The 126,051-nt window shown below is 38.1% G+C and overlaps 3 protein-coding genes across 3 annotated transcripts in view; 1 reads left to right on the top strand and 2 right to left on the bottom strand.

Annotated features, from left to right (window-relative positions):
* Positions 1–43,093: 43,093 nt before the first annotated feature.
* DCAF13 (DDB1 and CUL4 associated factor 13) lies at positions 43,094–80,552 on the bottom strand. Its single transcript, XM_069081121.1, has 12 exons — positions 80,370–80,552; positions 75,805–76,004; positions 75,170–75,277; positions 72,978–73,067; positions 71,641–71,796; positions 70,459–70,536; positions 62,688–62,770; positions 56,161–56,325; positions 47,789–47,924; positions 47,123–47,286; positions 46,149–46,261; positions 43,094–43,489 (listed from the first exon to the last, which is right to left on the bottom strand). The coding sequence occupies exons 1-11, from the start codon at positions 80,437–80,439 to the stop codon at positions 46,174–46,176; spliced, it is 1,338 nt and encodes a 445-aa protein (XP_068937222.1). The 5' UTR covers positions 80,440–80,552; the 3' UTR covers positions 43,094–43,489; positions 46,149–46,173.
* A 191-nt stretch (positions 80,553–80,743) lies between these two features.
* On the top strand, positions 80,744–105,226 carry SLC25A32 (solute carrier family 25 member 32). Its single transcript, XM_069081122.1, has 7 exons — positions 80,744–81,093; positions 88,499–88,649; positions 92,061–92,146; positions 93,741–93,898; positions 98,003–98,116; positions 101,857–102,002; positions 103,869–105,226. The coding sequence occupies exons 1-7, from the start codon at positions 80,940–80,942 to the stop codon at positions 104,005–104,007; spliced, it is 948 nt and encodes a 315-aa protein (XP_068937223.1). The 5' UTR covers positions 80,744–80,939; the 3' UTR covers positions 104,008–105,226.
* An 11,816-nt stretch (positions 105,227–117,042) lies between these two features.
* CTHRC1 (collagen triple helix repeat containing 1) overlaps positions 117,043–126,051 on the bottom strand; it is a 19,661-nt gene continuing 10,652 nt past the window's right edge. The window contains exons 2-4 of the mRNA XM_069081252.1: positions 124,314–124,535; positions 119,351–119,567; positions 117,043–117,588 (exon numbers count right to left, since the gene is read on the bottom strand). Coding sequence (XP_068937353.1) covers positions 117,446–117,588; positions 119,351–119,567; positions 124,314–124,535 — 582 coding nt within the window. The 3' untranslated portion in view covers positions 117,043–117,445. The remainder of the gene's footprint in view (positions 117,589–119,350; positions 119,568–124,313; positions 124,536–126,051) is intronic.

A 126,051-nucleotide genomic window follows, 5' to 3' on the forward strand; every position in this document is an offset into this window, starting at 1 on the left:
TATCTCCCAATGGTCTATCCTGGATCCTCTTCTCTTCTCCCTCTATAAGCCCTGATGTGAGGCTTTGTTTTGGGGGCTCACTTTGAGAAGTGTTCTGTGATTTGATCTGTATTCTGGGAAGCCGTTGTCCAGGGCCCCCCCCCGGCTTTGAAAAACCCAGATGTTGATTGGGTATGGATGTAATGGTTGGACAGTTTGGAAATCTGTCTACTTGATCTGTTTCTCTGACTTGATAATTCTGTCTGTGTATTCTGAAGTTCGGGGTGCTGACCTTTTTCCCCTGAACAGTCAGAAACCCATTTTGAGTTGCTTTCCTTTATCAAAGCAGATCCAAGAACCTGTGGTAGCAGCAAACCCTGAGGATGCCGGGGTGCTTGCTGCTACAAGAGGGTATACTGCTCTGCCTCTGTAGCACTCTATCTGGGTTGGTTGCCTCAGAGAGAAACACAAGAGTAAAGTGAAAATTCCAAATCTCCACCTCTGTAAAGCCAAGCACAAGTAGCTCTCCCAATGACTGCTGCTGTGAATAACTTTAAGAATCTAATCACATAGTATAGTGAACTCTCTATTTATTCAGCAATAAAGTAAAGCAGAACATCCAAGAAACTAAAGCACAACATTCATAGCAATATAACATAACAATTTATTATTTATTTGTGTTAGACAAAACATTCATTCATTCAGTAAGTCACAATCTCGTCAATCAATATAGAGCACCCAAGTCAAGTCTTCTTTCATCTTGATTCCAACTGGCTTCCAATCATCCTTAAGGGGTAATCATCTTTAAGTCAATCATCCTTAAGGGGTATTGGAAAGTACAAAGGTCATCCACCCCTAGGTCACAATAAATTACAATATCATCAGTCACTGCTGAGTACCCAAGTAAAATTCTCTTTCATCTGGACTCAAGGAGGCTGACTTCCAAACCCCCAGGCTCCTCTTCCATGGGCTGACCTATCCTAGCTCTTGCCTGAATTCAAAGGTAGGCAGCTCTCCTAGATCTTTCCTGGATTCACAGGTAGGCAGCTCTATGCTCCTGTTACATATGGCAGCTCACAGGGGCTAGCAATAATAGGCTAAGATAATACTAGCAACAACCTTCTAGAGTTGTTGTGAGGATAAATGTGGTAGTATTGGGAAATCATTTTGCATACTTTAAAGATAATTAGATATTATTATTATTTGGGTCAACATACCTCTTTTTAAAACACCTGTTCTATGCAAGAACACTATGATTGATGCTGGAGAAAATACAAAGATAAATAAGACTATGCTCAAGCAGCTTCTTTTTGTAAGTTTATGCAATCTAATATTTGTCTCCATAGGATTGTTGTGAGCACAACAGTCAAGAGAGATGCTGCATGCAAAAAGGCTTTTCAAGCAGCAAAGTCCTATATAAATAGGAACTCTGCTTATTAACATTTAAAACTTCTTTCAGTCTGAGATTCAGTTTCAGAAAGTGCAGAAAACCTTCTGAAAAAGAAAGCTGCATGAGTTAACTTTGGGAAGATTGGAATTCTGCATCTAGTCCCAGGATTTACAACATTTTTTATTAGAAGTCACTCTATTTTAATGTAATGGGCCCCACCTAGCAATAAATACAAATGACTTATTAATATTTTTGAATTTTGAATAATGCAGAGTGGCATCAGGATCCTGTTGTTAAAGAGGCCCCTGAGAGGATAAGTAAGCGTTGGGGGGATAATTACAGGAGAGAAAAACCATTTCATCCATCAGGTCACTCTTTCAACCAACCCATTTTGTAATAATAAATATTGCATAGGGAGCCCAATGGCATTTAAGATCTACTTTCCTATAGTCGATAAAAAGAGATACATTTCCCTTGTGGAATAAACATGTGTCTATCCTGTATTCAGCAGCAAGTATGAGCTGCTTGCTTTCTATCAGACTAAAAGCATAATGTAAATCAATCAACACACATTTATCAAGCACTGGCTATATACAAGGCACTGTAGTTCTTCCTGAGGATACTAAAAAGTATGATACTATCATCTTATATCTCTCCTTTCCTTATCAGCTAAACTCCTTGAAAAAGGTGTCTATGCTGGGCACCTCTATTTCCTCTTCTCCCACTCTTTTCTAAACCCTCTGACATCAGGGAAATTAAATAGTTAAATAGCAACAATAATAATGCCCTAAACTTGTGTAACACTTGTGATAATTTTCAGTGTTTTCACATACTTTTTTTTCATTGGATAATATCACAAATTTAGAGTTAGAAGGGACCTCAGAGGCTACTGAGACCAATTTTTCATACATACAAGACAGTAAATGCCACAGGAATGAATTGGTAAATGGATGGATGGCCCTATAACATATCTCCTGGTCACACCCATGAGTCTAGCCAGAGGCTATGTCCAAGAGCCCAAGGAGCGGACTTCCATGTCAATGGAATGCCCTGTACTTGGTGACCTGCACCCTATAGGTGTAATGATTCTATCGTGAGTGACCAAAGGAAAACCATGGAGCATAAGAGGTAAAAGGGTGATGGACAGGTACCATCAGAGATCTCAATGTATAGGTTGACCCAACAATATAGCTACTAGGCATAGGAGGTCAAAGCAAAATGATCCATATGTACAAAAATATTTATAGAAGCTCTTTTTGTGGTGGCAAAGAATTGAAAACTGAGGGGGTACCTATCAATTGGGGAATAGATGAAAAAGTTATGGTATATGAATGTGATGAAATACTTTTATTCTGTAAGAAATGATGAAGTGAGGGCAGATAGGTGGCACAGTAGATAGAACACCAGTCATGGAGTCAGGAGGATATGAGTTAAAATCTAGCCTCAGACACTTAACACTTACTGGCTGTGTGACCCTGGATAAGTCACTTAGCCCTGATTGCCTCAAAAAAGAAAGAAATGATGGAGATAGTTTCAGAAAAACCTGGGAAGACCTATATGAACTGATGTAAAGTGAAATGAGCAGAACCAAGAGAATAATCTGTACAGTAACAGCAATACTATAAGGAAAATCAACTGCAAAAGACTTAGTAACTTTGATCAATACAATAATCCACCACAACTCCAAAAGATTCATGATAAAAAAAATGCTATCCACCCCCAGATAGAGAATTAATGGACTCAGAGTACAGACTGAAGCATATTTTTTTTTCCATTTTATATTTCTCACCTCTTTTTTTCAGAACATAGCTAATGTGGAAATATGTTTCACATTACTATATTTGTGCAATGGGTATCCTATTTCTTGTTTTCCTCAATCAGTAGGGGAAGGGGAGGGAAAGGGAGAGAATTTGGAACTGGAAATAAAAATTAAATTTAAATAAAATTTTAAAAGAAAGCATAAGGTGATTGCTACATTGACATCCAAAAAACAAAGCAGGCAAACAAAGCCTAAGAGTCAAAGAAGTCATCTTCTTTGGTTGAGGGGCAGGGGAAGATTCAAACAAGTTACTAATTAAACCAGAACAGGGATGGGAATTCAAAATGAGACCAGAGCAAAAGTGGAGTAGAACAGGCAGAAAATTAAGCATACTCACTGTGGGCATAAGCATGGGAGGGAATATACCTGGACCCTCGAATCTAGGTAGAAATCAAGTTGTAAAGGCATCTAAACATGTCCAAAACAGAACTCATCATCTTTACTTCCCACACTCCTCTTCCAAACTTCCCTCTTATTGCCAAGGATACTACTCTCCTCCCAGGGAGATGAGGGAGATAGAAAGAAAATAAACATTCATTAGCACCTACTGTTCTAAACACTTTAGAATTCTTTCAATTTCTATTTTGCCCTCTGGTTCTAGAATATCAGGGTAATTTTGCTTTATAATTCCTTGAAAGATGGTGTCTAGGTTCTTCTTCTTTTTTTCTTTTTTGCCTTTTGGAGGGCAATTGGGGTTAAGTAACTTGCCCGAGGTTACATGGCTAGTTTTTTTGTGTGGGTGTTAAGTGTCTGAGGCCAGAACTGAACTCTGGTCCTCCTGACTCTGGGGCCAGTGCTTTACTCACTGCACCACCTAGATGCCCCCCAAATTTATTTCTTTTTATTTCTTTTTTTGCTTTTTTAGGTTCTTTTTTTTGATCATGGCTTTCAGGTAGTCCAATAATTTTTAAATTATCTCTCCTGGATCTATTTTCCAGGTCAGTGGTTTTTCCAATGAGATATTTCACATTGCCTTCTATTTTTTCATTTGTTTGGATCTGTTTTATAGTATCTTGATTTCTCATAAAGTCATTAGCTTCCAATTGCTCCAATCTAATTTTGAAGAAATTATTCTCTTCAGTAAGTTTTTTAAATTCCTTTCCATCTGGCAAATTCAGCTTTTTAAGGCATTCTTCTCATTGGCTTTTGGGGCTTCTTTTACCATTTGAGTTAGTTACTTTTTAAGGTGTTATTTTCTTCAGAATTTTTTGGGGTCTCCTTTAGCAGACTGTTGACTCACTTTTCATGATTTTCTTGCATCATTCTCATTTCTCTTTCCAGTTTTTCCTCCACTTGATTTTCAAAATCCTTCTTGAGCTCTTCCATGACCTGTGACCAGTTTATATTTTTCTTGGAAGTTTTTGATGAAGGAGTTCTGACTTTGTTGTCTTCCTCCCATTCCATGCTTTGATCTTTTTTGTCCCCAAAAAAGAATTGTATGATCTGATTGTGCTTACTCATCTTGCAAATTACTTGACTTTTGAGCTCTTTGCTATGATAGAACTCTTCTTACAGAATGTAGAGAGCTTAGTCCCAAATTGCTGGGGGTTTTGCAGCTGCCAGAGCTATTATATGGGTGCTCTCTCTACAGCCCCCACAAGCTCTGGCTCACTGGTCACACACCCCAGGACCACCACCTAAGACCACAATCCAGATCCAGGTAGGTCAAAGCAAGAGCAGTTACCCTCTGAATAGTTGTTTATTCCCCCTACAATCTGCAGGCCAGGAGCTCTGAAAGCAGCCACACGGCATGACTGTGCCTCTGCCGCTTCTTGTTCCAGTGGCAAGGACTGGACCACACTATTCATTCACCTTTACAACAGAGTTCCCTACTGACTATTTATTTTATCTTTGGTGTTTATAGGTTGAGGAATTTGGAAACTGCCACAGCTGCTGGTGATTCACTCTCCTGAAGTCTGCTCTGGCCAGTCTGGGCACTGACTGGTCAGGGCCACCCTGGGGCCAGAACCAGGGCTCACTGGGGACTGCACTTGGCTCCCAGCATGCTGTAATAGACCTTTCCTGTCAGCCTGCCAGGATGCCTTCAGTGGGAGATTTGTTTCTCTCTGTCTCTTTGTGGGTTCTGTAGCTTTAAAATTTGTTTAGAGTAATTTTTTTTTTACAGGTATTGGAGGTGGCTGAAGCCAGAGCCCACACCAAGTTTGTACTTTTACTCAGCCATCTTGGCTTTGCTTCCAACATATACTGTTCTACAAACTTTAGAAATGTGATCTTATTTAGTCCTCACAATAACCCTGAGATGTAAGTGCTGTTACTATCCCCATTTCACAGTTGAGAAAACAGGCAGAGGTTATATGACTTGCCTGGGGTCACACAAGTAGTATCTGTGGTTAGATTCAAACCCTGATGTTACTGAATTCAAGTCTACCACTCTATACCACTTAGCTCCCAGTCACTCAGGCCCATAACTTCAGTGTCATCCTCAATCCCTCATTCCCACTTACCCCCACATACCCAATCCATTGTTTATGCCTTTACAATCTTTCTCTTAAGCCTCACTTTCTCTCTCCCATGACTAGTCACTATTCTCCTGGTAACAGAGCAGTAGCATTTCTCACAGAGACTCCTGCATTAGCTTTCTAAATGATCTTTCTAAAATGTTCAAATCTCTCCCCATTTTAATCTATCCTCCATTCACTCATCTGCCAAGGTAGTTTGTTTCTAAAACCCAGGTCTGATATCATTCCCTGATCAATGAGCTCCAAAGGTTACCTATTTCTTCCAGGTTCAATTATAAATCCTCTTTTGGTATTTCTTCAAAAATCCTCACAGCTTGACCCCCTTTTCCCTTTTCAGTCTTCACATAATTGATGGCCTTCCACACACTTTCTGGTCCAACAAGACCTGCTTTCTTGCTCTTCCTCACACAATACTCCATCTCCCTCTGTCTTTGCTCTAGTTCACCCCAATTCCCAGAATGTCATCTTCTCTTCTTTGTCTTTGCTTGGCTTCCTTTAAGATTCAGCTCAAAGTAAACCTTCTGCAAGCAGCCTTTCCTAGACTTCCTCTCCCCTTCTCCCCTATAGATAGATAGATAGATAGATAGATACATTGCCTCCTATCTATTCTATATAAATATTTTATTAGTTATTCACACATTGTCTCCTCCATTAGAATGAGAATTCCTTGCAGTCATGGACCATGATGTTTGCTTGTTTGCTTTTTAAATTTTCATTTGTAAAGCCAAGCATGAGCAGCTTTCCAGAGGACTGCTGCTGTGAACAGCTTTAAGGTTCTGATCACACAGTATAGTGAACTCTCTATTTATTCATCAGTAAACTAAAGCAAAATATTCACAGAAACCAAAGTTCAGCCCTCACAATGTTACAACATAACAATTTATCACTAAATTGGCCGCATAATTTTCACCAAAGTGGCCACATAGTTTTAAATAAAAGATATCATTCAGTAAGTCTTTAACTCAATCATCCTTAAGGAGGCTTGCTCCTTAAGGAACACAAAGTACAATCATTCAGTAAGTTCTTAACCATCCTTAAGGAACAAGCCTCCTTAAGGGACAGAAAGTACAAGGGTCAAAGTTCTCCACCCCTAGGTCACATTGTCTTAATCTCTCAGTCAAAAAATCTTCTTTCTTCTTGATTGGAAATTAATTTCCAATCATCCTTAGCTCAATCAACTTTAAGAGGTACAAGGTACAGAGTACAAAGTTCTCTCACCCCTAGGTCACAGTAAATCATGATCTTCTCAGTCAGCATTAAGTACCCAAGGAGAGGTCTTTTCATCTTGACTCAAGGCTGGCTCTCAGATTCCATGGTTCCTCTTCCATGGGTCCAGCTCCTGCCTGAATCTACCTACTCATCACTTAAATTCACAGGTAGGCAGCTCTCAGTTCTTCATCCAGCTCCTTGTCCAGTTCCATATTGAAGCTCACAGTGTCCAATCCACATCAAGTCCTTTGCAGTTTCTGTTTCTAGGAAGATAAAACTTAACAGAGTCACAATAACATTGATGCACATTGTCAGCACCATCATCAATTTACTATCTGCCTGTGAAATCAACACAAACCCACAAACGAGGTCTGAGAACTCAATACAAGTCATCAGTATGGTCCCAGGACCTCTGAAACCCTCCTCCAGGACTTCTGTAAACAGACAACAAGAAAATCCTCTTTCAGGGCTTCCACTAAGGTCCCAGGGTTTCTGTACAAAGTATCCCAAACAAAAATCAACATAGACAGAACAGACAGAGTGCCCGACCACCACAAAGTTCATCTTCTCAATTCTGCTCTTTTCCAGTTTGGGCTTCTCCTTATATAAGAACATTAGCTCCTCCCTGTTCTGTCCCTGTTCTGTCCCTTGCATCAGCAAGCTCCTCCCACTGTAGGATTCATAGGTTCTGTTTCTTAACAAAGACTTGATATAATCAGGACAAAGCTCAAAGACACTTGGAACTGAAACAAGGTGCTAAATAATTAAATAGCTGAAACAAGGTGCTAAGTACTTCTTTGCTTGCCATTACATCATTATATCCTCAACCCTTACCATAATGTTGGGCACATAGTAAGTAATTAATAGATGCTTTTTGATGGGTTGATTAATACTATTGCTAGTTCCACAGATGAGTGAGTTGCAAAACATTGGCTTTGCTACCAAGAATATCTGGGAGAAAGGAAAAGAGGGAGAGGGTGGTAAGGCATGGAGGAGCCTGGCTGAGGTATCTCAGGGATCTATACTGTAGGTCCAGGACTGACCAAGGCGGTCAGCAAAAGGAATGGCCAAATTCAATCTATATTAAGCCAGTGGTCAAGGGTGGGTCTCTGCAACAGAGGTGACACAGACACAATGTTTTCAATACTGATTCTAAAAAGTAGCAAAGGGTGTACCTGTAACTGAGGGAAGCAGTCTGCCATAAGTAAATAGAAAGATATGAGGGCAGAGGGTAGAATCAACAATCTAGGACAAAAGTATGAGTAAAACCAATGACAAAGGAAGGGTCTGAATGTCTGCAAAACAATCAAAAGAAAAAGAAAAACCAGCCCAAACTCTTGCCTAAAGTTCACTCTCAGGAAACTGGGAGTGTTTGCCAGTTGTTACACCAGAATGGGGAAGCAGGTCTAATAGGGAAAGTGCTGGACAGAAGTCAGTTGACAATGGCTTCCAATTTCAGTGAAACTACATTGTAATGTCCTTTCTTTCTGTAAGATCACTTTGAAATTAACCAACTTCTGATTCCTAGCCCAAGTCACTGGTCTGACAATCCTCTTTTCTTCTTCCTAAAACTGAAATCCTCTGTTTACTAGGTGCTCAAGAAGGTCTAATGTTTAGGTTGGATTGAAAGCAAACAAAACATATCCCCTTAATCAAGAACAGAATTGGCTTGGGGGAAAATTTGTTCGAAGCAAAATGTGGTTGCAGTTTATTAGCTCCTAAGCAACTAACAAACAATTGGAATGTCAATGCTTTCCAAACACAAGTGACAGAAGGAAGTTATTTAAAACAATATGTGGAATAAATAAAATTTGGTGGGGGAAAGGCAATTTAATTGTGTTTCTTTGATTTAACTTCTAACATAGGGTAAATTTGGTTGAAGGGGGAAACTGTATAAAAGCATTTCTTTCCCCCAGGGAAAGACCTATCCCCAAAGGCTTAAGCTTTTTCTAGTCTCCCATATGTCTGCTATCGTCAAAGGGAAGGGTGACTATTTCAGTATAACAATAAAAAGCCACTACTAAGTCCACTGTGCCCACTCCCTTCTCCACTAAGGGGGCCCTCTGCTGAGGAGTGCTGGATTCCCTTTTCTCACATTCTTAGGCTGGTTAGACCCTCATCCCAGAACAGCAGAGAAAATTATTTAAATCTTAGGTTGTGGTTTATGTTAAGAATCTCCCCAAAAGGGGCGGCCAGGTAGCACAGCGAGTAAGAGCACTGGCTCCAGTGTCGGGATGACCTGGGGATCAAATCTGGGCTCAGATACTTAGCATCACACCCAGAAATAACTGGCCATGTAATCTTGAGCAAGTTATTTAACCCTGATTGCTTTAAAAAAAAAAGAATCTTCCCAAAAGAGAGATATAAAAAGGTATTTCGTGTATAATATAAATAAAAAATGAGCCAGGTATTTATTTTCTGAGCATAAAAAGATATGCTAACAGCTACAAAAGACTCATGGTGTATATTAAGAGAACAACTTAAAATATGATTCAATAACTTAACTCATAACTGCTATTATACTCTCTCCAGAGGCTTAAACCTCATCATAACATAAAGCAGTTGACAAAATGACTAATTAGGCATTTTACATTTCATCTCAGCTCAGCACTGTCCAAGCAGTTCCCAGTTCATGTCTATGGGTAAAATGGGCCATCCTCTCCCAGAGTACTAGTTGCTGTCAATACCTCATCTTGCTATCACCCACCATCTTCCTTCCTTTCTTTTTTTTCCAAGGCAACTGTGGTTAAGTAACTTGCCTGGGATCACACAGCTAGTAAGTGTCAAGTGTCTGAAGACCAGAATTGAACTTAGATCCTCCTGATGTCAGGGCTGGGGCTCTATCCACTGTGCCACCTAGCTGCCCCCCACCATCTTTCTTACCCAGGTTTGTTTCTTCAGATTTTTACTATTTGAACAAAGTGCCTTATTCTGTTGTTCCTTATTTTTGTGTCACCCTCTTTTTTTATTTTTCAAAAGTATATTTACTTCAAAGATATAGCAAGAACAAACTTATAGACACTTCATCCAACACTTCTTGGGGACACATTCTTAACTCAATCTTTATATTGGATTGGTCCCTCTACATTCATGTCTAGATGTAATAGGACTGCTAGATAAGTCCCTGTCCTAGCCCCCATGGACCTAAGTCACCCTTCCTCCTTGGAGCATCAGTTCTGGGCTAACTCCAAGTCTGGCTTGGATTCTAATTCCTGAAAATCTGTAGCTCATTCTCCCAACCTCCAGATTAATGGCAAAAGAATGCAGAGGTCAATGACCAAGGTCATTTTAGAGGGTCATATGGTCTCAGAAGGGAGAAAACCCCAAGGTCTCTCTTCTTTCAACATTGTCTCTCATCAGACACTGTGATCACAAACAGAAAACTGAAAGAAATGAAGGAAGAGCCTCTTTTAAGCCCTTTGCAATCAGTAAGTCAACAAGCATATCAAGGACCTGCTAAGTGACAGGCACTGTGTTAAGCATTGTGGATGAAAAAAAAAGAACAAAAAACATGGTTCCTGACCTCAAGGAGAGTATATTCTAATAGAAGATTCAGCATGTGAATAACAAGGTAGATACAAGATATACACAGAGTAGCTCTGGTCAGTTAATGTACTCCTTCTTAGTATAACCAACATCAGATCATACCTCTCTGTCCCATCTTTGACTGATCAAGCTTTCTGAACTCTCCTCTAGGTCTCTCTGTACAGTTCTAGTAAGGACTCTCATCCAAATTCTCCCCCCAGAGCCACATTTCTCCATCTATCTTCAGACTACTGTAAGGATCATGTAGTCCACATTCAGTCCATCCTAGATCACAACAAACATTAGCATTTCTAAACCTAATTTATATTATAATTACTCTTGCCTCACACAGACAGAAGTACTCTGAATTCTAGATAGATCCTGAATGAGGGTTTGGTTTTGTTTGTTTGCTTGGGTTGTTGTTTTTTTTTTTTTTTAGCATAATTCCACCTTGCTATAATGGAAACTCCAAAGGACTTGTGTTCAAATCCCAGCTCTCCCACTATCTATCTGTACGACTTAAAGAGAATCACTTAAGCCCTCTGGGCCTCAATTTTCTTAGATGTAATATAGGAGGATTGGACTAGATGACCTCTCAAGTTCCTTCCAATTCTAAATGTATGATCCTTCATATAGAGATTACTTAGTCAAATCGAGTCAAGTCAACAAGTGCTAATTAAATGCCTACTATATGTCAGGGAAGCTGGCTGGAATAGTGGATGAAGTGATGGGCTCAGAATAAGGAAGACTCATCTTCCTGAGTTTAAATCAGGCCTCAGACACTTACTAGCTGTGTGACTCTGTCCAAGTCACTTAATCAGTTAACTTAGTTGTCTCAGATCCTACAAAATGGACTGGAAAAGGAAATGGCAAACCACTCTAGTATTTTTGCTAATATAACCCCAAAACAGAGTCCCAAAGAGTCAAATATGACTGAAAAATGACTGAACTATGTGCCAGGCACTATGTAAGTGCTTAATTGTTTTTCAACTTGACAAAAGAAAGGCCCTAGAAAGAGACACAGGATAAAGAAGGAAAGAAGAAGGGGTAAGGGAAGAAGGTGGATATATTAAAGGGGTCAGAGATAAATTCCCTTTGCCTCAGTTTTCCCTAGGGCTAGTCCTATAACATACCATCTATTCATAGTTACTTTGAGTCTCCTATCATCATCCATTTTCTGGATGTCTAATTCAGAGAAGTAATTACTCCCTCCTTGCTGTCAAACTGGCAAACAGGCTTTGTCTAATATTTCAATATTGGTGATTTTGTCTTACCATTTAATGTAAATACAGCTTAAAGATTTTGCTGATTGGGTGGAACATGAAGCCAAATAGCAATATCTTTGGAAGGTCCAGATTTTGCAGACACATTCAATGTTGGGCAATACAACTCTTTTATTGCTGTTCAGTTTGGTCAAGAGCTAGGTGAGCCAATCTATAACCCTAACCTTGTGTCAATCTGCTAAAGGACTGGTCTTGATTAAGCTTCCTTTTGTGTCAATTAGCCCATTAATGGAAATTTTTTGTTAAGTTAGTGATTAGTAGGCAGTAGAATGCTGCCTCATTAGCAAAATGCAGTAACATATATATATGTGTGTGTGTATTTGCTTTTTGGAGAGCAATTGGGGTTCTTGCCCAAGGTCACACAGCTAGTTTTGCGTTAAGTATCTGAGGCCGGATTTGAACTCAGGTCCTCCTGACTCTAGGGCCGGTGCTCTATTCACTGCGCCACCTAGCCACCCCTACATTATAATTTAAAAAAAAAACAACTGGCTCTAAGAAGGCTTTCTTAGGGGAGGAGGGTAAACCAGTGCTTCAATCTCCATGTTTCTCAGGGCCTCTGGGCAATCATTAAGTCCTATAATAATAATATCTTAGAAGCAGCCTTCTGCACTGGGGGAAAGTAAGAGAAGAAATGTGTGTGTGTGGGGGGGTGGGGGGTAATCTCTGGAAGGAACTATGATAGCCTCCACATGGGGGACTCTTGACGTAGCAACTTCTTTCAACAATTCAGGCTTTAATCTGTGGTTTAGTAGATCAATATTAGGGCCTGAGGCCCATAGAGGTTAAGAGGTTGCCCAAGGTCATATAGCTAGTAAGTACCATGCAAGATTTGAAGTCTTCTCTTCCTAACCTTCAACCAAGCACTTCCACCCACTAGAATGCTGAGACTATAAAGAAGTAGATAAATATTAGTATAACTTCTAGTATGTTTTTGGGGAACTTGATCTTGGAATAGAGCATTTGCCAGACAATGACACTCAACCTGTTAAGTCAAATGGGTTTCCCAGAAGATATATTTATATACAGATACCTGTGTGACAGTGTGTATGTGTGTGTACTGATAGAGGCTTTGAGGCTCTTTTCTGTATATTTAAAGGATACTCTAGTTAAGACCAATTACACAAACTTGTTTGTATGTTGATGGAGAATGAATGTAAAGGCATTGTAAAAGAATAACACTTTAAAATTCAATCGAACTTGTTTAGGAGGTGGTTCTGCTGAAAGTATCTGTTGCTTTTGTGAGGAATCACTGTCAATATGATCGTTGGGATCTGTTACAGATTTTTAGAGCTAGTTTCTCTTGTAGCATGCTTCCTCTGGTCCAGGTATGCCACTTTCTTTGTATCCTTTCCCCTCCCCACTGCCCTTTTCTGAAAACTGATATATCATTCTATTCCTAGAAACATCTCTGTTGGAAAATTTCAAGTTTCTTGCTGCATTCAGCTGGGTCTCTCCCTATTCATGCCCTCAGAGACAAGAAACCAAGCAAGCACTGCTAAACAAGACTCTATTCATCCCTATAAAATTCCCATGGCTCTTGCCCGCTTTAGCTCTGTCCTGGTGTACTTTCTATCAGTCTTTAAACAAGAGGACTCGGTTTGAAATCTCAGGATCTGGGTTCAAATTCCAGCTCTGCCACTGATAAGACCTTTTCATGTCACTTAACCTTTCTAGACCTTAATTTCCTCCTCTATAAAATAAGAAGTTGGATTAGATGCCCTTGAAAGTCCGTTTTGATTCTAAATCCCCGACTCTAATCTTTTTTCTTGCAGAGCTATAATGCACCAGATAAAGACCTTCTGCTTCCAGCATTCACTGGCTGCTCTGTCTTTATTGTGAAACGTCCTCTAAATCCTAAGGCTGTTGGGTGGTCCTGCCCAAAGAGCACTAACTCTATATTCAGAGTAGCTATGGTCAAATCCTACTTCTGATGCTTACTACTTGGTGGCTCAATGCAAAGATTACTTAACTTGGAGTTAAGAAGTTCAAATCCCACCTCAGATAATTCCTAGCTCTGTGACTCTAGGCAGCTCCCACTGCATCCAGGACCATCTCAATTCATCCTGATCTATATCTTGCCACTGGACCCAGATGGCTGTGGAGGAGAAAGTGAGGCTGGTGACTTTGCACAGCCCTGCCTCACTTAAATCTAATTCACTTTCCTGTCGTGGCATCACCTCCCTGATGTCATAGTCTTCTTCAAGAATGAAGGACAGGCAACAACAACAAACAATGACTCTGGGCAAGTGATTTAACCTCCTTCAGGCTCAATTTCCTTATTTGTAAAATAGATATAATAATAATAATACCTACCTTGAAGAAGGGTTGTTGTGAGACTCAAAATAAGATAAATACATGAAAAGCATTTTGTAAACCTTAAAGCCTCATATAAAGTCCTAAATAATATTACTATGTCTATGACTTTTGGCCAATCACTTAAACTTCCTGGACTCAGTTTCCTCATCTGTAAAATGAGGGACTTGGCTGAGAAGACCTCTAAGGTCCCTTCTATTTCCACCTCTATGGTCAAGGAACAGCTTGGAAACCAGAAAAATATGCTAGTCAACATGATGTGAATGAAAACTATCAAAAGAAGTGAGGGAGGGAAATCTTTCTCTTATGTGTGAATTTGAGAAAATCATGGAACTTGAGAACTACAAGAGATTTTAAAGCACATCTAAGCCAGCCCTCTTGCTTTTGAGATAAAAGAACTAAAACTCAGAGAGGACAGGTGGTTTGACTAAGGTATAGTCAGTAGCACACAGCTAGTTGATAGCAAACAGTGCTAGGCTCTGCAAACAGATACTACCACCCTAAGGAAGAAAGCAGGGTCTTTATATTCCTGCTACTCTTAGTACAATGGTTTGCTCCCAACAGATTATAAAAAAAAATGTTGTTGACATAAGCCATAGCCCAAAGGAGATGTTGTTTACCTTATGGTGAAGACTGGGGATGGGGTAGCTGCGTGGTGAGTTCTTGAAAGCAGCTTCTAATGAAGTCACTAACTATGCCAGCAAAATTCATGCATGGGAAGAGCAAATTGAATGCCCCAATAGAGAAAGAAGCCAATTAGAAAGTCAAGGACACCAACTGTGAGATATAACAAGCATAGATCTTTTGTCAGCAAAGGGGGGGAAGGAAAAATGGCTTTGGTGGCTTCAATTTGAAATCTTAATAAACTTATAGGGGAATAAGCTACTTCTTACCCTAGGATATGTCCTTAGCTAATTACATGGTCTCCACAAGTAAAATCTTCAATCAAAGTGGTTCCTGGAAATGGGAGGCATTCCACATTGAAAAAGAAAGAGTAAGACTATTTCTTATTTGAAATTTAGCCAATGATGTCAAAATTACACAAATAAAAAGAGCTCATCTTCGCTTCAATTAATCCAATGACCCTCACTGGGATTTCATTGAGCACTGTGCTTAAATATAGAAAATCATCAGGAGGGCCATGAATGCATTTGCATTCAAATCTGTCCAAAGTCTACATAAATAGACACTCTCTAACATTGTTTTCTCTTCATGTGGGAGAAGGATTAGACATTTTGCTCAGCCCAGGAGACAAAAGTAGGAGAAATGGCAGGAAGTTTCAGAAAGACAGATTTAGACTTAATGCAAGGAAAAGCCTCCTAATAATTACAGCTAAATGCATCTCTCTTCCTAACTTTTCTATTACCAGCAAAGGTATCATCATCTTCCCAAGTCATTCAGGCTCATGACCTAGGTGTCATGACTCCTCATTCTCTTACTTTCCATATCCAATCTTTTAAAGCCTTGATTCTACTTTTGAAACATCTCTCATATGTCCCCTTTTCTCCTCTGACACTGACACCACCCTGGTAAAAACCCTCATATTGTGATGGAATACTACTGGGCTATAAGAAATGATGAGCTCAATGATTTGGGAAAAATATGGAAAGATTTACATGAAATAATGAAGAATGAAATGAGCAGAACCAAGGAAATAATATAAACAGTAATAGCAATATTGTTTGAAGAATGACTTTGAAGGGGCAGCTAGGTGGCGCAGTGAATAGAGCACCGGCCGTGGAGTCAGGAGGACCTGGGTTCAAGTCTGACCTCAGATACCTAACACCAAAAAAATAATTGCTGTGTGACCTGGGGCAAGTCGCTTAACTCCAATTGCCCTCAAAAAAAAAAAAAAGGATGACTTTGAGTCAATAAGTTATTTTGACTATTATAAATACCCCAATTAACTATAAAGGACATATGAAAAGAGATGCTACCTGTATCAGAGAAAGAAATGATAAACAAAAGAATGTATAGAATAACTTTATATGTCTATATGTTTATAATATATAGAATAATTTTACATATGCATATACAAAATACACACGCATATACATATATACACATACATACATACACATACACCTATTTGTAGCCATCTCTAGGATGAGGAGGGGAAGGGAAGAAAAAAATTCACATGATAATTTGTTATATATTTGAAAGGAATAGCAAATTGTGTGCAGTAGATCTGCAGTTTCATGTGCAATTACCTTTTTATTGTACTATGTTATAGAAATGCTTGTTTTAATCCTTAAATTAAAAATAAATTTTAAAAAAAGAAAAGAAAGCCCCCCTCATCTCACTCCTGCACGACTTTCTATAATCGGTGGAATGACTTCCTTGTTTTAAGTCTCTACCCACTTGCCACAAGGATTTTTTTTTTTTTAGTACGGTTATAATCGTACTATTCAATAAATGACAGAGACTCCCTATCACCTCTAAGATCAAATAAAAAATCCTCCATTTGACATTCAAAGCTTTTCATCACCTGCCCCCTCCCCCATCTTTCCAGTTTTGTTTCACTTGCTCCCCTATGACTGAGTAACAATTGATTTCCTTGCTATTCCTCACACAAGGTCCTCCATCACCTGACTCCGGGCATTCTTGCTGACTGTTCTTCCCCTTCTCATCCCTACCTCTTAGTTTTCCTCGCTTTCCTCAAGTCCGAGATTTTCTACAAGATCCAACTCCATCGTAGTGCCTTCCCGCTGAGATTATTTCCAGTTTCCGCCATGCATAGCCTGTTTGCGCACACTTCTTGGTGTGTTGTTGCCCCCATCAGACAGTGACTTCCTTTGGTGCAAGGCCTTTCTTTTTATCCCCAGCACTTAGTATCAAGTCTGGCACATAGTAGGTGTATAACGGATGCTTACTGAGTTCACTGTCTGAAAGTGGAATGGAGTGAGTGTCTTTGAAGCTACTATATTTGCCCTTACTAGAAGTTTTACAAAGGAAGAATGAGTCTTAACTTGAGGCCCACAGACCCACAATAGGAAGATTTCAGGATTGTTTTCTTAATATTTGGATGCCTCTGTTTCCATAGAATTGATTTTCTTTGCAGTCCTACGCATTTTATTTTATGTGTTTAAAAATATGATTCTGAGGAGTCCGCAAGCTTTACCAGCCTGGCAAAGGGGTCAAGGAAACAAGAAAGAGGGGCGGCCAGGTAGCACAGCAAGTAAGAGCACCGGCTCCAGTGTTGGGACGACCTGGAGATCGAATCCCGGGCTCAGACACTCAGCACCACACCCAGAAATAACTGGCCGTGTAACCTTGAGCAAGTTACTTAACCCTGATTGCTTAATAAAAAAAAAAGGAAACAAGAAAGGGTGAGGAGACCTGCTACAGTAGAGACTAGAAAACCATTTGTTGGTGATGTTGCCCAGGTGATTTATTGTGAGGTAAAATTAACAAAATCATAGAGTTTTGAATTGGAAGGAGCTCTGGAGGTCTAAGAAACTAACCCATACCTGAAAAAGAATCTACTCCTCCCCATAGCTGGCATGTGGTCTTCTAGCCTTTGCTTTCAGAAGTAACCCTTTACCTTCTAAACTGGCTCACTCCACTTCTAGATTGTTCTTGTTGTGAGGAAGGGCTTCCTTACATCCTAGCCTAAAGTCACTCATTTCAATTCCATTCATCAAGGATTTGCTAACTACCTACTCCCTACCAAGTCCTATGCTAGACACTGAGGATAGTAAAGTATGAAAACAAACAAAAACAAGATGAACTCTTCCTTCAAGGAGCTTACATCTCCTGGGAATGAAGGAAGGATGCATCTACTCGGATGTGAATGACACATGGCATTTTGAGATAACACTAAGAACTGAGGGATCGGTGGGGCTTCCTTGGAAAGGTGAGACCTGAACTGAACACTGAAGGAATAAATGATTCCCATCCTTCTCAAGGTCCCTAGGATAATGATAGCACAGCAATTCACAGGCTCTAAAATATATGGTACCAGGAAGCATATAGCTTGGGTGTCCCTGAGGCACTTCTAGTCATAGAGCTATAGAGATAGAGAACTCTGGAGGTGGAATGAACCAAAAGACTTCCTCAATTGCACAGACCTAGTTAAATGGCAGTGTCAAAATTAGAACCCTTGATTCTAGACTCCCAGACCATCACTTTTTTGACTACACAACATTGCCCTATTGGAGAACCTAGCCCAGACTGAAAATATAGTAAAAAAAAATAGAATAACAAGTGAAAATTCAAGTCAGTTCAGCAAATATTTATTAAACCTCTACTATGTGAGAAGCGCTAGGTCTACAAAGAAAAAAAATGATGCAGTCTTTGACCCATCATTGAGTTTACAATGCAGTAAGGGGGATAAAGAAGCATCCAAATAACTCTCATAGGAGCATAGATTTTGAATACGGGACATGGTACAATTTATACTAAGAGGAAGAAGAGATTCATCATGGATTCAAGAAATACATGGGGTAGAAGCAGGACCTCCGCTGGGCTCTGGCTTCTACCTTCCCCAATCCGTGTAAAAGGGGACTCTAAACAAACTTTGGAGCTGCAGAACCCACAAAATGACACAGAGAAGCTAACCTCCTGCTGAGGACAGCCCAGCAGGCCGGCAGGAATCGGCCAGCTCAGCTTTCTGGGAGCTGAGCCTAGCCCCACACCGAGGCTTTAGCCCCAGGGCAGGTCTTACCAGCCGCCAGCCAGAGGGACCCCAGATCAGCAGCAGCTGTGGCCCTTTCCAGATTTGTCAACACATAGATGTGAAGGACAAAGTGAGAGGTCAGTGCAGTCTGAACTTTGGGACCCAGTAAGTGGGAGTGCGTGGCTTTTGCCCCCGGGGCAAGAAGCTGCTGAGATGCCAGGCACAGCCAGCCAGTGTGTACCACGTGGCAGCTTCAGCTCCTGGCCTGCAGAGTATAGGGGGACCAAGCACCAGTCTGAGGGGTAATCACTCTTGCTTTAACCAGCTTGGATCTGGATTGCAGTCTAGGGTGGAGGTCTGGGGGTGTGTGTCCAGCTTGCCAGAGTGTGTGGAGACCTCAGAGAGGGCACCCATCTAATACCTCTGGCAGCTGAGAAAACTCCAGCATTTGGCACAAAAGCTCCCCTGTCTGGTGGCAGAGTCCTACTGTGGCAAAAAGCCCAGGGGTCAAGTGACTGAGGGGCTACATGACCAGGCAAAGGAAACAAAGCAGACAGAAGATTCCAACATTACACTCCTATTTTGGGGACAAAAATGAGCAAAGCATAGAAAGGAGGAAGACAGTGAAGTCAGAACTTCTGCACCAAAAGCTTCAAAGGAAAATACAAGCTGGTTACAGGCCATAGAGGACCTTAAGAAGCAGATAAGAGAAGTGGAGGAAAAGTTGGGAAGACAAATGAGAACAATGCAAGAAAATTATGAAATGAGAGTCAACAGCCTGACTGAGGAAAATCACACCTTAAAAAACATTAACTCAAATGGCAAAAGAGGCTCAAAAGGGCAATGAGGAGAAGAATGCCTTAAAAATCCAAATTTGCCAGATGGAAAAAGAATCTCAAAAGCTCAATGAAGAGAATCATTGCTTCAGAATTAGATTGGAGCAAATGAAAGCTAATGACTTTATGAGAAATCAAGATGCTATTAAACAGATGCAAACAAATGAAAGAATAGAAGGCAATGTGAAATATCACATAGGAAAAACCATTGACCTGGAAAATAGATCCAGGAGAGAGAATTTAAAAAAAAAAATTTTTTTAAGCAATTGGCATTAAATAACTTGCTCAAGGTTACACGGCCAGTTATTTCTGGGTGTGGTGCTGAGTATCTGAGGCCAGATTTGATCCAAGTCATCCCGACACTGGAGCCGGTGCTCTTACTCACTGAGCCACCTGGCCGCCTCTAAGCAATTGGGGTTAAGTAACTTGCTCAAGGTTATACTGCAAGGTGTTTCTGGGTGGGTGCTAAGTGTCTGAGCCTGGGATTCGATCTCCAGCTCATCCCAACACTGGAGCCGGTGCTCTTATTCGCTGTGCTACTGGGCCACCCCTGAGAGAATTTAAAAATTATTGGACTACCTGAAAGCCATGATCAAAGTAAGAACCTAGAAATCATCCCCCAGGAAGTTCTCAAAGAAAACTGCCCTGATGTTTTAGAACAAGAGGGCAAAATAGAGGTGGAAAGAATCCACTGATCACCTCCCGAAAAAGATCCCAAAAAGAAAGCTCTGAGGAATATTATAGCCAGGTTCCAGAATTCCCAGATTAAGGAGAAAATATTACAAAAAGCCAGGAAGAAACAATTTGAATATTGTGGAAACACAAGATAACTGAGGATCTGGCAGCTTCTACACTGAGGGAGTGAAGGGCTTGGAATATGATATTCTGGAGGTCAAAGAAGCTGGGATTAAAACCAAGAGTCACCTACCCAGCAAAACTGAGTATCATGTTTCAGGGGAAAATATGGTCATTCAGTGGAATAGAGGATTTTCAAGCATTCTTGCTGAAAAAAAAAAACAGAGTTGAATAGAAAATTTTACATTCCGATACAAGAAGCAAGAGAAGCATGAGAAGGTAAACTGGGAAAAGAAATCATAAGGAACTTATCAAAGTTGAACTATTAACAATAATTGTAACTTATGAAACTTTTCTCAGTGGTTGAAGGGAATAGAAAAATATATATATGAGGGTATATGGGCATATGAATACATATGTGACTGTGTGTGTGTATATATATATGTGTGTGTGTGTGTTTACAAGTATATATAGATAGAGGGCACAGGACCAATTTAACAAGAAGGGATGATACTTAAAAGGTGAAATTAAGAGGTGAGAGAGGAATAAAATGAGAGGAGATGGGGAGAGACAGACTGGGGTAAATTATCTCATGTAGAAGAGGCAAGGGAAAATGGTTACAATGGAGGGGAAGAATAGGAAGGCAAAAGGGAATGGGTCAACCTTATTCTCCCTGAATTTGGCTCAGGGAGGGAATGCAATACACACTAAATAGGGTATCTCACCCTCCAGGAGAGTACTGGGAGGAAGGGGATGAGAGGGGGGATGATGGAAGGGAGGGCATGCTGGGGGGGAGGGAAGTTGGGAGCACCCACTTTTGAAAAGGGACAGGATCAAAGTAGAGAACAGAACAAGTGGGAGGTGAGATAGGAGGGAGGGTAATATAGTCAGTCTTTTACAATATATCTACTATGTTATTGTTTTGCATTAGCCACGCATGTACAACCTATACTGAACTGCTTATCTTTCCAGTAAGGGTGGGTGACAAGGGAGGAAGGGAATGAATCTGGAATTCAAAGTTTTAAAATCAAATACTCAAATATATATATATATGCTATTATTAATATTATTTAACATGTAATTGGGAAATAAGATATACAGGCACTGGGGCATAGAGATCCACTGGAAAAGTCGAAAGGGGTATGGGAGAAAATATGGGAGAGAGCAGATTGGAGGTGGGGATATCCTGTGGGACTGCTATTTTGGGGCAGTGGGTAGGGGAAAAACAGGGAGGAAATTTGTAACTCAAAATCTGGCAGAAATGAATGATGTAAATCAGAAGCTAATAAAGCATTTGGAAAAAAAGATTAAAGAAATACATGGTCCTCTAAAAAATCTCCAAGACTCATGATGGAAAATACCATCCTCATCCAGAGAAACAATTATGGAGTCTAAATACAGATCAAAGCATGCTATTTGCTCCTTTTTGTTTTGTTTTTTCTTTCTCATGGTTCCTCCCATTTGTTCTAATTCTTTGATACAACATGGCTAATGTGAACATGTTTAATAAGGATGCATATGTACAACCTATATTGTATTGTTGTAGCAGTAAGCATCCTAGTATCCCCAGGGTGTCTGCCAACACAAGTTCTTAGATCTGCTTTTCTAAAGGAAAGCAACTCAAAATGGGTTAATAATCTTGCTTTAATCAATCAAACATATCATTTACCTAGTTCAGGGGGAAAAGTCAGCACCCCAAACATCAGAGTATACAGACAGAAGTAACCAGCAGAAGTTACAAGAAGATAGAGAAACATTTCAGCAGACAGGCCTCCAACTGTCTGATCATTACATCCATACCTAGTCAGTTACCAGAGAGGGAAGCATCAACATCTGGGTTTTTCAAAGCCAGGGGGCTCAATGGCTGCCCAGAGTCTCATCTGGTCAAATCACACAACACTTCTCAAAGTGAGCCCCAAAACAAAGGCTCACATCAGGGTTTATATAGCCTTCTCCTGGCTCAGAGAATGTCACAACCCTCTTGACCCTCTGCCCAATCACAGAGCACCAAGGTGTGGGCATTCCTGAAAACCAAGCCTCCCACCACAGGCTCCAGGTGCACTTAAGCCTATCAAAGGGCCTAGGGGCAGGGAAGATCTTAAATTCCTATTCCCATGACAATATTACACCATCTTGGGGATAGGGGAAGAGAGAGAGGTGGAGAAAATTTAAAACTATGGAAGTGAATGTTGAAAACTAAAAGTAAATAACTTTATTTTTTTAAAAGGAAAAAAGAAATATATTGGTCCTGACTTTGCTGGTTTCTTACTCTTTTTAGCACTTCTTCATATTAATGATTTTCTTCTCAATAATTTGTAACTGCTTCTAGAAACTATGACATGATTTTGGAGGTCAAGAAAATTAGAGGAGTGGGAATGGGGTGATAAAGAAAACATGCCTTAAAGTGACTACAAGACCTGGTGGAATTTCTCTTGATAGGAAGGTGGGTATGTATGTGACATATATGTATAATTCTTATGGAATCCTAATAAAGCTGGCCCCAGTCCTAATATTCCAACTTCATTATGGGCCCAGCCCCACTGAACAGCAGTCCCACTGTACCTAGTCACCTCCCCCCATGTCCTAACTTCTTCATATGTGCTTTACTGCTCACTGGAACAACAGGTGTGTCCCTGAACTCTTAGTTCCCACAGAAACAGTAGATGTGTCCAGGTGATGGGAACCCAGCTACTGCCTTGAGACCTAGTCACTGCCCCTAGACTCATTCCCACAGAAACAGGTGTGTTCTTGTATTCAATCACAATCACATCATCCATCTAACCCAAGACAGGACCACAATAGCTAACCAATTGGAGGGCAGTACGATCAGAATGTTTAACCACAGAACCATAGATGGAACCCCTTCTCTATTCCCCAATCCCTTAACAAACTCCTCCTGCCTTTTTAATATTAATCATATTCCTATATTCTATGTAAATTCATGTTATGTAATTGCATCTTTTTTTTTTTAAAGCAATCAGGGTTAAATAACTTGCTCAAGGTTACATGGCCAGTTATTTCTGGGTGTGGTGCTGAGTATCTGAGCCCAGATTTGATCCCCAGGTCATCCCGACACTGGAGCCGGTGCTCTTTCTTGCTGAGCCACCTGGCCGCCCCTAAACAATTGGGGTTAAGTAACTTGCTCAAGGTTACAGGGCCAGGTGTTTCTGGGTGGGTGCTAAGTGTCTGAGCCTGGGATTCAATCTCCAGCTCATCCCAACACTGGAGCCGGTGCTCTTACTTGCTGTGCTACCTGGCCACCCCTTGTAATTGCGTCTTTACCCTATAAAAATCCAGCTTGCTTTCTCTGAAGTTGCTGGTTCCTCTTGGAACTTAGCTCGCTTCAAGAGAGGCTACAATCTTAATAAATGCTTATACTTGGATTACAGGTTGGACTGAATTCTTTGAGACAGTTCTGCCACAACACATTATGAAACCCCAACAGTTTTTGGGTGGGCAGAGCCCTCACCACAACAATTCTGCAATATGGACACATAGTCACAAGTCTAATTATGATCCCCAAATCATGATGATATATTGAAAAATCTTATAAAACAATTATTCTGTAATTCAATTCAATAAATATATATATATTGAATGCCTATTGTATGTGAAGCATTGTGTTTGCTGTTGAGGAAGATATAAGAATAAATAAGACATGATCCCTTCCCTTAAAGATCCTACAATCTATCTTGGGGACATAAGACATGTGAAGAAATTAAATATAGGAAGACTTGTTGCTAGGGATATAGGTGTATTAAACATGCATATATACATATACATATATGTGTACACACATGTATGCATATAATTAAAGTTGGAATTTGGAAGAAATAATTGAGGAACAGCATGATAGTCTGCCTTGGGCCTTTTAAATTCTTTCCTCAACCTTTTCCTTTTAATTGTACACATACCCAAAGTTATTGGGGGGGGGGAGGGGAGCAGTTTGAACAGGGCTAGGGAGAAAAGAAAAATCATTAGGCCTAAGATGATCTTTTAAGACATTTTGAAAGGTAGTCCCTAAAAATGTTTTTATGGGGATGTAAATTGACCAGGAATTGATGGGAATTAAGGAGTTCTCTTTAACCATAAGTATCATAGAAGTGAAGTCTTTCCTTATATAGGGGGAAGGAGGAAAGAGAATGTTTAAATCTCAGGCTATTGGTCTACAGGTTCCCTTTCATCCTTCCCCATTCTGTGGGTTATTCCTTTATAGCAGACATTCACTCAGAAGACAATAAAAATCAGCTTTATTTGGAAGTCAAAATCAGTATAAAAGTACATGCAGAAAGTAAATTTAAAGAGAGCAGGAAACTTACAAGAATACACAATACTAATTTGCTAGGCATCAGTGAGGCAGAGTAAGTTAAGAAAGTGGAAAAGGGACGTATTGCTAGGTCTAAGTAGCAGCAATAGTCAGGGAAACCCCAAAACTCTCTCCAGGTAAATCACTCCTTATGCAGGTAAGTGAGCTAGAGAAAAACCCAACTGTTAATGGTAATATTCAGTTCAAGGTAACAGTGCCCTTTACTTGCAATTGGTTAGTGGAAGACACTAGTGGTGGTACATGTACTCACTTTCTGAGTCCCTCTCCTCTTTCCAGGGCTCAAAAGTTCCTATCTACCCACCCCCTCCCATGTAGCTTCTGTCTCCCATGATCCTTCCATCCCTCCTCCTAGAAGGTAAAAACTACACTTCCCATCAACCTCCTTAACAATTAGGGGCTACATTTCTCCCCAGGCTTTAGAATTTTGAAGTCCTTTTCAAAATCTGCTGCAGTACACTTGATAGCTAGAATATACAGCATAACATCAAACTACAAATCAGCACTTCCATAATGAGGGTGAATAAATCAACATCCTAGCTAATAGCTCACCTGAGAGTGCTCTTCACAGATAATATGCAGCAGTAACACATGCAATAGACATAGCACAAAATATCACCTGGGAGACTGATTCAATGACTACAGGTCTAAATTACATGCTATGTATATAACACAGCAGTACATGAATGTTCATAAAGCAAAAGAAAATATGCACAATGGTTAAATTATGCATAGTTTGCACAAACAAATGGAGCTACAATACAAGTCAATACAAAGCAAAACAATCAATCATACAATAAGCATTCATTAAGTACCTAATTTATGCCAGGCACTGTACTAAGCACTGGGGATACAAAAGAGACAAAAGATAGTTCCTGCCCTCAAGGAGCTTACAATCTAATGGGGGAAACAATATGCAAACAAAGCAAGTTACATAGAGGATAAATAGGAAATAACAGACAGAAGGCACTAGAATTAAGAGGGGTTTGGAAAGGTTTTCTGTAAAAGATGGAATTTAAGTTGGGAATTAAAGGAAACAAGGGAAGTATGTAGAGTTGATAAGGGAGAGCATTCCAGGCATGGGGGACAGTCAGAGAAAATGTCCAAAGCCAAGAGATGGATAATCTTGCTCCTGGAACAGCCAGGAGGCCAATGTCAGTGGATTGAATAGTACATGGCAGGGAGTAAAGTCTAAGAAAATTAGAAAGGTAGGAGGGAGTTAGGTTAGGAAGGACTTTGAATATTGTAGCAGCAAGCACCTTAGTATACCCAGGGTGGCTGCCAACACAGGTTCTTAGATCTGCTTTTCTCAAGGAAAGCAACTCAAAATGGGTTAACGATCTTGCTTTAATCAACCAAACATATGTCATTTACCTAGTTCAGGGGGAAAAGGTCAGCACTCCAAACTTCAGAGAATACAAACACATTACAAGCAGAAGTTACAAGAAGACAGAGAAACAGTTCAGCAGACAGGCCTCTAACTGTCTGACCATTACATCCATACCTAGTCACAGTTACCAGAGAGGGAAGCACCAACATCTGGGTTTTCAAAGCCGGGGGGCTCAATGGCTGCCCAGAGTCTCATCTGGTCAAATCACCCAACTCTTCTCAAAGTGAGCCCCCAAACAAAACCTCACACCAGGGTATATATAGCCTTCTCCTGGCTCAGAGAATGTAACAACCCTCTTGACCCACTGCCTAATCACAAAGTAACTAGGTGTGGGCATTCCTGAAAACCAAGCCTCCTGTCACAGGTTCCATGTGACCACATTCAACCTATTAGGGGACAGAGTATATTTTCAAATCAAGTAAGGTTCTCAGAGTCACTTAAGCCTATCAAAGGGCCTCGGGGCAGGAAGATCTTAAGTTCCCATTCCTATAACAAATACCAAACAGATAATTTTGCATTTGATCCTGGAAGTGGTAAGGAGCCATTGGAGTTTTTGAGTAGTGGGTGACATGGTAGTACTTGGGCTTTCAAAAAATCACTTTGGTGGTTGAATGGTGGATAGATTGAAGTGGAGAGAAATGATGCAGGAAAATCTACCAGCAAGGTGTGACAATAGTACAGGCAAGAGGAGAACATTAATAATACCTTCATTCTCATACTCAGGACCTACTCTCAGTATTAATTATTCTTTATGGAAATCAACATTTATATGGTGAAAGTAAGTTCTAAACATCACTCTCAAGAAGAATTCACAATATTGGCTCCTAGTTGATCCCTAATCAGTCACCAAAAAACAAATAATTTGTTCAGTTCAGCTACAATTAATGGACACTAATATTCATAAGCAATGAGTTAGTTGAGTGGGTCAATGAAAATAGAAACTAAGGATAGAATTTGAAAAACCAAATGACAGGGTTAACCAAAAAACAAAATTTCATACAAATAATGTATACACTACCAAGCAAATAAAAGGACAGATGCATCTTTTTCACAGGAAGGGTTTCCCACTTGTTACCTCCTGTGAAGAGAGAGACAGTGACAGAGAGACAGAGACAAAGAGACAGAGACAGAAACAAAGAGACAGAGAGACTCCAACCTAGGTTCACTATTAAGTCAAAGGCTATTTGTTCAAGACTTCCCCTTTGTGTAAACCATTCCTTTATAGCTGAAGCTCACTCAGGATGAAATAAAAATCAGCTTATCTTTATCTGATGACAAAGACATTATAAAAGTACATATAGAAAAAGGATGTTTAAAGAGGGTAGGAAGAAGCCAGAGATAAGCAATACCAGTCAACCAAGCATTAGTGAGTCAGGGGAAGAGGAGAAAGCAGAGAAGATAAATTCGCCAAGTCCCAGGAAGTCAGGAAGACTACAAAATTCAGTCCGGGCAGATGATTCATTAAGCAAGTGAGTGAGTCAGACAAGGATCCAACTGTTCACAATTATATTCGGGTTGATATAGCAGCATCCTTCAGTCTGCAATCTGCTAGTCACTGGACCTGCCACTGGCAAATATTTCTGACTTCCTGATACCATCTCCTCTCCACAGAACTCAAAAGCTTCCAGTCTCTCTCCATTTCCCCATCTCATGCAGATTCCATCATCCTGATCCCTTTTTTTTTTTTAAAGCAATCGGGGTTAAGTAACTTGCTCAAGGTTACACGGCCAGTTATTTCTGGGTGTGGTGCTGAGTATCTGAGCCCGGATTTGATCCAGGTCATCCCGACACTGGAGCCGGTGCTCTTACTCACTGTACTACCTGGCCACCCCTATCCTGATCCTAGTCTCACCTTCGGAGGAAAACTCTCTTCCCATTGCCAATGAGGGGATAAAGAGACTTGGGATAAAGACCTGCTCCTGTTACACCTGCTGGGTCTACTTAACTGAGTGGCTGTATTTGATCTCAAAAGTGCTCGTCCCCTGAAGGCAAAACCTCTCCTAGTAAGAAAAACACACTCGGGAAACGAAGAATCTGAGGACAGATATTCCTTTTCTTTATGGAGAGATTAAGCCACTGAGGGTTTCTTGCTAGTCTCACCACTGACTGAGTAAAGAACCTCTCTCCTCCACTAAATGAAATGAACTTTAACTCTATGGACTCTAAGCTAAAAGAGAAATAGTAGAGACCAGTTCTCTTCTAGGGAAAAAGTAGCACTTTAGCTGAGACATCAAACTTAAGCTAGAAGCTGGTAACAGAGAGACACTCTCAATGAGTAGTAACAACCATGATCATGGCAGAGACTCTCCTGGCAAAGATGACATTCCTAAAGTGATAACATGCCAAGAAAGACCAGAAGAAGCAAGCGTGATGCTGTCTCCAGAAAACAATGATTGCTAGCCTTAGCGTGTGGGACGTGGGATTGCACACACATGTCTTGGTCATACACGTCCTCCACACTCTTACCTCTCCATGCAAGTGTGTTAGCCACATTGGACAGCGTATCCTGCTGATGGTGTGCCTACATATGAAAGAGTGCAGTCCAGGTACATTGAGGAAATTTCTTACTATAGTATTTCATTAAATTCCTTTGCTTTGAACTACTATGTCCTCTGATTGATAAAAGTAAACACATTAAGGGTGGCCAGGTAGCACAGAGAGTAAGAGCACTGGCCCCAGTGTTGGGATGACCTGGGGATCAAATCTGGGCTCAGACACTTAGCACCCACCCAGAAACACCTGGCTGTGTAACCTTGAGCAAGTTATTTAACCCCAATTGCCCTCCAAAAAGCAAAAAAAAAAATAAAAAAATTTTAAAAATATATTTGAAAGTAGGATCTGGTTCCTACTTGTTTTTGTAGACTCAGTGCTCAGTAAAGTGCCTTACATGGTCAGCAATTAAATGTTTACCGAATTGAATTAAATAAAATTGAACAATGTGAACAAAGATATGGAAGTGAAAATATAGGATGTGGAGAACAGTTTGGTTTGGAATGATGTAGTTGTAGAGGATATTAAAAGGAATGGTGCATGTGTTCATGAAGGGCACAGTGAGGTAGGGACAGAAATGCAAATTGGACTCACATTGTAGAGGTTTTCACATGACAAACTTGCTAGCATTTATACAAGACTAAACAATAACTTCTCTCAAGAGTCCCGGTCATCCCAAGTGGTCAATGTGTTTTACTGATGTATAATAAAAGCTCAAAATGCCCAAGGGAATTAGAACAAATTGACACTCTCCAGATGTTAGTAAATTAGCAGGTATGCAAACAGACTCTGGGTACAGAAGTGTATGGAGAATTATATTTATTACTCCTTGAAAAACCAAACCTCATAGAAACATAGAATCCTAGAGGTTGAAAGGCTTTCTGGGACTATCTTATACAATCTATATCCATCTAGACTTTGCTTGAAGAAGTCGGGGATAGGAAGCTCACGATCAGCCAACAAAGTTTCTAAACAAGGAAGGACTTGATGCGTATTAGGGGCGACACCTTCATCTCTTATCCACTGGTCTTCTTCTTGCCTTCTAGAGCCAAACAGAGCAAGTTTGATCTCTCTTCTGCATGAGAGACATCCATATATTTGAAGACTGCTCTCATGTTCCTTCCCAGGCCCCTCTCTTCTAGCCTTAAGTCTTATCTTCTCCATATTAGCTAACTCTAACACGTAGAAATATTCTGGCAAATACTTCAAAACCTCAAGAATCCATGACTTTATGAGGAAGAGTATTCCCCCTACTAATTAATGCACATTTCAACACAGCTAGAATTAATTTGAAATAGCTATGTCTGAAAAAATTCATCACCCAGTGGCCAACTTGATTATGAGCCTCTCCTAAGATAGATCTGTAGTCTCTTCCTGGGCCCACACTCAGAGCTTTTCCTGCTTACTTTGTATTCTACAGGAACAACTGCCAAGAACCCAGGATCGTGGCCAGGCAGTGAGTGAGGCCTTGAGGTGGACTTTTTTTGTTTGTTTATTTTTTTGAAGGGGGAGGGCAGGGCAATTGGGGTTAAGGGACTTGCCCAAGGTCACACAGCTAGCAAGGGTTAAGTGTCTGAGGCCAGATTGAGGTGGACTTTTAAGCAGCTGACTGGCATAGTAGATAGAATGCTAAATTTTTGGAGTCAGAAAAACTGGACTCCAAATTCTGACTCAGATACACATTTACTATGTGTGATATTAAGCAAGGCATTTAATCCCTCCAAGGCTGATTTTCTTATCTATAATATGAGGTTAATAATGGCACATTCCCCACAAAATTATTGTAAGGATCCAATGAGATAACATATATAAAATGCTTGGCAAACATTAAATCACTACTATAAATGTGCTAGCTATTATTATTTACTAGAGAATTCAACTTTGTAATTAAAATTTTTTTAAATAAATCATTCAGAAAGGCAAAATATCTTAAATTTTCATTTCTGCAACTTACTTACATATATGCAAGGCAGAGTGGTGCTGAGGGCTGAAGATGGAGGAGGAAGAAGGAAGGAGAACACTCATCACAAGATTCATCTTCCTGAGTTCAAATCTGACCTTAGACACTTGCCATCTATGTGACCCTGGGCAAGTCACTTAACCCTATTTGCCTCAGTTCCTCATCTATAAAATGAGTAGGGGAAGGAAATGACAAACCACTCTAGTGTCTTTGCCAAGAAAATCCTAAAATGGGGTTATGCTTAAGAAAAAAATTCCCTTCCCATCTCCTCTATCCCACATGCTTTCTCAGTACTTCCTTGAGTCTTATCCCATCATATCACTGTCTTCATTTATATCAAAGTCTGTATTTTTTCCCAAGAATCATTTGTCACTTAATTTTCAGGGCAGTGTAACACTAACCCAGGAAGTGTTTCTGAAACAGGGAAAACCCATTTAATCATAGCTCAAAAGAGGCAGTTAGCAGGAAGATGTGTAAAAGGCAATATTCAGATTCTCATGTAGCTTTTTAATCTGTTCTTCAAAATTCAGAAAGTAATTACGAATCCACAACCTCAAAAAAAAAAAAGAAAGAAAACCTTGCCATTTGATGCAAGCATTTGCTGTGGAGAAGAAATTTGTCAAGGTTAAGCTTGCATTGCCTGGCTAGGGAAGATAGGTCCTGGGGATAACAAAGAAGCAGCTGGATTTTCATTTATTTATTTATTTTATAAATGGAATGCATTTTATGTCATTGTAAATCTGGATGCTTTTCCCTGAAATATTGCTACATAAATCCATTTTCCAGGTGTGATAGCTTCAGAGAAATGTGTGTTCCCTGGAGAAATGATAATTTCCTGTCCTTTTCCTGGCAATAGGGACTCAGTCACAACCTGCCTTTGCCTAGGCCAAGCTTTGCTTAATTACTTTATTTCCCCTATATAAGTGCATACTATTTTTTATCATTGTGTATGTAGAGTTAAGAATGTCAAAGTGGATAGAAGAATCTACTGAAAAAAGCTATAAAGTTGGAATTCTAAAGAAATGTATTTCTACAACTGATGTGTGACCTTGGGCAGATAAATTACCAGGGTGCCAGGGAAGACTATTAGGAGAAGGTGGCAATTGATCTGGGAACTGAAAAAAAAAAAAAAACAGAAAAATTCTGAAAGACCCCTATGAGAAGGTTGTGCATTCCAGGAACAGAGGGAAAGTATGAATGCATGGTATGGAGTTTGAGAAGCAGTTAATTGTTTTTGCTGGACTACAAGCTATATGAAGGAAAGTAATGTGAAATAAGACTAGAAAGGTAAGCTGAGTTTAGACTGTGGTGGTGTTTAAATGCCACCCTAAGAAGTTTGTCTTTTAATCCTATAAAGAATAAGGATTTTGAGCAAGGAAGTGATATGGTCATACCTGTGCATAAGAAGAGGATTTTGGCAACTATATGAATAATAAATTGGAGAAGATAAAAAAACAAACCTTGGGAGGCCCATTGTAATATTTTAGAGAGCTGATGACGGTCTGAACTAGATTGAAGGCAATATAAATGAAAAGAAGGGGGTGAATGTCATGGAATTAGAATTGAAATGTCTTGGCAAGTAATTGGAAAAGGGAAAGTCAACGGTGGGGGGATTTTCTGGGTCATGTAGACAACAAGTTGGAAGACTAGAAGTTTGTCTGATTCTTATGATCTCCCAAATCTTTCCAAAATAAGAATAATGCAAAAGAGAAAGTGGAGCGGCTAGGTGGCGCAGTGAGTAAAGTGCCAGCCCTGGAGTCAGGAGGACCTGAGTCCGGTTCCGGCCTCAGACACTTAACACCCACACAAAAAAACTAGCCCTGTAACCTTGGGCAAGTTACTTAACCCCAATTGCCCTCCAAAAGGCAAAAAACAAAATAAAAAGAGAGAGAGAAAGCAATTGTAGTTGTCAACAGCTAAAGCAGCAATACTCTAATGGAGTAACAATCTGGTAAATTAACAGAGAAAGCTTATCTCATATCCATAATTCATCAATTGAGTGTGCTTCCCACCCTCACCACACCTCACCAGTGCTGAACAACCAGACTCTTGGGTATATGCTATGGGTCCATTCAGAAATCCCCTTACCATCTCTGCTAGTATGCCCCCTAAGCCTATCCTTACCCCCATCATTATATGGCAACAATCTACTCTGTCCCCAACTCTTTTTTTTTTACAGTAACAGTAATATTGGGTTTTTGGAATTAATTAATTTTTAGTTTTCAGCATTCACTTCCATAACCCCGCAACTCTTCCAGGGCAAGTGGAAGCATGCTCTGCTTGCAGAAGCAGCACATACATACTACTGCCTAGCATATAGTAGGCACTTGACAAATGCTTACAGACTAACACTGGAGCAGTATTCATCAAGGAACAGAAGGACCCAGAGTAGGGAACCAATATGTATGCTGAGTTCCACCAAGACAGAAGGAACCGGAACTAGTATTCAACTAAGGCCAATTCTATACTCTCAGGGTATCTGCCATCAAAAGAGAATGTGTCAGAAAGTTAGTGATATGATAATATGAGGGGGGAAAGACTGAAATTACTAAAGATTTCAGGAGGAAGGAAACTTAGTGAAAAACTTTGAGCACAGACAGAAAAACCAATAGGGAAGATGTTAATAACAGAAGTGAAGATGGCCTCCAGGACATCTAAATAATTTCAAACATCTCTGAATGAATATTGAAAGACAAAGGAAAATTAATCGATACTTGAACTCTGTGGATTACCAAGAGAGCATGAAACCACACCAAGATGTTCTGGAATGGTTTAGAAGAGAAATAAGAATCATGAAAGCAGAATTTATGGCCTACATAGGAGAAATAATTGGCAGAAAAGAAAATTTGCCATCGATGGTGGCAAGTCACATTAAACAAACAAAGGAGATGACAACTGATTAGGAATGGAAATACATAGAAGTGAAAGATAATCTGGAAGCAGGGAAGCAAAAGGTAATAATGTCAAAAGAAAACATGACCTCTCTATAAGAAAAATATATTGCTTTCAAAAATAAGATGCATAGAGACAATTTAAGGATTTTAGATCTCTCAGAAAAATACAAATCAAAAGATTAGAACACCATAATTCAAGACATAACAGAAAAAAATTTCCCAGAAAGCCTAAACATAGAAAACAAAATGCCAAATAAAAGAATTTGCCAGATTGTCTCCAGAAAGAAAAAAAATCTTATGTTGCAGATTCCAACACATATAAATTATTACAATTCCATTGACAAATAATAAATTCTGCAAGTTATCAGGAGAAAGACCTTCAATTATAAAGCAAAGGAAATCTGAATAACATAATTACACTCACCAGAAACCACAGATAGGAATGGAATAATGTATTCTGAAGAGTAAATGGCTCAAGATATAATGCGCACAACAAATCCTACAACCCTAATCTAGCCATCAAAATAAGTTCAATAAAAGAGATGCATTTGAAGGATTCCTACATATGTACCAATTAAAAAAAAAAAGGAAAAGCAGATTATTTGTTTTGCAAATACTTCAGTCAAGACAAGAAATGTAAACAAATATAAGCAAGGAAGGCACAAGTAACAAAAATAAATTACCCTGAAGCCAACTAGAAAGTCACTTATGGGGTTAAAAACAACAACTTAATTTATTTAACATTTTGATTTATAGATGACCCCTGGGATGTGGCCAAGTATCCTTGGCCCTCATCAAAAAGTTTTCATGCAACAGCAATACAGGTTGAAGGACTTTTCAGTCTAAGAGACTGATTTAGATCTTATTGTTTGCCTCAAGAGATGTAGGGTTGAGTTAAACAATCTTTATAAATATCTTTATATTTGTAATCAGAAAACAATACGTGATCTGGTGTCTTTTTCTTTCTACGTCCATTGGTTAATTTTAAGATCATAAAAATGTAGTCCACTGTTGAATAATGCTTACAGACAGCCTGCCTGTTCCCTACTAATGCCGTCACTGAGAATGCCCTTCATTCCAGGGGGGTTTTCCATGCTTTAGTATCCTTCCCTCCTTCAGATATCTTGTCTACCACACCCTCAATATCCTCACAATTGTGATCACCTCCAGCACAGATATCCATTCTTTGCAGTATTATAAAGTTCTTGCCATCTCTAACACCTATTGTTTTTAAATAGGGTTTGTAAATAAAGTGTTCCTGATATATAGGCATAAGGTTTCTATGTAATCTATAGATTATTGATCTCACTCATTTCATTTTTTTTTCCTGAACCATACCAATTTCTATAGATTTCTTTCCACCTTCACCTTTTCCTACTTTTGCATTGAAGTCATCAAGTATCAGGACATGTGTTGATTTGGTTTAGAGAGCCCTTCTTTGGAGGATTTCCATACCAAATCATCCTCATTAACCAATGGGGTCACAAAAGCTGCAATTATTTTCATGATGGCTTTTTTACAGTACTAAATATTAAAATGATGTTACAGTTGTCATTTTTGTAACTCAGTCTTGAACAGGCCATAGAGTTAGTGACATGAAAACCTGGTGAGCCAGCTAATTATGTAGGAACGAGATAGATTAGGCAGAATCTTTGTGATCCTAGCTGTTTTGCTCTTTTTTTCTTAAATGGAATTCGGGGAAGCCAAGAAAGTAACTGCAGAGAAGATGCTATGCAGTAATGTCAGAGGGTCAATCAGTCAGTCAACAAGCAGTTATTAAATGATAAGACTCTAGGACTCAGTTTCGGATCATTTGAACATGGAGTAGAGTAATGGCTAGAAGTTCCAGTTACACAATTATTCAATGTAGAAATAAAAGTAGACCATATGTGACTGAACCATCTTACATTTTTATCATTGAGGACAAAAAATTTAGGCCAAATAGTCAACTATCTGCACTTAGCCTTGGTATTAAATACAGTCTAATAATAATAACTAGCATTTATATAGCTATTTTTATTTTAATTATGTATATTAGTTAAGCATTTAATTTATTCAAAACAGTTAACTGAATATTTAACTAATATATTTTAATACATAGTACTGTAAAATGTACACATTACTCTGCGACAAGCACTGTGATAAGGACTTTATAGATATTATCTCATTTGAACCACACAATAACCCTGGAAGGTATATGCTATTATGATCACCATTTTACAGATGAGGAAATGGAACCAAACATAAGTTAAGTGATTTGCCCAAGATCACACAGCTAGCACAATACTTGAGTCCTTTCCAGCTTACAGGCCATTGCTTATACTCTGCCTTCTAGCACCCCTTCTAGTAGCAGCAATCCACAATAAGGCATCAGAGTAGGACTTTTGTGGAGGCATTGCTAGAAGATACATTTTTTAAACTTTAAATGCATAATTTCTATAATCTATGCAATGCATAGATCAGCATATTGTGTGTATATGTATGTATACATAACAAAAGCATATGTGTATTATGTATGTATGTGTGTATATACACAGTGGGTATTCTAGTTGCATGTCTTACATCAGATGTCATAACCTTCATCTATTAAAAATGACTAGAAAGGTCCAGTTATACCACACATCACCATATTTTTCTTATTGAGGGAAAGAAAACTCATAATCTAATCTTAATAGATTGTGAGCTCCTTGCGGGCATGTCTTTTGCCTCTTTTTGTATCCCTAGTGCTTTTTAAGGAATTCATTTAGCTTTTGTACCTCCTTTTCCATTGGGTCAATTCTATCTTTTAAGGAATTGTTTTCTTTAGTGAATCTTTGTACATCTTTTCTCATTTTTTTGTGCTTCCCTTATTAAGTTTTTGACTCTTTTGTGTGTGTGATTATCTTGAATCACCCTCATTTCTTTTGCCTCTTTGATTTTTAAAATCTTTTTTGAGCTCTTTCAGGAGTTCCTTTTGGGCCTGAGACCAATTGACATTTTTCTTTGATGATTTCATGTAGAGGTTTTGACATTGTTATACTCTTCTGAGTTTGTGTTTTGATCTTCCTAATCACTATAGTAACTTTCTATGGTCAAATTCTCTTCCTTATTTTTTCCTCATTTTTCCAGTCTATTTTGTGACTCTTAAAGTTGAGCTCTCTCCCTGGGGTAGATGAGGCAGTGTCCCAACTTTTTGTTCCAGGGGCCAGGGGACTGGCCTGCTGTGCCAGGACCACCAGGCCTGGACACTTGCCTGCTTCTCTAGGGGCTCAGGGGCTCACAGCTGGCCTGTTGTGCCACTGGTCTACTGTGCCTGGGCCATGGGGCCTTGATTGTTGATCCTTGCTGGGGACTGGGACCTCCCACTGGCTTGCCAGGACATCACCTACACTGAGTTGCACTCCCCTATTACCTAAATAAAACCAACACTTACTGCCAATCTTCTAAGTTATCTTGGCCTGGAAAATTGTGTCACCTTCTCTTTTTGTTGGTTTTGCTGCTCCAGAATTTTATGATTGTTTGGAAGTTAATTTTGGAGAGTTCAGGTGAGTTCCTGCTTGAATCTTGGTTCTGTCCAGTCTCCATGATCAACTTTTATAAAGCTACTATTGATATTGAGGAATATGTGTATTCCTTCACATTCTCATTCAGAAAGAGCCAAGGTATAATGGTAATGGGAATTTGAAGAGCCTCCCTGCCCCTTAATAAACCTAAGGGAATTTGAAGACCTTCCCTGCTTTGAAGATATACCCTGCCACCTAATAGGCTGAATATAATCACATGGAGCCTGTGGTGGGAGGAGTTTGCTGAAGGGTGGAACAGAGCCCACAGGAAGCTGGGAGTCAGAGAAGCTAGATGGTGGAAGAGAGAGAGGACACTCAGGCAAGGAGACAGTTAGGCCTGTGAGTAAATATTGGTTTGTGGGAAGGCTAAAGGATTCTATGCCTCTCTGTGCTGTAATGGCTTATTAACTTCTTTACTACTATGATGGAATCGGCTTATTGGTTTTGGGATTTGGTTTTCTGATGTCTGAACAAATGTTCTGATTCTGTCTTCTATATGGAAAGTCTGTTATATTTTGCAAGGATAGTTTTCAGATGAAGAAATTAAAGCTACATATATGGAAAAAAAATTGCTCTAAATCACTATTAATTAGAGAAATGCAAATTGAAACAACTGTGAGGTACCACCTCACACCTATTAGATTGTCTAATATGACAAAACAGGAAAATGATAAATGTTGGAGAAGATGTGGTAAAATTGGAACACTAATGCATTGTTAGTGGAGTTGTGATTGCTCTGGAGAGCAATTTGGTACTATGCCCAAATTGCTATTAAATTGTACATACTCTGATTCAGCAATACCACTACTAGGTCTGTATCCCAAAGAGATCATTAAAAATGGAAAAGGACTCATATGTACAAAAATATTTATAGTAGCTATTTTTGTGGTGGCAAAGAATTAGAAATTGAGGGGAAGCCCACCAACTGGAGAATGGCTGAACAAATTGTAGTATGTGAATGTGATAGAATACAATTGTGCTATAAGAAATGATAAGCAGGAAGATTTCAGAAAAAAAAACTGAAAAGATTTAAATGAACTGATGCTGAGTGAAGTGAACAGAATCAGAACATTGTATACTATATCAGCAACACTGTGCAATGATCAGCTTTGATACTTAGCTCTTCTCAGCAATACAACACTCCAAGATAATTTCAAAATTCTTCATGATGGAAAATACCTACATCCAGAGAAAGAACTATGGAGTCTAATCAAAGTGTACTATTTTCACCTTTTTTGTTTTTCTTTTCTTTCTCTTGGTTTTCCCCTTTATTTTCAATTCTTTCACAACATAACTAATGTGAAATGTTTAATATTAGTGTAGATGTATAACCTATATCAGATTGCTTGCTGTCTCGGGGAGGGGTAGAGGAGGGAGAAAAAGTCTGGAACTCAAAATCTTACAAAAGTGAATGTTGAAAACGATATTTACATGTATTTGGGAAAAAAATGAAATACCATTGAAGAAACTGCTCTCTCCTAAGTTACCAATGATATCTTAATTATTAATTCTAATAATCTTTTTTCTTCAATGCTCATTCTTCTATATCTGTCTATAACCTTGAAATTGCTGATTATCCTCTTCTCTTTTAAGCTTTTTCCTCTCTGGAGTCTGAAGACACTGTTCTCTCCTGGTTCCCTTCCTACCTATTTGATCATTCCTTCTAAGTCTCCCTTACTGGAATTTCAATCTCTTTTGTTCATCCAGGACATGCTCAATAACCACAGGGATACCCAAAGGTCCTCTTTTCTTCTCCCTCTATGTTCAGGTGGTGATCTTACCAGCTCCCATGAATTCAATCATCATCTCTATGTAGATGATTCTCAGATTCATTTATCTAGCCCTAACCTTACTCCTGACCTCTACTCTTGCATCTCCAACTGTCTACTAGACATTTCACACTGGATGTCCTGCAGACATCAAAACTCAATGTGTTCAGAATTTACTCATTATCTCTCCCCTCAATCTTTCTCTCTTCCTAATTTCCCTATTATTGTTGAGAGTGCTACTACCTTCCTGGTCTTCCAGGCTTGAAACTGAGGTGTCACCCTTAATGCTTCCCTTTCTCTCAATCCCCACATTCAATCTATTGCCACATCCTATCAGTTCTACCTTTAAGACATCTCTTGTATATGCCACCTTCTCTCCTCTGACCTTACATCACCTTGGGACAAGCTTTCATCATCTAACTATTTAATAACATCATGAACTATTACAATTATATGCTGGTTGGTCTACCTGCCTCAACTCTCCCCATTCAGTCTACCCCCCACTAAGCTATCAAAGTGATCTTCCTAAATGCACAGGTCTCACCATAATACAAACCTCCCCTCACACTCAATAAAATCCAGTGGCTTCTTATCTTCTCCAGAATCAAATACAAAATCCTTGGTCTGATAGCCCTTCATAAAAGGGACACCCCCCCCCCTAACCTTACACTCTCCAAATACTCTTTTTTTTATTGTTGTTGTTGTTGTTGTTTTTGCTATCTCTTGCACAGCACTCCATCTCCATCTCCCAACTCTGGGTATTTTCACTGACTGTCTCCCTTGCTTGGAATTCTCTCCCTCCTCATTTCTACTAACTGAGCCAATCTAGTGCTACTTGCAGCTATCTTATTGTAATTTCTGGGGCTTCTAAATTTATTGTAGAAATTCCTCTGTTCTGGGAGTCTTCAGCATCATTTTCTTCCTTCATAGCAGTTTTCAACATAGTAATTCCTTTTCATGTTTGATTTTTTTACCATTTTATTAGTCTACTTACTTTTCTCTGATGCCCTTTCTGCAGCTAGCCTTCACATCCGAAAGGTGGTTATGTTGACAGGATCAAATCAGGCCTGCCATTGTTAGGTCTTTTATTCTCCTGTTTCCTTAACTTTTGTGCTAGATGTGATGCACTATGGTTCTGGGCAGCGGCCAGAGTCCTATGACATTTTGTAAAGCTGCCTTTGTCAGAGATCTTACAGCTCAATTGGGTCCTAAGACCCAAGGATGGTCCATCATTTTGGAGAAGTTGGGTGGAGTTCATGGAATAGGGTTTAGGCTGAGCCTGGGGGCAGGTTAATGCAGGGATGGTTCTCAAATACCAAGCTCCAGGCTCTGGTCCAGCCTTGGATCAGGACGTATTCAGGGAAAGATTTGCCCTACATTGAAGCATTAGACACTAAGCAACTGGGGATGTCTCCATCTCATCCTAATTACATTTTTCCCATAGTAAACAATTACCATGAAGGGACTGCTTTGCTGTTTTTCTCTTGTGGCTGCCATCTTTGTTAGGTTATTTAGTTCATTTTTGACTGATTAGAGGTAGCAAGGAGAGAAATTTAAAGTGAGTCACTCCATCACATTGCCCCCTTCAGAAGAGAAATGTTTTCTTTTTAAAATCAAGAACAATGAGTCTCAACCTAAAGGCTAACAAATAAACAGAAATATATTATTTTATTCAGAATGAAAAGGCATGCTAGTTTTACATTCCACCTGGAATGAATCTAAATTAACAATATATTTTACAAAGAATTTCCTGATTTATTTCATTTCAGAACTGAAGCAAGGTTTAAATAGTTTAGTTGTTCACTTTGAGCATTTGAGGTTAAAAAAATTTACATTAATTTTTATGTAGTGATTTTTATGTGCATTTAAAGCAAAGGGAATTTTTAAATAAACTTTTAAGAGCTTAAAAATGTGTTGACATAACAATAAGTAAAATTTGGTCCTACATTCCTTCATAATCTCGATTCAAAGGAACTTCCAGTGTCTTAGTACAATTCCTCATACTTAGTGGACATTAAATAAATGCTTGTTGAAGTGGCTTGGAAGAGTAAGCTGTTATAAGTGGTGTTTTGGTTAACAAGTCTTTTGGGGAAATGATTCATCAGTGAAGTCATAGGTGCTTAAAAAATATCTCAGGCACAGAATTTCCTACACCTAATCAACATGACAAAATTATCCCTGTTCAGTTAAAGGTAAAAAGGGCGAAATCTAGGGTTTGTCTTCATCGTCAGCTTCACTTTTCTTGGCCCCTTTGCCCTGAGACATATCCGGCTATTTCTGCAATCCACTACCTTCCCTTTGTCATTACTCTACCCATCAAAACAAAGATGAATCTATCTTCATTTGCAAGTTGAATTTATTGCAAGATGAATTTATTCTACTTAAGTGTGAAAAGTTTTAGTCAATGTGTTGCCTCAACCTGAATCTGCCTTTTTATTTATAATTGTACAAAATAGCTCATCCAATCAGAAAGTTACGGGAATCAGTCAGCATGCAAATTGAGGGTGGGGTAGGGGGAAGCACACTGAAATTATACCATTCCAGACCTATTCTAAGGAAACCCAAGTGAACCTTATTTAGTCGTTTGGGGATGACGTGGAGGCATTAAAATAATCTCTCCATCTCCAGATAGGATATTGTTCCCAGGGGAAGTGAAATGACTCAGGTTGTGGCTAGTGCGGGTTTATTCCTGGTCACTTCTGGGGATAAGGGTCTCTTGCCCCAAGTTTCTTCTAAGTTTTGGAGCCCTCTCTAACCCACACCAGATGTATCATACTCTTGCTCGTATCCCTGAATAGAGGTGAGTCCACTAGATAAGCCTCCTCTTTCTCTGCCTTAAGACAGGTTTCATATTTTACATTTTCTAGTATATCTGAGGTTATTTTAGGTAATAAATCCCTTTATCTCACATTCTACCACACATGTAGAAGATGAACATGAAGAGATTACTTCTATTATTTCTAGTTCCAACAAAGTTTGAACAAAATAAGTCCATGTAATATTCTCTTTATTAAAGATGGCATGTTGTATAGCTACAGATTCATATTAATCCATACAACACATAAGGAATCATCTGAAATCATTTTATGTTTCCTTATCTTCAGCTTTATTAGAATGATCCCTAGACTTGATTTTGACATCAAGGGACTTCAATTATCTCAAGTAATGTTGGGAAATTCTCAAAAAAATTTTAAATTAATTTTTAGAAATTAACAATACTCAGGGCAGCTAGGTGGCACAGTGAATAGAGCACCAGCCCTGGATTCAGGAGGCAGAGTTCAAATCTGGCCTCACATACTTTTCACTTACTAGCCATGTGACCTCAGGCAAGTCGCTTAATCCCAATTGCCCAGCATTGCCCCCTCCAAAAAGCAAGAAAAAAAAAAAAAACCTATGCATCTTCAGGAGTAATGGTTTCCTAAAAATTAAACAAATGATATGGTGTCTAAACTCCAAAAGGAGTTGGAATCACTATCCTATTATACTACAGACCAGTTGTGATTTGTCAGGGAGAATTTTCATACTGACAAAAACCACAGGCTCTTACCATATTGACGTCTTCTAAAAGAACAAACAAAACTTTATCAATCACATGTTCGTAAAACACCACTTTTATGTAAAACATTTAATATGGTACTAAGCACTTATGTCTCATGAACTGAAATATAATTCTCAAATCAGTGCTCAAGACAAAATAGACTTTTAACATCCTTATGAAGATTTCTGATGATCCAGGCTATCCATTTTCTCCTTTAACTATCTCCTAAATATAAATGGTTAAATTTCATTATAACAAAAATTGTCTAATTTCTATCACTAACACATATACCTCAACTTCAAAAAATGTAGCAGTGATGCCCAAAGATGGCAATACATAAGGGAAAATACTAGGTGTCATTTATCCCGTGTTCAAGAAATAAAAGTTAAGGATCAAAATAAACTAGAGGCTGGATGGCATTACACTTCACTTTGTAGCTCCATTGCATAACAGGAAGAAATGAGGATGCTTAACAGCATTCTGGAGTCTCCTTCCCTCTCAGGGATACTAGAAGCCCCTAGGCAATATTCCCTCCACTTAAGCATCTGGTTTAGATCATTACATTCCCAATTCTGTCCTGACGACTTTACTTGTTAGGTGTTTTTCCTGCACTAAATTTCAACAGGTTGTGCTCAGTAAAGTTTGTATTTTAAAATGATTAAAGTTGTGCTCTCAATTCTAAATTAGGAAATTGCTTTGAATTGCAGGAAATTGCTCACGTCCTTAATTAATGAATCAGGTTCTGTTGTGTACAATTCACTGTTAGACATCACTATGGAAACCACAGGTTGTTGCAGGTGGTGATGCCAGTGACTCAGTAGGTGACATTTTCTTGTAAATCAGTAATAAACCAGTACCTTAACATGACGCTGGTCAAGAACTATGTTAATGGTTGTTTTTATCTTTTAGATAGTATATAAAATGAATATTTGCTAGTCATTTTTCCATACTAATATTTATTGAGTTTTGCAGGACTGTATGTACTAAGAACTTATGAAGGAATGTACAAAGGTTCATCAAAAAGATGAGTTCTGTCTTCAAATAACTTTTAAGACAACTCTGGGAACACATACAAAAAAATATGAAAGAAGAGGTCAAATACAGAGGTGGTTTTCCAAATCTTAAGTAAGAATGAGACAGCTTGACAGAGCAGCAAAAGCAGTGGACTGGGATTCCGAAGAATTGGATTCTGGTCTTGGTTCTGCCACTTGATGACCTAGGCAGGTCACTTCACACTTCACCTCTCTAAGTCTCAATATCCCCATGTATAATACGAGGACACTGTGTGCGATGATTGTTAAATAGTCTCTTTCAGCTCCAAGTTTATGTGACTCTCTAAAATAAAGGAGAAAAAAAACCCAATGTCAATGTTAATTTTATAAAAATTCTTTAAATTAGTCATAAATGAACAAGTAAGCATAGGGTAGAAGGACTGCAGGATCACAACTATTTCAAACATTTCAGCTAACCTGAAGTCCTAAAATCTATCTTGCTAGTTCTATCTTCACCCAAATTAATTCCCATATCTTCAGATACCTATTAAAAATTTATAGTGGAACATCTTTTGGTCAATCTCCAGCTCAAAATATTTAGAGTAGAACTCACCATTCTCCTACCAAAGCTAGCTCCTCTTCTCAGTAACACTACCTATATACCCGATAAACTAAGGTGCAAATCTTTGGGTCACTTTTGATAGACACAAGTTTCTCAGCTTTAATCATTTTTCTCCATTCCTATTGTAGCCAACCTCATTCAGGACTTCATGGAATCACACTTAGCTTACTCTAAAAGTCCTTCTTACTAACCTGCCCAATTCATTTTTTCCTTCTTATCCATTCTGTTGCTAAACACAGCTTTCATCTGGTATTCCCTTGCTCATATCTGACCAGTGGTCTTCCATTATTAAACTTGGATTCCTGGCTTTCAAAGTCTTCAATAATTTGACACCACCCTATCAAACTTATTTTCCACATTTCCCAGTACTGTCCAGTAGATATCTTCAAGGTCTTAAAATTGAAAGTAAGGTTCAGAAAAAAAATATGCCACTGGAATTGGCTTACTGTTTGACTATAAAACTAAAGAATTTGAGTAGAGCAAAATGTCATTTCAAAGGCTCTGCTCCAACAAGGTATCTCACATACAACTGTTAAGGTCCTAAAAAATTTCAATGACAGATGTGACATCAGAAATACCTTTGTTCTACAATCCTCTGACCATTAATATCACATGAGGCATAAAACAAAGAGACAACACTAGCTTGGACACTAAAACACAGGATGTTCAGAGCAGTACAAATGTGTAGTACAAAAGTGCCCAAACTTATTTGGCCTACCTCCCCCTTAAAAAAAAAAATACTGGGTGCCCCTCTGGAAATCTACTTTCTTTAGCCCTTTAACAGTTTTCCCTTTGGGTTTTTTTTTTTTTTAATCTGCATCATTAAAAAAAAAAAATACCACCTCATTGGATTTTTTCAGCCCACCCCAGAAGGCAGTATTGCCCATTTTGGGAACCTATGTCGGGTGAGGTTTTCTAGATACTGTTGTTTTGCAGACATTATGCTGAATGTGTCAAGCTCTAGAACATTTCTCAGCTTAATAAATGAGATCACTTATTGCTCAAAAGAGTTTGGCCTAACAAAGAAGAATCAAGTATATGAAGAATACCTATTTTCCAGATGGATCGACAGTCTACTGAACTGATTCATTAGTACACATATTTTGGGGAGAGACTGTACACAAAGAGGAGGAAAGGAATAAGCATTTATAGAGTGCCTACTATGTGCCAGGCACCATGCTAAGTAAGGTAATCTATAAATATTACCTTATGTGATCCTCACACAAAAAACTCAATGAGGTAAGTGCTGTTATTATCCTGCGATACAACTGAGGAACCTGAGGCAAAAAGCACTTAATTGACTTGCTGAGGGTCACAAAGCTAGTAAGTATTTAGGCTAGATTTGAATTCAGGTCTTAATGACTTCGGTACTTTATCCACTATTGAAAGAATGAATGCTGGAGGAAAAAGAAAAAGGACAACACCCTGGGGAACATGCCTGGTATTTTCAGGAAGAAGCTCTGGGTTGTTGAAACAAAACCCCCTTTTCTTTTTTTGGCAAAGCAATTGGGGTTAAGTGACTTGCCTATGGTCACATAGTGTCTGACACTGGATTTGAACTCAGGTCTTCCTGAATTCTGGTACCCCTCATATCCTATGTTCATTTCTTCCTCTGTGCTTTTTAGTATGTTATGGCTCCTTCCTTGAATACACTCTCTTTTCCTTTCCACCTATCTAAATGTTCCCCATTCTTCAAGGTCTTAAGATCTGGAACTTAAAATTATAAAAAATTTCAATGGAACTGATGGAAAAAAAGGACTTAAAGACATCAATGGGTATAAGTTACCTGAAACCAATCAAGCACTTTAATGCTAACTTTGTCTTATTACCAATTAAAAATACTATTATGTTAATCATCTTAAAGATAACAGAAAGGCAAATACCTATATCAAGTGTTATAAACTAATATTTAAAAACATTCTAAAGCTTATTAACTAGTGTTATAAGCACTAGTATCATGAAAAGAATCATCATTAATTATCGGTCAAACCAGAATAAAAAATAATAGAAGTTTGGTTTAAACCACACTCAAAAGAAGACATATATACTATGTAAAATATATAGATTAATACATTACTGGAAGAAAAGTAACAGTTTTTCATATTTTCTATCTTTGAGACCAAAGTTCCCTTGCAAACACAGTACTCCTTTACCTATTCTAAGATAGAGACTATGGGATGAAATACTGGTTATACGGCAAACTGTTTATAGGAGAATTTTGGGGGCTACTGAAAATAAACACACACCAAATTAAGGTGATTAAAAAAAACATCTCTAAGGGAAGCCCTATTACATGTAATTAAGGTTTTTCTGCTTTTAAGCAGAGCCTGTAATGTTATTTTTAGACCCATCAAACTGTACATAACAAATAATTACATACCAACAATCAGCAGACCTCTCAGATGTTATTTCACAACAGCCACTATGTGCTTCTTCTTCTCAGGCACAAATGGTATCGATCCAGGTTTGCTATGTTTGATCCGATTCATTTCCCTGGGAAAAGAAAAAATACACAAAATGTACATGAGATTATAAGAAAATTTATCTAACCAAAATATAATTTAAAAAAACACATTCTTTCACTGGAATGTCACCTGATTAAAAAAAAAGAACAGAACAAGGGGGTCAGCATTTTAATATTCTACTCTGCTAAACATTAGGACTCATTTATAAACAGAAATGCCCCAATCTGAAGATGTTATATACTTTAAAATGTCTACCCTCAAGTCCCAAGTTCACCTAGCAACACAATCTACTAATGCGATTCTTTTAGGTATCTTTGTCTAAAAATATACAGCATGTCGTATGAACCTTGTGCTTTCAGCAAGTAAAAGAATTACCAACACAATTACAAACAACTTTTTCCAGGGAAAAAGGCCTGCTCTTATTAGGTGGTCCAAAACTGGGATTAAAACTTATCTCAAATAACACAAGGATATGGAAAAATGCCTCAAATCCAATTAGATTAGAAAGGACTTATTATTTTCCATTTGTAGTGGTTATGAGGTTGAATAACATGAGCAGAAAAAATAAGCTCTTTGTGAAATAGTTCACTCTGATTTTCTTTGCCAACTTCTAACTCAGGCATGTATTCATAGGAACTGTGAATTTTTTTCATAACTCTAAATTCACTAATGTTTCCATGTGTTATCAGTCACTGGAGAGTAGATGAGTTTAGAATGACTGGACCTTTCCTTTCTTTCCAAACCAAACGAAGCATTAATGTGTAACAGCACAAAGACTGACCACTTGAAAGATGACTCCAGCATTATGTGCTACTTCCTTCTCTTGCTCTGCATTATTTTATTTAGTGAGGGAGGGGAAAGGATGCCACTAGTACAATGTCAAACATACTTCCTCTGACGAGCTTCTTTCATGATGCGCTGCTCCTTAATCTGGCTATAGATGGTCTTAGGCAAATGACGATGTCGAGCTATTCGCCTTATCTGAGGATGGTATTTAAATTTCTCCTTCAACTTCTGGTTATAATTTAAGGCTGCCTTCTCTCGTGATGTAAGCTTAAAAAAAATGACAACAAGAGCAGTTAAGTTGTTAGGCTTATTTTATGATACTGATAACCAAGATTTGTCTTTTACTAAAAAAAAAAAAACCCCACAAAATTCTTTATTACATCCCAAATCACCAGCACAACTGTCTGTGCTCCTCAAGAAGCATTGTTATAAACTGTATTTCTTGAAACTGAAATCATTCCTCCATTAATTTACATGAATTTCAGAAAAATGCTCTTAAAGATAAAAAAATGGGAGCCCAATACAATTTAAAACAGACAAAAATGCCTAACACTGCAGTCAAATTTTAAAAATTCGATATTAAACATTAACAGATCACTCACTAAGTATCATGCTAAAAATGCAGTACTCTACAATGCCTAAACTAAGGTAATTACCTTAAGAGGCTAAATTGATCTGAATGTTTCTTTGGTCAAAAAATAATAAACATTTAGTAAAACAAAAGCCAAATCAGCAATAAGACAATTAGAAAATGAATGGGGTCTCTTACCACACCCAATTTTTCAGAAGCATTGGCTTTCCAAAGTCGAATGTTCATTTCATCAGATCCACACAAAATGTATTTGTTGTCAGATGTCCATTTCACAGAGATAACATGTTGCATTCTCTTTGTGTGATATACTTCTCTATTAAAAAAAAATCATCAAAACCTTTAGAACTCTATGGATCTTTTCTTTAATACCTTAGCACTACTTTTCAAATATCAGATAGTTTCTTTAAATCTTTTTTTTCCAAATGCTTTATTAACTTCTGATTTACATCATTCATTTCTGCCAGATTTTGAGTTATAAATTTTCTCCGTTTTCCCCCTACCCACCGCCCCAAAATAGCAGTCCCACAGCATATCCCTCCTCCAATCTGCTCTCTCCCATATTTTCTCCCATACCCCTTTCGACTTTTCCAGTGGATCTCTATGCCCCAGTGCCTGTATATCTTATTTCCCAATTACATGTAAAACAATTTTAATAATAGTATATATTTGAGTATTTGATTTTAAAACTTTGAATTCCAGATTCATTCCCTTCCTCCCTTGTCTCACACCCTTACTGGGAAGATAAGCAGTTCAGTATAGGTTGGACATGTGTGGCTAATGCACAATAACACAGTAGATATATTGTAAAAGACTGACTATATTTCCCTCCCTCCTATCCCACCTCCCACTTGTTCTATTCACTACTTTGATCCCATCCCTTTTCAAACGTAGGTGCTCACAACTTCCCTTCCCCCCAGCCTGCCCTCCCTTCCATCATCCCCCCTCTCATGCCCTACCCCTACTCTCCTGTAGGGTGAGATACCCTATTTAGTATGTATTTCATTCCCTCCCTGAGCCAAATTCAGTGAGAATAAGGTTGACCCATTCCCTTTTGCCTTCCTATTCTTCTCCTCCATTGTAACCATTTTCCCTTGCCTCTTCTATATGAGATAATTTACCCCATTCTGTCTCTCCCCATCTCCTCTCATTTTATTCCTCTCTCACCTCTTAATTTCACCTTTTAAGTATCATCCCTTCCTGTTAAATTGTCCTGTGCTCTCTATCTATACCTGTAAACATATATACATACATTCACATATGTATTCATATGCCCATATACCCTCATATATAGACATACATATATTTCTATTTCCTTCAACTACTGAGAAAAGTTTCATCAGTTACAATTATGGTTTTTCCATGTAGGAATGTTAATAGTTCAACTTTGATAAGTTCCTTATGATTTCTTTTCCCAGTTTACCTTCTCATGCTTCTCTTGCTTCTTGTAACTGAATGTCAAATTTTCTATTCAACTCTGTTTTTTTTCAGCAAGAATGCTTGAAAATCCTCTATTCCACTGAATGACCATATTTTCCCCTGAAACATGATACTCAGTTTGCTGGGTAGGTCACTCTTGGTTTTAATCCCAGCTTCTTTGACCTCCAGAATATCATATTCCAAGCCCTTCAATCCCCCAATGTAGAAGCTGCCAGATCCTGAGTTATCGTAATTGTGTTTCCACAATATTCAAATTGTTTCTTCCTGGCTGCTTGTAATATTCTCTCCTTAATCTGGGAATTCTGGAACCTGACTATAATATTCCTAGGAATTTTCTTTTTGGGATCTTTTTCAGGAGGAGATCGGCGGATTCTTTCAACCTCTATTTTGCCCTCTTATTCTAAAACATCAGGGCAGTTTTCTTTGAGAACTTCCTGGAGGATGATTTCTAGGTTCTTACTTTGATCATGGCTTTCAGGTAGTCCAATAATTTTTAAATTCTCTCTCCTGCACCTATTTTCCAGGTCAGTGGTTTTTCCCATGAGATATTTCACATTGCCTTCTATTCTTTCATTTGTTTGGATCTGTTTAATAGCATCTTGATTTCTCATAAAGTCATTAGCTTTCATTTGCTCCAATCTAATTCTGAAGCAATGATTCTCCTCGTTGAGCTTTTAAGATTCTTTTTCCATCTGGCAAATTAGGCTTTTCCTAAAAAAAAAGGCGTTCCTCTCCTCATTGCCTTTTAGAGCCTCTTTTGCCAATTGAGTTAGTCTGTTTTTTAAGATATGATTTTCCTCAGTCATGCTGTTGACTCTCATTTCATAATTTTCTTGCATCATTCTCATTTCTTTTCCCAATTTTTCCTCCACTTCTCTTATCTGCTTCTTAAGGTCCTCTATGGCCTGTAACCAGCTTGTAGTTTCCTTTGAAGCTTTTGGTGTAGGAGTTCTGACTTCACTGTCTTCCTCCTGTTCCATGCTTTGCTCCTTTTTGTCCCCAAAATAGGAGTCTAATGTTGGAATCTTCTGTCTGCTTTGTTTCCTTTGCCTGGTCATGTAGCCCCTCAGTCACTTGACCCCTGGGCTTTTTGCCACAGTAGGACTCTGCCACCAGACAGGGGAGCTTTTGTGCCAAATGCTGGAGTTTTCTCAGCTGCCAGAGGTATTAGATGGGTGCCCTCTCTGAGGTCTCCACACACTCTGGCAAGCTGGACACACACCCCCAGACCTCCACCCTAGACTGCAATCCAGATCCAAGCAGGTTAAAGCAAGAGCGATTACCCCCTCAGACTGGTGCTTGGTTCCCCTACACTCTGTAGGCCTGGACCTGAAGCTACCATGTGGCATGCACTGGCTGGCTGTGCCTGGCATCTCAGCGGCTTCTCGCCCCGGGGGCAAAAGCCACGCACTCCCACTTACTGGGTCCCAAAGTCCAGACTGCACTGACCTCTCACTTTGTCCTTCCCATCTATGTGTTGACAAATCTGGAAATGGCCACAGCTGCTGCTGATCTGGGGGCCTGGGGGTGGGCAGCTGGTCAGGCCCACCCTGGGGCTAAAGCCTCGGCTTAGGGCTTGGCTCCCAGAGAGCTGTGCTGGCCGATTCCTGCCGGCTTGCGGGACTGTCCTCAGCAAGAGGTTAGCTTCTCTGTGTCATTTTGTGGGTTCTGCAGCTCCAAAGTTTGTTTAGAGTCCCCTTTTACATGGATTGGGGAAGGTGGAAGCTGGAGCCCAGCAGAGGTCCTGCTTCTACTCCGCCATCTTGACTTCACCCCCCCAGTTTCTTTAAATCTTTAAGGAATACAAGGTTATTATCTGAAATCACAGTACTCTAAATCTCATACATGAGCTCAGAGAATAAGTCAAGGTTGAGTAAGTAAAACATATCATTGCAGAATTTAGAACACAAAAACCAAATTATACTGATTAAGAACAAAAATATCATCGATCCTTTTTTTGTTTTAGTAAAAAAATAAAGGGAATGCAACAGGTGGTCTCAGATAGCTTCTTGAATTCTGTAATGTTTCCCAATTTGTGTTATGAAATATTTGATTCTATCAAATTGACTTAAAATTGAAGTGTGTTGTTGATTTACATGTGTGGAAAAAAGGCGAGAGTCACAAAAGCACCTAGTAGATTGAGGTAAGAATTACTCAGTAAATGAAGTTAAGTATCATACCTACTTGGAAATGTTGTGAAACATATGACTTTAAAAAATTCACAGAAAACACTATATTTGGAAGTGTCATAAACAACATTAAGAGAAAAATTAAAACAAATCCAAAAGAATTAGAAAAGGGGAAGTCTAAAGGAGAGATGTAAAAGGGAAGGAAGAGAGGTGAAATCCAAAGGGAAAATGATCTAAGACTCAGAGCAAAATGGAAAGGGAATTAAATATGTTGTACAATTTAAAATTACCCATGAGAAAGGAAAATTATGAGAGTATTGCAGAGTCATGTCCAAACTAAAACAAACTTCTTTCTTAGTCCTCCCAAACATAAACACAAACTTGTTATTTTATAGTCTCAAAAAACAAGAGAGGCAGGAGGAACAGTGGAAAAAAGTACTTGGCACCAGGAAAGATTTGGGTTCAAACTTCAAGTCTGGCACTGACAGTGGGGCAAGTCACGCCCACATGAACCCCTAAAAGGCCCTGAACTTTCCCAAATTTCAGGAACCCAGCCTCAAAACCCAGATCTCTGGTGTTTGACTGAGGCATCCCTCCCATCCCAGTCAATTTTTAAACTGCTCTTTCATTGTGGCCCTCACTGTCTGCCCTTGGCCCACCCTAGGCTACTTGCCACTTCTAAATCCAATCCAGATATTCCCACAGTCTTTCTGTATAAAATATCAATCTTGCCCCCATTAAATCTTGCAGATTCTTAAAATCTGGCCTACATGTACTGGCGTCACAAATAAACTCATTACTTGGACTGGAAGGCTTGAGTGGCCAAATTCTTTCAAGGCAGACCCTCGCCCTGTACCTTTGACATTTCAGGGTTCCCAGCACCCCTAGCCTATAATAATTTCATTTCTGAGCCTCAGTTCCCTCATTTGTGAAATGGAGACAGCTTTATCCTCGGAAGCTCAAATAAAATAACTATATTTAAAGCACTTTGTAACCTAAAAATGATTTGTCACATCCAGTGAAATCTGTTCCAGGCTTCTGAATATACAAAACTCACATAAAAGATCCAAGGAAATTCCCATACTACAAAGGGAGAGGCTAAAAGTGCCCTAAAGAAGTGTCACCTGGATACAAATGACCACTGAATTCCAAGACGACCTGTCTCATTCTTGTTTTTCAGCTTCTTCAAGGTTCACCCCAATCAAAGAAAGGCACTCTTCCCCAACAACAAGAAGACAGAAGTAGGTTTAAATGGCAGGAAATAAAGCCAGTCTTTAAAAAAAAATAATATAAATTATTGTATATATCAGTGTTGCTAGTCCAGATTTCCTAGATTTAATGAGCTCTAGAGGAGGACATTCCCTCTCCCAGGGCATGTCTACAGGGGACTGATAATTTACATACCTGGACAGTGCCTGGAGCACTAAGAGAACAAATGATTTGCTCAGGCTCACAAAGTCCCTAAGTGCCAAGAAGAAGGACCCAAAAACTGCTCTGGGCAGTCAAATACAACTCTCTGACTAGTAAATAAACCAACTTAAACCACTCCTTTATGATACATAATTTCAAAATTCTTAATCCACATGTTTCTTGTGCTTGAATGTCTACTAATTCAACAAACTACATACTACAGGCAAGGCACCCAAGATTTAAAGTATTGTAAAGTTCATAAAAATATTGGAATGCATCCTTAGAAAGGGGATTAAAAAACTTAAATAAACTTAGCAGGTTTTCTATATACAGTCAAAATTAAGTAATTGCCAGGGAGGCTAGGTGGAGCGGTGAATAGAGCACTTGCCTTGGAGTTTGCAGGATCTGAGTTCAAATCTGGACTCACACATTTAACACTTACTATCCTTGTGACCTTGGGCAAGTCACTTAACCCCAACTGCCCTGTCTTCCCCCCTCAAAAAAAAAAAAAAAAGTAAATTGCCTTTGTGAAAAAACAAGATTCAGAGCTTTCTCCCAAGTCCTGACTTTAAGTTCAGTTTTTCTTCAGAAGGACATTACTGATAATGAGATTGCATTGTCTCTCCTTATCCTGGTCAGCCTCTACCCAAGCTCACAAGTAATTTTATCTAAGGTAGGGAAGCCCATAGCATTCTACCCAAACTTGGGTGGAGACAGATTCTTTGGCTAGATAGCCCAAGGCTGGGAGGGGTCATAAGGCTGAAAGTAGTATAGAGGTCTTCCTTTGGTCCAGAGGAAATGGGGTGACATCAGCTCCTGTTGAAAAAGATATAAAACTATGCATCTTAACCCCAAATGAGTCCAATTCCAGACTGGTTCCAGTTGGGAGTCCAATTCTAGATTGGCTCCCATGCATGCATGACATGGGCTTTGAAAGAAATAACAACCTGAATCCTGTTTGTCTTTCTTAGACCAAATTCTGCAGGTTGAAACCTGGTAAGAATTCTACTGATCTAGTTGTTTGCTTAGTAAAACTCTGAATGAAATCCAAATGGAACACAGTTTAAGTACTGATTCTCCATAGCATTTAAATGTTATTTACTCAAAGTTTATCTCAAAAATCTAGTCTCTCTAATAAAGATTTTATGTTTTCTGAAGGTCATTTCAAAGAAAAGCTTATTTACTTATTTGGTTTTTTTTAAGCTACTACCACAGGATATAATAGACTTTTGGGAGTTGAAAGGGACTTGTGAGATCCAGGGTTATGAAATCCATGGCCTTTTAGCATACCTGTTTTTGATATGCTTTTGATCACAGTACACATTACTCTGATTAGCAAAATGGTTCAGATGTCCCTGGGATATTATATAAGTTAGTTTTAAAAATTGGCTTTTTTCCATGAATAGCTGTTCAAACAACCTTCCCCTATACAGTTCTAAATGAGATTTAAAAAAAAAAGCACCAAGATTTGATTGATGTTCAACAAAAGCAATAGAAACAATCAAGACTGTTAAAGGAATAAAACAAAGAAGGAAGCAACTCTTTTTTGGTTTGCTTTTATATATGCATTATGGGGAAAATGTAATCACTTTTTTATGCAGTATATGTAATTTTCACTCTGTCCTATAAGAATTCAAGGCCTTCTAGGATTCTTTACCACTGACTTGGTTCAAACCTTCTCCCCCGCATATATACACATGTGTGCATGTGCATATACATGCATACATATATATGTACATACTTGTGTATGCACACACAGACACACACACCTGAGGCCCAGAAAAGTGAAATTTCTCCAAAATCAATATCCATGAACAACGAGGGTCATCTCAACAGAAATCTATGGAAAAGTGAAATGTGGGTCCAAGCAGATAAATGTTAGATGTACAAAGCCAATGAAGAAATATCCTTTACAACAGGAATTTAGACTATTTAAGATTACTGTTCCTGAGACCTTCAAAAATACCAGGGTACAAGATACAAAAATAGGTCTAACATGGAAAAAATGATTTAAAAAAGAAAGTTTCTTAAATTTCTACTATATAAAATTGAAAAGCTTTTGAGGGCACACAGAGCTGGCATAAGGAGAGTTACTGACTGGGGGAAAAATCTTTGTATTAAATGTCTCTGATGTCTGATATTCAAGATATTTAAGAAATTAACACAAATATTCAAGAACAAGAGCCAATTCACAATGGATAATCAAAGGATTCATGAACAAAGACTTATGGGTAAGATGACTACCTGAATGGAAGATGACTACCTAGCTCCCCACCAACTACTGTAGAAAACCTGAAGGTCACACCAAATTGAATAATCATCAAGGAAAACAATGAGAAGTTGGAGTAACTTCTTTCACCCCAGAACTGCATAAATAGCCAGCCGACAGCTTCTAGCAATAGGAAAGGGGATCACTGGCAAAGTCAGCACTAGCTGACAAACCATAGTCTCCCAGCATGGCTAGAGAAAGGCCAAAGACATGTCTAGTCTGCAAGGTTTTCTGTCTGGAAGCATCAAAAACAGAGGGCTCCTCCAAAAAATCAGAGAACAGCAGTGACCAATATAAGTACAGCTTGGACAAGGGCATTCCAGGACTCTGAGGTCCAAAGCACCCTGTCCTCAAACACCATGAAGGGCTCTTCAGATGCAGTGCTCAAAGATCCAAATGCATGAGGAAAAAGGAAGGCAGCATAGGACCCAGGATGAGAACCAGCAGGGCTGGCAACTCTATCCAAAAAAGTACAGCTGCTGAATCTGGCACAAAACTCCAATTTGGAAATTAAAGCTGGAGAAGTGAGTAAACCAAAAAAGACACCAAACAGCACCTAAACTTAAAGGTCTCTAAAACTGGGGAAGAGGGTAGGAATAAAATCCTGCCAAACAACATCTTTAAGTCCTCTATAGCCCTAAAGGAGCTTTCAGAAATGTGTTCTCTTTAGGAAGTTTTTTTTTAATCCCTCCTCAAAAAAATCAAATGAAAACATGAGGGGTATAATATTTCAACTTTTTTGTTGATGTTAACCACTTCCATTTCCTCCAAATTTGGTCACTAAGTTGTCTCTTATGCTTTTAAAATGAACAAAATATTTTATAAAAAAAATTTTTTGAGAAAAAAAGAACGATTTAGAGTTCTGTTAATAGTGAGAGCAATTATAAAACACCTACCCATACACATGTCCAAAGCAGCTTTTAAACTACAACAATGTTAAGAGAGAATTTATTTATCTAAGATCTGCATAATTAAAGAGAATGAAAAGGTTTATTATGCAATGATGCCTAAAACCAATTTGGGGTTAAAAAAAAAAAGCTCTCTGGGATGACAAACTGAATATTCATGTCACTAAATCATATATTCTACTTAATGAAAGAGACTGGTCTGGCAGAGATTCTTTGGACCCCCTTCGGAACTGGGGCATGCAACAGAAAAAAGAGATAATAGGACAGTATTTCACAGCTCAAAGTACATGATAATGATCATATTCTGAACATGAGCTAAATTTAACTATTGGAAATAAAAACATGATAAAGGTCTTCTCTGACAGAAGAACAAGTAATTTATTGACAGTCACTTACCTGCTATGAATTCTGTCTATAGGAAAGATTCGAATGGATTTGTCAAAACTAGCAGACACAAATTCTTTCCCAGTAGGTGAGTAATCAACGTCAAGGACCGCAGATACATGATCCACATGTACCTTCACAGGTTCATCAAGAGAACGCATATCAAATGTATATAAGCTGTAAGAGATTCAAATAAACTTTATATGAGGTTTCCAGAAATAAACTAGGTGGCATTAAGCAATTTCTAAAAAGATCTACATCCACTACCTCTTTAAGTGTCATTATTTAATTACCACTACCTATATTCTGCACATTGATATGATTAATCTGTTGGGTTTTTCTTAAAAAACAGATCAAGGTGGAGATAATAGGGAGAGAAAGGAGGAAAAAGTATTGTTTCTCCAAAATGTACATCACTAATTAGAAAATATTCACCTATCAGTACTGGTAAAAATATTATCTTCATAGAATCTCTAAGGGTTGGAAATGACTTCAGGGCCCATCTAGTACAACCTACACTGACCAAGTATACTTTCTCTATCACCAACATAAATGATCCTTCCTCCAATTTCTGCTCAAAAATCTCTAGTAAAAAGGAATACACTCCAAGTCAGAAGAGTTCTCACAAGTCTAAATTTGTTTCTCTGTAACATCCACCCATTGTTTCTGGTTCTGTCCTCTGGGGCCAACCTAAACAACTATAGCATCTCTTTTATAAGTCTTCTGAATACTTGACGAGAGCTATCATCTCTATGATAGTTAAAGTTTTCTTTAAGCTCAACATATTCTTACATAGCATGAACTCAAGGCTTTCCTTTAAACCCTCTCTCTAGCTTATGGATGACCTTCTTAAGATGCGTCACCCAGAAATGAACGTGCTATATAGTATGACTAGGACAGAGTATAGAAGGACTATCACTCCTCTCACTGTAACCTAGGACAGGGGTGATTCTTGGGTCTGCTATATCACACTATTAACTCATAGTGAGTTTGCCGTTCACTAACATCTCCAGAACTTTATCACTCAAAATATTTGTTTGTGTCACTGAGACTTCACAAGCGCCCGTAGTGCCAAACCCCTGAAGCCAGATACCTAAGTACCAATGAAACAATCCCTACTTGCAAGATCAAAATTCTAAGAGTCAGGGGAACTAGAAATTCAGAGATCCCAGAAACTGGAAAAAGAAAGGGCCTATGTTGCTGGAGTCTCAGAGCCATTAGAGATTAGAGCATACTTAATATGCTGGAGACAAACAAGATCATCAGGTTTTTTGTTTGTTTTTTTTTAACCGATTCAGATACATGAAATTATCTCCTTTCTTCTTTGGTATCTGAAAGATGACATCATGCTTTACCATCATCATGATTAGAGAAATGCAAATAAAAACTGTAAGGTAGCACCTCACACCTATTAGATTGGCTAGTATGACAAAAAAAGGAAAATGATAAATGTTGGAGAAAATGTGCAAAAATTGGAGCACTACACATGTATAAGTGTTTGTGTGTATGTTCATAGACAAACAGATGGATGCACAGATGGATAGATAGGTATAGATGGATAGAATTGTAGAGCACTTTACATCCATTATTTCACAAGACCTCTAGGGGTTAGGAATCATAGTCAATTGGCCCCATCTGGTGGCTATCAAATTCCTCCATCCTATTCTCTTATAATTGCATTTTTGGGGGGAGGGGGAAGGCAAGGCAATTAGGGTTAAATGACTTGCCCAAGGTACAGTTTTCTGAGGCCGAATTTGAACTCAGGTCCTCCTGACTTCAGGGCTTGTGTTCTATTCACTGTGCCACCTAGTTGTCCCCTTGTCCTGTTCTCTTAAAGAATCTTTATCATTCAGAGATGCCTCTGGAACCTGAGTGAAAACACCCCAGCCCTGTCCCTGAGAAAAAAACAGCAATAAGTTTTTTTTAAGTAGAGAATTCATTTTATATAGAATATTCCCTACATTTGCTCAAAAAACACTAGGAAAATAAAGTCTACACAGATGTTCTCCCTGAAAACTATTTTAATACCAAGAATCACAAAGTCATTTCCTTTCTTTTTTTTCCCAATTAACAGTAATTTTATTTTTTTCCAAATACATATATAGTTTTCAACATTCACTTTTATAAGATTTTGAGTTCCAATTTTTTTCTCCCTCCTTCCCTTCACCAAGACAATATGTGATCTGATATAGGTTATACATGTACAATTATATTAAACCTATTTCCACATTAGTCATGTTTGTGAAAGGACAATCAGAACAAACAGGAAAAACAAGAAAGAAAAAAAAAGAAAATAGCATGTTTCAATCTGCATTCAGACGCCATAGTTCCTTCTCCGAATGTGGAAGCAATTTCCATCATGAGTTTTCTGGAATTTTCTTAGATCTGTATTGCTGAGAAGAGCTAAATCTATCAAAGCTGGTCCCTGTACAATGTTGCTATTACGGTGTACAATGTTCTCCTGGCTCACTTCACTCAGCATCAGTTCATTTAAGTCATTCCTGTTTTTTCTGAAATCTGCCTGCTCATCATTTCTTATAGCACAATAGTATTCAATTACCACATACCACAACTTGTTCAGCCATTCTCCAATTGGTGGACACCCCCTCAATTACTAATTCTTTTCCACCACAAAAATAGCTATTATAAATATTTTTGTATATGTGGGTCCTTCTCCATTTTTAATGATCTCTTTGAGATACAGACCTAGTAGTGGTATTGCTGAATCAAAGGGTATGCGCAATTAAATAGCAATTTGGGCAGAGTGCTAAATTGCTCTCCAGAATGTTTGGATCAATTCACAACTCCACCAACAATGCATCAGTGTTCCAATTTTCCCACATATTCTCCAACATTTATCATTTTCCTGTTTTATCATATTAGCCAATCTAATAGGTGTGAGGTGGTACCTCACGGTTGTTTCAATTTGCATCTCTAATCAATAGTAATTTAGAGCAATTTTTTTCCATATATGTAGCTTTAATTTCTTCATCTGAAAACTTTGTTCATATCCTACAAAGTGATTTTTTTTTAAAAACAGAGGTCTGACTATGTCATCCCCCTATTCAATCAATTCTAGTGACTCCCTATTATCTCTAGGATAAAAGATAAAATCTGTTTGGCATTTAAAGCCCTTTACAATCTGGCCCTAGTTCCTACCCTTCCAAGTATCTTTATACTTTACTCTCTTCTATATACTCTACAAACCAGACACTGGGATTTTTTTTTTTTGCTGTTTTTTTTTTTTTTTAAATATATGACACTCCTCCACCTCTTGATTTCGTACCTTTTCAATGGCTGGCCTCTATGCCTGAATACTCTCTCTTCTCACCACTACCGCTGGCTTCCTTCAAGATTTAGATCAAATCACTCCTTCTTCCAAAGGCCTTTCCCAGTCCCAGTCCCCACCGGGAGTGCCCTCTCTCTGGCATTATCATCTATCTAGACTCTATATCTCTTGTGTGTACATAGTTATTTGTATGTGACTTCCTCCAAGCACCTTGAGGGCAGTGTTTTTTACCTTCTTTGCATCCTCAGTGATTAGTACAGTGCCAGGCACATAGAAATAGCTTAATAAATGCTTACTGAATGATTCAAGTGTTAACCTCCAGACAAGGAAAATAAATGTGATGCTTTGAAAAACAGATTCTTGCCAAAGGAACAGATTAGTAACACTCCATGTTAAGATTTAAGAAACTTGGCCAGCAATTAATTCTTTTACTGCCTTTGATGGGATCAATAGTGCTTAATTTCAAGCATCAATTCAGGCTTAATGAATTTGGTTTCATACTTCTGAGTTAGCCCTACTCATTCTGAAATTGTTCAGTCTGGCTGGAACTCAGAAGATATTCAAAACATTCTGACAAATTTGTACTATTTAGCTAGTTAGAACCTTGACTAAGTCTCTGTCATGCTTCAGAAGAACACATATTTTACTCCCATCTTTCTACATTTAGTTAAAACAACTAGGGTCTATATTTACAAAGTATCTCAAATTAAAAGATGCAAAATTTTTAGGATTGCAAATGTCTACTGGACAGAACAAAGTGCTGAAAGGATATTCAATATATTATGTAGTCTTCACTCTTTCACTAAAATGTGCTAGACACTGTAGGATACGACTCTAAGTAAGACATGGTCTACACACAGAAGGAACTTGTAATCTAGTATGACCTTAGACAAGCTCCTTATGCTTTCCTCATCTATAAAACAGGGAGGACAATATTTCCTTTATCTACTTTATAAGGTGTTCTTTAAGAGAAAAGGAAATTATATGTGTGAAAGTACTTGGAAAATATAAACAAATATAAGTAATATTACCATTATTTACAACTCAACATATGGCACTTACAATTCAATAAACACATTACTTAAAACTCTTAAAGCAGATATGGTTGCATAAAAAAATTGCATATACAAAGCTAATTTTCTTTGTGCAACTGTACAATCTACAATTTTCTATCTTCTTACCAAATTTCCACCAGCCCTTCCCACCCTTAACTATATTGAGAAGTCTCTTTTCAACAACTTAATTGTAATGTCATAGTTCTTTAACTATGATAATCATTAGTCTACATCAAAACTTCACAATAATCAGTTTTAGAAATAACTTTTCTAATAAGTTTTTTTCCCAGTCAAACTAGACTAATTGATCCCTAAATCTATCCTGACTCCATACAACTGTACATGACATCTCAGTCTCTATCATCTGGAATGCACTGTTCTCTACTTCTTTACCTAACAAATCCAACTTATATGTCACCTCTTCATTAGCTCTTACTCTGATCTTTTTGGTCCCCCTCCTCTCCAACCAAAGCTTCTTTACCTTGCTGCCCACACCAGACCATGCCTTGGAGAAATTTCCTGGAACCCCATTCTCTGATTGGTGACTGCTTGTTCCAGACCACTACTTCTGGAAACCTACAGCTATTCAGTGCTTCTTAAACTGTGGGTTGTGACCACATATAGGGTCACGAAAAATCTGGCAACAAGTAAAAGGTTTCTGAACTTGCAGGGACCAAATATTAATTCAAAATCAAATGCATAATGAATCCAAGGTGTTTTGCTTGCACAGAGCAACTTCACTGCAGCCTTGGTTCTGAACAAAGCATGTGCACTTTGCATTGCCCGTGCCCTTTTGCCACACAATGCCATGCCTGCCGTGAATGTAAAAAAGCTTAAGAAGCTCTGCTTTTACTTCACCTCCTCCACCTCCTTTGCCTCTCAATTTCTGTAGCTATGATTAAAGCAAATCTGCTATTCTTTCAGAACCAAAATGCCCCCTCCCCAGGCCACCAATGTATTAAATGTTGTTATCACTATCAGAATCTAAGCTCTTTCAAGGCAGGACTGTTTTTGCTTTTGTATTTGTACAGTGCTTAACAAACTGCCTACCACATAGTAAGTGCTCAACAAATGCATTTTCATTCATCTCTCAATCTAGGGAGATTCAAACCGAACAAGCTCCAATATCTGTTTATATGCTAAATAAAAGGACAAACCTATAACCTTCATATATCCTTAGCTTATATCATAAATATCTGTATTTATCTCATTTCCTACTTCATGGTAAGTGCTTTGAAGACAGTAACTATTATCCTTTCATGTTCATACAACCAGTCCCTAATAAGATGTCTAATAAAAAGTGGGCATTTAATATATGTTCTTCCAACTGAACTAGGGCTTAGCCATTTCAGTGATATAATTATAAACGTTTCTTTAAAAACTGAAATGGTGGTCCCCTTGTTTATGTATAAGGGTCTATCAGAATCTAAGACCTTCAATCAACAAACATCTATTGAGGAAAGGCTAGAATATTATTATGCTCTAAGAAATAACAAATATGATGAATACAGCGAAGTATGGAAAGATTTACACAATCTAACGCAGAGTGAAGTAGAGCCAAAAAAACAACATACAAAATGAAAACAATATAAATTGAAAGAACAACCATAAAACAATCAAAAATGAATGCTGAAAAATTATAAAGACAAAGAAAGGCCCCAAAGAAATACGAAGACACCTTCATCCCATTCCTCTGCCGAAGCAAGAGGGTCACAGCTAAAGCACTGACTATATTTTCAGATTTTTAAAAATTCACTGACAATTTTTGTTGATTTTTGTTCTTCCTTTTTTTTTCTTAAAAAATTTTTTTAGGGGCAGCTAGGTGGCACAGTGAGTAAAGCGCCGGCCCCGGAGTCAAGAGGACCAGAGTTCAGTTCCAGCCTCGGACACTTAACACCCACACAAAAAAACTAGCTGTGTAACCTTGGGCAAGTTACTTAACCCCAATTGCCCTCCAAAAGGCAAAAAAAAAAATTTAGAATATGGATCATTTAGGAGAAGGAAGAGGAAGAGATGTTGGGAGAAGCTGTGATGATACAGGAAACAAAAGTAGCAATGACAATTTTTAAAAAACACCTTCAATCAACAATGATCTTTTTTTAAAATTAATAAGAATAATTATACTATGATAGCACTTAAGTATAATTAATCAGTTGATGGGAATAAACAATACTTAAGAATAAAGAGCTACTCACTTATAATCTTCATTTGCTGCAGTAAAAATAAAAGCTTCCATTGGGTTCCAACAAAGTGTATTTGTCCTCATATCCAAGATGACCTAAGAAGGAAATACACACACTAACCTGTTACCAGGAACAGCAAGTAATTAATTCTAAAATCAACACACTGCCTAATTCAGAAGGTCCATCCAGTCCTTCATTCTGTCTCTCAAGAACAACAGAGAAAGGGGAACAGCCTTAACCTTCCTCCTGACTTCTGGTCTCCTCTCTCCAATTGGCTTTTAGATAACTCAGAAGTCCTATAGATGTAGGGATAGGAAGTGAAATAGCAACAGCGTAAGAAGTCAAAGAAATACAAAGAATCTGTGTCAACACTAGAAATGCCTTAGCCAGCATATTTAAGCATAGATAGTCAAGGTTTCCACTACTAATGTATAGAAGCAAATACTCACAAGCTTGCATTTACAATGCTTGGGAAAAGAAAATGAGAGATAATAGAAACTTACTGTAAAGGTGAAATATGGCTGTAGAAATAAATTGGGTATCTTTCTCTTTGTATCCATTAGTGCATCTGACTTATCCTTTGACCATTCTTTGTCTGACCATTCTTTGTCTGAGCTACTCAAGGCTTGGGAACATATTACAAAGCTCGGGATGTGATGAATGGGTATTGGGCATGCCCGGATAAATTCACACTAGAACAATGAACTATTAAAGATAATGTGGGGGGGCAGCTAGGTGGTATACCAACCCTGGAGTCAGAAGACCCTGAGTCCAAATTCAGCTTCAGACACTTGACATTTACTAGCTGTGTGACCATGGGCAAGTCACTTAAGCCCAATTGCCTCGCCCTCCCCCCTCCAAAAAAACCACAAAACCAATCCCTCCTCCCCCCCAAAAAAAAACAAAAACAAAGAGAATCTGGGCTAAGACAAGGCTTTTTAAGAATAAGGTAATTCTATTTAGCTTCCTTCCAACACATTACTTCCCAAAATAAGACTGAATGAATTCTCTCTGGTTTGACTCATACCTACCTTTTTCTTAGCCCTGTTACAGAGGAAGTCTCAAATACAGATCTCTCTGCCCTCCATTTGCCTGGAAACTACCAAACGTTACTATGTAACCTCTAGGTGAACTCAGATCCATCATTCCATGAGATATTAAATATGGATGGAAACTGTTCTAATCAATTTAAAGGGGTTAAAAGGGTAGTGGGAAAAAAGATTCTGAAAAGGACATTTAAGACTGTCTTCATAACATTCATTTTTAGAGTTTAGGAACACAAACTAAACACTTCTAGCTTCTCAGGGTCATTAGGGATCTAGGCAGAATGACACTGTTCCATTCCCCAGTGCCTGGTAAAGACCATGGTAGGGATATTATTAAGCAATTAATCAATACTTGTTGATTGACTGAAACAGTGAATAGATATAGACTTGGAACCAGGAGACTTTAATAGCTGTGTGTGATCATAGGCAAAGCACACAATTTCTAAGGGGCTATAGTCTCACTTAAAAAAGAAGATAATAAATCGTTCTTATACAACTTACCTTACATCATAATGATTTCATTTCTCTTTGCAATCAGAAACCTTCTTCATTTTCCTGGTGACCACCAACCATTTCTACCATTCCTACTGTTACAATAATACTCAATCTCTCTCTAGTGGCTCTTTACATACTACATAAAAAAGCTTATGTCTTCCCTTGTCGTGGGCCCTCTCTTTTTCTCCCTCTATATGACTTCGTTTGGTAATCTCCTTAGCTTCCCATGGATTCAACTAACTCTATGCAGATGCTTCTTAGATCTACCTTATACAGCCTTGACCTTTCTCCTGACTTCCAGTCTCCCTTCTCCAAGTAGCTTTTAAATAACTCAGATGTCCAATAGACATACTAAATTCAACATGCCCCAAACTAATCTCATTATTTTTCTCCCTTTCAAGTGCTCTCCTCTTTCTTTCTTATTTCTACTGAGGGTACCACCATCCTGTCCTCCAGTCATCCAAGCTCACAACCTAAAATATCACCCTCCTCTAAGCCTCCTTTTTACCTCCATATCCAATATACTGCCATGTCCTGCTGATTCTTCTGACATCTCTATTATACTTTCCCTTCTTTCTTTTGACACTGCCACCATCCTTTTATAAGCCTTAACCAACTCACACCTAGACTACTGTAAAAACTTGCTGGGTGGTCTCTTTGCCTTAAGTCTCTCCCTACTCTAGTCCATCTTCCACTTAGCTATCAAAATGATGCTCCTAAAATCAAAAGTCAGAGCATGTCATATCTTTATTTGATAAACTACAGTGGTTCATTAACACCTCTGATCTAAAACATAGAGTCCTATTTTCCTCTTAAAGCCCTTCATAATCTGGCCCCCTCCTACTTTTCCAGTCTTCTTACATTTTATTCACCTTCATATACTCTTTGATCCAGTGACACTGCCCTCTTTGCTGTTCTTTGCACAAGATACTCCACATTCTGACTCCAGGCATTTTCAATGGCTGTCCCCCATGCCTCCAATTCCCTTTCATCTCTCCATCTCACTGGCTTTCTTCAGAACCCAGCTAAAAACTCACCTTCTATGAGAAGGGTTTTGTAGCTCCCCTCAATGTTAATGCCTTCCCTTTGTGGTTTATTCCAAATGTATCTTGAAAATATCTTGTTTCTAAAGAGTTGTCTATGTGTTGCCTTCCCCCATTATTAGACTGTTAACCCCCTGAGAGTAGGGATTGTATTTGCCTTTCTTTGTACCCCCAGCACTCAGCATAGTATCTCACACACAGCAGATGTTTAATGAATGCTTACTGACTTGACTTAAAAGGAGTTTGTGTTGCAAGGATAAGGAGGAAGTGGGAAGTATTAAAGAAAGGGCAACCTAATATGGAAAAGAACACATGAGCAACGGGATTCCCTGAGATTCTGAGCAGGACAAATGAATAAACCCATCAAGAATACAACAGGATTGGGGGCAGCCAGGTGGCTCAGCAAGTAAGAGCACCAGCCCCAGTGTCGGGATGACCTAGGGATCGAATATGATCCCAGAGAGAGAAGCGGCTGAGGTGTAGCAGCCACCATGTAGCTGCTTCAGAGCTCCTGGCTTGCAGATCATAGGGGGACCAAGCCACCAGTCTGAGGGGTAATTGCTCTTGCTTTAACCTACTTGGATCTGGACTGCTGTCTAGGGTGGAGGTCCTGGGGTGCCTGACCAGGTGTCAGAGCTGGTGGAGGCTTCAGATAAGGCAGCCAACTAATAGCTCTGGCAGCTGAGAAAACCCCAGCTACTTGGGACAAAGCTCTCCTCTCTGGAAGCAGAGTTCTACTGTGGCAAAAAGCTCACAAGTCAAGTAACTGAGTGGCAACATGAGCAAGCAAACGAAGCAATGCAAGCACAGCAACCAGACTCTAGATTCCTTTTTTGGGGACAAAGAGGATCAAAGCATGGAACAGGAAGAAGAAAACAAAGTCAGAACTCCTGCACCAAAAGCTTCCAAGGAAACTATGAACTGGTTACAGGCCATAAAGGAGCTTAAGAAGGATTCTGAAAACCAAGTAAGAGAAGTGGAGGAAAAATTGGGGAAGAGAAATGAGAATTATGTAAGAAAATCATGAGAGTCAACAACCTGCCTGAAGAAAATAACACCTTAAAAAATAGACTAACTCAAATGGCAAAAGAGGCTCAAAAAGCCAATGAGAAGAAGAATGCCTTAAAAAGCCAAATTTGGGTCAAGATGGCAGAATAGAAGCAGGACTTCCTTGCGGCTCCAGCTTCCACCTTCCCCAATCCATGTAAAAAGGGAACTCTAAACAAAGTTTGGAGCTGCAGAACCCACAAAATGACACAGAGAAGCTAACCTCCCGCTGAGGACAGCCCAGCAGGCCGGCAGGAATCCAGCGCAGTGCTCAGGAGCCGAGCACAGCCCCACTCCAAGGCTTTAGCCCCAGGGCGGGCCTGACCAGCCGCTGGCCTGAGGGACTCCAGATCAGCAGCAGCTGTGGCTGTTTCCAGATTTATCAACACATAGATGTGATGGACAAGGCGAGAGACAAAGGTTTACGGTGGGAGAATGCAGTGGTTGCTCTTGTCAAAAGACATCTTCCCATCAGCTGGGTTTTCAGGAATACCCTAGAAGAAGCCCAGAACTTTGATGATGCTGTTCACAGACTGTTAGAGACTCCCCTTATTACAAATGTTTATTGTATCATTGGAGGCGTGTCTGACCGGAAGAGGCAGTCATCTCCAGGAACAGAGTTGGCCCCATGGATATTTGGCTCCTTAATCCAGAGAAAGAGTGTTCCTAGTACAGACAAACTGTGACCACTGGAAGCCGTGCCCTCCGAGTGATCGCCGAAGAATACCTGCCATAAAGGCTATAAATGAAACTGGACAGGCAAATATCAACTTGGATAAATTTTATGAGATTTTGACCATATGTCCAATTCTGAATCAAAAAAACAGTTTATACTACAATAATGAGTGCAGCAGACCCAGACAAGTACACAACTCGAATCAGAAACCCAAATGAAAGTTGTGAATAAAACCAAGAAAGAATTCAGCTGAACTATGAAGAATTTGTTGGAAAAAGTCCCAGCTGTTTCATTGGCTTAGTTTTGTCCCTCCAAGGAGAGGATGTTATAAAAGTGATGACTTTATTCATACCTTCCCTCCCCATTCCCTACTTTGGCCAACATCCCAGTGGTGAGCTGTCCCAACACACATACCCAGCAATGATGGTTTGAGTTTGATATTATGGGACCTTGAGTAAAATTTTCTGGAAATCTATCATTTTGTGATTACTGAACAAACAAATTTTGGTCATAAAAACAGGTCACAATCAGAATGTTAAGCTTTCCACTCTTTGGATATTATTGGGATAGAAGTTAACCCTTGCAGATTATTAAGTTAGGTGAAGTGTATCTTCCTTATCACCCCTGATTGGTTCTTCAAAATCTAGCTTAGCTTGAATTTTTGATAATCAAATATTAAAAGTGTATATACTTAAATGTATTGCTACTCACTGAACAAAAGGTACAACAAAACAAAACAAAAACAAAACAAATGTCAGTGTTTGATCTAAGTGAATGATCTCAACAAGTTCTCTTACTCCCCCTCTCCCCAATAATGGAAATAAAATTTATAATTTCAACAAAAAAAAAAGGCCAAATTTGCCAGATAGAAAAAGAATCTCAAAAGCTCAATGAAGAGAATCATTCCTTCAGAATTAGATTGGAGCAAACGGAAGCTAGTGACTTTATGAGAAACCAAGATACTATCAAACACATCCAAACAAATGCAAAAATAAAAGGCAATGTGAGATATCTCATTGGAAAAACCACTGACCTGTAAAATAGATCCAGGAGAGAATTTAAAAATTATTGGACTACCTGAAAGCCATGATCAAAAAAAGAACCTAGAAATCATCCTTCAAGAAATTCTCAAGGAAAATTGCCCTGATGTTTTAGAACCAGAGGGCAAAATAGAGGTTGAAAGAATCCACCCATCACCTCTTGAAAAAGATCCCAAAAAGAAAACTCCTAGGAATATTATAGCCAGATTCTGGAGTTCCCAGATCAAGGAGAAAATATTACAAGCAGCCAAGAAGAATCAATTTGAATATTGTGGAAACACAATCAGGATAACACAGGATCTGGCAGCTTCTACACCGTGGGATCGCCGGACTTGGAATATGATATTCCAGAGGTCAAAGGATCTGGGATTAAAACCAAGAATCACCTACCCAGCATAACTGAGTATCACGTTTCAGGGGAAAATATGGTCATTCAGTGGAATAGAGGACTTTCAAGCATTCTTGATGAAAAAACCAGAGTTGAATAGAAAATCTGACATCCAGATACAAGAAGCAAGAGAAGCATGAGAAGGTAAACAGGGAAAAGAAATCATAAGGAACTTATCAAAGATGAACTATTTACATTCCTACTTGGAAAAAATAATAATTGTAACTTATGAAACTTTTCTCAGTATGGAATAGTTGAAGGAAACATAAAGTTGTGTATATATGTATATGTATACATACATATGTCTATATAGGAGGGTATATTCACATGAATATATATGTGAATGTGTGTATATATGTGTACAGGCATACATAGACAGAGGGCACAGGACCAACTGAATAGGAATGGATGATACTTAAAAGGCGAAATTGAGAGGAGAGGAATATAATGAGAGGAGATGGGGAGAGACAGAATAGGGTAAATTATCTCATATAGAAGAGGTAAGGGAAAACTGTTACAATGGAGGGGAAGAACAGGAAGGCAAAAGGAAATGTATCAAGCTTACTCTCATTCAATTTGGCTTAGGAAGGGAATGACATACACACTAGGGTATCTCACCATACAGGACAGTAGGTGAAAGGGGATAAGAGGGGGGATGATGGAGGGGAGGGCAGGTTGGGGGGAGGAAAGTTAGAAGCACACACTTTTGAAAAGGGACAGGGTCAAAGTAGAAGACAGAATGGGGGTGGGGGGGATAGGATGGAGGGAAATATAGTCAGTCTTTCACAATATATCCACTATGGAAATTTTTTGCATGCTACACATGTAAAACCTATATTGAATTGCTTATCTTCCCAGTAAGTGGGTGAGGAGGGAGGAAGGGAAAGAATCTGGAATTCAAAGTTTTAAAATCAAATGTTTAAAATATATATATATATATATATATATATATATTTTTTTTTTAACATGCAACTGGAAAATAACATATAGAGGCACTGGGGTATAGAGATCCATCTTGCCCTACTGGAAAGTCGGAGAGGGGGATGGGGGAGGATATAGGAGAGAGCTGATTGAGGGAGGGGGTATACAATGGGATCACTGTTTTTGGGGTGGTGGGTAGGGGAAAGACAGGGAGAAAATTTGTAACTCAAAATCTTGTGGAAATGAATGATATAAAGTAAAAATTAACATAAAATTTAGTTTAAAAATAAACGATCTAATAAGAAAAAAGAACTGCCTAATCCATCTTGCTGTTGTTAGTTGTGTCTGACACTCTGTGACCCTATTTGGGGTTCCCTTGGCAGAGATTCAGAAGCAGTTTGCCATTTCCTTCTCTAACTAATGTAACGGATGGGGAAACTGAGGCAAATGGGTCAAAGTGACTTGCTTAGGATCACACAGTAAAAGTCTGAAACCAGATTTGAACTCACAAAGATGAGCCTTCCTAGGGAGGCTAGATGGCGCAGGAAATAGAACACCGGCCCTGGAGTCAGGAGGACCCGAGTTCAAATCCGGCCTCAGACACTTAACACAAAAAACTAGCTGTGTGACCTTGGGCAAGTCACTTAACCCCAACTACCCTTTAAAGAGCAAAAAAGATGAGTCTTCTATCCACTGTGCCACCCAGATGCCCAATAACCACATTCTAACTTCATTGGATCCATTTATCTTGCAATTAATAAACAATATGAGGAATCGTAAAGAAATTGGTTAGAGCACCAAGTATAACTCTATACCACCATTATGTGTTCCAAACCAATAAAGGTCTTAAGCAGGCCAACACTCTCTTCTACCCTACGATCATCCTCCTCTAGCACATGCCAAAATGCACGTTTGGCATGACCTTCAAATATATATATTTTTCATCTGATTACAAATGCTTTAGCTGCAGTGAAAAAAGTAAGTGCATACAGTTTTGACAAAGTTTCTTTCTTTAGAACTATTTAAACTCAAAATTCTGAAGAAAAAAAAAACCTTATTTTTTCATCATTGTGACCTAAATAAAGAAACACATTAACAAATGCAAAGGAGAGAAAATAGAAACTCACCTTCTTCAAAGGAGTGGCTTGCCTCATATCATATAGCACTATATTTCTGTCAGAAGCACAACTTCCCAAGATACTAGTCTAAAAATAAGTGTAATAATAACATGTTCAAAATTAGTTTGGTAGCAAACATTGCAAATTAGATAATTCTAAAATCTATTTATAATTACTTTTTTATTATTATCAGTTATTTGCATAAAGGGTGGTCACAGAGTGTCCCAAAAGTTTGAGTGCAGTTTTAAGCTTTGATAGTTAAGCTATTGAAGCTTAAGACTACATTAAGACTTTTGGGGCATTTGTACATCCTTCTAGATCATAAGCATCATACATTTCAGTGTATTCTTTGTAATGCTCATGCCATGAGAATGAGTTCGGACCTAACACTCTCCTAATGCCAACATTTCCTGGTGCTATTCTTTCTTACTTTTGTTATCCCAGGATCTCACAACTCACAACTCAACTTCTGTCTACTACTAACAACTTATAAGGTCTGATGCCTAACATAAACTCCAGAGTTTTTTTTAACATAGGAACATTATTTTCCCACTTTGATATAGATAGAGAGACAATAATGTACAAGAAGAATCACTCAAGATGAAAAGGTTGCAGTCACACTGAAGAAACTAAGTCTCTTTCATATTAACAATCTATTAATGAAAGATGGAAAAAAAAAAACCTGCACACCATTTGCTTTCAATGCTAACAAATCATTCTTAAAGTTTAATAAATCCATCACTGAACAAAAAGGAATTTTACTGACAACGGTTAAGTCTTGAAAAGCAAGTTCTCAAGCTCCTAATTAGTAACTGTTACTTTAGAACTGGCCAATGGATCTGCCACCCAAATTTACCAGGGAGAAGAAAAAAATATGTCCATCCCTTAGGACAAGGGGAAACAGATGTTTATTATTGCTTATTATAGTAACATTACCAGTCACTTTGAATTTTTACATTAGTTCATTTTGAAAAGTTAGCACATACTTATTATTCTTCTAACAATTCTCAAAGTAGGTAAGGTATACATCATTCAAAGATGAAAAAACAACTATGAATTAGAAATTTAAGAATATTAAGATTCAGATATTACTAATGTCAAAGTTTTACAAAAAGATCTCTCCAAATAGTTTAAAATAATAAGCTGTATTTGAAAAGACTGCTCAGAGCATAAAATTTAAAAGAACATTACCTCAATTGGGTTAAATTTAACACTGTTTATACTGTCAAAGCCCCAAGACATTGAACAAATTGGACTGGTTCTTTGTTCATCCCAGATGTCCACCTGCTGCCCACATGTAGCAAAAACATCTTTTTTCCAATGATGATCAATTCCTGTATATACTGTCTTTAAAAGCAAATAGGATATTACATTAATATTTATGACTTCAAATATATATTGCAATATTTTCAGTATATTTACCAAGTCTTCTGTTTTTATTTTTTAAGTCCATTACAAGCATAGAAACTCTTAATGAAGCACTGACATAAAGAAAAAAGTAATTTAAATTAGTGATATTTGTATTACATATACCATACCATAAAGGGTTTTGAAGTCAACAGGGGAGAAGTTTCATTTCATCTCACTGTAAATAATCTTTTAAACATCACCAAGACTTCTAAATCTACTAATAAAACAGAAAAGTACTAAGGAATTTTCATGATACCACATTTATTTCACAAAAATGATTTTTGGTGCTGAAGTATACTTATATACTGTTCCCTAATCTACATCAAGCTTAAAATGGAGGAGGAAAAAGGAACACTTTATTTTGTTTTGTTAAACTGGTAAGTTCAGAAATTTGAGAATACTAATTTGGAAACTGAATTCAGACAAAAAATAGGCTCAAATTTACCTTTACAATATATGAAGAAATGGTTTAAGCTAACTATTGTGGACCAGACTACAGAGGAAACATTTAGTTAACTAACTGTAAAGCACAATATTATTTTGCCACCCATCTGTATATAATCAACAAAGCCACATTCTTTCCTATCCATTAAGATATTTTTCCATTTTTATTACTATAAAAATAACCTTAAGCAATTCAAGGATATATGATAATATTTAATGTTAATAAATACTTAACACTTCAAAATCAAGTATTTTATGAAAGCAATGTTTTACCACACATAAATTTCCCCATCTTCTTTCCTCTCGAGAGAGAATATTCATTTTTTTTCTCAAAATGTGGGAGAACTCATACATATGCCAAGATAGCAGCAAAATACCATGTGATAAAAAGTCACAGTCTAAAGACTCATTCCAATATTATAATTTTTTTAAACCTGTTTTAATGGTATGTGTTATAATAGCTTTTAACACTAAAAGAACCAGAATTTAAGAGTACTTGGAAGCACCAAGCTGTGTCAATTGGCACAGTGCATATTTTCTTTATTCATAAAGCAAAGAAAAGAAATCCAGGATAAAATTTTTATGTCAAAGCAAAATTCTATTATTTTTCTAGGATTAACCTAAAACATCAAACAGTAAAAATTTTAATAAATGAAACAAATTTATTTTGATACCTTTCCTAATATTGTATGTAAAGGCTCCTCCTCTTCTCCATATTCTGGTCCATCCATTTTCCACTGCTTCACAGTCTTGTCATCACCAACCTATAAATGATTTAGAGGATTCTAAGTTATAAAGACTCGGTGCATTTCAAATTATTCATATCTTCAATTTTAAAAGTACAGCATGTGCCTCAATTTTAACTGAAACCTCTTTCAAGCTACTCTCCAGAAAGGTTAGTTTGACATAATGAACAGAAGGCTGACTTGGGAGTTGGACAGACCTGCTATTCAAGTCTTACTAGACACATACTAGCTATAAGACCACAAACAAGTCATTTAAAGTCTGCTCTCAACACCCCCAGACAGCTTTCTAAGTTACACAGAAGTTGCTGATACTCACTACTAGAATTAATTTTAACACCAAGAGTTCCTTATACTAATGAAATAATGAAATATACTGAAAATATTGCAATATATATTTGAAGTCATAAATATTTATGTAATATCCTATTTGCTTTTAAAGACGAAGGAGGAAAAAATACTATAGTGACTTTGTAACACTCAACATTAACTCTATACTTCTACCTTCTTGGAGTAAGATAGGGCTCCTTGGAAACTTACACTAAATTTTTTTTTGAGGAACCAGTGTACATCAAATAACAAAAGCAGAATCTTGAAGGCTAAATGTAGGCAAAAAGGATCTCACACTCATAGCTGCTAAGGAAGCTGCATGAAGGAGAAGAATAAGATCAAGCAGGCTGGGATGAAGAGGGGCAAAGCAGACCTAATAGGATAGTCTATGTAGCAGGAATTACAAAGTACCTAGATTTCTATACCCCCCCCCCCCCCCCGCCCCAGGACATCAGGGTACATAAGGCTTTTCTTTAGAGAAACGGAGAATAGACAAAACAATAAAAATTAAGCACAAATTCAGAATGTCTAAAGCATGACCCTGGGTAAGTCACAACCTCTTAAGAGTCTGTTAAAATGAAGAGAATACTTGTAAAACCTGCCTCAAAGGGTTGTTGTCAAAATTATTTGCAAATCTTAAAGTGCTATATGCAAGCGATTATTAGCTATTAAATTATGCTCAGAGAAGAGCAGCTCATACAGTATATCTTAAAATCCAGGAAAGGTAAACACCTTCCTTTGCTGGGAAATCCCTTTGTAAATACTATTTTGCCCAGAAAGAAAGCTCCTGGAGAGCAGGAACCATTTCATTTTTGTTGCTACATCCCCCTAGCTCTTAGCAGAGTCCCTGCCATTGTAGGCCATGAATCCCTAAGCCAACCACCATTTCATCAGTGCCCCTGCCATGAAACACTTTGTTCCCAGCTCAACTCACTCTCTTCTCTCCCTATTCCCACCCTTGGCTTCTCTATTAGAATAGAAGCTCTTAAAGGGTAGGGAATAAATTGTTTGCTTGTATTTGTAACTATCTATCCAGCTATCTCTCTAGAAGTTAGAAACGTGTCCTGTGAATGTCTTGAAATCCACAAAAAGCAATTCACTTTTCCCCTTATATGATTAAAATTTGCATGTACTTTGTTCATTTCTATGTACTATGCTCTTCTGTTTCTGTTTTTTAATTTGCATTATTTCCTAAATATTTTTACAAATGTCTTTCATATGCACACACTTCATTTTAACTGCATTATAGTATATTATAATAACATCCCACAAGTTATTTAGCCATCACCCTACTGTTGGGATTTAGGTTGCCTTCATTTTCAAACAGAAAGCTTTTTTGCCCTTGTGTAGTATACTAGATCAGGCTAATGCTGCTACTGTGCTTCATAGTTTTCAGTGTTTTCAATCCCAACAACCCTGGTAAACAGATAGGGCAGACATTATTGTTAGCCCTATTGAAAGATGCCTTATAAGAACATGGATTTCTCCCCACTGATAATGAATAAGGAGAAATCATGTTGTAAGTTATTTATATTTTATTCAGTTTTTCTCCCTAGCATTCTTTTCTTCTCTAAGAACAGCCAATAACCACAAAATGATTATTTATCATTTATTTATATATGCTTTTGCTCCTGAATTTTAGCATATTTAGTGTTTTCACTTTTCAAAAATTTTAATAATGACTAAATCATTATTAGCACCATTAAACAGAAAGACTAGCTCAGAACAGTCAACCATCTTAGTTCCACACTGGTATGCCACAGAAGACAAGTGAAAACGCATTAGTATCTTACCGTAAAGAAAGAAGTTCCACGGAAGTGGGTACACATTCCTCGTACAAAACCTTCATGTGCTTGCAATGCACGGATACATTCTCGTTTAGTCAAGTTCCAAATTCTAACCTATGACAAACCACATCAGGACATTTCTATTATAATGTTCAGGCAAAGAACTACATTCCAGGAAAAAGTAAAGTCAACTGCAAGTGGAATGTGTCACTATTAAATTTGTAGAAATAAAGTCCTTTAGAGAGAATCAATGAAATACAAAGCAGAAAAGATTCACTTCATTGTCTACAGCACTTCAAGGCATTTTCCTTACTAGAGATAGCAATGACATACAAATAAATTATTTCTTCTATCATGATACTTAACTAGCAATATTGTAACTATGACTTACCACTTTATTGTCAACTGCTAAACCCTGCATCTGGAAGGTCTTACAAATTGTATTTGCAACTTTTTCATAGTTTAACAGAAGAGATACTAGATTCACTCTGACAAACTGAACTGCATCTTGACAATTACTAAAATAGGGCATTAAAAACATTAAATTATGAAAAAAAAGAGCACAGCTTATGACAAATAGGAACTTTTAAAGAACTATTTTTAGAATAATATTTTTGATTAACTTTCAAAGTCACACTTGCCTCTCCATCACAGGATCCAGAAAGCACAGTAGACAAGCTCTTCGGATGTTTTGCCATGCAATTTACTCCATCTCTATGGCCATCTAGGGCAGCAAGAAATGGTTTTGCAAATACTCGTTCCAGTTTGACAGCATTTAGAGCTCTTGTATATTCTCGTGGAACTTCAAAAGGATGCAATGAAGGATCATAGTTTCTTGGAACTGAAATGAAAACAATGACCATTTAATAGTCCATTACATTATTTTATAGAGCAAATTTCATTTACTATTTCATGCAATGTTCCCCATTCACTCATTTACTTTTCAACAAATTCTTTTAAATTCTTTTTGTATGCCCAACAGGAAAGTGTTATTTGTCCACAAGGAATTTACTGTAAAACTGAAATGTTTTATAAAGACATGTAAAATAATTCAACTTTGTATTGATGTTAATTCTTGTGCTGCATAAAAGCTCTACCTACAACTCCACCATAAGCCCAAGGCAGATGTGCTGTGTGTAGTTTAAAAAAAAGAAGGCACATAGCTAGAAGTGGGAGATAGAAGTTCTTGTCCTCACTCTGCCATAAACTAATGACACGATCAGGGCAAATCCCAACTTCTGTGGTCTGATTTCTTAGCTAAAAAATGGTTTCTCTGAAGTCCCTCAAAGCTCTCAGAGTCAATAATTCTAAGCACCTTAACAACAGAAACTGTCTTAGGCCTCTGCTTCCCCAACACTCAGACCACTTTCCTATTCACAGAAAGATAGGGGCTGGAGCTGAGATTTCATTGGTGTATAGGGCTCCCAGTTATAAAGCTTCTCTCCCAATACAGGCACTTTCCCTTCAAACTGAATCATTTATGGAGAGTTGTCTAGAACAGGGGCCTATAGAAAAAACTACAGGCCTAGGGCTAAATCTCACTGGCAGCCTGTTTCGGTCACCTGTTTTTGTACACAGAGCCAAGGACGGTTTTTATGTGTTTAAATAAAGTTGTATTTAAACATATAAAAACCATTTTTAGCTTATGGGCCCTAGAGAAACAGTGGATAATTTACATTTGGCCTTCACACAACAGTTTGCCAACCCCTGGTCTAAGTCAAGGTATTTGCCCAGGATCACACAAGAAGCATTTATTGAATCCTAGACTTCCTGGTTTTCAGGCCAGTTCTCTGGTCACTATGCCACACTGACTTCCCTCTGTCAATACCTGAGTGTATGGATGTACAAAAGCTGATGACAGTTCAAATGCTGGCTCTATTAATGTGGCTTTAGATAACTAATGCAAACCCTCTAGACCACAATTTTCTTTAACTCTAGAACTGGGGAACTGGGCTAGATTCATCCCTTCATTTAATAAGCATTTGTTAAAGCACATATAGCCAAGTACTATGCTAGGAGATTGGGATAACAAACTAGCTCCTGTCATCAAGAAGTTTTCCTTCACTGGATGGAAAAACATACACAGAGAAATAAATATAAATACTAACAATGGGAAGAATCAGGACAGACCTCTAAAGGATATGGCACTTAAGCTGAGCCTTGAAGCAAGCTAGAGCTCCTAAAAAGCAGAAAGGATGAGGGAAAGTATTTGAGATCTACAAGTTATTTTCTAGTGCCTCTATACATCCTGTGTCAAATTCAAATTCTACCTATCCTTCAAGGTCTTAGCAATTTAAGCATCTTATTTCATGAAATCATCCTAGGTTCAAATAATCTCATCCTCTGGGCCCATGAATCATGTATCTAAAGCTGTAAGAGACTTTAAAGGTCATCTAGCCCAACCCCCTCAAGTTACAAATAAGTTAACTGAGGCCCTGAAAGGTAAAGTGACTTGCTTAATGTCACAGGTGTGGTTAAGCAGTAAAGAAAAAAATCTGATCTCAGATGCTCTAAATCCAGTATTTCTTCTCCTGTATCACAATGTCTCCCTTCATCAAGCAACTAATCCCATGCATTAAGGCATTTCTTGATAATGTCACTTAATTGTCTATGTGTTTATGAGCCGGCTCTCCAATTTTTACTACAAATACTTGGAGGTAGTTTTTGCCCACCCCATAAGGTCTAACAGTATTTGGAATATGGTGGGACCTTAATAATAATTTGTAAATAATTTCTACTATACAAAATACAAAAAAGACTAAAATAAGTCAAAATAGGAGAAAAGATCACTGTCATATGAAAATTACAGAAGGTTTTATAAAGGAGGCAAGTCTTAAATTAGACCTTCAAAAAAGTATGGGATTTGAATATTGTTACATATTTTTTTTTAAAGCAATTGGGGCTAAGTAACTTGCTCAAGGTTACAAGGCCAGTTTTTTTGTGTGGGTGTTAAGTGTTTGAGGCCAGAACCGATCCTGGGTCCTCCAGACTCCCGACAAGCTCTTACTCACTGCGCTGCCTAGCTGCCCCTGCTATATTCTTAACTAAGTACCATTTGGCACTTAAATGGTCAAGAAAATTTATTCCTAGCAGAAACATCATGTAATTAAAATGCAGTGAAAGAATGTTTTTCACATTCTCATTTACTGAACTACAACACTTCTATTCTGCCATCTGCTTACCAGCACTTCCTTTACACGATGAACAAAATCTGAGAATTGAGGTGAAAATTCAAGCCCAAAATGAAATTTGGGAGATCATTACTGGATTTCAATTATCCACACAATTTCTAGACTTACATATATCAAAAGAAATAAGAACAACCTAGAAGCTTCCTTCCTGAAAAGCTATTAATCACATTAGGTAGCACTTAACCACATGCCCTCCTTACCACCCACAGGGACTACAGCCAACAAGTCTTTCCTCTTCCTTTTCCATTCAAGACATTTACAAAGGCTCCTCTTTGTGCCAACCAGTATGCCAGGCTCTAGGAATACAAAGACAGAATCCTTTCTGGTTCTCCTCCTAACTTCACCCTACAATCTACACTTTATGATGTTACCAAGATAACCTTTAAATGATCTTGGTTCATTAATTTCTACTCAAAAATGTTCAGTGGTTTTCATTTGCCTATGTCAAGTTAATAACTCTAACATTACCTCACTGAGCTGTTAAGGGCAGTGGATAGAATTCATGGCCGGGACTTAGGAAAACCAAGTTCAATTCTGGCCTCAGACATTTACCAGCTATATGACTCTGGGCAAATCACTTAACCTGTTTGCCAGTTTCCTCATTTGTATAATGGGGATAACAACAGCACCTACCACCCAGGGTTTCAAGGAGAAAATGAGATAACCGTAAAGCAGTACAGTGCTTGGCATATAGTGAGCATTATATAAATGTTAAATTATTATTATATGATGTTATTATAGAGCAAGGGTCTTAAACTGGGGTCCTTGAATTATTGCACTTCGTAAGTCCTTCAGCTTTTAACATTTGTTAATTTGATGTAGCCTACTAATACTATTTTTATAAAGTTTGCAGCTCTCAAATACACCTGTCAATAATAGAAAAGTGTGGATAAGTGAAGGACACATTCTAAATTTCAAACATTAGTTTCAAACTCTTCCCACCATATTGTGACTGGAGCTGACAGCAAAATCAATTGGTCAGCAAAATAGATGGCTTAGAAGGGGAGGCAGAAGAGAAAGAAAAGGCAATAAACCTGTAACATTTCTTAAACTGGATAGATCCCTAGAATAAATGATTTTAGCTTTTAAATACTGTTTCATTACTCAGCCATCCAAATGGTTAGGTCTTCAACTTGGCGACAATCAGGCACAGTAGGCACAATGACAATTCCCCACATAACTCGGGGTAAACAGTACAGGATATTAAATCTGACTACCAGTGTTAAAAGCCTGAGTTCAGCCATTATTCGCTCTGAGGCCTTAGGCAAACTATTCTCTTCTCTCTGGGCATTTTTATTTCTGTCTCATTATGCCCCCGCGCCTGGCATTGTCCCTGGCACACAGCAGGATCAGCTAAAGAAAAGGACCTCCGTTTCCCCATCGGAAAAGTCAAGAGGCTAGACTAGGTGACAGGTAGTGAGGTCGTCTGTTGGTCCTGGAGTCAGGAAGACGCGAGTTCAAATCCAGCCACAATCATTTAACAGCTTTTTTTGGCCCTGGATACGTCCCTTAACCTTTCTACCTTAGTCTCCTCATCTGTGAAATGCGGAAAATGAGAGCACCCACCTCCCAAGGTGGTTGTAACAAGAGATACTTGTAAAGCCCTTAGCAAACCTTACCTTAGAGCTTTATATACATGCTATTATCTGTAAAGACTCTTCCAACTCTCACGTCCAAGGTTTCTGATTTAACACGTGCAAGTTGCTTAATGAAAGTAATTTGTGAACTTTAAAAGCCCTCCCTCCACAAGGAAAGTTAGGCCCCTCCCCGTACCAAGGGTGTGGAACCACGGACGCTCCAGGGGGCGCCTCACGTGTCCTCCCACTCGGGACAACGAACACGAGCGAAGAACGCGGGAACAAAGGATAAGGACAAGATCCGGTTGGAGTCAGCCCACTTTGGGCGCTCGGGCCTTGCCAACGCTCATGTGAGGGGATCGACCGGGCTCCGTGTGAGGAGAGGCGGTCGTGGGGGCTGTTCGGTCCCATCTCTCCCACTCCCGACAGCCAGCTCACCTCTCTGTAGGTCCAGCTTGGTTTCCCGGACATAATGGTCCGGGTTTCGGCTCAACATTTTCACCTTCATCTTGCCGGCCGGGGCCCACTCCCACCACTAAATTCCCTGGCACACGCGACTTCCGCCTTCCCCACGGATCGCCGCCGCTACTTCCGCTCACGTGAGCGAAATCGAGCGGAAGCTGTCTTTCAATCTTCTGCCCATTCCAGGCCCCGCCCCCGACCCGGCGGTTTGAAGTTTTCTCCTCCAGGGAAAGCGGAGGCGGAGATTTAGAAGGAGGTGGGATCGCTTGGTACGAGCCTCCCGACCGCGGCTGCGCCTTCTGCCACCTCGCGGCCCCCGGCGAGCACGCTCGCTCCGCGCCTTCCGCCGCGCCCCCACCCCGCCACGCCCCCCGCCCTCGGCTCCAGGAGGACTCTCCCGTGCTCGCTGGCAGGTGCAGCCGACCCCAGCTCGTGGCCCGCGCTGTTCCGCCGATCCAGGCGGCGACGGCCGCTACAGTGGCGGCGACGGCGTCTAGTTCCAGTTCTGCGGCCCTGGGCGCCGTGGTGTCCGCGGCTCCCGACATCATGACGGCCCAGGGCCAGTCGACGCCGGGGTCATCGCCTTTCTACACAGTGTTCCGTCATGTGCGGTACGAGAACTTGGTGGCGGGTGTGAGCGGCGGCGTCCTCTCCAACCTGGCGCTGCATCCGCTCGACCTGGTGAAGATCCGCTTCGCCGGTAAGAGGCCGCCCGCCCCCCGGCGGAGGAGGCGGCGGCTCGCGCAGCGGGGGGCTGAGGCGCATGGCGGGTGGGCAGCAGGGGAGGGGGAAGGGAGCCTGCACTGGGTTGCCTCCTCTCCGGGAGACCCTGGTCCGTGGGGGGCCGACGTGGGGCAGCTTTGGGGCCGGGCCGGGCCGTCTCTAAAGTGGCACTCCTCCCTCTGCCCCCCGCGCGGGGGACCCTGGAGTCGCTGCCACGAGGGCGGTTACGGGGAGACAAGCACATGACAGGGCACCCAACGACAGCGACCTCAGGGCTGGGAGGACACCCGGCGTGGTGGCAGGAGGTTTGGGGGGATGGGGAGTAAATAGTTTTCCTCCTCTTAGTGATATGCACCTTTGCCTTCGGAGCAGCTCCTCCTGAAATACCGAGTTAGAGTTAGCGGAGTAATTGAGGCACGGAGAGGTGCTAGCTGCAGCCGGCCTTGAATACGCGCTCAGGTTGACTCTGTCAACCAGCATTTGTTAAGCGCCTACCGTGTGTGTGCCCAGTACTTACAGCGCTGTGTGCGCAAAGTAACTCACTGCCTTATCTCCCTTTCATGGAGAAAAGCCACAATAGATTTTGGGGAAGTTTGAGTGTCATATTAGCATTTTATGTTTAACATGTCCTGAGCTGTAATAGCCTGTCAGGAGTAGGGAACCTGCGGCCTCCAGGCCACATGTGGCCCTCTAGGTCCTCAAGTGGGGCCCTTTGAAGAGGGATTTGTTCTGTAAAGTTTGGATTCCGTTAAAGGGCTGCCATTGGCCCTGGAGGCCTACATGTGGCCTCGAGGCTGCAGGTTCCTCACCCCAGGAATGTAGTCGAGTACAAATCCCATTCCCTGATGAATCAGCCTTTCCTGGTTCCCTTAATACTAGTGCTGATCTCCAATTATTCCTGTACATAACTTGCATCTACAGAAGTTGTTTGCTTGTCTCCACCTGTAGGCTGAGTACCTGTAGATCTCCATCTACCAATTTGTACTAAGTGATGGGGCAAAAGACTGGCCCTGCTCTCCAGGCGCTCAGAATCTATTGGGGGAGGTAGCAAACAAGTCTCCTCTGTTTAGCACATTGCCTGGCACATAAGACATTTAATAAGTGCTTGGTTTGATATTTATTCATTGGATGAACATTTAACCTCTTTGGGCTTCCTCATCTGTCAAATGAAAGTCATATCTCTAACATCTGCCTCAGGATCAAACAGAATGTTTTGTGGAAACAAAATTAAGAAAGCACCATAAAAAATTAAGACACCAAATTTTCTTGCACGTTCAGGAAAGTCTACTTGAACAACTGAGCTTTAAAGTTGTTAATTTTATTATTGTCTAAAATTTTAATTGCATGCAGATTAGGTTTTATCTCAACTATCACTTCTGGAAAGTCATCTGATTATTTAGAGAATTTCATTTCCTTGGGGGATAATTGAAGGATTCCATCTGATTCCACAGTAGTATTCAATATAGTACAATGAGAGAGGGTGCCAGATTTTGAGCCAGAGATCTTGGGTTCAAATCCTGGGTCTGCTACTTATTTTCTGCATGACTCTGGGCACGAGTCACTCTGTCTCCCTGTTCTCATATGTAAAATATGCCAGTTTGATTAAAATCTAAGATCTAAATCTACGATTATACCAATAATGTGGGAAGCATAGTACAAATAGCATTCTGGGCTATTAGAAGTCTTTTTTCAGGAGCTTACTATCAATGTGACTATTGGAAAGTCCTATCTCAGAGCCTCATCTGTAAAATAGGGATGTAGTTGCACAGCTACACTCTAATGGTTGTGAGGAAAACTCAGACTTCAAAGCACTAGACAAATGCATTATTATGAGGTAATGTGAAATCAGGTAGGCCTATGTTCAAATCTCATCCCTGATGTTAACTGACTTTGGTGAGCTTCAGTTTTGTCATCTGTGAAGTAGAGAGATAATACTACCTGTAGTATATACCTCATACATTTTCCCTAAGGAGTGAATGAAACTATGTAAAGCACTTTGCATATTTTAATACAACTCATAAATATCAATTATTCCTCACTCAAGCAGTCAAAATAAACTATCATTTAAACAAAGAATGCTAAACTTATTCTCTGTAGCTCTATATAACAGCCCATAACATTCATTGTGGAAGTTACAGAATCATATTTCATTTCAATATTAGAAAGATTTTTCTAAGACCTAACTGAGTCCAAAAATACAACAAGCTATCTTCTGAAGTAGTAATTGTCTCTGGATATATTCAAATGGGGACTGAATGACAGTCTGAAAAGGAAGAGCTAATATTAAGCTTTTAATGGTATTTAATAGTCCTTTGTTCCAGACACTATACTAAGGGTTGGATAAGCAAGCAAGATACATTTCCTGCTTTCAAAGAACTTCCTTTCTAATGGGGGAAGATTGTACATAAAGGGATAAGAAGATTACCTAGAAGTGACTTGAAAGCCTTGTTCCTATCAAAATACACCTAACAGATCCTGGCATCCTATTGTCTGACTCCTTCATTATGGCAGAGAAAGGAGGAGGAATAAATAGTGATGACCAGATTAAAAGCAATTTTAGTCAACAGTGAGCAAGCATTTATTTAGCTTACACTCTGTGCAAGTCACTTGTACTGAATGCTGGGGATTCACACAAAGACAAAAACATGATGCCTGCCCTCAAGAAGTTCATATTCTAATTTGGGAGGAAGCATACCAAAAACTATGAACGTACAAGAAAATACGCAGAATTATCTCAGAGGGAAGGCAAGGGAGGAGGCAGTGAGAGGACCAAAAAAGGCTTTCTGCAGAAGGTACAGTTTGAGCTGAGGCGTAAAGTGAGTGGCTGACCATGAGGAAGGAGAGCACTCTAGGCCTGGTTAATAGCCAATGCAAATGCACAGAATCAAGGGATGAGAAATGGAGTGTAGTGTGTGAGGTACAGCAAGCAGGCAGGTGTTGCTGGATTTTATAGTCTCAGAAGACTGGACCAGGTGGTAATTGACTTCAAATGCCAAATATAGCATTTTGTATTTAGAGATTTGAGGCAAGGACACCAATCTCTCACTACATACTACTGTATATATACATACATATGCATATATCTATTTTTTTTTTCAGGTATGTGGTAAAGTTTGCACTATGGTGGTAGCTATCAATGAAGAGCAATTAGGACTGGAAACTTAGATCTTGGAATTAGCATAGAGTTGAAAATGGAAAACTTGAGAACTGATATGTTCACCAAGCAAGATATTATAGATCAATGGTCTTAAACTGGGGTCCTTGAATTATTATCATTTTTTTTTGTGGGGGCAGCAGTTGGGGTTAAGTGACTTGCCTAGGTCACACAGCTAGTAAATGTCTAGGCAGGATCTGAAGTCAGGTCCTCCCAATTCCAGGACCAGTTCTCTCTCTGTGCTATCTAACTGCCCCCCTTGAATTATTTTTAAAATACATTTTGTTAACTTTCAATATAATTGCTTTACTTTATAATTTCATGCATTTAAAAACATTTTGAGAAGAGATCTGTGACACAAAAAGGGTTAAGAATCCTTGATACTCTTAGTTATTAGTGCCCTTTTCCTCCTCAAATTTTCTTTTATTTCTTTATGTACATATTGTATCCCCTTTTGTCATGCCAATTTCTCAAGGGCTACATCAGTTTTTCATTTTTATCTTTGTATCTACCCTTGTACATGGTAGGTAGTTAATAAACACGCTTTCAGTTGAATTTTTGTGATTCATTCGCCATTTTATCTGCAATTTTCAAAGCAATTCCCAGTAGACTTAATACTCTTTAAAAAATTTTTGGACTATATTTACATCATTCCTCATTTATGTTGCCTCTCCTTGCTCTAGCTTCACAAAAGGTGACTGTTTTTTTTATGCTTTAAATATCCAAGGAGGCTAGGTATTCACAAATGCTTGAAGTCATAAGACTTCCTCTCAACACAATACCAATTAGATATGCCACCCAAATGACTGTTAATCACATATTACCTTATGATATTCTTTGTATTATGTAGCCTTTTACATGTTTATGCTTTCTCTTCCCAAATAGATTTTAAACTCCTTAAGAGATTTTCTATACTACTCTCCCAGCACCTAGGTCCTAGGACCTTGCCTTGCCTCTCAGGTGCTCAGTTTTTGTTACTAGCCAACTTCTCAGCAGCTAAAGATTTTAAGGCAAGTGTAAAACTAAAGGGAGGTTGGAGGAGGAGACGGAGGTAATGCAGAATGAGACATCTTCATTTAATAGTTTTCACCTTGTGTACTGTCTTTCTAGTAATATGAATTTTTATGCTCTAGTGATATACCTCTGATAAAATATTTTGTTTTACTTTTTAAGCTCTGTACATAAATAGTACTAGGGCATCTAGTATATAGTAAGTACTATATAAATTGTTGTGGTGGGGGCTCTGCCCACCCAAAAACTGTTGGGTTTCATGATGTGTTGTGGTGGATCCATCTCAAAGAATTCAGTTAAACCACCTCTAATCCAGGTAAAGGCATTTATTGAGATTGACATCTCTCATGAAGTGGACTAAATTCCAAGAGCAACCAGCTTCAGAAACTTGCTTCAGACAAAACAAGATGAATTTTTATAGGGTAAAGATGCAATTATACAACAGAAATTTACATAGAATATAGGAATATAATTAATATTAAAAAGACTATTAATGTTAAGGGATTAGGTAATGGAGGAGGGATCCCATCTACGGTTCAGTGGTTAAACATTCTGGTCATACTGCCCTCTAATTGACTAGCTATTCAGGTCCTGTCTGGTCGAGATAGATAGTTAGGTATTGTGGTCCTATCTTGGGCTAGATGGATGATTTGGCTGTGCTTGAATAGAAGAACACATCTGTTTCTGTGGGAATGGGTCTAGGGGCAGTGACTAGGTTCCTATCACATGGACACACCTGCTGTTTCTGTGGGAACTAAGAGTTCAGGGACACACCTTTTGTTCTAGTGAGCAGTGAGGCATATATGAAGAAGTTAGGTAGGTACAGTGGGCCTGCTGTTCATTGGGGCCAGGCCTATAATGAAATTAGAATATTGAGACTGGAGGCAGCTTTATTAGGATTCCATCATACATGGTAGTTATTATAATTATATGTAAAGTGATTTAGGGCAACTAGGTGGTGCAGTGGATAGAGTGCTGGGGCCAGAGTCAGAAGACCTGACTTCATATTTGACCTTAGATACTTACTAGCTATGCAATCCTGGGCACAGGATTTGTTTGCCTCAGTTCCTCATCTATAAAATGAGCTGGAGAAGGACATGGCAAACCAATTTAGTATCCTTGCCAAGAAAACCCCAAATGGGGTTGCAAAAAGTTAGACACAGCTGAAATGACCAAACAACATATATGGACATGACTGACTGAGTATAGTTATAGAGTAAAATGTTATAGTAGGGAATAACATTGTCTGTAAAAATGGTGGAAATTACCTTAATTATGAGAATTTTGACAATATAACTTTTCAGAAAAGTAAATGCAGAGATCTTTGGACTTAGAGCCATAATCAGTTGGTCTTTGGCAAGCCAGATGCTTCTTAGTTTCACCTGGGGAGTATTAGAGTGATATGAGCTTCATGTTGAAAGAAATGAAGGAGAGAAAAAAAGGGGGGTAAGTTTACTGGATCAAAAGACTTATGCAAGGGGAAGAGAAATCTGAAACCCAAGGAGAGCATCAAAAAGAGCTGAGTGAGAGAAAAATTGAATAATTCATTTAAATGAGTAGCTGAACTGCACTATTGGGCAGATTAGTTATAAAAGGAATTGACTTTCCCTTTCAGCTCTTAATGATTCCTCTCTAATATCCTCTGGGGAATTAAGAAGAACCTGTTTTATTTATTAAAACAGAATGTAGAGATGTAAAACTGTCAGAAATTTGGGGTTTGTAGATTTTTAAAAAAAAACCTTTGGGGATTTTTTATAACTAGCTAAAACACAGTTGTCATTTTTTGTAATATAAAATATTTGTCAGATTCAGAAAAAGAAATCTGATTTTTCCCTATGTGTGTGTATATATTCATTATTCAGCATGTTATTATTCATTGTTCAAGAGAATTGATTTTTTGTTTGTTTTTAATTTGGTGATTTTCACATAATTTTAAAGTTAAAGTGGTTCTCAGAGACCAATTAGTCCAACCCATACCTGAAAAAAAAAATGCTTTTTACAACATACACAAGTCATCACAACTTTTGCTCATAAACATCCTCCACTAAGGGAAAATTCACCTCCTCCTTAGGCAGCACATTATACTTTAAATAACTCTGTTAAGAAATTTTCATTACCATGTTTTACATGACTGCACACATATAACCTATATCTGATTGCATGGAAGGGAAAGATAGAATTTGGAACTCGAAACTTTTTTGAAAAATTGTTTTTAAAAAATTGTTGGGGGACAGCTAGGTGGCGCAGTGAATAGAGCACTGACCCTGGGATCAGAAGGACCTGAGTTCAAATTTGGCCTCAGGCACTTAACACTTATTAGTTGTGTGACCTTGGGCAAGTCACTTAACCCCAATTGCCCTGCCTTCCCCCCTCTAAAAAAAAGACAAAAAAGATTGTTGGGGGGAAAAAATAAAATGTATGTTAAAAATGAAAAATTTTCCTTACATGATCTAAATTTGCCCCTTTGAAACATCTACCAATTATTTTAATAACATGATGTAATACATAGAGTTGCCTTGTAATCAAGAAGACTTAGGTTCAAATCCAGCATCTAATACATCATCAAGTAATTATTAAGTATCAACTGTGACAAATACTGTGCTAAACCTTTGAAATACAAATAAAAAGAGTGCAGAAATATTTTTTCCAGTTTAGAAAAATAGTTTGGGACCAGGTTGCAAAATGCCTTAAAAGCTAAACAGAGGAATTTTTTTTTTTCCTAGAGACAGTAGGGAGGCACTGGACTTTATTGAATAGGTTGTATAACATGGTACAGTCATCAAGAAAAATAATGACTGTGTGATCATGAACAAGTAATTTCTGTAGCATTTTGAGGGCTTCAGGAAAAAGTGCTGTGTGAATCTAAAATTTAAAATGAAAATTTTGCTTACATGAAGGATTTTATATTGAGAATTTTTTTCTCACACAAAAAGAGATTTATACAATGTCAGGACACAGTATGTCCTGTTTACCATCAATGAGAATCTTGAGGCCTCAGTTTTCTTATTTGTAAAAAGAAGGCATTGATTTAGATGACCTTTGACATACTTCCCAGGTCCTTGATTGTAGGGAGAAGGTGGAAAGGGAAAGGAATAAATATTTCTAAAGTTACCTACTGTTCATCAGGCACTGTACTAATCACTTTACCAATATCTCATTTGAGATGGAATAGGTAGAATTAAGTTTTAACTAATTTTTTATATTCTTTATTGTGTAGTGAGTGACGGACTGGAACTGAGACCAAAATATAAAGGAGTAGTACATTGTTTGGCCACTATTTGGAAAGTTGATGGACTACGAGGCCTTTATCAAGGAGTAACTCCAAATGTGTGGGGTGCAGGCTTATCTTGGGGACTCTACTTTTTCTTGTAAGTATATCAATAGAAATTTTATGATCTCCTATGAGAAAGCAAGGATTTTTTTAGAATAATATTTACCCTTTCTTTTACAGCATAATGTTGATAAAACTAAATAACCAGCCTCACCAACTTGTTGAATTTGTGTAAAGAACTCGGAAAGGTGCTATGTAACAGCCTTCATTGTCTCTGATTATAAATAGATCTATAGTAGAAGAGAGCTTTACATTTAAGAGAAGGTTCTTTTCATATAGATTTTAATATAGTTTTCCTTTATAAAAAACTAATTGTCCAGTCCCCAGTAGAAGTAACTTTTCTTCTAATGGCCACATGTTGCTCTTTTCATGGTTCATATTTACTTCTGACAATGATATTTATGTACAGGGCAAAGAAATGAATGCCACTTACCTTCATTTCGCCATTATATAACAGTTTTGGTTAGCTGTTGTGGGAAGGTATGGAACTTGAATCTAACACTTAAAATGAAAATGTTTTTATTGTCTGTGGATTATAGTCACATACAGTGTCCGTGATCATCAGTCATTTATTGGAGAGGAGGTATTGGTTCTGGAGTTCCACATCGTGAACCTGGAAGGGTGGAGAGGTGAGAGGTGAATGTTGGTCCTCACATAACCTTAAAAAAAACATACAACAAGGCTACATGAGAACTGTGGGTGAAAGAGGGAGAGCTCAGGTGACTGAGAAGACAGAAATGATGATGCCTCAAGAGGACTACAGCATCTTCTTTGCTTTATAACATTTGATCAACTTCACTTCTCCTTAGTTCTTCTTTTTGGTCTACTTCAAAACCTGTTCTCTCTCTACCATTTGTAAGTAGCTGCAGTTCTTTTGGACACAGGGAGAACAAAACACATATGACTGTAACATTGTCATATACTCATGCTGTTCATGAGCCAGAAAGGACCTTAGAAATCATCTAATCCAGTTGGTTCATTTAATAGATGTAACTGAGACCCAGAGAATTTAAGCAACCCTGGCAGGGGTTATACATAGAGCAGAGTTCTGCTATTAAAACCAATTCTCCAAATCTACTGTTCTTTACCATATATCCCTTCTCAACATTCTCTGCTATAAACACATAGGAACACAATAGCATGACCTTATCACATAACCATATTTTATGGGAAGAGAGTCTGAGCTGATGTAGTTTGCAAACCATCCGTGCATGGTCATACTTGGTGATTCTTGTCTTTGATTCCTATAAATCTGCCATGAGGGGAGTGGACCCACTGTGCTAGAAACCTAGGTCTTTTTAAATTGCATGAATTCTAATGAAACTTATCAGTTATCCTTCATTCTCACTATTTGACTGGTCCACCTTTTTACCCAATTATGTATTTCTCTGACACATTTTATACTGCTTTGCCCACATAATTCCTCATTTGTAATGTGTTCTATTCTTCTCATAACCACCATGCATCTTCTCCATTGTTCTTTAGGTGATCCTCAAGTTCAGTTTTTTTAGGAGCTACAGTATTCAACCAATTAATCAACAAGCATTTATTAAGCAACTGTGTGCAAAGCACTGTATTTATGACACAGCCATACAACATCATCAGTAGCATTTTGGTATTTTAAAAATCAACCTTTGCTTTAAGGAGAAGCTTAGGCTTATTAAAAGAATAATACTAAATAAATAAAATAGTTTCTGAAAAGTACATTATTTGTCCATCTGTAGTATTTGTCCAAAGTATATTTACAGATGAATGGGTATGGTTATCATTCAGTTCTGTGTGATAATCTAGACAACAGACAATCTTCATCTGTTTTTTGTTTGTTTCCCCACTAGGGTGGATAGGCTAAACTATTGAGTTCTTATACATCTTATTTAGAAGGCTCTGCATTGTTCTGGGGCTTGATGCAGCCAGCAAAATTACAGTTGCAAATAGGAGCTTTTAGAACATCTCTGAAATCCTTCCCTATATGGACTCTATAACAGTGGTAAACACTTTCAGCAAACATTCATCTTCTCAGTTTATGTGACAGTATTTGAACAAAGTTAAATTTGTGTTACATTTTTTTCAGTGTATCTTATATGGTTTCAACATCTCTATGGGAAACACTTTTGGAGTAGGGCCTTTAAAGCAAGTGCTTTTATAATCAGCAAACAAGTGAGATCTTGTTTTTAGCATATCTTTCAGTCTCTTATATGATTGTAAACATGTGATCTACTGTAAAACTTTTTTTTCCTTCTCATAGGCTTCATCATAAATGCACTCTTTAAACTTTAAACATTTATAAGATAGTGACAGACACGTAAGTTAAAGCAATTTTGAGGTATTTTGCCTTTCACCCTGCAAATTGACAAAGATAATAAAAGATGGAAATAGTAAATGTAGTAAATAGTAAAAATGATAGAAATATGTGTACACAGGCAGTTGGTGGAACTGTAAATGGTCCATTATTTTTTGACTCAAATATTCCATTGCTAAGCATATATCCTAGGGAGGTAAAAGATAAAGATCCTGTATATATCAAAATATTCATAACAGGAAATGACTGGAAACAAAGTAGATGCTAAACAATTAGGTAATGACTAAATAAATTGTAATACAGAAAACCAGTAGAATATCATTGCACATTAATGAATCCATCAAGAATTTTAAAATATATACTATGGGTCAGGTGCTGGAACAGCAAAGACAAAATGATACAGTCCCTGCCCTTGGGGAGCTTACATTCTGTAGAAACAAAGATGAGGAATTCAGAAAAACATGGGGCAATTTTATATGGATTGATGCAGGGTGAAGTAAGCTGATACAAGGAGTTAATATACAAGACTACAGCAATTTAAGTGAAAAAAAAAACAGTAAAATAAAATGGAATGCTGTGTAATTATAATCATTCAGTTTAACCAGGGAGAATAGTTGAAAAAATATGCTTTTCTCATTGGAGAAGTGAGAGACTATGGATATGGACCTGTTGGACTCAGTTGATATGATAATTGGTTTTGTTGAACTACCTTTTTTTTTTAGTCTTTCTTGTGAGGACAAAGCTTACTAGAGAGGGAAGAAGGTGCCCAATAAATATTTGTTGAATGAATATTTCTCCTCCTAAAAATCCTACTGTTTCTGTCTGTTTTTTTTCCTGTCATCAGATCATTGATCAGATATATGCTTAAATAAAATCTAGTTTATCCCCCCACCTTGAAGGAAGGTATTGATTGATATTACTAAATACAAAATAAAATTATACTTCAGAACTGCTTTTTGCTTTCATGATGCAATTCCTCAGGTGCTTTGGATAAAACTCCTGCTAAAGCCCCAAGGTTTTTGTTTATATTATAGTTCAGCTTTAAATATTATAATTGATGTAAACAACATATTTTCAAATAACTCAAAACACTAATATGTAGTTTGTCTTTTCTCATCTTCTTTGAAATCTCTCGTTTAACTCTTTTAGCTACAATGCCATTAAATCATATAAGACAGAGGGGAAAACAGAACGGCTAGATGCAACAGAATACCTTGTTTCAGCTGCTGAAGCTGGTAAGAAAATGCATAACCCATAAAAATCCTGCCACATCAATATATAAAAACGGCAATGTTGTTTTATCATACCTTCTTTATAGTGACTGTTTTCGATTCAACTGTATTAATTGGCTGAAACTGGATATTATGGGAAATTCTTGGGATGACTTTTTGCTCTGGATAGATTTGAAATAATTTATTTTCAATATCTAAACGATGTTGTAGATCCATTAGTAGAAGGAAACAAATGATATAGTCTGCAGAAAAATAATTATTGTTTTGATTTCCCAACTATTTAATTTAGGACATTGTTTAATAGATTGACGTGTATGTTTTGTAGAACAAAAATATGAAATGTGACTTATTCCCTTATAGCATATGGTTCAGTTAACATACTACGGGTTTAATATGTGTTGATTAACTACTTAGAAAACCCAGAAAATATGTAGCTATTAAAGTAATTATAAAATTATTTTTTAGTTTTACAGATTTTTAAAAATAATTACAATTTCATGATAATTTGTTGTTACTTTTATCTAATTTTTATGGAATGAACTATGATTGAGAATTTGATTTTGTTTATTGAGGTATAGGGGAAGAGCATGGGTTTATGTTGGTATAAATAGTTTGCTTTATCTACCTATGTCTGCTTTGCTCTGTATGTGCCTAATATACTATTAATTAGAATAAGGCATTTATTCTTTTTATAGTGGTGATGATTTATAGTATGCTAAAATGAATGACTTGAAGGAGCAAATACTCTGAGTATGAATTTATAAAATCATATTTCAGATGATCCCCAAATTACAAACAGGTTATGTTCCAAAATCAATTTATAAGTTATTTCTTTAGAACTCAAAAGATATTTCTCAAATTTTTCCTATATATTTTCCATAGAAACAGTGTGATACATGGAAATTAAGTCCCCATGTTAGACAACAAAAGCCCATTTTACCCCTACTGAGTATTACTATTGTATTTTTTAAATTAGATAGTTTTTTTGTTGGGTAGTATAGCAACCTAATCGTTTAAAATATTCCTGTGAGAAAAGTCTTCCAATCTTCACAACGGAAAAGGCAATGTAGAAGCTCAGCAAATATAACTCTCCCTTCCCCTTCTCTCCCTCCTCATTCCCTCTTCCATCCCCCCCCCCCCCATCAAAGCATCTGAGCAAGAGGATGAAAGGAATTGGGAGAGTAAGTCCTAGGAACCAATGGGAAGGAGAGAGCAATGAAGAAACTAGCTTCATTAAGTACTTTTACTGTTTACCTACTTTGGGACACCCAGATTCCCACTCCAAGTCAAGCTCTTGAAATGTAACCAAGGAGTGAGTTATGATCCCCTTTTAGCCCCCCTCCAAGGAGTGCTGTAACCAACAGACCCCACTGTCCACAATAAAATCCTGCCATTTCCCCAAAATGCTTCTTCTCTCCTGTCCTTCTGCAGCTAAGGCCACTGGGTCTACCAAAAGATGAGAGCACAGTGGTTTAGATCACTTCTTTACCTCCCGGTTTCCAAAGAAAGTTCATCTTTGTCTCCCAATGATACTTTTAAATATTTGTAACATTCATTAGTCAAGAAGTACATCTGTAATTAAACTTCTCTGTTTTAGGAGCCATGACACTCTGTATTACAAACCCATTATGGGTAACAAAGACTCGACTTATGTTACAATATGAAGTTGTCAGTGCTTCAGAGAGGCAGTACAAAGGCATGATGGATGCACTTGTAAAGATATATAAGTTTGAAGGTGTACGCGGATTGTACAAGGTACTTTTTATCTGGTTGTTTTAAATAATTATATCTATTGTTATTTACATAGTTGCCACATAAATTTTCATTCACCTTTTAGGTTCAGATTCTGAAAGATTCCAGTACTCAGTTATAAAAAGAAACAACCCTATGAGCAACTAATAATTGTAATGAAAATTTTAATGAAAATAATCCATGGTACAAGTATTGTATCTCTTTAGGCTATTTATACTTACTGCCATATGATGCATCACTGTGACATGGATGGAAGGGGTAGAAAATTGTTCACAATTTTGTAGGCATCTTATTTTGATATGTAGGTAATCTGGCATTCATTTAACGCTTAAGCTTTAAACAGTTCTGGTGGTTAGAATATTTTACTTGCTTTACAGAGCTAGTTATAAGAGAAGCAGGGATCTTTCAGATTTTTATAGTTTACAATTGTAAATAAATGTTTAAAAAGAGATTAGCAGTATCAGACCAGTAATGCACATGACTGCAACAATTGGCAACTTCAAATTCAATACAAACACTATGACTTGTATTTTTTGTTAATTACATTTCACATTTTAGCTAACCTATCTTTAGTTAAACCATTAACCTCTTTAAGGCTGTGGACAAGATAAACAAAGTTTATTCCCGGATATCTATAGATAAACTCAGAATTAATTACAATGAGTCCTTTATAGTTGTGGGTGAAAGAGGATACAGCATTCAAAATGTTGCATTATGGGTATCATTATTATTACTATATAACTTTGGAAAGGACACTTCACATCTTGGGCTTTAGTTTTCTCATTTATAAATTGAAGAGTTTGTACTAGCCCTCTGAAGGCCTATATATATCAGCTCCAAATCCATTATGAGCCTATAATTCAGGCCATCCCTGAAATTTTCCTATTATGCTGCTTTAGTCAGCATAGGAGAGTATTGGTTACTTACCATGTACAAGAAGTTGATTAGGATCATTAATTAATTATTCAATTCATTATATTCCTTTCCTGTCTTCTCTTTCTGTACCCCAGGCATTGTATGCCTGCTGGCCAGATTTGGCCTGCTGCCTGTTTTTATACAGCTCCAGCTAAGAATGGTGTTTACATATTTAAATAAAATTTATTGTGTTTTAAAATGTAAACATCTCTGTAGTTTGTCAACCTTACTCTCCCCACATTCCCTTTACCCCAGAAAACAAAAACAGCATTACATTCATAATAGATCTGTGATTTCATCTCATTATTGTATTCTTCAACAGTGTAGATAGAGCAAAATTCATCCATGCCTATATTATTTTATATTCTTATCCATGCCCTCCTATATATCCTTCATGAGGAGAATCTACCCATCATGTTCTAGTTTCCCTGTAGCTCTCTTAACATTATTTACACATTCATCAATATTACCACAGAGAGCAGCCACAAATGGGAATGGAGCGAGCAAGGTTAACCAAGGGAATCTTATGATGGGTCAGAGACAGATTCCTCCTTATAGGCCACCTCATCAGTGCCTGACACAGCAGTGCCCAGGCCAAAAAAACTGCATCTGTAGCAGCATGCACATGGCCATTGTGTTATCCCTCTCTCTCAAAGTGATTGACCTATTTTATTTTCCAGTCAGGAGTTAGATGATCTTGTGCACCGCTTCTTATATGCAATTAATTGTTGTTGATATGCTTCAGCCTATTTGTACCCACTTTACGTGACCTACAATTTTAATTCATCAGATTATAGCATTCTATGATTTGTAGCCATATAACTTCACTGGAAGCATAAGGATAGGGATTGGACCTGTGATTTCATTAGTATAATGAACTCCCCATGAGGAAATTCCCTCTACCAGTACAAGTGGGCACCTTCTTAATCTTAGAAAATTGCCTAGAACATTGAAGGGTTAAGTGACTTGACTGGGCTTACACAGCCAGTATACATCAGAGTCAGAATTTGAACCTAGATCTTTTGGCTCTAAGTCCAGTTTTCTATCCATTACACTGTGCCTTCTATCAAAAAAAAATTAATGCACTAAAAGAATATTGGTGTTAAAACAAGTGTGTTTTAGGTTCAGGGAGACAATTTTTTTTCTTTTTGAAGGGCATTTTGGGGTTAAGTGACTTGCCCAAGGTCACACAGCTAGTTTTTGTGTTAAGTGTCTGAAGCTGGATTTGAACTCAGGTCCTCCTGACTCCAATGCCGGTGCTCTACTCACTGCACCACCTAGCCACCCCCAAGGGAGATAATTCTTAAATAAAATTAAGTATAAGTTTGACTAAATGGCCTCTAAAGCCCTTTCTAAGGTTAAGATTCTCTAATTCCTTTCAACGGCATGTTCCTAAGCATATTTAAAGAAAGAGTCATCTGTTTTTCTTTTTCTTTTCTTTAAGCCAATATATTCTTAGTTTAGTTGATAGCTGTGTTTGAAGTCAGAAAAACCTCCAGGTTTGAATGGACATTTGAGTGAACAGCCTCTAGAGCTAGTCTGCAAAAAATATATATATATATATGCACACATATGTGTGTGTTTATGTACATACATATATACACATAAATATACACATATATCTCTTGGACAAACAGAATAGGTTAGATTTTGCCCACAATTGAATAGGAGGGCTGGATCACATTGGGAAATTTTTTAGTACTTTTTAATGACTCAAAGGTTTTTCTTGGAACAGAGCTTCAACTTCTAACGTGCTATTTTTGTAGTGATACTATATGGTTGCATCCTGTTACACCACAATTTCTAAAGAATTTTAATTGCAGATTGACTCAGAGCAATGGAGAACTGTATACTAGGTGGGAGTAGACTTCAGAATATCATTAATGAAGGACTGCACACAAGAAAGGGCATAAATGAAGATTCCAAAGCTAGATGACTGCTAGAGCTATGAATTGGACCAACTTCTTGGGAACAGAATTTGAAATTCAAGAAAAGTTTTATTGACTGTTTATGCCCTTTGACACCTAGCAAGGTTACTACTACTTAATGTACCCCAAGGAGGTCAAAAACAGAAAGGCCCTATCTATATATAACTGAATATTAGTAGTAACCCTATTTATTGGGGGGGAAAAACAGCAAGTAGGTATATATGACTTAGTTGGGATTTACATAAATATAATAAAATGTTATTGTGCCTTAAAAAGTAAATATGAAACATTGAGAAGTATGAAAAGACTTGTATGAATTTATGCAGAGCAAATCAGAACAGTGAGAATAATATGAACATTGATTACAGTAATGTAAGTGAAAGAAACACTATAAGGCAGCTAAATTCAAAGACAAAAAAACAATTTTGGCTCCAGAGAACTCATAATGGAACTTCATCTCTTCTCAGTAGAGGAGTAGGGGACCAGAGGTGCTGAATATTTCATTTGCTTTCAGAGGCATTTGCTGTATTAATTTCGCTTTATTGTTTGTGTTTGTGACAAAGGTGGGTGAGAGGTGTAAGGGTGAAAGAATGTTTGGAAATGCTCAGTGCAGAAAAAAAAAATTCATAAAGCATTAACATTTAAGAAGGAAGGTGGACCAGTTATGCCCTAAGAATAAGAGTTAAAGACAATCTGCATTCTTCACTGGTATTGACATAATGTCAGGAACACACAGCATCAGAACGCAGGAGTAGTTTGTATTCTGTACCATGGAAGGGTGTCATCTCACCTTAATGAAAAAGCATGTTCATTGAAACATTGGACTTTTAAGTACAGACCTGGTCCTGGTTTTCTGCCATCTGGGGACTTACCCACCCAAGTTTAGAATGACAGTCATAAAGCAGTGACACAGTGCAGGGTAATGTTCCCTGGTTTTTTTAATTAGAGGACCTGGGTTCAAATCCCACCCATTGCTCTTGCCTGTGTGACCTATCCTTATCCTCCCTGGGTTTCAGAGTCGTCATCTGTAAAAGGAGGGCTTGGACCAGGTGGCCTCTTAACATCTATTCTAGCTAGCATGATGATTCTGTGCATTTTTCTCTTTTACCATAGTAACTCTTTAAGGTTTTGGAGTATTTTACATATTAAATAAAACTTAATTTATTTAATAAAATTTATTTAATTTAAAAATTATTAAATAAAAATTACTTACTATTTCAAATTAGATATTGTGGCTTTTTTTTAAAAGATGGTTATCTTCTAGGGATTTCTGCCTGGGCTAATTGGAACATCACATGGAGCACTTCAGTTCATGGCGTATGAATTGCTGAAATTGAAGTACAATACACATATCAATAGATTACCAGATGCACAGTTGGTAAGAAATTCTTGAAAAGATGGTCTAATTTACTTTTATAGAAAATGTGTAAATTGTAGTTAGCTTTGTCAAGATAATCATCAAATGTGCTAGAAATTTAAATCAGACTAACCTTTTGGTGTCAATTTTCAGTTTTTAAAAATTGGTTTTTTTCTCTCCTTTGCCAGTTTGTCATTTATAGTATGCTACAAATCGTGTTCTAATTGGACAGTTAGCATTTGGAAATTTTTAAAAATACCATATGCAGTTAATGAGAACATGGATATATTTAAGAAATTTTAAAGTTTGTAGTTAAGCACATTTTGAGTACTTGTTACTTTGTTCTAGCTTAGCATTACTTATAGTAGACCTTATAGAGAGGATTCTGGGAAGATGGTGGAATAGGTCAGAAAATTCTAAGCTCTCAAGATTTTCCCCCACAGGGGGCAGCCAGGTAGCACATCGAGTAGGAGCACCGGCTCCAGTGTTGAGAAGACCTGGAGATCGAATCCCGGGCTCAGACACTTAGCACCCACCCAGAAACACCTGGCTGTGTAACCTTGAGCAAGTTACTTAACCCCAATTGCTTAGGGGCGGCCAGGTGGCTCAGCGAGTAAGAACACCGGCTCCAGTGTCGGGATGACCTGGATCAAATCTGGGCTCAGATACTCAGCACCACACCCAGAAATAACTGGCTGTGTAACCTTGAGCAAGTTACTTAACCCCGATTGCTTATAAATAAAAAGAAAAAAAAGATTTTCCCCCACAAAAGATATAAAATAGCACATTAGGGCAAACAAAGTGCAGGTAAAAGTAAATAAGAATAAGGACACAACAGGGGTCTTCCTGGGACAATTGGAGAAGATCCATAGAAAAACCTCAAGATGAAATTTGGTCCCTGTGAAGAGTAAACACCTCCAAACTAGGGGCTACTTTAACAACAAGCAGCAGGTCCTGGGAATAGCTGGTTTGGGAGATCATCTTGTCCCCAGTCACAGGAACTTTTACCCCCAGAACAGTGAGAGAAGTTGGGTATCTGAGCCTTGAAAAATCAAGGGAACCTCTGCTGACAAGGAACACCGGAGAGCTGGGGGGGGGGGGGGGAGCAAGAAGGAACCAGCACATGCCAGGTGGATACAGAAGTAGGGGGGGCAGGATGCCCCTGGTTATGGGTACTTACAGGTGGCTGAAGGTTTGACTGGTTCCAAGCAAGAGGGAAGAACTGAGATCTGGGGCAAGAGGCATAATCCCCTGTATGCCAGGGTGTAACAGCAAGCACCCTATCAAACCCAGGATGGCTGCTAGGACAAATTATTTGATCTGCTTTACTAAAGGAAAGCAACTTTAAAGGGGTCAACAATCTTTAATTAAACATAGATAGATATCATTCACTTAGTTCAGGGGAAAAAGTCAGCACCCTGAACTTAAGAAAATACAAACAGAAATTACAAGCAGACAGAAAATACAGAGAAAACAATATAATTCAACAGACCAACAGACAGGACTTCTAGCTGTCTGACCATTACATAGTTACCATAGAGAAGAGGATGAAGAACCCCAAGACTGGGGTTCATCTTCAGAGAAGGTTATTGAAGCAAAAAAAAACCCTCTTCTGCCCCCAAAGAGTAACATCAAATGGTCAGCTGCCCAAAAAGAATTCATAGAAGAACTTATAAAAGACTTTAAAAATCAAGTGAGAGAGATGGAGGAAAAACTTAAAAAAAAAATAAGAACAATCCAAGAAAAACAAGAAGATTACGAAAGATAGTCAACCAATTAGAAAAGGGGATGCAGAATCTTAAGGAAGAAAATAACATCTTGACAATTAGAATTGGGCAAGGTGAAGCCAGCGAAGTTATAAGAGATCAAGAAGTAATTAAACAAAATATGAAGAATGAAAAAATAGAAGAGAAAGTGAAACATCTTATTAGAAAAACAATTGATCTAAAAACAGATCAAGAAGAGAAAATATAAGAATAATCAGACTACCTGAAAGTTATGATCTAAAAAAGAATCTTGATGCAATAATACAAGAAATAATTAAAGAAAATTGTCCTGAAGCATTAGAACAAAGTAGAAAAAGAAATAGGAAAAAATCTACTGATCGCTACTTAAAAGAGATATATAAAATAATATAATATAAAAATAAATATAATAATACCCATTTCAAGGATAAACTATTAAAAGCAATAAGAAAAAAGTCAACCTTTTTTTTGCCTTTTTTTTTTTTTGAGTGGGGGAATGCAGGACAGTTGGGTTTAAGACTTGCTCAAGGTCACACAGCTAGTACGTGTTAAGTGTCTGAGGCCAGATTTGAGCTCAGGGCCTCCTGACTTAAAGGCCGGTGCTCTTTTCACTGCATCACCTAGATGCCCCCTCTCCCCCAAATCAAGTTAAATATGATGGTGCTTCTATTAGAATCCCACAAGATCTAGAAGTGAAGACACTAAAGGACCACAGGTCATGAAACACTATATGTTGAAGAGCAAAAGAACTGGGGCTCTGACCAACAATATCATACCCAGCAAAGTTAAGCATAATCCTGGATTTTTTTTTAAAAAATGGACACTTGATCAACTGTCAGACTTTTAAGACTTTTTTTTTTAAAAAACACAACAACCTGAATTTAATGGAAGATTTGACATAAAAGAGCCAAAATGAATATAAGATGCATACTAAAGACTTATTACAAGGGATTCAATAAGGACAGACCATTTACTTTTTATACATATCAAGTGTATACGTGTCTTAAGATTGTCATCAGTAATTGGGTAGTTCGTGAGAAATATTAGGGTAGACCTGAGTATGAGATGACTTTAAAAAGTAAAACCATTTAGGAATAGCTAAAAAGAGTATTTATACAAATGTGCAAGAGGAAGAATTTAGAGGTAAGAGGAGAGCTGGTAGTTCTGGTGATCTAATTGGGAATGGGTTTAAGAGGGAACAATACATACATACATACATATATATATATATATATATATATATATATATATAATCTAGAAGAGTATAAAAGTATTCTAAAATCAGAAGAAATAAACTGGTAAGGGGATAAGGAGGAGGGAGAGAACAAGGGAGGGATCTCTAGAGGGTAGGGGGAGGGAATAGGTTAAGGGAGGGTATAGGAAGATGTGTAGATTTATGGGAATGGGAGGAAAGGGGAGGGATCCTTGGAGGGGGGCAGGCTAAGTAATGGAAGGGTAAGGTAGCGGGTAGAAGTAAAGTAGAGGAGTCAGGAGGGATAGGAAACGAGATATGCACAAACATAAAAACAAAGATCAATTTGTTAGGGAAAGTATATGTCTATATGTGTGTGTGTGTATACATATAGTGATATATGCACTTAATTGTAGCCTTGGGGAACAGACGGGGTGGGGTGGGAGTGAAAAAAGAACAAAATAAAAAATACACAGCATAGAACAAAAAAATCTTACAAGAAAGCAAAGAAAAGAAGGACAGCTCTTAATACAATCTGTACTATTTATCATACAGTCTTTCTTGAAATGAAAATTTGTTGTTATATACTTTGAGTCCTCTCTTTTGTTCTGCTATGCACATGACATGCTTTTTTTTCCTTTGCATCTAAGTTCCAATATTTAAGTTTATGATGTGGGGTTTTTTTTTCCTTTATTCTATATTTTTTTCTGGTGTTTGAGTCTAAATAAATTTTTTTAAGTAGACCTTACAAGCTCAAGTTAGGAAATTTATGCAATTTAAGAAATATCCAGAAAAGACATAACCATTTTGTGTTATTATTTTAGAGCACAGTAGAATATATATCAGTTGCAGCAATGTCAAAAATATTTGCTGTGGCAGCAACGTACCCATATCAAGTAGTGAGAGCTCGACTTCAAGATCAACACATTTTTTATGAAGGTGTACTTGATGTAATCAAGAGGACATGGAGGTAAGGTGGCAGCAGCTAAATGCCTCATATAGTCTAATTGGTAATAATGCTGTGACCAGCCTGTGGGTGACCTTGGATTTTGCCTTTTAGCTTTTTATATGGCATTTTGTACATATATAGCCAAAGTAGAAGTGGTTGAGATCCCCACATTTCTCTTTTGTTTCAGACGTTTTCCAAAGCTGAGTATTTATATGTGATAAGTTTACTTCCATTCAATTCAGTAACCTCAAGGATTTGACTTTGTGGGTGGGTCAATTTCTTCTGTGAAAGATTGATCACAACCCATTTATAACTTAGTCGATAGTCTAATTAAGACAGAGGTGTCAAACATAATCCAAAATGTAATTGGGAAATATTTAACAAAATAAATAAAAATGCAGTAGCACACTGATAATGTTAATTTGTTGTTTTCCAAGGCAATATCTACAGTCACCACAGATCTTAGAGTTACCTGAGGCACAGATAGGTTATTTCTTGCCCGTGGTTACACAGGCAGTAAGTGCTGGACAGGATTTGAACCTAAGTCTTCCCAACTCCCAAGTCCAGTATTGCATCCTTCAATCAGTTTTAAGAAACTTTAAGCACCTACTGTGTGCTAGGCACTTTGAATGCAAAAACAATTACCCCTGCCCATAAAGAGTTTATATAATCCCTCACAGCAGGGGGAGACAACATGTACATGTACAGTAAGATAAAAAAGGTACAAGATAATGGCAAGGGGGTTGGGGAGGTTACATCTGAAGACTCAGAATGGCCATCATTTTCTTAGTAATGAGGCAAGGTCTTCAGCTCCAAAGTTGCAGGAGAGATCAGGTAGTAAGGGTAACTGTTGCAGGGAGTGGGACAGACAATTAGGGAGGAACAGAAGGATTGCTTTACTCTGCAGTCAGGTCCCAGTTCCAGTCAGCTTACATAAACTTGCAGTGAACACATAATGCAGCACATGGCCCGACTTCATTGAACTCTTTGCAGCAACATGTGAGTAAAAGCAGAATAGGTAGATGATGGGAGTAATGTAGAGTTAGGGTTAGGAGGGCTTATGTGATGCCAGGACTGAGACCTGGAAAACTTAAGTATTGAACTGATTGTCTCAGGAGTTGAGATTGGAAAGGGATAAAAGTGAAGGCAGAGATGGGGTTATAGTTTAGGATCCAGTAAGGAAAAGAAAGAGATGGATTACTAGGTAACAATCTTGGTCATAAAAGTGCAACATGATCAAAAGTGATGGCAGAATCCAGAATTTGACCTCTCCTTCCTGTACTCTGTCACTTTAGTTCTATTTAACAAGTATTTATGAAGAGCCTACTCCGTACCTAGTTTATTAATTTTGTACCAATATCACGTAGACTATGTGTCGATACAGTTAAATTGTGGATGAGTGTGATAATTGGTATATAGCATTTCTGTAGGCTTACACAATTTCAGTCTCAAGGGGAAAGTTTTTTTAGCAGCTGCATTTTAAGATGAAATCATTTTAAAAGTGATCCTTTGCAGTTCTTTAAAAAAGAGTGCTTTTGCTTTATGGCATCCTTGCCTGTCCTTTATTTTAATCAGGTCAGAAAAGGATTATAAATCATAACTAAATGGATATAAACAGTTGTATACAAACAAAATAACTAAATATATGCAAACCACTCTGAAAAGGCTTTAAATAGCAGTGAGTTTTATTTTCTTGTTCATCCTGGTCCATTCAGTGGAAATTTTAGATGTTCTTCCTACCATGTTAAGTGTTTTAATTTATTTAATTATATATAAATATATGTAATATATTAACATAATATATTAATTTATTATATTTAGTTAAATTTTGTACAATATTTTCACACATTATTTTGTATACTGACTTATTTTTTTCCTTTTCTATAGGAAAGAAGGCATCATTGGATTTTACAAAGGAATCGTCCCTAATTTGATTAGAGTGACTCCAGCCTGTTGTATTACCTTTCTAGTTTATGAAAATGTCTCCCATTTTTTACGTGGTCTTAAAGGAGAAGAACAAGTTTAAAGAAGATAACACAAAAATATCTGCTATAGGCAGCAACATATTCTTAGTTCTTGAAATACAAAACATGGAAGAAATAGTGCACAGAAACATTATTCACAATTCAAATCAACCTCGAACTATTGAGAGAATTCAAAGAACTGAAGAATCCTCACAAGTTTTCTGCTTTTGCTCTCATTTATCTATGTGACTTGGCTGCCTTTGCCTAGAATAGCTGCCATCAAAACAATATTAAAACTGACATGAAGCGTATATAGCTCAGTGAGTTTGTCCATTTCATTGTTCAAATAGAAGCTGATTTTGCAACATTTGTCTAGTGGATTAGATGGATTTGCCTTTATTGCTAAACTGAGCTGTGTGGATTGGTTTTTAAAATCTGCTTTTGTGCAATAGTAACACGTTTTCCTCCTTGCAAGGATGCATGATGGCATATGTGTAATAGTTCACTTTAAAGGATTGATTTCAGAGTTTAGAAGGTTTGTTGAAAAAAGTGCCCAAATTCAGAGTATATCGAAATCATTGAACAGTGAAACAAGCATTCACTTGTAATATACTTTAGTCTTAGGACAGTTTGCTCTCTGGTGAGATTCCATACCTCTCTCAGGATTAAGGAGCAAGTGGAGTCTGTATCTGTTATAATAACAATTTTCCCTCCTAATTTAAAGTTTAATTCCAAATCCAAGTTTTCTGAAAACTGGCATTGAGCATACTTTTGATTTTGCAAACTTCATTGTACTCCAAGATTGAGTGTCTCAGTCTTTATTTAACATATACATACCATTTCATAGAAATACTTACAGAGACCCTTTGCAGATTCAAAAATGTTGGGGTTTTGTTACTTGGCAGGTTGACTATATATATACTGGAAAATAATCTTCCCACTTACACTTATAACTTGGCTGGATGCCACTGGTTGGTCAGATTTGTGTTTTTGTGCAAACTGTACCTATGCCTGTTATTGTTGATTTTATTTTTATGAGGCATTGCAGGAGCGGCTTAAATAAAAATATATTTTCCTTTCCCTTCTCCCTAAAATGGTGAAATAGTAATTATATATTCTTATTTATCATAAATACCTATGATTGCTATTGCACTACCATCTGTATCTTGTAAATAAAACATTGCTATTTTCAAAGCCATATTTAAATGGTTCTTTGAAAATGGACCTATTTTTACATTTTGAATGGTATTGTTTTTCAAATAAAGATGAAATCATAAATAATGTTACATGTTATTTCCTATATGGGCTTTGATGCTATGCCTGGAAATGTGTTTTAAGTTTCTAGTAAAATCTTTTTCTTCATGCTTCTCAAGAACTAATAGATTATACCAAAAAAGTTCATGAGGTCCTGATGTTGACTCAGATGCACAATGTGTGTTTTTACATAACATCATGGATTTTCTTTTCACTCGGTAATCATTAGGTGACTACTACATGAACAGGAATTGGGCAGGGTGCTGTAGTAAATGTAAACAAGAACAGGCTATGAACTCCCCCCTCAGAGAACTTACAGTCAAGATGATCCATCACAGAATTTAAGAATTAGGCTATGTAAGTGCCAACTAATGTAGAAGAATATTTAATAAGAGCCTATTATATGTCAAGAAATCCCTATGGAAATTGAGAGGAGGAAGGAACATTTGAGCTTTGAAAGGTGGTTAGAAGTTGGACCCAACACATGAGATGAATAATGAAGAGGAGATTAGGGATGGTGGAGCTGATCTAAGTGCTTTTAGGAAAATTTGGTAGGTGGGAACAGGAAAAGACTGGAAGGTAGGATGGCCAGTTAGGATGCTATTGCAACCTGGGAACAGGAATTGGTACTTATTAGAATAAAGTTTTTAAGGCATTTTTTTTCATTTGATTCTCGCCAAATCCCTGGAAAGTAATAAAAATATACCCATTTTTACAGTTAACTCATACAGCTACAATTGTGGACATAAGTGAGCTCAGAGGTGAAGTAACTTGTACAGTTTAAATAGCAAGGCCAAAATTTGCTCCAATCCAAAACTCTACCAGGTATTGAGCCTGAACAAAGGTAGTGACAATAGGAATAAAAAGGATGAGGGTTATGCTAGAAACATCTCAGACAATCCACAGGACTCTAAGGTTGGAAGTGAGGTTGAAGGTGGTGGTAAAAAAAAAAAGGGAAAGTGTTGAAGATGACTTGTGCTTCTGTCCTGAGAATGGTTGTCAGTGCCACTAAGAAGTGGAAAAATCAAGCTTAGAAACAAGTTTAGAGAGAAAGTCTAGAATCCAGATGAATCTGTCCAATAGACAGTTGAAAATGTGGGTCTAGATAGATTTAAAATTAACAGTGGTGAAAGTTGAAGGTGTAGGAATACATATGATCCACCAAAGGAAAACAGAAAAGAAAGGGAAGAACAGAACTCATATTTAGAATTTGGAAAGAGGGAGATGAGCCAAAGAAAGGAAAATGATGTTTTAATGATAAGCCCATGAGGGTACTATCAATGACCCTATCTTTTCCTCTATCTTAGAACTGCTAGCTGCCAATGATTCCTTAGCTCTTGCCTTGCTTGGGAAGTGCTGGGTTCTGCCAGCTTGGAGGGAGTCTTTGTGTCTCCTAGTTGAATCACTTGCTTTATTTGCCCCTCTCTACTTAACCCCTTTAACTTATCCTTACAAGCTTTGTCTGATTGGCCTTTACTAAGGTTATAAAAGCTTCTACTCTGTGTTAAAATGATCGTTAAAAAAACAAGGTTTTAATATCAAAGCTATAGCTACAGGTGCATCACTTGCTGAGACTTGAGTCTACACCTACTCCCAACCACACTGCTAAAAAAAAAAAAAAGGATATGAACTTTACTCTCAGAGAATTTACAGGCAATCTACTAGGAGAGATGCCCCAAATCACAGAATTCAAGAATTAGATATTCAAGTATCAACTAATAGAAAAATTGCTATGCCCCTAGTTCTAGGGCTTTACCAGACTATAATAAGTTCAATATGGGATGGGAATATGGTATGGCGACCAAACAAATGTGATCTTGGACTGAATTAGGAAAGGAATAGCTCCCAGGAATTAGATGATTGTCCCTTGTACTCAGCCCTCATCAGAACACCTCTGAAGTATTGTGTTTAGTTCTGGGCACATTCATTGGAGAGCATCCAAAAGAAGGAAACCAGAGTAGTAAAGATGGGTGTGCTGAAGCCAGATCCCAAACAAGAGCAAGTTATTAAAAACATTTTAAGGCATTTACATCTGGGCTTTGAGTTCTTTTCATGTGAGGATCAGTTGAAGAAACACGTTTAGCCTGGAGGAAAGAAAACTCGGGGGAAGACGTGAAAACTATTCAAATATTTGTTGGGCTGTCATGTGGAGAAAAGACTAGACTTGTTTTGTTCATCTCCAGAAGGTAAAATCAGGAGCAATGGGTAGAAGTTACAAAGTGGTAAATTTAATGTATTTGTTGGGGCAGGGGAGGAGAGGGAAATAAACTTCATAACAGCTGTTTAAAAATGAGAAATGTGTTTGGTTCCCCTTCCTTAGAGGTCTTGGGACAGGTATGTTATAGTGAGGACTTCTTTAAAGCATGGGTCTAGATTTCTGCCAAGATCCCAATTCTTAAATTTTGTGGTTCTATAGTTCTTTTTCTGTTGGTATGTGTGTCACTTTTGCTCTGACTGTTCTGTTGAACATTTTTTAAAATAACTTAGATGAAGACATAATGAACATGCTTATAAAATTTGCAAATGTCACAAAGCTAATACTTTGGATAAAAAAAAATTGGGATGCTAAAAGTTCTCAACAGGCTAGAATCATAGACCAAATCTAATATAATGAAGTTTTCTTTGGATAAATATAAAATAGTCTTGGACTTGGGCTCAGAAAACCAGCTGTAGAAGTCCTGGACAAGGTTAGGCAGCACTTAACACTAAAAAGAAAAAAAAATGAGTTTTAGTGAATTATAAGCTCAATATGGGTCAACTATGTGATGTGGTAGCCAAAAAGCAAATGTTACCTTACATTGCATTAATAGAAATACATTATCTAGAATGAATGAATTAATACTCCTACTCTATTCTGCCCTGATGTAAAGCCAAGCACAAGCAACTTTCCAGAAGAAAGCTACCGTGAACAGAACTTGTAGAGTTCTGGTTACACAGTATAGTGAACGTTCTACTTATTCCATAATAAATCGAGCAAAACATTCACAGAAATCAAGGTAGAGCATTCACAATGTTACAACTTATCACAGAAAGTCAAAATACAGCATTCAAACAATTTATCACTCAGATGGCCACATAGTTTTCACCACAGTGGTCACAAAGTTTTCAATAAAGAACATTCATTTAGTAACTCAAGCATTCAATCATCTCAATCATTCAATCATCCTTAGGGAGGTTTGCCTCCTTAAGGGACACAAAGTATAACAGTCAAAGCTCTCCACTTATGCAGCACCTGTTACAAATCAATTACTTATTCAGTCATCATTCACTTAGTACAGTCATTTAATCAATCATTCAATCAACTCAATTATTCAATCATCCTTCATCATTCACTATTCAATCATCAGAAAATACACAGACCCTCCACCCCTAGATCACTAGTAAATTACAATTTCTCAGTCAATACACAGTATCCAAGTAAAGTCTTCTTTCAGCTTGACTTGGAGTAGTCTTTCAGATACCCTGGATCCCCTTCCATGGTCCCAGATCCTACCTGGATTCACCAAACTGTCACCTGGGTTCAAAGGCAGACAGCTCCCAGGTCCTTGTCCAGCTCTATGTGCAGTTCCTGCTCCACATTGGAGCTCACAGTGTCCAGTCCATCTCAAATCCTTCACAGTCTCTGTTCCTGGGAAGACAAGGCTTAGCAAAGCCACCAACAAGCTCATGCAAAGTACCAGCATCACAGTCATGCTTCCTCAGTCTTTGGCAGCTCTGGCTGGCCCTTGGAAATTCTCAGCAGCCTCAGCAATATCTGACTAGCCCTCAGAAATCCTCAATAGCCTCAGCAACTCTGGCTGGACCTCAGCTCTGACTGGTTCTTGGAAATCCTCAGCAGCTCCGGCTGGCCCTTGGACTCAGCAGAAGTTTCATCTGGTTCCCAGAATCAAAATCACTTAATCCAGGTTCTCTAAATCAAAATCATTCTCTCTAACCTGGAGAGCCTTTCCTCTTCAGTTTCCCTGGCAGTGGCAGCTTCTGCCTCTACAAAGCTTGCTCCAAGAAGATCTGTCTCTCCCTCTCTGGGCTTTTCCTTATATACACACAGTATTAGCTCCTTCCTATTTTGGCCAACCCCTTCCTGTTACATCAGCAACAGGAATTCATACCTTCTGTTTCTTTAACAGAGGCTTGATTAATTACTATGCTAAGTACCTGTTGCCTTTGCCAATACAAAGGTATCAAATTACATTACTACCATGTTTCCCCGATAATAAGACAGTGTCTTATTATTTTTTTTGGACAGAAAAACACCAGAGGGCTTAATTTCAGGGGAGGGCTTATTTTAATGAACATTGACAGCAATTTTAATAAACAGGTAAATGTGAACAAAAAAATGTACCTTTATTCAATAAGCAAATCACTGGGGAAGAACAGGATGACGCACTCACTGCTGCAGCTCTGATTGGATGCAGCTCGGCGTGCGTTTCACGGCGGGGGGAGGACGGTGCATACAGAGAGGGTACCATAATGTAGCGCAGGGGATCACCTTCACTGCAGTAGCAATCTCAATAGGGCTTATTTTCAGGGGAGGGCTTATTTTAGAGGAATCTTACACAGTAAGGGGAGGGCTTATTTTCGGGATAGGTCTTATCATCGGGGAAACATGGTATTACACCTGATTAGACAATATCTTTGGTACTGTGTTCCATTCAGGAATGACATTGACAAATTATACCTCTTAGAAAAAGGAGATAAAAACAAGGGGAGGATTCAAGGCCATGTTGATGTGATTCAATTCAATTAGCATTTATTATGCACCAGCTAGGTACATTGGGGGATACAAAGATAAAACAACTCCTGCCCTTGAGAAGCTTACATTCTGTTGGGAGATACAGCAGGTACATTAAACAAATAGAAAATAATTTCAAGGGGAAAAGAGTGCTAGCAAGATGGAATGTTATGTACCAAAACCAGGTAGCAACAGGTAGAGTTTCATTGAAATGGGTATTACATGATATTACATGAAGCCAAGTACATAATATGAAATAAGAGTAAAATGGTAGGTGGAAGTCATTGGTGGAGAATAAGTTGAATAAACTGGAAATGTTTAGCTTAGAGAAGGAAAACTCAAGGTTTTTAAAGGGTGTACTTGAGAGATATCATGAAGGGGGAAAAAGGTAAGAAAGAAACAATTTTTTTGGTCCCTTAAGGCTGATAGATAGAAGTTATTAAGGGGAGGCCATTTTTAGCTAAGTAAAAAGAACTTAACCAGTAGAGAGAATGAGTTGCTTGAAAAGGTAATGAGTCCCCTATGAATGGAGCTTTTTGAGTAGGGATTAGATGACATTTTCTTTCCTTTTTTTTTATTTGAGTATTGTGGACAGAATTCATGCTTCAGGGAGGAACTGGACAAGAACCTCCAAAGTCCCTTTCCTACTGTAAGATTTTGAGGATACTGAATTACCTGCATTCGTTAATTAATTAGACACAAAGTGTGTCTGAGGTCAACACACAGACTGCTTGCATTAGAAAATACAGCTATTTCTAGTGACCTGTCTGTTGATTTCAGACATGTCTTCAACATTGAACCAAGGAATGTTGGTAACATGGATTCTTATATCAGAAGGGACCTGAAAGCTGATCCTGTCTCTGATTCTATATCCCTGAGGATCTGCGATGGGCTGCTATCTGACCTGCTAATGTACCCAAAGGACCACTAGCCCTTTCCATCTACTGTGATGCTAAATCTTCCTGTGGGTATTGTCTCTCCTAACAAGAATCTAAGTTCCTTAATGGCCGGGACTTTCGCCAGGACTGTCTTGTTTTTCTGTTCATATCCCCAGCAGAGTTCTTGACACATACTTACCAAATAATAAGTAATATAAATTAATAACAATTTTATACATTTATACAATTAATAACAATAACAAAATAAAAACAAATAAAAGTAAGTAAATACTTACCAAATGCTTCTATTCTGTCCTAAACCCCTTTCTCAGAAAAAGTGGTCTCCTATTATGCCTCTTCCTCCCAGACACAGATCATTATAATAAAGCCTCTGTCTCTTTCCGTATACATTTCTGCCCACAGTGACATCCTTTAATCCTTTAAAAACAAACCTTTCATATCCCCTTCTATAGGGAGATTCGCTTGAATCCTGAGGATTCAGCCTTAAATACTCTAGATTTTTAGTATGTAGCTTTTTTTTAGGTTGTTAGAACAGAGTAGTCTGTGGGAAAAAAAAACCACAATCCTATCATGTGGCCAATCACATGATCCAGAAATGACTCTCTAATTGATTAAAAAAAAAAAACCTAGCTCAAAGCTCCCGAACATAAGAAAGTTAAATCAAGTTTGACAAGTCTCTTAGTGTACTCTTTGAGAAGAAAAATTTAAGGGACCTGCTTTTGCTCTTAATCATTATTTCTTTGAAATGGAAATTAGTATTCTATGCAAGATTTGAAATGTGAAGAAGCCAAAACTAGAATCAGCCCCTGAGTCTGGGTAGAGTGGCTTTCCAAGCTGCTCTGTAGGGGAAGACCTGCAGCTTGGTTACATTCACCCTTTACTGAGCCCCACCCAATATTTTTAAAACCAAAAAATATATATATATCCTATGTTTAAACCTAGAATTGTGGTTTAGTCAAAGTATTGCTGATGTGTGCCAAGGCTTCATAATTCATGGCTTGGAAATAAACTTTGCTTAAATTGAAAGCTGATGAAGTGACCATAGGACATTTATAGTTAGCCTTATGGAGCATACATGGGTCACAACAGGCCCATCCAGACTCCACTGGACATCGAACGTCATTTTTGGTCATGAGTAACCTGAATGCTGTTTCTGTCAATGACAAGTAGAAATAAACAGACTTGGTATAGGAAAAAGAAAAGTATTAGAATCAAAGATAAAGTGCTTGTGTTGTGTCATGGATAATAAAACAGGGTTGCAACCTGGAATAATCAAACATTCCTAGACTTTTAGCATGTAGTCTTTATTCTTCACTACTTTAAAATGGCGATCATGTCCAAGGGTATTGTCACTAAGTGTTTAACAATGGACTCTCCCTCCCCCACCCCACCCCCCAAATTAAGAAGACGTTAAATTTAATCTGTATCATTAGCATTTTGTCTGTCACTTTATTAAATCTAAAAAATCAACACAACGGTAAATCAAGCCCTGATTTCAAAAGGTGTTAAATGTTGAAACTGAAAATTTGATAACCAGTTTGAACTGGCTCCAGCTTACCTCTGGTAATATAGAGAGGGTCATATACTGTCCCTCTCCCCTTCATCTTTTCTTTTCCAAGGCTAACCATCTCCAATTCCTACAGCTGATCCTCATGTGACATGGTGGGTTTCATCCCCTCACCAATCCCGCCTGTTTCTCTAGATACACTCCTGTTTGTCTATGTCCATCCTAAAGTATGCTGATATATCTGGATGCTAATGCATTTTTGTTTTATAGTTACTGTGCAAATACAGTGGGAGGGGAGAGGCCAAGCAGGGGAGATGTTTCATCAGTCAATAAGCACTTTTTATATGCCTAAATTTATGGTCTCAGGACCACTTTACACTCTTAAAAATTGAGCATCCCAAAGAAATTGTGTGTGTGTGAGTGTGTGTATACATGTATATGTATACACATATGTGTATATATAAAATTATTGATATGTATATCAATATGTTTTATAGAAATATTTATAATCGATGTATACCATGTTAGGAATTAAAACTGATAAATGTTCAAATATTTAATTATTCATTCATAAATAACAATTATGAATCCATTACATATTAATATATTTTATGAAAAACTAAATTTTCCCCCCAAATTAAAATTTAATAAGAAAAATGATTTTTCATTTTTTGCAAATCTCTCTTTTTTTTTTGCTTTTTGGAGGGGGAAGGTAGAGCAATTGGGGTTAAGTGACTTGCCCAAGGTCACACAGCTAGTTTTGTGTTAAGTGTCTAAGGCTGAATTTGAAGAGTCCGAATTCGAACTCAGATCCTGTGCTCTATTTACTGTGCCACCTAGCCGCCCCGCAAATCTCTTGAATAGAAGACAGCTGGATACTTACATCTGTTTCTACTTTCAATCTATTGAAATGTTATTTTGTTTGAAGTATATAAATAAAACCTACCCTCACATAAATATGTAGTAGGAAAAGGGAAGAGTATTTTCAGAGCCTTTTCAGGTAATTGTGGATATTTTTCCTTGATATTACATTAAAAAAATTGACAATTGGTGGTTTCTTAAAGGTTAGCTGTAATGTGAAACTTGAAACCATACTATTTATTAAATGATTGAAAAAGGCAAATCTTAGTATTGTTATCAAAATAGTTTTGACCTCATGAACCCCCTAAAAAATGTCTAGAGTATGTCTAGACAACACTTGGAGAGCTGCTACCCTAAGGGAATGGAGTTGGAATTACTGGCTAAGGATGAAAAGTTTCCAGCAGCCATTGGCTCTAGAGTACATCTGTCAGCTCAGTTCTGCCAATAAGTAGTTAACTGGGGAGGGGAGTCATGAAAATAATTTAAAGGAGACATCAATCAAAAATTATTTTTTAAAAATGTGAAGGGTTGCCATTAAGGAAGATTGATTAAATTAGATTTGCTCTGCTTTCCCTTGGAGGGCAAAATCAGAAATAATGCAGGGATAGGCAGATTTCAGCTCAATGGAAGGAGAAATCTTTTACTTGGTACAAACTTGAAGAGCCAAGGTAAAAGTAGTTTAGGAGAAGGAGATAACATGTAAGTTCAGAAAGAGGGAGGAAAAATTGAGGTATGGCTTCATGATAGAAAAGCCATGGGGTCTAATATCTGATGTAGGACATAGGTCCAAGAAGCAACCTTGCCAACAGGTGCAAATTCAGTCAAGAAAAGTCAACATAGAGATGAAAGAGAGCACAAACTTCCAGGGGTCAGTTGTTGGGTTTATTGAAGAGTCATAGAACCATGATAACATTAGATTTAAAACTTTTTTTCTTGCCAAGTCATTTCAGATGTGTCTGACTCTTTGTGACCCCATTTGAGGTTTTCTTGGCAAAGATACTGGAGTGGTTTGCCCTTTCCTTCTCTAGCTCATTTTACAGATGAGGAAACTGAGGCAAACAGAGTAAAATGATTTATGCAGGGTCAACCAATTAGTAAGTGTCTGAGGTCAGATTTGAACTCAGGGAGATGAGCATTCCTGACTCCAAGCAAGGCACTATGCACTGTGGTGCCACCCAGATGCCCCCAGATTTAGAACTAGAAGCCATTATTTATTCACACCCTCTCATTATATTAGATGATAAAACCAAGGCAGAAAGAACTTCTGTCCTCAGATACCTTGTCTTTTCTTTCTAGTAATCCTAGTTCCCTTCAGCTGGTGCATCAGAGCCTTTGAACCTGTAAATCCTTATCCCTTTCATTTATTATACTATGCTGCCTCTTCTATCCCATGATTCCTCTATAAGGTTTGTAGTAAATTCCTGTTGCATAAATATTGACTGAATTGAAATCAGTTGAGCCACGAACTTCTTTCACTCTCATTTCTTCCCGTAGTTCCAACCATCACCTGAATGTGGATAATTCTGAGGTTGTAACTCAGACTTCCAAGTTTTTTCCTTTGCTCTAGACCTCTAATTTCAACTGAATCAGTCATCCCAAGTTTGGAACTTCAAGATCATAATTAGTTCCTCCCTCTTCCCCATTCCCTCTTCACTGTCCATCTAATTTTTTTTTTTTGCTTTTTTTTTTAGGGCAATTGGGCTTAAGTGACTTGTCCAAGGTCACATGGCTAGTGTCTGAGGCTGGATCCTAACCCAGGTCTTCCTGACTCTGGGGCTGGTACTCTATTCACTGCACCACCTAGCCGCCCTGTCCATCTAATCTATTGCCAAGTTCAACTAACTCTGCTTCTAAAATATCTGTCAGATCTCTCCCCTCTCTCTTCTATCATCATAATTTGGGCCCTCACCATGTCTCACCAGGACTGCTGCAATAATCTCCTAACTGTTCTGCCTGCCTCCAATCTCTTCCCTCACCCAACCCCCAAGCCATTACACATACTTCAGTCACATTAATCTCCCCAAGGTAAGTGTGGCAGAGCTAGCTAGCTACACTGCACTGCTCTAATTCATTTCATAATGTTTACAGCTGCTATGACCCTTCTCATAATGTATAGAAAGATATTTACCATTTAGGATTTTTACTACCACCCTTCTTTGTGAATATGAACGGTGCTTGGTAGATAATCTATACATTATTAATAAAATTCATACATTTTAGTAGTTTGTTGGTTGACTCACCTTACAGATACAAGACAGCTCAGTCTATGACAATAATAAAGGGCTTTGTGAATCTTCACCTGTTTACTCTGTTTATAACAGGATTTAGATTTTTGGAGATTGTCTCAGGAAAGCTGAGTAAAATCATAAATTAAGACCACAAACAATAGCACATTTGCTCTTTGTTTGCCATGAGATTGTTTATGAATTAATTGCCACCTTTAAAAGGTTTAAATCCTTGAGTTCTGGGAAATTTACAGATGAATGTTTCACAGTGTAACCTCAATCATCAAACCTTTTGGTTGCAGACTTTCTCTTCATTGGTGAAGACAAATACCCTGCCTTGTGTAAGAGGCAGGACTCTTCAAGCTTCAAGTCACTATGGGGTTTGTAATCAGTGCTTCCAGCTTCTCAATTCAAGAGGGAAGATGGAAGAGGTCAATTCTACTTCAGGTTGCTAAAGTAAAAGACCCTCTTGCTACACTTGAGATTTTGGGGAGTTTCCCCTTGGGTGAGATCTGGGAATATCTCACTCCATAGTATCTGGCATATATTCCCCTATGGATATTTTCTCTGATTTCTGTTTTGCTACTGATTTGGATAAATGGTTTTCTTGGCTAAATGTTATGCGTGTTCATTGTGAAACTGGTTATGTTTCAACCAATTACGAGGCTCAAAGATCCCAAAACATAATTATCTGGGAAGAATCGGCAGATAACAACTTGTTTCTCCACCAATCACTCCTGGAAAGTGGAGGGAAATAATGAAACATCAATAACACATCAGAGATGGGGCCTCTCCTTATAAAAAAAAAGAAAATCTGGCTACCACACTCCACCCCTAACACGCTCACCTAGTGAGTTGATCTGACTTGCAGATTTGCAGTGTCCCCATCTCCAGTTTGCCAGGAGGATACTTTGGTCACTTCTAAAAAAAAATCTCATTTGCTGGCATGGAGATGTGTTTTGCATGACTGCACATGTGTGGCCTATATCCAGTTGCTTGTCTTCTTTGTGAGGGGGTAGGGAAGGAGGAAGGGAGAGAATTTAGGACTCAAAAATTATAAAAAATGAATGTTAAAGATTATTTTTGCATGTGCCTGGGGAAAAATAAAATATTAAATTAAAAAATAAAAATATCTCATTTGGATACATGAGTTTTATGTGTAGGTTTTTTTCTGCCTTATTCATTCCCAATGAGGACATAGATATACCACAAAATCACTGATTTAGAAAGGCATTTTGCTATTAAATAAGGAAAATAATCTGAACAAGAGGTACTGTTCACCTCCTCTTTCCATTTTTAGAAAAATCCAACAGACAAAGAAATAAAGGAAGGAAGAGAGGAAGGAAGGAAGGAAGGAAGGAAGGAAGGAAGGAAGGAAGGAAGGAAGGAAGGAAGGGAGGAAGGAAGGGAGGAAGGGAGGGAGGAAGGAAGGAAAGAAGGAAGGAAGGAAGGAAGGAAGGAAGGGGGAGGGAGGGAGGGAGGAAGAAAGGAAGAAGGGAGGAAGAAAGAAAGAAAGAAAGAAAGAAAGAAAAAAAAGAAAGAATTTAGAGTTCTGATTATGTCAGATCTCTGCTCTAAAATCTTCAATAGCTCCTCATTTAGAGTCTTCAGGCTTTAACTGTGTTTTGTTTATTTATTTGGCTTTATTTAACAGACATAAAAAAATTTTAAACAACTCCAACTGTTATAACAATTCTCATTATGAATTTGTTTAGCTGCTACAAAGCAAAGGTAGGGGAGGAGAAGAGAAGAGAAAGCCTGTCTGACAAAAATGAGGCTGTTAGTAATGGGATCTGGGGATGAGTTTGGTGGGGAAGTGTTCACACTAACAGCAAATTCCTCAAACTGTCTTAAACATTTGTAGCATGACATTAAAAAAAAAAAAGAAGAAAGTCTAAATACACACTACTAGATTACATCCATAAAAAAGTTTAACTTATTTTTTCAAAGTACAAAATATTTCTTAAAATAAACTGTTTAAAATGTATTCAAAAGGAGGTAGGGAATGAGGACTTGCAGAATTCATTTCGGGAGTTCTTCGATGATGATCCTGGACACTGAATTCCATCCAGTTGAGGCATCTCCTTTGGGATAATCTGCACAGGTGCCAACCCAGATAGCAATATCCACTAAGCCAGCACTGATTCCTTCACACAGACCTTCCACTGGGAAACAAGGACCATAGTTAGAACTCCCTGAGATTTCACAATAGTCAATCAGCGTTTTGTTGTTGTTGTTTTAGCTAATTATGACTCTGACACCAAACCCAAGGCTGCTTAATACAGGAATTAGCATAACTGATTGATTATAAATTCATATAGTCAATATGGGTTACCACAAATATTTAAAAAAAATTTTTTGGTTGTTTTTTATTTTTTGGAAGGGGGGAAGGCAGGGCAATTGGGGTTAAGTGACCCAAGGTCACACAGCTGGCTAGCACATGTTAAGTGTCTGCGTCTGGATTTGAACTCAGGTCCTCCTGACTCCAGGACCAGTGTTCTATTCACTGTGCCACCTAGCTGCTCCTTAAATTTATTTATTTACTTTTAGCTTACAACATTTATTTCCACAATCCCAAGTTCCAAATTTTCTCCCCCTTCCTCTCTTCCCCACTCTCCCCCATGGCAGCATGCAGTTTGATATATGTTCTAAAAATACCTTTTCATTAAACATTAGCCAAGTTGCAGAGAAGAATTAAAACCAATGGAGTGAGCAATGAGAAAGAAGGAACGAAGCAAAACAAAACACAAAAGAGAGCAAGTAGTTTGCTTCAGTCTGCATTCAGATTCCAGTTCTTTCCTCTGGATGGGTTACCACCAACATTGGTCCATCTCTTTCTTAGTTTCAATTTTAGAAATAATTTTTGGAAAATTTTGAATTTATCACTGCTATGGAAGCAAATCTGTCTACTGAAATAAAATTTTATGATAGAATTTTTAAGTTCCAAGAGAAACAGAAAATCAATACCCCAACCAACCAATAGAAACCTATTCTGTTTTTCAAAGTGGAAGAATTTGATTTGAGATGCGCCTCTTATTTTGTTGGAACACTTTCTGACAAGTGACACAGCAGAAACAGAAGACAGCTTTCATGGGTCGGGGATGGGAGTAGGTTAGAGCAAAATGGTCTTGTTAGGGCTCCACTTATCTTCTCGCTAGTACAAATTTTATATGTTGTTTTTCTTTTCTGTTTGTAGTCTACAAAAACTGCTTCTTGCAGAGAATCTGTGGCAGTCACATAATTTTAAAATACAAAAGAACCATGATAAAACTGACATTCTGACTCATCCTAGCTCAGTTCCTACTTTTGAAAAACTTTTCCTGCCCCTGTCCGCACCAGTCTTCCCCCCCCCCCCAACACACATCTTACATAGGCTAGAAGTGCAGTAGACAACAGGCCTGATTCCACTGCAGATCAACCTGGACATTTTGACCTGTTCCATTTTTGACCTGGGCCAGTTCACCTCTCCTTAGGCACCTTGATGGCTTCTGGTGGTCCCAAGGTTCATCATATTGGTGCCAGACTTAGTTCAAACACTCAACTGACTTTGTCTTACTGCAGTTCAGAACTCCTGAACTCAGGAAATCCACCAGCCCCAGCCTCCCTTGGCAGCAAGGACTATAGATCTGCAACATCGTTTCTAACCCCTACCTCCTTTTTGAATAAGGCTTTAAAGCATATTTGTAGCCCACAACTCTTAGAAGAGTGCCTTGCCCATACTAGACACAAAAAGATGTTTAGTAATTTGAAATGAATTTGTAAATTGTCTGGAGGCTTTTACTATAACAGATTGTAGCAATCCATTCATCATCTATCGTGACAGCAAAATTTTTAAAAGCGGTTTGTTAATCATCCACATCCACAGAACAAAACAACCCAAGAAAGGTCTCACAGGACATTCTCTCACATATGTCGTAGTTCTCATACCTGAAGAAGTTCGATGAATGTTAATAGTTGAATTCATTTCTGGGCTTCCTTGATCCAAATAAATTATGGCCTCGATGGGAAGTGGTCCTGAGCATTCAGCCCCATTGAATGTGAAATACCAGCGCTGACAGCAGGCGCTTTTGCATTTCAGTCGAAGAGATCCACTAAAAAGCACCCTGAGAGCACTGTTAGAGCGCATCTTGGTGAACGTGCATTCCTAACACAAAAACACAGACATGGCCTTGAGACCACGTTTTCCATTTTATTTCCTCCAGAACATAAATGTGCCTTCAAAATGTGAATTGTCTTCAACTCCCCAGTTCACATTTTAAATGTACAACTAGCCAAATTATACATTTTTATCCCTTTAAGAGGGACAGTGTATGATAGGAAAGTAAATCTCAGTCATGCTCTAATTGTTCAAGCCTTTGGCATCAGTGGGACAAAACAACTGAGCTATCAGCATTTGGATGGAGCTAAGCCAGTACATACATATCTGTCACCTTAACTTGATTATGAAGAAGAGAAAAGGTTCATCTTAGTTATAAGATCACAGATCTAGAACTAGAAAAGAATTTAAAGGCTGTTTAGTTCAACACCTGCGTTTTATTTTATTTTGCCTTTTCTTTTTGGAGGGCAATTGGGGTTAAGTGACTTGCCCAAAGTCACACGGCTAGTAAGAGTGTCAAGCATCTGAGGCTGGGTTTGAACTCAGGTCTTCCTGCCTCCAGGGCCGGTGCTCTATTCGCTGTGCCACCTAGCTGCCCCTAACACCTACATTTTAAAGATTAGGAAAATGAGTTCACGTTTTGCCACATATATAGATATAGATATGTAGATGGATATAGATACACACACATATATATATGTGTGTACACACATACATATACATGCACACCCCATGTGAGTGCACACATAACTGTATATGAACATATATGTGCATATATGTGTACATGAGTGTATCTATATTATATACGTGTGTGTTTTTAATCAAGCTCTATATATGGATCGATCACACTATAATACATAATATTACTATGATATCAATTATATTATAATATATAATATAGAGAGAACAATATATACATATACACATGTGTATATATAGATAAAGATACACACACACACAGAGAAAAGCCAGGTTTTGGGCCCAGATTCTCTCATTCCAATGTCAATGCCCTTTCCCTATGTATCACATTTCCTCTTAAAGTAAAGTAAGGGTAGCTCTTAGCTCCACTCTATTCAACCTTTGTGTATGTCTGTGCATCTCTCTGTGCACAAAATAAATATTGTATTTTTAAAAATCATTCCATTGAAGTTTTCTCCTCCTCATTAAACTGGAAAAAAAAATTAGACATATCAAAAGACGAATTTTTTAGTTCGTTCATGTTTTTGTCTCAGTCACCGTGACAATATTGGAAGGAAGATTATTTCATTTTTTAAAAAGAAAACAATCCTGTTACTTATTGTCTACAAGTCTGGCCATTAAGACTCAAATTATTTTTTTATGTCCTCTCAAAATCTGTCAAAGCACTAGAACACATGAAACATTCCATGAAACTACTTAAATGCTAACCAGTGATGTTAATACTATAAACTGAAGAAATATTATACTTAAATGCTACTCTTACTATTTCCACAAACAGGGAACAAATATAAGCACATTTTCAACATCAAAGTAATAATAAAGTTGAAAAATAAAGAGGTTCATCAATGGACAAGACATTATATACAGTACGATGAAACACTTGGGGAGGAAAATACACATTTTTAATGAAAAAGTTGGTTGGCATTTCCATTATAAAGCTGTTTCACATATTAAATAACATAACAGTCTCATGCATTGACTGTGATCAGAGATAATGTAGTCCATGCATCTCTTCTAACACTGAACTTACTGTGCTATTCAATATTCACCTAATGACATCATTAAAATGTTGTCTTTTAATTTTTCTCCCTCCCTTGACCTATTTGTCATCCTTTAAAATTAAAGACTAATTAATTTAGTTCATTAAAATCTGAGTTTTGCCAAAATATGGCCTTTATGAGAATAATATGGTTCTATTAACTTGTATTCATATAGATTCAAAGGATATTAACCACCACAACTTTTGTAAAGAAAAATATTCTCCAAATAATTAATATTAAAAAGCTAATGCAATTGTTTTTAGAGCAGCTAGGTGGCATAGTGGATGGATTGTTGGACTTGGAGTCAGGAAGACCTGCGTTCAAATCCAACCTCAGATACTTACTAGCAGTGTGACCCTGGACTAGTCACTTAACCTCTGTCTAATTCAGTTTCCTCATCTGTAAAATGAGGATAATAATAATTTCTACCTTCCAGAGCTGTTGTAAGGATCAAAAAGGGCAATAATTGTACAGTTCTTAGCATAGTACAGGGCACATAGTAAGTGCTACATAAATGTTAGCTATTTTTAAATGGTCCAAAGGCCTTCTTTTCAGTCCTCATCCTTTGATCGCTATTCAGCATTTGACACTGTCAGTCACCACCCCCGTTCTTTCCTGAATGTCTGTCCTCCCTTGGTTTCTGTGACACTGTTTTCTTGGTTCTCTTTCAAACCTTTCAGACCACTCATCTTGATAATACTTCAATTTTTCTTCCTGTTCCTGACCCCTAAGAGTGGACATCCCCAAGACGGGCCTAAGCCCTCTTCTAACTCCCTATTCTCTCTCTTGACAATCTCATCTACATTAGCTCAAATGATCACCTCTATCCAATATTCCTATATCCATTCTCTAGTTTCTACATCTCCCAGGAGGCCAGTCCCACATTTATAACTGCCTGCTGGGTCCCTCTGTGTTCTGTGGATATTTCAAATTTAACAAATCCAAAACCTAGCAACATCTCTCTTCCAAACCTGCCCCTTTGCCTGACTAAAGTCATACTCAGCTCTTCCCTTTCCTTTATCCTTCATATCCAATCAATTGCCAAGATGTGTATCTTATTTAATGCGTGTATCATATTCTTCTTTTCCTTTCCGCTACCATTGAAACCATCTTTGTTTAGGCTCAGACCACCTCTCACTTAGGATATTATATGAATCTTTGAATAGTCTTCCCTGCCTCACCTCTTTCTAATCTGTCCTTGGCAGAGCTGCCAAAGAAATCTTCCTGATAGGGGTAGCTGGGTGGTACAGTGAATAGAACACCAGCCTTGGAGTCAGGAGGACCTGAATTCAAATCCGGCCTCAGAAACTTAACACTTATTAGCCGTGTGACCTTGGGCAAGTCACTTAATCCCAAATGTCCCACATTCCCCCCTCCAAAAAGAAAAAAATAAAAGAAATTGTCCTGATGTCCATGTTTGATCAGGTCACTTCCTTGCTCAAAAACTTTTACCGACTTTCTGTAGCCTACCCAAGAAAATGCAAATATCTTAGGGCATTCAGGCCCTCAACAACCTGGCTACAACTCACATCTCTAATGCTGTTTTATAGAATGTCTTTTCATTTTACTCTCGTCAAACTGTGCTCCTCTCTTCTAGCTCATCTTGTCTTACCCTCTCCCATTCCTGCTTATTCATACATAACATTCCCCATGCAAGAGGACTCTCCTCCATCTCCACCTACTGAATCCTGCTCTTCCAAGCTCTAATTTAGATGTCACTTCCTTCATGAAGCCCTCTTTGATCTTTTGGCCTAGAAAGGATGCTTCTCTTCTTGAAACTCTCATGCTTCCCTGACCTTTCCTATGCACAAAAAGACATTCTAACTTGAATTAGAGTTATTTGTGTACATGTCCAGTCCTTCCTGGCTCTATTCCTTGACTAGATTTTAAACTTTTTGAGGAAAAGTTCTACATTTGTATCCTTAGAGTCCAGCATAGATCATTGTACATAATACTGTAAGTAAATGTAAATTGAATTGAAAGAGACCCAGCAACTTTGGACAGGTTGCAAATTATCAACCCATTCATTAGTGATGAGTATTTCAATATTTGTACATTTATTTTAGTAGATACTTCCCTGGAAATTAGATGCCAACATAAATTGCTCAGTTGCTAAAACTGCAAGTCATTAAAAAATTTTACTTACATGAGGTGGCCACCTAATTGATCCTACCCTAAAATTTTGCTATATTTCTATATCAACCAATGGTCTATATTTCTTATAGTGCAAAGATATGGAGCTGAATGATACAAATTCAGAACCCATACACAAGTTTCTCCCAATTTTTTGGCATCTTAATTAAATACTGGGGGATAGGGGGAAAGGGAGGGAGGCAGGAAAGGAGGGAGAGAGAGAGAGAGAGAGAGAGAGAGAGAGAGAGAGAGAGAGAGAGAATTAAAAGTTTTCTCCTGAGAAGTATCAATCAATCAAAATTGTACTACAGAATTGTAGACCCCAGGATGTTAAATCCCAGAGAGTGCTTCAGCACTGTTCTATCCTCACACTCAGCCTAATTCTGAAGCAGATGTAACCACTTAATTTGACTGGATCTTTGATCAAAATGCGTTGTCCAATAGGCTGTTATTTCAAATACAAATACGATAAAGCAATGTTGATCTGAATCGTTCACACTGTTACTCTTGCCTTCCTTAAAATTTGTCCAAGCTTTTATGACAATCCATTTCAAACCAAGCCCACTGGTATGACTGAAGAATTACCCCCTAGACATACCCTTAAGAGCTCCTCACTTAATTACATTCACTTTTATTACTTTTTATCTAAACATTCTTTTTTAGACAGTAGGTAAAACAGCAGGGTGATGTGTTGGTCTGATGACTTCTTTTGTGAAGTTGGCTCTGAATTATGACCTGTTTTTACACTTGGAAACTGGAGCTCAGTTTGTTTTAATTTAGATTGAAGTTGTCAGGGTGTCTCCTCTTGAATGATAAGTCTTGAGATGACTTTGGGCCAGACATAGGAAATCTAACCAGAAATTTAACACTCAAACCTCACCATCTTGATATAGCAACTTAGAAAAAGTCTGAATTTACTTACTGCGATTTTCCCAAGATCTATCCCATAGTTAAGTGCACTCCATGAACACTGTTTATAGTTGGGTGACCAGGTCTCTTCAAAGGTTTCTCTCAGACATTCACCCTTTTCACCTTTGAATCCATCCCGACCTGGGATTCCTGGAGTACCCGGGATGCCATTGGCTCCAGGATTTCCATCTCTGCCAGGCATCCCAGCAGGCCCTTGTATACACATTCCATTATACTAGGGAGAGAGGAAGAAAAAGGGGGGGAAATCACCACAACACAGTTTAATTATAATGCAAAGATATATCTTGATCAGGAAAAGAGTACTTGAGATTCTCTTAAATAGTACTTTTGTTCATATGGCTCTACATATGAAAATACTGACAAAATTTTCTTGGAATAATATGATATATGACTTTAACAAAAGTCATATTTACTTTATGTTGACCAATCATAACCCAGCAATAATCTGGGTTATTATTTCTTTAAAAGCATAATTTTACATATTATAGTGAAGAATTTGTTACTACCATTTTAAATCACTGTATAACCCCATGATAGAAGAGGAAATATGTTTCCTTATATGTTATAATGAACCCTGAAAACTACTGCCAGTCTTTCAGTCACCTAGGCTTGCAACATCTAAAATCCTTGATTTCTCTCTCCATCCCATCAATCCAATTGGACACCAAATCTTACCAGTTCTACCTCCAAAAGATTACCCACATTCTACTCCTCTCATTGCTGCCACCAATACCACCTCCTCCCTGGACTGGTATGACAGACAACCTCCTGATTAGCCTTCCAGCTTCCAATCATTGCCCTCTCCAATCCTCCACATAGGTGCCAAAATAAGCTTCCTAAGGCACAAGTTTGGTCATATTACTCTTCTGCTAAAGAAACTTCAATGACTCCCTACTGTCTCTGAGATAAAATGCAACTCTCTCAGCTTGGCATTGAAAGTCTTTTATGATGTTGCTGCTATATGTCTTTCCAGATCTGCTCACAATGCTCTTTTTTGTTTAGTTTATATTCCAGTCTAACTAACTTACTCGTTATCCCTTGTACTTGGAATCTTGTCTTTCACCCCTTTGCCTTTGCCAGAATGTCTCCTGGGCCAGGAATTCATTCTCTCCTCATGTCTACTTCATAGAAGCCTAGGCTTCCTCTAAGAATCAACCTCTGTGTCATTCCCTACCAGAATCCTCTCCCTCCCCCTCTGCTTTCTCAAATAAACTCAAGATATGCTTATGTATGTCAATAATTTGATACCCCTACCCCAGCAGTAGAATATAATCCTATTGAAGGCAGGAACAGGTTTTTTTTAAAATTTTGTCTGTATCCCAAGCATTTATCAATGAACCTTGCAAATAATAATTGCTTAATAATTTTTATTAGATTGGATATGCTTTAATTCTCACTATTTAGGAACAGGATTTGGTCAGATCACCATGGCCAGAGATGATGATGGCTTAGGCAGGATCATTATGCATTGGGAGTTTGCCAGTAAGCTCAATGTTTATCTTTCCAATGTGCTTCATGGACATTGAAAGAACCTTTTCCCTCTAGAACTGAATTTCCTCATGATTTGGGATATCACTATTTTCTCAAAATAGATAGATATATTATATAGAAAGATAGGTAGATAGATAGATAGAAGACAGACGGACGGACAGACAGACAGACAGACAGACAGACAGACAGACAGATAGATAGATAGATAGATAGATAGATAGATAGATAGATAGATAGAT

Source organism: Petaurus breviceps, unplaced genomic scaffold (genome assembly GCF_028583685.1).
Source record: "Petaurus breviceps papuanus isolate PSGF00001 unplaced genomic scaffold, PetGlider_PUasm1.0 98, whole genome shotgun sequence".
In the NCBI taxonomy this organism is placed as follows: domain Eukaryota; kingdom Metazoa; phylum Chordata; class Mammalia; order Diprotodontia; family Petauridae; genus Petaurus; species Petaurus breviceps.

Excerpts from the sequence above, each read along its gene's own strand:
- SLC25A32 (XM_069081122.1), top strand. The coding sequence starts at position 80,940 with ATGACGGCCCAGGGCCAGTCGACGCCGGGGTCATCGCCTTTCTACACA. Across the intron at positions 81,094-88,498 it reads GGTGAAGATCCGCTTCGCCG|TGAGTGACGGACTGGAACTG; the intron begins GTAAGAGGCCGC and ends TTTATTGTGTAG. Across the intron at positions 88,650-92,060 it reads TGGGGACTCTACTTTTTCTT|CTACAATGCCATTAAATCAT; the intron begins GTAAGTATATCA and ends TAACTCTTTTAG.
- DCAF13 (XM_069081121.1), bottom strand. The coding sequence starts at position 80,439 with ATGAAGGTGAAAATGTTGAGCCGAAACCCGGACCATTATGTCCGGGAA. Across the intron at positions 76,005-80,369 it reads CAAGCTGGACCTACAGAGAG|TTCCAAGAAACTATGATCCT; the intron begins GTGAGCTGGCTG and ends TTTTCATTTCAG. Across the intron at positions 70,537-71,640 it reads TTAAATTTAACCCAATTGAG|ACTAGTATCTTGGGAAGTTG; the intron begins GTAATGTTCTTT and ends ACTTATTTTTAG.